The sequence below is a fragment of the Podarcis bocagei genome, assembly GCF_964188305.1.
Source record: "Podarcis bocagei genome assembly, chromosome: 13".
Classification (NCBI taxonomy): Eukaryota; Metazoa; Chordata; class Lepidosauria; order Squamata; family Lacertidae; genus Podarcis; species Podarcis bocagei.
The window spans coordinates 31,618,422-31,762,600 of record NC_138138.1 but is presented as its reverse complement, the minus strand read 5'-3'; the positions used below and the strand labels follow the sequence as shown (position 1 = coordinate 31,762,600).

At 41.3% G+C, this 144,179-nt stretch overlaps 18 protein-coding genes and 2 pseudogenes across 22 annotated transcripts; 12 read left to right on the top strand and 8 right to left on the bottom strand.

Annotated features, from left to right (window-relative positions):
• Window positions 1–8,566: 8,566 nt before the first annotated feature.
• Window positions 8,567–11,299, top strand: LOC308570527 (olfactory receptor 6M1-like; the record flags this gene model as incomplete). Its single annotated transcript, XM_081165431.1, has 2 exons — window positions 8,567–8,625; window positions 10,328–11,299. Exon 2 carries the CDS (start codon window positions 10,352–10,354, stop codon window positions 11,297–11,299), a length of 948 nt encoding a protein of 315 aa, XP_081021557.1. The 5' UTR covers window positions 8,567–8,625; window positions 10,328–10,351.
• Window positions 11,300–14,004: 2,705 nt separating this feature from the next.
• On the top strand, window positions 14,005–14,900 carry LOC308571723 (olfactory receptor 6M1-like; the record flags this gene model as incomplete). The annotated part of the gene is made up of 1 exon (XM_081167360.1): window positions 14,005–14,900. The coding sequence occupies exon 1, from the start codon at window positions 14,022–14,024 to the stop codon at window positions 14,898–14,900; it is 879 nt and encodes a 292-aa protein (XP_081023486.1). The 5' UTR covers window positions 14,005–14,021.
• A 15,170-nt stretch (window positions 14,901–30,070) lies between these two features.
• Window positions 30,071–31,009, top strand: LOC308571722 (olfactory receptor 6C4-like; the record flags this gene model as incomplete). Its single annotated transcript, XM_081167359.1, has 1 exon — window positions 30,071–31,009. The coding sequence occupies one exon, from the start codon at window positions 30,071–30,073 to the stop codon at window positions 31,007–31,009; it is 939 nt and encodes a 312-aa protein (XP_081023485.1).
• A 3,172-nt stretch (window positions 31,010–34,181) lies between these two features.
• LOC308571721 (olfactory receptor 6F1-like) lies at window positions 34,182–35,114 on the top strand (the record flags this gene model as incomplete). Its single annotated transcript, XM_081167358.1, has 1 exon — window positions 34,182–35,114. The coding sequence occupies one exon, from the start codon at window positions 34,182–34,184 to the stop codon at window positions 35,112–35,114; it is 933 nt and encodes a 310-aa protein (XP_081023484.1).
• A 1,921-nt stretch (window positions 35,115–37,035) lies between these two features.
• Window positions 37,036–38,010, bottom strand: OR11L1 (olfactory receptor family 11 subfamily L member 1; the record flags this gene model as incomplete). The annotated part of the gene is made up of 1 exon (XM_081167357.1): window positions 37,036–38,010. The coding sequence occupies one exon, from the start codon at window positions 38,008–38,010 to the stop codon at window positions 37,036–37,038; it is 975 nt and encodes a 324-aa protein (XP_081023483.1).
• Window positions 38,011–43,400: 5,390 nt separating this feature from the next.
• LOC308571718 (olfactory receptor 5V1-like) lies at window positions 43,401–44,339 on the top strand (the record flags this gene model as incomplete). The annotated part of the gene is made up of 1 exon (XM_081167356.1): window positions 43,401–44,339. The coding sequence occupies one exon, from the start codon at window positions 43,401–43,403 to the stop codon at window positions 44,337–44,339; it is 939 nt and encodes a 312-aa protein (XP_081023482.1).
• A 3,657-nt stretch (window positions 44,340–47,996) lies between these two features.
• On the top strand, window positions 47,997–52,401 carry LOC308571717 (olfactory receptor 5V1-like; the record flags this gene model as incomplete). Its single annotated transcript, XM_081167355.1, has 2 exons — window positions 47,997–48,576; window positions 51,620–52,401. The coding sequence occupies 2 exons, from the start codon at window positions 47,997–47,999 to the stop codon at window positions 52,399–52,401; spliced, it is 1,362 nt and encodes a 453-aa protein (XP_081023481.1).
• A 3,741-nt stretch (window positions 52,402–56,142) lies between these two features.
• LOC308571716 (olfactory receptor 5V1-like) lies at window positions 56,143–61,738 on the top strand (the record flags this gene model as incomplete). Its single annotated transcript, XM_081167354.1, has 2 exons — window positions 56,143–56,773; window positions 60,957–61,738. The coding sequence occupies 2 exons, from the start codon at window positions 56,143–56,145 to the stop codon at window positions 61,736–61,738; spliced, it is 1,413 nt and encodes a 470-aa protein (XP_081023480.1).
• A 13,229-nt stretch (window positions 61,739–74,967) lies between these two features.
• On the top strand, window positions 74,968–75,894 carry LOC308570565 (olfactory receptor 5V1-like; the record flags this gene model as incomplete). Its single annotated transcript, XM_081165481.1, has 1 exon — window positions 74,968–75,894. The coding sequence occupies one exon, from the start codon at window positions 74,968–74,970 to the stop codon at window positions 75,892–75,894; it is 927 nt and encodes a 308-aa protein (XP_081021607.1).
• Window positions 75,895–81,641: 5,747 nt separating this feature from the next.
• On the top strand, window positions 81,642–82,568 carry LOC308571715 (olfactory receptor 5V1-like; the record flags this gene model as incomplete). The annotated part of the gene is made up of 1 exon (XM_081167353.1): window positions 81,642–82,568. The coding sequence occupies one exon, from the start codon at window positions 81,642–81,644 to the stop codon at window positions 82,566–82,568; it is 927 nt and encodes a 308-aa protein (XP_081023479.1).
• Window positions 82,569–86,197: 3,629 nt separating this feature from the next.
• Window positions 86,198–87,154, top strand: LOC308571714 (olfactory receptor 2D3-like; the record flags this gene model as incomplete). The annotated part of the gene is made up of 1 exon (XM_081167352.1): window positions 86,198–87,154. The coding sequence occupies exon 1, from the start codon at window positions 86,225–86,227 to the stop codon at window positions 87,152–87,154; it is 930 nt and encodes a 309-aa protein (XP_081023478.1). The 5' UTR covers window positions 86,198–86,224.
• A 5,366-nt stretch (window positions 87,155–92,520) lies between these two features.
• Window positions 92,521–93,480, top strand: LOC308571713 (olfactory receptor 5V1-like; the record flags this gene model as incomplete). Its single annotated transcript, XM_081167351.1, has 1 exon — window positions 92,521–93,480. One exon carries the CDS (start codon window positions 92,521–92,523, stop codon window positions 93,478–93,480), a length of 960 nt encoding a protein of 319 aa, XP_081023477.1.
• Window positions 93,481–98,384: 4,904 nt separating this feature from the next.
• Window positions 98,385–99,320, bottom strand: LOC308571712 (olfactory receptor-like protein OLF3; the record flags this gene model as incomplete). The annotated part of the gene is made up of 1 exon (XM_081167350.1): window positions 98,385–99,320. One exon carries the CDS (start codon window positions 99,318–99,320, stop codon window positions 98,385–98,387), a length of 936 nt encoding a protein of 311 aa, XP_081023476.1.
• Window positions 99,321–102,404: 3,084 nt separating this feature from the next.
• Window positions 102,405–107,910, top strand: LOC308570504 (olfactory receptor 6F1-like). 3 transcript variants are annotated; one of them, XM_081165405.1, is made up of 3 exons: window positions 102,405–102,464; window positions 104,244–104,403; window positions 106,547–107,910. In XM_081165405.1, the coding sequence occupies exons 2-3, from the start codon at window positions 104,386–104,388 to the stop codon at window positions 107,510–107,512; spliced, it is 984 nt and encodes a 327-aa protein (XP_081021531.1). In that variant the 5' UTR covers window positions 102,405–102,464; window positions 104,244–104,385; the 3' UTR covers window positions 107,513–107,910. The 3 variants fall into 3 exon arrangements, with proteins under 3 accessions (XP_081021531.1, XP_081021530.1, XP_081021532.1); XM_081165404.1 differs by lacking the exon at window positions 102,405–102,464 and adding an exon at window positions 102,537–102,693; XM_081165406.1 differs by lacking the exons at window positions 102,405–102,464; window positions 104,244–104,403 and adding an exon at window positions 103,842–104,130.
• Window positions 107,911–109,769: 1,859 nt separating this feature from the next.
• On the bottom strand, window positions 109,770–111,596 carry LOC308570523 (olfactory receptor 5V1-like; annotated as a pseudogene). The gene has a single exon. The product of its transcript is annotated as an olfactory receptor 5V1-like (transcript).
• A 4,197-nt stretch (window positions 111,597–115,793) lies between these two features.
• Window positions 115,794–117,393, bottom strand: LOC308570514 (olfactory receptor 10A4-like). The gene has a single exon (XM_081165417.1). It carries the CDS (start codon window positions 116,754–116,756, stop codon window positions 115,800–115,802), a length of 957 nt encoding a protein of 318 aa, XP_081021543.1. The 5' UTR covers window positions 116,757–117,393; the 3' UTR covers window positions 115,794–115,799.
• A 5,137-nt stretch (window positions 117,394–122,530) lies between these two features.
• LOC308571710 (olfactory receptor 10A7-like) lies at window positions 122,531–123,355 on the bottom strand (the record flags this gene model as incomplete). The annotated part of the gene is made up of 1 exon (XM_081167349.1): window positions 122,531–123,355. One exon carries the CDS (start codon window positions 123,353–123,355, stop codon window positions 122,531–122,533), a length of 825 nt encoding a protein of 274 aa, XP_081023475.1.
• A 6,394-nt stretch (window positions 123,356–129,749) lies between these two features.
• Window positions 129,750–130,706, bottom strand: LOC308571709 (olfactory receptor 10A4-like; the record flags this gene model as incomplete). Its single annotated transcript, XM_081167348.1, has 1 exon — window positions 129,750–130,706. One exon carries the CDS (start codon window positions 130,704–130,706, stop codon window positions 129,750–129,752), a length of 957 nt encoding a protein of 318 aa, XP_081023474.1.
• Window positions 130,707–138,695: 7,989 nt separating this feature from the next.
• Window positions 138,696–139,651, bottom strand: LOC308571708 (olfactory receptor 10AG1-like; annotated as a pseudogene). The gene has a single exon. The product of its transcript is annotated as an olfactory receptor 10AG1-like (transcript).
• A 1,909-nt stretch (window positions 139,652–141,560) lies between these two features.
• LOC308570587 (olfactory receptor 10A4-like) lies at window positions 141,561–142,316 on the bottom strand (the record flags this gene model as incomplete). Its single annotated transcript, XM_081165506.1, has 1 exon — window positions 141,561–142,316. One exon carries the CDS (start codon window positions 142,314–142,316, stop codon window positions 141,561–141,563), a length of 756 nt encoding a protein of 251 aa, XP_081021632.1.
• Window positions 142,317–144,179: the final 1,863 nt, after the last annotated feature.

Below are 144,179 nucleotides of genomic sequence, written 5' to 3'. Positions count from 1 at the left end.
TAGTTCTCCATTCCTGCTGTAGAGAGTTGCTGGAACTGGAGGGTGGGGTCTGGGTCTGCATCTTTTCTGGAAATGCTAGGTGCCAAAGTGCAGCAGGTGCGGTCATGTTGAATTAGTAACCACAGAAGGCCATGCATCTAGTATTGACATCAGGCAGGGCCACCCCAGAGGCAACATTCAGTCTTACAGTCTCAAAGATCAATGCTGAATGTTGGAAGAATTTGAACTTTGTGAATTTCAATATGAGAAGACTCCATTCACCCTTCCCAAATTAATGAATCAGGTGGATTTTGCACTTCTCCCAACTTTGTGACAGTGTTCTCAGCTCATGTAAAATGTGTAAGTGCATTATCAAATGTTCATTTTAAACTATTTTTAGAAAGGTACACTTTGTGAGAAAAATACATTTTTGAATGCTAAACTTAACATTTTGACATGCATTTATTTATATATGTATGCATCATCACACTCATATGCAATGGTGATACAGACTAGAAATATACTGATCCAACCACCCCTCGTTACACATCCCTACTGTGTCTGAACAAAGCTCTGAAACCAGAGCATAGAGTTCCATGTAATGAATATAGTCATAGTTGATTTATTTATAAACCACATATTCTACAAATACATCTGTGCTTGAAGCAGTTCACAAAAATATTTAAATATCGGAGCAGATTTTGTTGCTGGCATCCTTCTGTCTTAGGAGACAATGGAAAAATACATATGCTTTAGAGACTAATATGGGAGAGACATGTTTCGTTGTAGCTGGGGTAGAGGAAGAAGCACATTTACAAAACATAATAATACCTCATGACACAAAATAATAATGATGATGATAATTAATATTAAATAAAAATAACAGTTCATTTAATATACATGAAAATTTAAGAGTGCAAAGTTCAACAAGTCAAGTAGTTTCACATCCAAATGCACCATCAAAACTAATGGCATCAGTGCCAAGTAACCTCCTACCTTTCATTTACTCCTGATCCACAAAGTCCAGAAAGTAACTTCAGACTTAATCTGGAAATGGATCCCTTATAAAGACTCTTATGGCTGGAGTATGGGGAAAAGCAAGCAGAAACAGCCATTCACTGATGAAAAACACAGTTTCTTTTCCCTCACAGTTCTTCTAGAAGAAGTTACATTATGAAGGCTCTTGGAGTGTGGGGCAAAACATGTGAAACCAAAGTCTCCCCCTTCCCCTCATATTCACACCATACATTTAAAGTGAATTGCTTTCCCTCAAAGAATCCTGGGAGCTGTAAGTCACTCCTCACAGAACTACAACTCCCAGCACCTTTAACAAACAACAGTTTGCCTGTTTTGCTCTATTACCAAAGGGGCACTTGGGGGGAAGGATCTACTTAACAAGGGGGAGGATCCAGCTGCAAGGAGCAGAGGAACAGGAACAGGAGGACCTGGCAGTATATCAGTCTCCCCTGGACCCTAGCTGGTTGAAGAGCTTGGTCATGAATAAGGGCGTAGTGCTACAACTGAAAAGACTCTCACTCTCTGTTCACAACCTGCATAACCTCAGATGGTGGGGAACATCTTTAGAGAAGAAGTTTCTCTGTAGATTAGTGTAGGAGAAGGCAATTCTCCACAGTCATAAAACCCAGTCAATATGCACTATGGACAATGCAATCTGTGCTGTTATATTGAAAATGTGAACTTTCATGTAAGGTGTATATTCTGAAGGTGTATATAGTACATTAGTTATATTTTATTCTGGAGGTTAGCTTCTTTAGGACATCTTTTAACACCTCTTTCATTTGTTCATTCCTTAGACTAAAGATGAAAGGGTTCAATAAAGGTGTCAAGATGCCAGAGAAAATGGCTAATGCTTTGTTCATGCTCATGGTGTCACTCTGGGACGGCCTGACATAAACAAAGATGGAGATTCCATAGCCCATGGAGACAACAGTGAAGTGGGATGCACAGGTGGCAAAGGCCTTCTCCCTTCCCTTTGCAGAAGGAATTTTGAGGATGGTACTGATTATGTAGACGTAAGAGACAGCAGTGAATGAGAGAGAGCCAAGCAGTAGAAGCAAAGACCCAATGAAATCTATGAACTCGATAAAGCTGATGTCAATGCAGGCGAGGTGTAGCAAAGGGGCACTGTCACAGAAGTAGTGATTAATGACATTAGGTCCACAGTAAGGCAACCTCACTTTCAGCACTGTTGACAAGAACACAGACAAGAACCCACCGATCCAAGAGCCAATCAGCATATTGACACAAACTTTCCCAGTCATGAGAGTGGGGTACCTAAGCGGGTAGCAGATGGCCATGTAGCGGTCAAAGGACATCGCAGCAAAAAGGATGAACTCTGTAGAACCCATGAAGAAGTAGAAGTATGACTGAGCAAAGCAACCACCAAATGAAATAGTTTTTCTTTCAGCCAGGAGATTGGCTAACATTTTAGGCACGACACACGTTGTCATGAGTATCTCGATTAAAGACAAGTTGCTGAGGAAGAAATACATAGGGGAGTGAAGGCGATGATCAGTGCAGATGAGTACAATGATGAGTGCATTCCCCAGCACTGTCACCAGGTAAATGAGAAGGAAAACTATGAAGAGGATGATCTCCACATTTGGTTCATACATAAATCCAAGCAGAAGAAATTCACTGACATTTGTCACATTCTCTATTTCCATGTTATGGCATCCTGAATGAAGGAAGGAGGGGAAGGGATGATCATCAGTACTAGCATTGTAAACTTCATTGCAAAGAATAAATAGAAGACCCATATTCCACACAGAGTTATATTACATAAACAAGTACCATAATGAAAAGCAAATGATAGTTGTATTATATGTATTACTTGATCTTGCTTTGTAAGGATGGGATCATGTTTTCTGTTTCTGCGAAGCATGTAAATGTAAAGACTGAAGTGATGAAACATATTTTGCCATCCTTATTACCCGATGATCAGGTAACAAAAGTGTTTGTGTGTGTGTGTGTGTGTGTGTGTGTGTGTGTGTGTGCAACGTATCATATACGGTATGTAGAAGATTTTAACAAGCTACAATATAAATACTATTAAAGGATTGAAATATGTCTAAAATACTGGGTTGCAAGTGAATGTAAATTTCCTTATGAGTAAGCGTCACAATAGGTTATACTACAAGTAATCATAGATAAAGTTGTTCTGCATATGACATTAAGTTTTCTATCCCAGACTATAGTGCAATAGCTTTTATTGTACAATATTTTAGTAATAAGTAAATTATCAGAGTAAAAAGAGAGAGAGAGAAGTATCAGTTTGGCAACAGGTAGGTTTCCTTGAGAATCAATTTAGTTTATATCCAATTTATTTATTTCATAAAATTTATACATCACTTGATTGTAAAAACAAACAAACCTCAAGGTGATTTACAAAATTTATTGCTATCATATAAAAATTCTTGTTTCAAAATGTTGAGCTCCTCAAGTTTCATTTTACTCACATCTACAAAATCAATCTTAACTGCATTGTGAATTTAGCTATGGAAAAGTAGTTGATTCTATGAAACCATCAAATGAATGGTTTCATGCATCAATGAATAAATATCAGTGCAATAGTTTAAAGCTGAAGCTATATTGGAGCCTATATTCTGCAAAGGTGACTTAGACATATGTGAAATGAATAATAAATAAAATCTATATTATCATCTGCATTTTCTAGAAAACAATATCCCAGTTTAGAATGTCTGTAAGCATTCAGTTGATAAATGGTTGGTACATGTGTATATTGTGAAAGTGAGCAAAGTGAGGTATCGCAATTATCTTACCTTGCAAGCTATTGAAGCTATATTGGAGCCTATATTCTGCAAAGGTGACTTAGACATATGTGAAATGAATAATAAATAAAATCTATATTATCATCTGCATTTTCTAGAAAACAATATCCCAGTTTAGAATGTCTGTAAGCATTCAGTTGATAAATGGTTGGTACATGTGTATATTGTGAAAGTGAGCAAAGTGAGGTATCGCAATTATCTTACCTTGCAAATGCTCAAGTGTTCTTCTGTATGCATAGGAAAGATCACCGGTAAGATTTCTAGGTGTATGTCGACGTCAGATAATGTGTCCAGAATAATGCCTCTCATCTGCAAAGTTGTTGGTTTTTATTACTGCAAACTGCATGTGGTTTCTGAATGTAACTACACTTCCACATTTATCAAATATAAGGTCAACATCAAAATAATAACAAAGTTTTCCCGCTGCAGATTTTAAAGAATGAAAGCAAATGCAAATTGTTAAAAATAAAACCCAAAAACAATTGACCCCTACACAAAGTAGAGAGAATAACACAGCCCTTCTGAAGATGAAATAGTTTTCCTGCCCCAGTCTATTATAAGGATGGTTGGATTCTGTTGTTTCATACTTTATGCTGTTTCACCTTTTCCTTAGGGAATGTTCCTTGCTACCCCTGACAACATTCCCAGGGAAAAAGGGAATGGAAGAATATTTGTGTATATATGCACCCAGGACACGTATAAATTTGAGGAGAAGATGCCCACAACATTTCATCACATGACTAAAAAGAAACTTTTTGGTTTTCTTTAAAGAAGTGAACAAACATTGCAGAATCACTTTAACCAGAGTGTGGGACTTCACAGCTGGCAATGCAAATTTGGCTGTGAGCCGGGAGGAAATAGGCCTGGAGAACGGTATGGCTATGAGGTGAAGAACTTCATCAGCCTGGACAAGAAGACCCTGACCTGGACAGTAGTCGAGGTGCCAGCCCAGGTGACCAAGGGGGAGTGGGAGTGTGAACGCAATGCCACGCTGACCTGGAAAGGCTACTTAGAGGAGGAATGTATGGAGTAATTTAAGAAACTCATGGACTATAGGTGAAGGTGACCAGGAAGGCTATGAAGGTTTGAAGACCTTCCTTTGCCAAGCCCACAGCTTCTACACCAAGGGGATTGATGCCAACTGGGTGGAGGATGGGGAGATCTGACAGGAGGGCACCTTCTGTGGAGTGGTCACACCCAACTCAGAAAGGACCTACTACGCTTTGCTTGGCATCAAGACAGACCCCAAGGAGAGGGACCACTACTTGTGCCATGTGGAGCATGACAGCCTAAAGGAGCCTCAGGACATGGCTCAGGATCTCCCACCCAGCAGTGGAGCAAACCGTTTGGGTGCCCTGTGCCCAGGGGTGGGGCCAACCGCCCATGGGAGCAGGGCCAGCTGCCCGCGGGGTGGGGCGAGCTGGGGTAGAAAGCTCTGTGGGGCCTCTGAGGAGTCTGTCTGCCTCCTCCCACTCAGCCGCCCTACAGCTGAGGGGGAGGCAGCAGGTGCACCCTTTGGGGCAGCGTTGAGCCTGCGGGTGCCCAAGCCACCACGTCACTTCCAGGAGAGACGTGTGGCTCGGGCGCGCTGCAGGCCCTGTGGTGAGTGCTGCCCAGCATTTTGTCACCCCTTCAGTGGTGACACCCAGGGTGGACTGCCCCCCCACCCCTGCCCCCTTCACCACCCTCACAAAAATGATTCACCTCTTGTGTTAATAGAAAATATTACAGTAGGCATGAACGTAAGAATTTCGGCAGAACTTAATTATCAGGAGACTAATTAATACGACCCACATTTTAAATAAGAATTCAGTTGTGTGTTTCCACAGGGAACTAATGAGTCAGGGAATGTGGGTTAAGCATTTCTTGGAATTTATTTAAAAGTTTTTTTGGGGGGATACAATTATTTGCCTTTCATTATTTTGAAATTAGGTAGAAAATATATCTTGGGAATAATGAAAGCATTGACACTCCTGGGTAAGATGGCAAAGAAAGAAAGACAGTTTTGCAGCTAATTAGTTCTTAGAAGTTGTTAGAAATGTTTATCTATGGAATTAAACAGTATTAATCTACAATAGATGGCATTTGGCATTAATACTTACACATGTAAACTTGTACTAATCAACAACATATATTTTTCTGGTTGACATTTCTGATTAGCCAAAGCAGGCATTTAGCATTTTGTTCAATCTACATAAATCCACTTGGAAGGTACTTTGACACAATGCTTCCTGCATAAACTTATAGTGGGTGGGATAATTCTAAAATAATTTCAACATAGAGAAAAGTACATTTCTAAATATAATATTGAACAGTTTAATCTCTTCATTGCTGATTTTATTCTATAAAAATATAGCACAGTAAAGCATTAAGGAGACTATTATTATTATTATTATTATTATTATTATTATTATTATTATTATTTTATACCCCACCCATCTGGCTGAGTTTCCCCAGCCACTCTGGTTGGCTCCCAACAGAATATCAAGCATTAAAAATGCCTCTAAACAGGGTTGTCTTCAGATGTCTTCTAAAAGTCAGATAACTGTTTATTTCCTTGACATCTGATGGAAGGGCATTCCACAGGGCGGGCACCACTATTGAGAAGGCCCTCTGTACTCAGTAGTGCAGCAATATTTGCTAAACTACTTTATTTACATATAATACACTCAGAGCATTCTGACTTAGCTCCTTCCTCTTTCTCATCAGGCAGCAAAGAGAAAGAGACAAAGGACAATAGTCCTACATTCTGGAACACAGTAATATAAACATCCTGTCTCTGTCACTTCCCACTATGTGGAAAGAAAACATACACTGTCATATGATAAAACAATCCCATGACTGCAACACGGGGCAAGAATCCTAACAGTAACTAGGGACTACATGCAAGCAGAAAGAGACTTCTGATTGTGTGTTGGGACAGGGAATTTTGCAAACAAATGGGTGCTGCATGCTAGAGCTGTGCACAAAAATTTCAATCTGCCCTGAAGCCCTTGTCTATGCCCTTCCTACTACAAGATTGGGCAGATTTGCCTTGGTCTAGTCTGGAGTCCACCCACCTCACCCCAAATCAATCCCCAAAGCCATTTGGGTTACGGTAAAGGTTTGTTTTATTTTGTTTTGTTTTTACAACCATATAAAAAAGCCAGGAGGAAATCCACCAACACTCTGCAGGATCTGATTCTATCACTTAGCAGCTGTCCAATTCTAAATGGTGCTGCTCCTTCATGAGGAGCTTCCTTGCATGCAAAAGAATCTGCTTGCAAAGAGCTAAAATTCCTTCATGAGGTCTGTGTAACTCAGATGAAATGAACATTCACATTTTATAATGTGGGAGCCCTTTACAGGATCGCACGCGGTGCTACAGTTCCCAGGAACTATCTAGTACAGAGGTGGCTGGCCTGCCTCTCAGTGTTATTATTTGGAGGTTCCTGCCCAGCCCCAGTAATCAAGTTTCTTGCTAGGAGGCGGGGCCAGCCCATTTATAATTAGGGGGTGGAGCCGACAGTATCCAGGCAGTCGGCTTAGGAGATTCACCCTCCCTACCCTCCCTTTGATTAATGTTTTCTTGTTTGCGAGTTAATTTTTTCTTCCTGTTTAGCAGGCGCTGCTACGGTCTTTGACTGGTAGCTGTTGAAGGACCGGGAAGAAATTTTCCTGCATTGGCAGGTTTTGTCTTCACTGTAGCAATTCATCACAACTTTGGCGGTTATGGCCTTGGGTTATATATAATGGGTGTCACTGGCCATACACTGAAAGGTCGTCAGTGAACTACCCTGCGTGCAGGGATATGGGCTTGGCTGCCTGCTACACTTACATCTCACAGAGCACCCCCATATCCCATTTACCCTGACGAGCCCCAGTTCCCCCCAGCTGGGAGGCTGGGAGGGATACACGCACAAGGCCTAAGCCAAGGTCTTCCTACATTCGGAAGTTTAATAATGCTGTGGCCTAATTTTTAATTCCATAATGTCAGAGTCTTTATTCCTTTCTTATGATCCCTGGGGGCTGGGGGCTGCAGCACCTGGTCACGCAATGATACCTTCTGAATGCTGATGATGCCTTAGACTCAGGAGACCACATTCTTGCCACTAGCTCCCTATCTTGGTCACTTGGTCAGCATTGATGGCCTTGCTATGCTTCCCACTTCATAACTCTAGCCTAGAATATTTTGAAGTATGCATTGTACCCCCCAGCATCGCCCCAAGAGTAATATCCATACTAACTGGGCCTCCAAGGACTTTTTTTATTAATTAGTTTGTTTATTTATTCAGGTTGTGTGGGGATTGAATAGACATCTTTTATGCATATAGAGAGACAGAAAGAAGGGCTGAGGTTGCCATTTTTCTTGCCATTGCAGGAACTAATTTTAAAGTCAAATAGGTCAGTTTTTCAAAACACTTGGTGTTGGAACCAGTCTTTTCAGCAAGGTGCTCTAGTGCTTTATGGAGGTCAGAACAGACTTTACTCTTAGCAGGATTCATTGCTAGACACATGGGGCTTTAGATTGCTAGTGGATAAAAAAATATGTTAAATCTAGAACTTTAGTGCTCCTTTCCACACAGAACTCATGGATTTATGCCACTTAACTGTCCATGTTTTAACAAGAAATGCAGACATGCTAAATTCTAGACTTATTTTATTGTCTTTTTTATTGTGTGCTTAACTTGTTCATATACCTGTTATTACAGAACCTATAGGAAACACTTAACACGTATGATTTTCCTTACAAGAACTAGTCCATAATGGTCTGGCAGTAGCCATCATACTGCAAACAATTTTATTTTTCTTCTTTGATGGACATGTAAGCATGGATAACTCAGTCAACAAGAAAGTGAGTAATTACAAAAATCTATCATCTATCTCTATCTCTCTATCTCTCTATCTGATGTTCATACCAGCATATGAGGTGATATATCTCAATGGCAGACCACATTTCCATGTAATGATTTCCATGTAAATATTCTAAGATTCAATCTCTGGCAGACTGCCATCATGAAGACAAGTAGTTGGAGGTAAAGCCCATCAAAATTACTGGGCTTCCCTGTCTCCCAACTAAGTAAATGTAAGAGGCACTAGCATCCTGAGGTGTGTGGTTGATGTCTTAACGTAGATATCAGAAGGAAAGGTTTGGTTGATCGAAATGGTAGCTGCCCATCCTTCTTCGTGTAACTCACATGTTACTACTGCTTGTTTATTTGAGGTTAGGGAGATATTTGGATTGGAAGAACACACTGCAAAAGTAAAGAGGTTTCCAAAGGAAGTTAATGCTTTTCTCAAATTTTGGGAACCTCTGCAGTGTGTGTCCTGTGTCCTAGTGTGTAATTTTATACCCACTTAACAGCAAGCAAACCCTGATATTAAAAATTTATAGCACAAATATATGAAATTTGCCCTCTCTAGCCTTAAATGTACAAATGCTGCTAGTGCATATACACATACATTAGGACATTATGTTAAACTGTTTCATATGCAGCAGGTAAGTTAGTGTTGGAGCAACATTATAAACTGGAACTGTGTGTGCATTAAGCACTTGTTGTCCAGACACTTTCATTATCTATATCACAATAAATAGAGAAATAATAGTACACAGGATCAAATGCACAGAGAAATTTGATGACTAGTTTACAAATTAAGCTTGATTTAATGTGCATGTGTACATTTATACAAGTAATGTACAATTGGGGCCAGCTAGCACACATCTCTAATGAGTGACTTTCATGTTTAAACATATTGCCACAGAAAAAAAAAATGTATGCCCTAGCATCACCCCAGTGCAATGTTTTCTAAATGATTTTTCCAGCTACTAGTCATCAATTAAGTAGCAATTAAATGTAGATCAATGAAGCAATGTGTATGTTTATATGAACAAGGTATTTATGACTATTAACTGAATGTATACACTAACTATAATATCTAGAAGTTTGGTGATTAGTATTGGACTTAGACAAGGGAGATCTGCATTTAAATTCCTGTTCAGCCACAAAACTTATTGGGTGGCATTGAGGCAAGTAACCATTTTACAGCCTAATCTATGTCTAAAGGTGACAGTGAAGATAAAGGGGGGGGGGATGTTCATCACCTTGAGCTCTTTGGAGATAAGTCAAAATATACATTTAATAATAGGATCATTCTGTGACATTATGTCTCTTATGAGTGACTCAAGACATTCCTAAATGTTATAAGCAACTGAGGAATATACTTCTGGGAACCAAGCATAAGATAAGGTAGGGATGGGGAACAACTGACACCCCCCCCCCATTGTTGTTGGACTACAGTTCCCATTATCCCTGACTATTGGTTATGATGGGCATGGCTACTGGATGTTGGAGTGAAACTTCTGGAAAGCCAGAGGTTCTCTATCCTTAAGCTATTTATTTTCTCTCATACAGCAAAGCAGGAAAAAGCCAGTAAAAGTCAGGTCCAGGAAATCAGTCAGCTGGCTGTCCTGCAAAATGGTGGCAGTCTGGAGGCATCTGAGATGTAGCACTGTGGTTCTGATACCATTTGTAACAAGATGCTTTCTCGTTATCTAGGTGGAGAGATAAATATGATGAAACATGGAAAGGAAGAATGCAACACATGTAACTGAATTCATCCTAACTGGTTTTCCAAATCCTTGGGAGATAGAGATCCTCCTCTTTCTGATATTCTTCATCATTCTGATGGCAACAATGATTGGGAACACCATAATCATAACTCTTATAATAATTGATTACCGCCTACATTCCCCCATGTATTTCTTCCTCTGCAACTTGTCTGTCATTGAAATTTTTGCAACTCTGACAGTGGTGCCCAAAATGATGCAGAACTTCCTACTGGAAAAGAAATCCATCTCTTTCTATGGGTGCCTGGGTCAGTCATATTTCTATTTCTTGTTTGGCACCTCTGAATATGTTCTACTGGCTATGATGTCCTATGATCGATATGCAGCTATATGCTACCCACTTCGCTACAGCACAATCATGAGTGGGAAGGTTTGTGTCAATCTTGTTGTAGGTTCCTGGATGAGTGGATTCTTCTCCATACTTGTTCCCACGGTGATGAAGTTAGGCTTGCCTTACTGTGGCCCTAATGTGATCGATCACTTTTTCTGTGACAGTGCCCCTTTGCTCCACTTAGCCTGTACTGACATCAGCCTTGTGGAGTTTATTGACTTCCTCGTCTCACTTCCCATTCTTCTGGGTTCTCTTTTACTGACACTCATCTCTTACTTTTATATTATAAACACCATTCTCAGGATTCCTTCTGCCACAGGAAGGCAGAAGGCATTCTCAACTTGTGCCTCCCATTTCACCGTGGTTACAATTGGCTATGGCACCTCTGTCTTCATTTATGTTAGGCCGTCCCAAGCCAACTCTATGAGCTTCAACAAAATTGCCTCTCTGGTCACAACTGCAGTGACACCCTTGCTCAACCCCATTATCTTTACATTTAGAAACCAGAAAGTCCAGGAAGTTTTTAGGGACTCAGTTAACAAGTACATAAAGAAAAGAAAAGGAGATTGAAAAGGGCTGTAAATTTACATTTATTCCACCCACACCCCTTAATTTTCTTCAAGGTGATAATTGTAGGATACAAGGTTCTCACTTTAATCCCCCCACCCTGGTAGCCTTGTGGTGTAGTTTAGGTTGAGAAAAAGTAAATGGCCTGAGGCTGCCCAATGTGCTTTATGACCGATCGTGGATTTTACCCAAGTTTCTTCTTCATCACAGCATCCTAGACTTTACGACAAACAAAACATATTTAAAATTATTATTAAAATGTTCTAAATTTGTATGTCTATATTCTCTCAAATTTGCTTTTAGATGTTCTGTAGAATCTGTAATAATGGAACCATCCAACAAAAAGATGATATGCTATTATTTGTAAAGCATCTCTTGTATTTTTGTTTAAAATAAAAAATAAGGGTAGAAATGTTGAAGACAATATATTTTAGCCACAATAAATCAATTAATAAATTCTTGGTTGGATCTTATTGTGTTAGCAGTCATGGAAATATGAGAAGTACTTTAAATACAGTATATTAATTTCAAAAACTCCAAGAGAGGAAAAAGACAAGGGGAAAAAATGTGGTGGGATTGCAATGTTAAACCCAAGTCAAAATTAAATGAATATTTTAGGACTAAGGTTGCTTCCAGATGACCTATTTATTATAGGGTTGTGCACTGGGTTCAGCCAAAGCCCAAATCCTGAACTGAAATCAGCTGATTCAGAACCAACTGATTCAGCATGTATCCTCTGGAATGTTGCTCAGAAGATAATGTGGCCCTCACTCTGAAAAATGTCCCCTATCCCTGCTATGCACATTCCTATGGGCTTATCTCTATGTAGACATACATAGGACTATGCTGTTAAAATCCTATTAATTTTAATGGAACATGTTGCACATCAGATCTTAGTGTATTGCATAACATTTTATTTAGTCCCTGTGGTGATTCTGACAGTCTCATGAGAATCATTTTATGAACAAATTTTATTTAATCAGCTGGAAGGGTATAGTTGTTAAAGGATCGTTTGGTGAGCCATAGTAGCTGAGTGAAAGGAAGAGAGTGTTTAGCACCATCTGAAATAACTCTTAGAAAGAATATGAAACCTTTGTAGGTCAGTTATCATATGTGCACCAGGGAAGTCATCTGAACAAGTGATTTTCTATTGACTGAATAAGCTATTAAAACAGCTTATTCTGGAGTACCTCTGAAGTGCGTGAGGTTCCTAAAAGATCAAATCCAATTCTACAACAGCAATGGCAGGAACACAAATGAATATTCCTCTGATCTCTCTGTGTCCCCAAACATCTTTAGAATGTATCGCCTGGAAATGCAGCTGATTTTTTTTGCTGAAGATTTGGTTTAATGGTAAAAGAACACCTGTGAAGCACGGAGCATGATTTATGTGAGTCACAAAATGCCTTATAAAAATTAAAATCTTCTGTGATATTATGTGAGTTACAAATACATTTATTTTTAAAATATTTTTTAGCAAAGTGGGTTGGGTGTTGAGTGTTCGGTTTTTTTATCTGAATAGAAATTTTTTTAATCCTCCCACAGGAAGACCCATATGCAGCCTCCATACAGCAGGATAAAGTAACATAATGCAGGGATGAATATAAGGGCAGCATTGATAAAGGATATGGATAGTTAAGGACAGCAATGAATGTCTCAAAGGTCGTCTTCTTCTTCTTCTTCCTCCTCCTCCTCCTCCTCCTCCTCTCCTCCTCCTCTCCTCCTCCTCCTCCTCCTTTGGCAATCACTCGTAGCCAAGTAAGATTGTCTTCCATGGACACAGTCTTAACAGTGTGTGCATCTGTAAGTGACTGCGGAGGCCAATTCCACACATCCTTCCACAGTGGGGACATAGGTCTCAAGGTAAAACAAGGCTAGCAGGAGGAGAGGCTTTGGGTGCCACTACAGGTAGCAAAATCTTATCAGCTCGCAGTGACTGATTCAGTAACTTGCATATTCTTACAAAAACAAAAACAAAACTAACCCCACCACTGACCTTTACACTGGAGCATAGCGTCTCTCCAGCTTTTCAGGCAGGTCCCTTTCTCAAATCTAGTTAAGATTCCAGGGATTGCATCTAGGACCTAATGCATGCAAAACATTTGCTCTACCACTGAGCTGTACCCTTACCCTCGTAGTTCAATACAACACTGTTTTCCATGCAGGCAACTTTATGCTTCTCAGCTGTTCATCTGCCTTTCCCTTTTTCATTATTCAGCTCATCTTCTGTTTCTCCATTTGCCTCACCTTACTGCTCCATTTTTTTCCCTCTTGGAAGAAAAAGGAAACACACACATGCACACAGAAACATACATATTCATTTTGCCTTCCAGGAATATTAATTTTAAATATGATTCTTTAACAGCAAACATAAACATGAACACACGATTATGTTGTGTTTCCTTGAGTGTGTCCTGTCACCAGGCTTACCTCTCTTTGTCTTTTTTTTAATCTCTTGCTATATTATCTATGTGCCCGAAAAAAATAAGTTGCAAGTTATCATTTTATGTTATATGATATTGTATTTCACTCCATGGTATTTTATTTTATTTGTATTTTTGTATCATTTTACTTTTGTGAGGTCTTATATTAAATAATTCCCCCTCCCACCCACCAGTTCTACTTCTTTCTCTCAGGAATCCTTGAAACCATGACAGAGAATCAAACTGTTATTACAGACTTCATCTTCCTTAACTTTCCAGAACTGCATCGGCTGGAACATCTCATGGGAGTCATCCTCCTTGCATGCTACCTGCTCACCGTATCTGGAAACCTCATGATCATCATGATCATCATTCATGATCATCACCTACACACACCCATGTACTTCTTCTTATGGAATCTTTCCTGCTTAGAGATTTTAATTACAACCACTGTAGTGCCAAAGGTGCTGACTAGTCTTCTGCTGGGCTTCACAACAATTTCGTACCCAGCTTGCCTTTCTCAGTGCTATTTTTTCTTCTTCTTAGGAAGCAGTGACTTTGTCCTATTAGCAGTCATGTCATACGACCGCTATGTGGCTATTTGCAACCCATTGCGCTACACAGCAATTATGAGTACTCAGCTCTGCCCATGGCTAGTCCTCGGATCTTGTACTGTTGCCTTTTTGGCTACCATCTTTCCCACCATCCTGATTATAAATCTACCTTTCTGTAACAACAATAATATTGATCACTTTTTCTGTGACAGTGTAGCCTTGATGAAGCTGGCTTGTGCTGACACTAGTCTTGTGGAGCTACTGAGTTTCTTCTCATCCTCAGTCACAGTGATGGGATCCTTAATTTTCACAGTGGTGTCCTACATTTACATAATAAAAACCATTCTCAAGATCCCGTCTGCCTCTGGGCGCCACAAGGCATTCTCCACCTGTTCCTCCCACTTTATTATTGTCAGTCTTGGCTATGGTAGCTGCATCTTCATGTATGTACGGCCCTCAGGCAGCAACCCATCAATTAATAAGATGGTATCTTTGATCAATACAGTGCTGACACCCCTGATGAGTCCATTCATCTTCAGTCTGAGAAATCAGCAGGTGAAAGATGCCCTCAAGTCACTTTTTATTAAGCATGCAGTCTACTCAAAGAATAACCCAAAGTTGGGGTAATGGTTTTTAAATAGAAAACATGAAGGTGAAATTAAATGAAGGGGGGGAGTTTCCTTTCAATTGTCTGTTGTTATTAGATAATCCACAAGATTTCAACTTTTCAGGTATAGTTTATATTAATTATAACATTATATATAATGTGTAACTTCTTCACTTAGAGGGGGGAGAACTTCTTGCACTACATAATTTAGACTACTGGAAACTTCAGATTAGATTACTGATATTGCATGACTCTCTATTTTCTTTTAATTAAAAATGCATTTATTGTACTGTATTGTTTTTACCTTTCTCGTGTTGTAAATCACTTTGATATGTTTTGTGATTTAGCTGTATATAAATGCTTTTATAAATTAAATAAATAAATTTTAGAACTCTGTGATCAATAGTTACCACTATTTATTGTTTAGTATATCTGCTAGCTGCTATATACCTTTACTGTGATACATTATTCCAGTGTTTCCCAACCACTGTTCCGCAGCACACTAGTGTGCCGCGAGATGTTGCCTGGTGTGCCGCGGGAAAAATTAAAAAATTCGAAAGATTTTTTTTTAAGTCAAATTTTCGATTGGGGCGCCGTCACTAGATGACCCCTGGGGTTCCCTCCCTCCCTCCCGCTCTGCGCCTCCCTCCTCCTCCTCCTCCGGGGAGGCCCTTCCTGGCTCTCGGCCAAGGCTTGGCGGCTGCCACTCACTCACTCGCTCGCCCACCCGTCCCTCCATCCCTGCACCCGGCATCTCCCCCTCCGTCCCCGGCGCGGGGGCTGCCGGGATCCGTAGTCCCCTCGCCCTTGGGCTCCGCGCCCACGCGGGGTGCGCGAACTACGTTTCTCAGCGTGGCCTGGCGGGCCGGGCGTTTTGTTTGAAACGCTCTTCTCCCGGCCATGGAATGAGCGCAGCGGCGGCAGCCGGGCGGGCAGGGGCTCTTCCGCGCAGACCCCGCGCAGCCTGCCTGCGCCCCCGCGGAGATCGGGCGGCAGGATGGAGCCCGGGGATCCCCGCGGAGGCAGAGTGGCGGAGGCGGAGGCTGCCCCCCAGGTAGGGCTGCGTCGGGGGGGGTATTTTTGCAATGCTGCATCCGCGCCGGAGGGGACGCATCGGACCGCGGGGAGACCCCTTGGCGGGCGTGCAAGGCAATGCATGCATGCAGGCGTTGCATGGAGTGCAGTGCAATGCAATGGCAACGTGGCGCCCTGCATGCATGCATGCAACTTCCACCGGCGCTCCGGACTTGGCAGGTGAGGGGGGTCCCCAGTGGGCGGCAGAGAGAGCCGGGAGGGCGAAGGGGAGCCGGGGGGAGCAGCGCTGCTCCCCAAGCCGAGCCCGGGGGGAAACTTCGGCGTCGTTGCGCCGGGTGTTGGAAGCGGAGGCTGGCGGGGGCCCCTCACCTGCAAAACCTGGTCGCCTCTCATATATTTCGTGCATTGCATTCATCACCCGCTTTCTCCTCCAAGGAGCTCCCGGGGGCGCGCGTGGTTCTCCCCGTGTTATCCTCACAACAACAGCCCTGCGAGGTGGGTCAGGCGAGTGGCCCAAGGGAGCACCCAGGGATTGTCCTGGCCAGGTGGGGTGATTTGAACCCTGCTCTCTGCCCGGTCTTCGTCCTCATTTAGCCCCCACATGTGCATGACTGTGCATGACTGAGGTTTTCCCCCCTCGTCTTGGCTATGGTGTGAGTCTGTGCTGTTAATTAATGGGGTTCTGCCTTCGGAGAAGATGAGCCAGCCCTCAAGGAGGTGATTATGTAATTTGCTAGCAATTCATGTCCCTCCCGGCGTGACGCTGCGCGCTGACGTCACGGGGCTGTAATGGTGGTGTGCCTCGAGATTTTTTTCATGAAACAAGTGTGCCTTTGCCCAAAAAAGGTTGGGAAACACTGCATTATTCACTCAACTATCAAATATTTTGAAATGCCTATATATGAAATTCAAAAAATCTGAGGTAGACTTCATTACATAGTTGTTTTGGGTAACTTAGTACTAGAACTCAGTTTATTTCAGTTTGTTCCAGCTATTTACATAGAAGAGCATCTGGAGAGAAAAATAAGATTTGAATTTTAAATCCACTGGTAGTTTTGTTTATATATGCACAAGCACAAGTTGTTTAATGACTTGATTCCAGGCTCAGGGAGACTTCTGAACTCTCCTTTTGTGGCACATTAGGCCCAGTGTATGGGGGAAATGGAGCTGGTGAAGAATGAAATAGTGGGTAGCATTCTTGAGGGGTTTCTCAGACAACAGTTAGGCAGGGAACTGAGCCCCAGGAGGTAATTGTGATGTTCCCAGGAGGCAACACTTGCAAAAATTCCCAGCAAAAACCATGCCAACCACCACCCAGTAGTGAATGCTTGTTGTAAGACAGGCATGTCCAAAGTCCGTTTTGGGGGCCTAATCCAGCCTGCCAGTTGGTTTAATCCAGCCCCCTGTGGCAGTTATTTCCTGGGGTAAAAGCTCAACAACTTTGGTCAGCCTCTTGGTCGGCCCTTCACGTCATCAAATCTGGCCCTCTTTGAAAAAAGTTTGGACACCACTGTAAATGCAGATGGAATGGAGATCATGATTCTTGGAATGCAGCGGGGTGCCTCCGAACACGCAAACTACAAAAATAAATGCAAAATAAATATCTGCTCCAAAGCAAGGTGAGGTTGGGGATCCCTGTCTGTACTTCTTAATTACTCTGTATAGTACTAGAGAGTACTATATGGCATGCTATAGGTGTGTGAAACTGTGTATGTGACCCAAGAATGGAAAGGGTGCACAGCTTTGCTAGTTATATTATGGACTGATTTAGGCAAAGGGTGCCCACAATGACAATGGAATCAAATATCTCTCCATTAGCAGTTGGCTTTCTTCAGTGAGTAATCTAAGTTATCATAGTGCACAATGGCAGAATATAAATACTTTAAGCAAATGAACAAACTCTTCTGAGCACTTCAGGGACATCTATGGATTGCTTCTGTGAGTCATTAACATTAGCAATAATCAGTTAGCTTCTCTCTAACTGGAGAGGAAATCACATTTAATTTTGCAAGTGTCCCCCCCACCCAAAAGCCATAAGCACATGGTAGACTTAGATACATGTCCTAAAGCCAATTCTAATATGGTAAAGCACAAGGCAGATATTCTGATCCCAGGATGTTTCTTTCTCAGCTTCCCTTCACAAGACCAATCCTATATGCCTTACACTATTTTTTTCCCTTTCAAAACAAAAAAAGTATAGCACAGTACAGCTGAGATTTTGCAGATATGTTTTCCAGCTACATTGCTATACCTGGAAGCACAATTGTTGGGAGAGTATTGCCACCCCTGCAATTATTGAAATAATTGTTTCTCTCCCCGCCACCTGCTTTCTGAGGCCCTGTGGATACACAGATGCTACTTGCAAAATATTTTGCGTGTGTTTGATACAATACCTGCCAACTGTTAACTTGTATAAATAAGGCATTTGAAATACATTGTCAAGACTGCGGGAAAAGACAGTGTTGATACTGTCTATCTAAGATTTTTGTGGTCTAAATAACCAGCATTAGTTGGATATGTGTGTGTGCGTCTCAGTTTGACTACACTGTTGCAGATATTGGTAGACTATTACTTGCTTTGACTTTGGTGCTATGCTGCAGTTAAATGATCTATTAACCTCACTCCTGTAGCTAGTTCGCTGAAGGAAAAAGTGCTGTGCAGTCCATAGGTCATGACATTAGGCTAAATGAGGCACCAGTTTCAACAAATGAGTAAGTTCAGCTTGGAAAGAGAAAAGGCTTCTCTCTGGGAGGTCTGCTGTAGCTTAGGTTGCAATTCTGTGTGCTAGAGACTTCTATCCAGTTTTGGCCATTGTTGGGTGAAGTGCTTTGCTGGTTTACAAAACAGTTATGCTACTCCTTCTATTGCTACTCCTAACTCCTCACACAGTTCAGCAAAGTATGATATGTAGCCACACTTCAGAAAGAGATCTGGTAATGTCTGAGAAATATGAGCGAGGGGGTCATACTATTGGTGGTGTTTTTTCATTCCGTTCAGCTGCATTTGAATTCAACAGCTTTCGGGAATCTGCTGCTGATGCTGGTATTTATCTGACAAGGTAAGCACTATGCATTTTTTAGAAATATAAAAAATGTCCTTGGCTACATTTGAATAAATACAAAAAAGCCCCTCACCCCACACTTGCACACGTGTTTCAAAAATTAATTGGTATCTATTTTTTTGTTATTATTATCTATTTAATTTTCAAAGGGCTTAATCACATGAAGATGCCCTATAATTCTCTGGTTCATATTTTAAAAAAATGAAATAGAAATCATTTTAATATGATAGCTGATTCAGAGAGTATGCCAAAATCTACATGCAAATATTCTCAGAAAGAGAATGGCAGAGCCACTGACCATCCTTCAAAAAGCTAAACAACTTTGGCTGATCTCTTAAAAAAAGCTCCACCCCAGGCGCCAGCAGGGGTTGCTATGCTGCCATCTGTGCTGGATCCAAATGGAAGAAGCAATATGGTTTTGGTTGTTAATGCATTGAGCCCCTCACTCCTATGTTCATGTTGCATCTTATGTGTATATCCCAAAGACACTACAGTCTCAGCTGACATCCATTCCAAGGAAACTGAACACTAGAAAAGCATTTACTTCGGCGTGGGGGGGGGTTAGTGAAATTTTGAGACTTTGTGCAATGAATAAGAAAAATATAATTTTTTTATGGCTCATTGTTTATTGAATACTTATACTAGCAATTCAATAACTCAAAACTATATACGTATGCAAATGTCATTACACTTTGATGTTCACATTTGAATGCAATTAAGGTTGCATGGTCAATGTAATCTCATCTTTTTAGTTCTGCCTCTTTCATTGGAAACACGTATTAGAAATACTGTACTGACATGTCTCACATTTTTTCTTTAAGTAGTTGCCAGCTGAAAAATTTATAACTATCAGTCCAATCCATGTTGTAGGATACTACCTAAGAATATCCAACATTTCCTGGCTTTTTGGTTTGCCATTATCGAAGTCAACAAGAATCCAAAGCTTTTACCGAATGTCACCCTGGGTTTCCGTCTACTTGACAACTTCTGCGATGGAAGACTCACTTATTTCACAACAATGCAGTTGCTCACATCAGGAGGTGTTAGGACCAATAATTATAACTGTGATACAAAGAATAGTGTCTTGGCCATTGTTGGGGGACTTGCATCTGAAAACTCCATTGAAATATCAAATATTGCGAGCACCTACAAAATGGCTCAGGTATGGACTTTTGGATTGGGAAGAGGGGTCATGTACTTTCAGAGGACTATTCATTCATCAAAATGATTCATTTATTAAACATTCATCCTGATTTCCTTAGACAAAGCACTGTAAAGGTTAGATTTGCAGTCTTAATTGAGCATTCATTCTGATTGCAAGATAATAAGCATTCACCCTCATTTCTTTGTGCACATTTTATATGTGTTGCTGCTAATTGTATGTATATACCCGAACACATGGTTTTTCTTATATTGTTTATATTGGCTGAAACAGAATTTCATGTAAGCAAACAACCTGCAAGGCTTTCAAGAACATTTGCAAAATTTCCACTATATTTTCCTCCCCCATCCTGAATGTTTTAGCTCTTTTCACTTGATTCATTGCAACTATATACATGCTTGTGCTTATAATTACCTTAGCAGACCTTACAAAAGATAAGTGATAGAGATGGCTAGAGATGGATACATGGAGATAGCTAGACAGCTAGCTAGACTTTCGTCAAAGGCAAAACAAATGCCATGGATCTGCACAAAATCAAAACCCTTTGAAATTAACAACATACAATTAGAGATCAAAGGGCCAGTTTCATTTTTTTTTTGTTTCCTTACCATTTTGAGTCAACAGAAGTTAACACTGGGATTCATGGTCTTACATGTCTTGCAATTTAAGCCCCTACTTGGACTCAGAGGGCTAGCTATGGGTGAGAACTTCCCCCCCCTGAGTATGGTTTCTTGATTTATGAGCAATGTGTCATTCTTTTGCACTTTTGTCCATAGGGAACAATCCCTCCTACACGGTAAAGTATTATCCTCAGATTCCCAGCTTTCCACTCATCCACACTTTCACTTGTCATGTGCCAAGAAATAATGAGTTTGAGTTTTCTGCTTGTCCCACACTTTCTAGGTGCAGGTGTGAGTGGTTTTGCTCTTGCTTTACCACTTTCACTGGGAAAACCCACTCTCTAGAGATAAATTGGAGCAAATGTTAATCCAGAGAAAACCTGTCTGACATTTGCTCCAGTTGAGTGATAAATATCAAGTTTTCTCTGGGTGAAAGTGGTAAGGTGAGGTCAATTCTTGATGAGCTCTTTGTTGAAAGAGAGAGAGAGAGATTCTAGTATTTTTAGAACCTGAGATGTGAAACAAAATGTAGACATGATTCTCCTTGTGTGAGAGAAATTAGCTTTATCCTTTTCTCCAGCATTGCTCCCCCAATCTTGCCTCCCGCTCAAAATTCCTGTGAATGCCCATGTGTATATAATGAACCAGCTATTGATCTTTTGTGTCTATTCTGAGAGGCAGCAGCTCAGCAAATTCTTAAAGAGGTGTTTGTCGTGAGTCACTTGAAATTTAGATGCACAGGACTGAAGATGGTACCTTTTGAACATTCAGTGACTATGTACCATCAAACACATCGAAATGGCCCTGTGGAACTCTTTTGCAACAGAGGATTGGCAGATATAATCCCAGTTTGCTTTCAGGCATCTTCTACACATGGTATTATTCAGGAAGACCTTTTGAACCTGCAAATCTTTGCCAACCATATTTTACATTTATAAATACTTAAATACTATATATTAGGTTTTGTTAAATATAGGACCAACCTAATTAACTTTAGTATTTTCCAGTTCCAGTAGTAATATGTTTATGTGGCTAACTTTCTCTGTTTGTTGTTACAGGTAAGGTTTTACTAGTGAGTGGTTATGGACAAACCTATAGTACCTCCAAAGCTACCAATGTAGTATGCTTCATTTATGGGAATTCACTAGTAATGTCTAATACAGGGATCACCAACCCATGGATGCCCTTGAGCCTCTTTCTTTCTTTCTTTCTTTCTTTCTTTCTTTCTTTCTTTCTTTTCAAACACTTTTGTTGGGTTTTAATAATGACAGGCAGATATAAAAGGAATAAGTGAAATAAAAAAGGTTTCAAAAAGATTAGCTGACACAATTGTCACATAATGAAGCTATGTGATCTACTGAGTCAATAACTAATCATACCGAGTGGCAAAGAATGTGTGGCCCATAATTACAAAGGGTTCCATGGTCTAAGTGAAAACATTTTATTATTATTATCATTTCAAAAAAGAATGTAAAAAGTAATCTTGAACTGTAGCCAATGCTGACACTTACATAGACCTGTAGTACCCCATGCTTCTGAGCCACTGCATTTGTGTATAAAATAAAATTAGGCCGAGTGGCAAAGAAGCGATCTCTGAGCTTCCATTTGCTGGGGGAAGTAAGTCTCTAGTCCTCCTTGAAAGCAAAATGTTCAAGTATCCCTCTAGACAATTTTTGTGAGGCAGCCAGGCTGCTCCTACCTCTTAGGGTTTTAGCCAATAATGAAGTCAGAAATGAGCTAGGCAAAATGAATCAACTGGTTCCTAAATAATTGCTGTTTCACCTTCCCAGTTACTGCACTTTTCCTGCTTCTACTTTTCTAATGCCTACCTTACTCTCAAAGCACTTCAGGGACATCTATGGATTGCTTCTGTGAGTCATTAACATTACCAATAATCAGTTGGCTTCTATCTAACTGAAGAGGAAATCACATTTAATTTTGCAAGAGCCCCCCCCCCCAAAAAAAGCCATGAGCACATGGTAGACTCGGATACATGTCCTAAAGCCCATTCTACTATGGTAAAGCACAAGACAAATATTCAGATCGCAGGACATGTCTTTCTGGGCGCTTCCCAGTTACTGCACCTTTCCTGCTTCTACTTTTTTAATGCCCTCTCCCGCCTTACTCTTAAAGATGCTCTTCACACACAATAGAAAACCTATATATTTTCATAAATGCTAACAGCAACTTTTAAACCCTCATTCTGCTAATACAGATCTTGAGCACCTCATCCAGTTTTGCCTTACAGTTATTTGGATGGGAAATACTGTTTATGGAAGGACTGCAGATAAAGAATTTTAAATCAACACCTTACATGTGGCCTGTGTTCTCCTCCAGCTCAGTTATGGTTCATTTGATCCAGTGCTAAGTGATAAAACCCGATTCCCTTTCTTCTATCGGATGGTACCAAATGAAGTCATGCAGATTAAAGGGGTAATCCAGTTACTCCTGCATTTCTCATGGAAATGGGTTGGTCTCATTGCCCCAGAAGATCACAGTGGAGAAACCTTTGTTCAGACTCTGAAGGGATTGCTCACTCAGCATAATCTTTGTGTGGCTTTCACTCATAGTATCTTGGCAATAACCTCTGTCAGTGACACAGATATAGAAAAGGAAGAGGCAAAAATGTATCACACATTCTCTCAAACCAAAGCCAATGTGGTTGTTGTATGTGGGGATTCCCAATCCCTAATCCTATTTACTTTCTGGATAGATGTGAATTTTCAAGGTGCTCAAATGGCTCTCGTAGGGAAAGTTTGGATCATGACTGCCCAGTGGGACTTTACTGCAGTGGACTCTCAGAGTTTCTGGTCTCTAAAACATTTCCATGGTGCTCTGGCTTTCACAATTCACACAACGGTTGTGCCAGGTTTCCAAGATTTTCTTAAGGCCTTTAATCCTCAGCGATATCATCCAAAAGACGTGTTCATGAAAGAATTCTACAAGAAAGTATTTCACTGTGGAGTTATCTACTCTGATAGGACCAGTGAGATAAGATGTTCAACAGAGGAACACCTGGAGTCTCTGCCAGGAGCTGTGTTTGAAATGAGCATGTCTGGTCAGAGCTATAGTGCCTACAATGCTGTTCATGTCATAGCACATGTTTTACATGAAATACACTTATCCACCTCCAAGCACATAAAGTTGGGGAAAAGAAGCAGATTCGGACTGAGGAATGTGCAGCAGCAGGTAACATGTTTCAATATTTATTATTCTTTTATTGATAGATGATGTCGATCCTGATGGTGATGATGTGACCAAAGTCAGTTTGCCCAACTTGATGCCCTCCCTAATTTGAACTGAAAATCCCATCATCCTTGATCATTCTCCAGGCTCTAAGATTTCGCCAACAATCCCTACCATATGATGTGATTGTTTTGTTTTGTTTTAAAAAAGCTACACCATATGTTAAGAAACATCAGGTTTAACAATAGTGCTGGGGAAGAGATATTTTTTAATGAGCAGCAGGAGTCTACAACTGGATATGATATTGTGAATTGCTATGTGTTCCCAAATGGATCCCTCATTCGAGCTAAAATTGGAATAATGGACGCCCATACATCAGTACACAAGAAGTTTATCATTAAAGATAACGCAATAACTTGGAACAGTTGGTTCAACAAGGTGGGTTATTTTAGTCATTAATATTATATGCACAAATAACAAAGTCATTGTGTCATGCTTCATAAGCCATAAGTTCTGCACCACCCACATGCAAGAGGAGACATCAGCAGTGTAAGAAGTTCCCCCAGATATCTAGAAAAGTTGGGGAGCCTCTAACCCCCTGCAACTGGCACTTGGGGCTCTCACTAAGCCACACTCCTATTTCCTCTGCTTTGTACCCTCCTTTAGAGTTTTTGCCTCACTAGAATGTGCCCTTGAATGCCCACCATCTATTATACAATTGTGTGAGGGAATCACATTTGAGCATATTTTCTATAGACATCAATTTCACTTGAATACATACTTCGACATCTAGAGGGTTTATATGAATTCATACTTTTAACTTAAGATGCATGTTCTGATGGTTACTATGTCCACAAAATAACCTATAGTGTTTTGTTGTTGTTGTCTTTTTATTAGTATTTTTAAATTTTTCTTTCGTTCTTCACTTTCAGTGATTTCCCCCCTTCCTTTTCTTACTTAAATATGAAAATAATAGAAGGAAGGAAGGATAGCATGGATAAATTTGCCCCCAACAGAATTGTGATGTGTCATTCCTTAGTCATATGCCAGTAAATAGTGTGAGCTTTATTTGAGTCAGGGGTAAGAATGTAATACAACTAGTGCAATAGTCTCTGCTGTTCCCTATGTCACTATTCACAGGATTACACCTATCTACCCCAAGTGAAGGATTAGCATCCTCCACCAGCAATACTTTAATCACCCTATTTTTCTATTTAGGCCCTGCCCCGTTCTGTGTGTTCTGAAAGCTGCCATCCTGGATACAGCCAGAGAGTTCAGGAGGGTAAACAAGTCTGCTGCTATGATTGCACTCCATGCCCAGAAGGGATGATTTCTAACCAAACAGGTAGGAAAGTCCTGGAGTCCCATAGTTCTTTCAGCACTAAGTATGGGGCTGGGTGAAATTTCTTTCTCCACTTCACAACCTAATTTGCATGAAGCGAAGGTGTGTGGACAAGTGGGCAAGAGTTAGAGTGATGGAAAGAAAATGCCCAGGCTCTGTAACATTTGGCTGGGATGCCCCTGAGAATGAGACTGCATGATGATGTATTGCCATTCCCAGCACTGTAAATCTGACTTTAAAAAGAGAAATCTTCATACAAACTACCATAAGTTATAGCCTGAAGAAGGGAAGAGCATGAATGCCAGCTAATTCCTCCGGGTAAGCAACAAAGTTAAAATTCAGCAAGCCTAGCAGCAGTGATGCTGAAAGCCCCTCCCCACAAAAAGAAAACAACTACCGGTAAATATTAAAAACAACTAAATATTAAAAACTTTGTATCAGGGCTACTTAAGGTGGTGTAGTCAAGATATACTTGAACTCCAGGTCCCATCATCCCTGACCATTGGTCATGCTGGCTGGGAATGACGGGAACTGTATTCTAACAATATCTAGAATATTGGCTACCCCTGCTCTACATACATTTCTGATGGGCTTTGCCCACAAAATCCTTGTTCCCTGATTCTACTTTGATTTCACCTGGTATCTTACATCACTGACAGTTTCTACTCTTTTAAAAGATGCAGATCATTGTGACAGATGTCTAAATGAGCAACGCTCCAACCAAGAACGGAATCAATGCATTCCAAAAGTAATTCACTTCCTCTCATATGAAGAACCTTTGGGAATGGCTTCAACTACCTGTTCCCTCATGTTGTCTTTGGTCACTGCTCTGATACTTCAAATATTCATTAAGCATCAAGACACTCCAATTGTCAAAGCCAACAACCGAGATATCACCTACATTCTGCTTGTCTCTCTCCTGTTTTGTTTCCTCTGCCCCTTGCTCTTTATTGGTAGGCCAAGGAAAGTGACCTGCCTTCTCCGACAAACAGCATTTGGGCTCATCTTCTCTGCTGCTGTTTCTTCTTTGCTGGCCAAAACCATCACTGTGGTCCTGGCTTTCAAAGCCACACAGCCAGGAAGCAATATGAGGAAATGGCTGAGGAAAAGAGTAGCCAACTCCATTGTCCTATTCTGTTTCCTTGGCCAATTTGTAATCTGCACTTTATGGTTAGGAGCAAACCCTCCCTTCCCGAGCTTAGACATGCACTCTGAAAGTGGACAGATCATAGTTCAGTGTGATGAAGGATCAGTCACTATGTTTTATTGTGTCCTCAGCTACATGGGCCTTTTAGCCATTATCAGTTTTCTGGTAGCTTTCCTTGCAAGGAACCTGCCAGATAGTTTTAATGAAGCTAAATTTATCACTTTCAGCATGTTGGTGTTTTGCAGTGTTTGGGTCTGCTTTGTTCCAACTTACCTCAGCGCCAAAGGGAAATACATGGTAGCTGTGGAGATCTTCTCCATCTTAGCCTCTGCTGCAGGTTTACTTGGCTGTATCTTTTTTCCAAAATGTTATATTGTCATTTTGAAACCTAGTCTTAACACTAAAGGGCATCTCATAAGGAAATCCGACTAGTATCATCTTTGTGGCATCTTCTTCATTTTCTCATCAGAAATCAACCTCTGTTTTGACCCTAAACTCATCTTCCAGAATAAAGCATATCTGCTCATCTTCCAGAATAAAGCATAAAGCAAAAATGGGGGGGGGGTATCATGAAAAAGGTAAGTTCTAGAAATGTATTTATATGTTTTCAGATTAGGTTTGTGTTAATTTGAAAATATATTTTGAAAATAAGGAAGGAAAATACAGTGAAGTTACTCACTTTCCCTTCCCATGCATACACATCAACATGAATCAGTCAAAACTGATAAACATGGCAACTAAATTGTACATACGTCCATCTATCACCCATTTATTCTGGTCTTTACTCTGACCCCAAAAGTCATGAGGTTCATCAACATTTCTCCAGTCTACATGTTATTTCCAGATACCTGATCATGTTTATTTATTCTATCTCACTGTCACTAAACACTGAGAATCATATGCTGTCATTTCTGATGTGAGGCATGTCAATTGTGAGGGGATAATTGAAATAAGTTATTTCCAATATACCAGCACCAAGTTCTTATAACAACAATTTCAAGGAAAGGAAATCATTATGAGATTGGTATCTCATAAATTGGGTCCCATGGGCCAAAGGGGAATCTCTGTGGGAAATGAAAACATTAACCAGTCCTACTGAGAAATAACAGGCCATACATTAATAGGAAAACAACATCAATGGTGTTGTTGACCCTGTTGCATTAGAATCAGTGTATAAATAGTTACCTCACAATGTTGCTTTAGAAGTCAAGACGATCACCAAGCAATACTAATGGATGATCTAACTATAGACAACCTGGGTTTCTGCCATCTTTCTTTAGATTAAGAATAGTTGTATTTTTAATGCTTCACAGTGATACTTGGTGTAATTGTTTTTAGAATAAAACTTATTTCTTGCCTTCCATGCTAAGTTTTCTATTCTTGAGAGAAATTAAATGCACCTTCAGATATCTGCAGTACTTATGATGTGTGTGTGCATTCAGATTATCTAGGAGACAGCTGAGGAAGGGTGTATAGGTGAACCTCCCATGGTTCTTTTAGAAATTAAGGCAGGACGAATTGTCCTGGGTATTTGTTTTAAAAAATCATATTGAGAGGGAGACAATGACTAACTTGGGCAAGAAAATCCCTTTGGCACACTGACAAAAAAAAGGTAAGATTTTTTTTGTTTTGTTGGGGGAACATATAGCGATGGGCCATCTTGCCCATTGCCCTAAGGACCCTTAATAGATTATCTCAAAACAAATCTGTGCAAAAGCTATGGAGTGTAAATGGCCCACACTGGAATAGAGTACTTGCAAATCTTTCTGCTTCAATAGAAGAATATAAAAAGGTCACATTCTCAGGGTCTTTAAACACTGCATTTAAACACTGCATGTTGTTTCCAGTTGAATTCTGCTTTGAAATGGTCACTTGAAATGTCTTTTTGAAAGCATCTTGGTGTTTTGCTCAAGTAAAAAAATGATAAGGAGAGGTCTGAATCATAGCACAGTCCCAGGGCACATGTCTTGCATGCAGAAGACCCCAGGTAAAAGTACAATGTAGCAAGAGTTGGAATGGGGAATAAATTTGGTAGAGTGTTAATAACTTTGAGCATCATCAGAAAACAGCTCTCAGTCATTCATTTGTTTTCTAAAAACAGGTTTCCCCACTGAGACTGCAATCCTATACACATTTAATTGGGAGTAGGCCCCAGTGAACTCAATGGGACTTATTTCTGCAAAGATGTGCATAGTATTGTGCTGTAAATCAGCAGCTTTTTCTGTATTCTGTGGTGAGCTGCGGTCCTTTTGCATTTTGCTTACTATGCATGAAAGGAGCAGGAGTGCAGCCCATATCAATTAAAATCAGTACTAATGGACGTACAATCCAATTGCATATCAAGAAGTACTGACATTCACATCAAACCTAATTAGAATTAAATCAGAGGGGAGACTTGTCTGAGATCTTTATGTCTGGGGTATGAAGAATTTATTTTTCAGGATGGTTAAAACAAAAAGGGACTGCAAAGAGCTCTAACTTATCCAAACTGAGTAAATACGCAGTAAGATGGCAGATGCAATTCACCATAAACAAGAGTAAAGTGATATATGTCAGGGAAGGGAGGAATTTTAATTTCACTTATGCATTCATGGGGCCTGAAATGGCAGTGACTCACCAGGAATGAGACCTTGTAGTGAAAGTGAATAACAATGAAGTTGACAACCCAGTGTGTGGAAGATATAAAAAAGTCAAATTCCATGCTAGGGACCATTATTTTAAAAAAATGAAAATAAAACTGCTGTTCTACAAATAAATGGTTTGATTTCATTGGAACAACATGTAAGGTTCTGGTCATCACCTCTAAATGAGACAGTATAGTAGGGATAGGTTCTGGAAATGGAAACCAAATAAAATAAGGTGATGGAGCGACTAAACCATGAGAAAAGGTTACAGCATTTGGGAGTTTTTAATTTAGAGAAAAGGTAAATAAGACCCAACAACATAAAAGTTTATAAAATTATGGATGGCATGGAGAAAGTGGGTAGAGACATTTTTCTCCCTCTATCATAAGGCTGTAATTTATGGAAATCCAGTGAAGATGAATGTTGGAGGATTCATGACAGATAAAAGGAAGCACTTCTTCATGCAACACATATTCAAACTATGGAACTCGTTCCCATGGGAGGCAGTGATGTCTACCAACTTGGACGGATTTAAAAGAGGATTGGACAACTTCAATGAGGATAAGGCTATCAATAGCTACTAACCATGATGGCTATGCTCCGCCTCTACAAGTAGGAGGCAGTATGCTCCTGGATACCAGTTCCTGGCAAGCTCAGAAAGTTAGAGTGCATTTGTGCTTGGACCCTGCTTGCAGGTTTCCCACAGGTATCTGTGTGGCCACTGTGAGAATAGGAAGCTGAACTGGTTGGACGACTGACTTGATCCAGCAGGTTCTTCTTATGTTTTCATCCTATGTTCACACGCTTTGTGTGAATGTTGCCCAAGGGGAAGTGCAGCCCTTGGCCTGAAATATATTTGCTACCCCTGCCCTACAGATGTAATCCACAGCTGTCCTGTGAGTGTAAACACCATAACATGTATTATTAATATCTGTCTGAAGCTAGGTTTTTGCTACTTGTTATTAAGAATATATTATATTAATTTTATTTTGAAGGTCATTAACAGATACAGTATGATCTCAGAAAACCAAACTTCTGTGAATGAATTCATCCTCCTTGGTTTCTCTAATCCTCAAAGGCTTCAGACTTTTCTCCTGGCACTCTTCCTATTGGCTTACATCTTGGCCATATGTGGGAACATCACAATTATCACCATTGTTCAGTTACATCGGAAGCTCCAAACTCCCATGTATTTATTCCTAAGCCATTTGTCTTTGATAGAAATTGGACACATGACAAACACTATCCCCAAAATGTTGTTCGACTTCTTAAAAGACAGGAAAGTGATCAGCATGGTTGGTTGCTTCACACAGCTTTACTTCAACCTCTTCCTGGGCCTGACAGAGAACTTCCTGCTGGTGCTTATGGCTTATGACCGCTTCTTAGCCATCTGTAACCCTATGAACTATACCACAGTGATGAACAATAGAGTCTGTAAATCGCTGATTCTTGGGTGTTGGGTGGGAGCTTTCCTTGCTCCCTTGCCCCCAACCATTTTTCTCGCTATGCTGGATTTCTGTGGGCCCAATATAATCAACCATTTCTTCTGTGATCTTGCCCCAGTGCTGACTCTTCCATGCAGGGGGAAATCATTCATTGAATTTTTCTTTTTCATGCCCATTTCTTCAATGGTTTTGGGTTGCTTTTGCTTGATTACAGTGTCTTATATCAACATCATTGTGGCTATACTGAGGATGCCATCCAGTGGGGGAAGGCATAAAGCCTTCTCCACTTGCACTGCCCATCTTAGTGTAGTATTAATATATTATGGCTCAGTCATCTATATGTATGTGAGGCCTTCAGCAAGGGATATCCATAATACAGACAAAGTAGTATCTGTCTTCTATTGTGTGGTGACACCATTTCTGAACCCTTTCATCTACACCTTGAGGAATACTCAGGTCCATGAAGCATTTAAAAGCATAATAGTAAAGAAGAGAGTATTCTATTAAGGTATGCTCAATTTTTTAAAACTTCTTTGTTTAATGCCAGAAATACAAATTCTAATACAGATATTATGTGTGACTGAAATACCATCATTTCTTATTGCAACAAACTAAATACTTGAATATCATATAGATATATATGATATAGATTGTTGAAAAATTATGTTGTTTGTTTGACTATATTTTATTATTTTACAAGAATGAATAAAACATAACCATTTTATTCCATCCCGGGAATCCTTCTTTTGTTTTAACAAAGTGTGCTAATTCCACCAAAAGAACATGAGACATTTCTAAATTCCAGAAATAATGAATCACAATAAAAGAATACTTCATTTATGTAAGCTAAAATAAATCAACATTATATTGATATTATAGCTACATCAACCAGGCAAAGTACACAACTTAGTGAAATCCAAAATGCAATGGGGAAAATTGCATTCTATGTAAAAAGAGTGTTGTAGTTGTTGTTTAGTCGTTTAGTTATATCCAACTCTTTGTGACCCCATGGACCAGAGCATGTCAGGCACTCCTGTCTTCCACTGCCTCCTGCAGTTTGTTCAAACTCATGTTCATAGCTTCAAGAACACTGTCCAACCATCTCATCCTCTGTCGTCCCCTTCTCCTTGTGCCCTCAATCTTTCCCAACAACAGGGTCTTTTCAAGGGAGTCTTCTCTTCTCATGAAGTGGCAAAAGTATTGGCACCTCAGCTTCAGGATCTGTCCTTCCAGTGAGCACTCAGGGCTGATTTCCTTCAGAGAGAATGTATAAGGTTCAGAAAAATGAGTACAATTTTAATACATACTTTTTGTACATTCTTTCAAAAATACCCAAGCAAATGGGTTGGGATAGAACTATGATTGGGCACTGAAATTGGACAGAATTAGGGTTCTCAGTATTTCCTTAATAACAAGAATAACAAGCCAAGAGAGACAAAGAAAAATCCATTATGTGAATCAAAATGGGTGGATGTTTCATAAATTGGCTCCCATGAGCCAATTGTGGCTCTGCATGGAAATATAGAGATATTTTTTTTAAAAAAAATACTACTGGGAGAAAGCACAACATGCATTCCAATAGGAAAACACCATCTACAAAGTAAGGACATCATAAAACAATCACCTTATTCATTTTAAGAGTGCTTTAAGTAGATTGCCAAACAATGCTGATGGACTTTAGACTATTTATACTCCTTCCACCTTTCTTCAAGTGGGAAATAGTTGTTTTCATTTTATACTTAACAATATTTAGCAATTTATTGAGTTCAGCTTCTATTTTTCTTTGTATGCAGTATTTTCTGAAAGGAATTAAATGCACCGTCAGATATCTGCCATAGTTACAAGGTTTGTGTGTGCTCAGATCATTCATCTGGTATCTGAGAAACATGTAAAGATGATCCTCCTGTAGTTTTGGTTTTAGGGGGATCCAGTAGATAGGATTGATTTCAACATCTTTTAAGTATTATTTTAGTTCAAAGTGAGAAGAAAATAAGGGTCAGATTGGGCAAGAAAATTAGGTAAGAGTTGAAAATATGTAGCAAGAGGCCACTTTCTATAATTTCTCATAATATCAAGGACCTTAAAAGGATATGAGCAATGATATGTATGGTCTGTGAATGGTCAGGACCAGTAGAGGGTACTTGCAGATCTTTCTGTTTGAGTGGAGAACTATAGGAAAGTTACACTTTTGGGGTCATCAGCACCATGACTAAGCAATGCTTGATGTCTCTAGTTGATTGCTCCAAAATTGATTTTAAGCTTTTTTGAGCTGTTTCTGCTGCTTTTCCCATTGTGTTGCCATACATTACCCCCGATGCTATTTTTACACCTGAAGACCAGGACATGTCAGGAATTTTCCTGATGTATGGCAAGCCTACATGAAAGTCTTTTGATGTTCTGCTCAAATAGGCAAAGGCAAAGATAGGCAAGGACCATTCTAGAGTGGTAGAGTATATGCTTTGGATGCAGAGATCCTTGGGTTCAATGTGGCTCATCTAGTCTAGCATCCTGTTCTCACAGTGGAAGAAGACATGAGCACACCAACACTCTCCCCTCCTATGGTTTTCAGCAACTGGTATTGAGAAGCGTACTGCCTCTGACATAACAGCTTCATGTTCCCAAACCCTTTATGTTGAAAATAGGTTCCAGAGTTGAATGTTGGTCATTACTCAAAGAATCTCCAAGGTTATGGCCATAATCAAAAGGCATGGAATAATGCACCATTAGTTCTTCTATGTCTCAGCAGACTGTGGCTTCTGGCTTAGGTGATAGAGAGAGGGCAATGTTAACAGACAGCAAATTGTCAGTTACTTAATTATGTATTTCATTACCTTCCTTATTATATTATTTTCACTATTTCAGATTTCAGGCTCAGGCACCAAAATGTGTTAGTCTGGACAGTGGTGATTTCAAGGGGACTGCTTGTAGATGTGTAGATGAAGTAATCCGCCCTGCTGTTTGTAGGGTGGATTACTTCACAGAGGGCTAACTGAAACAAAACAATCATACTACCTAGTGTTGTAATGTAAAACTTGGGTCACCCATACTTGCACCTGCCAAGGAGCTGCTTTTTGTTTATATGATTCCACAGCCCTATAAGCTCTTACAGTCACCATCATGCTGTGAGGTCACTGATTCAGCAATGTAACCCCACATAACCTGCCCTGCTCCATATATATAGCTGCATAATCCTCAGGTAGCTTTGAACCATTTGTGATTGTACCATCCAGCTATGGGGTAACTCTATGTTGAAATGCAAGTTTATAAAGTGTGATTGTTGGATATGAACCATATTATTTTAGTGTATCTCACTTACTTGTTTTTGCAGGTTGATGTGCAGCAATTAGCAGATCAAACTCTTCACAGCTTGGATACAATACCCTTTAGCATCCAATAACAATCAAACTGCTGAATCAAACTGCTGTTAAAAGTTTGGGTGCTGGATTTTTTGGTTGGGGGGCGGTTATCAGGAGGGTATCAGTTTTAAGTGATGTTTTTCTTCCATCACAGAGTGAGACAGACCTAGCAAAAAAGAGTGGAAACCCTGGGTGAACTCTCTCAGAAGTGTTAACACTGCCAAGAGGAATAATTGTGAATGCTTAAGTGATCAAACTTATCTCTTATACACACCTATTTTTTTCTTTCTTTTTTTCTTTTTAATGTCTTAACAGATAGAGGTATGATTTTAGAAAACCAAACTTCTGTGAATGAATTCATCCTGCTTGGTTTCTCTAATCCTCAAAGGCTCCAGAAATTTCTCCTGTCACTCTTCCTTTTGGCATACGTCTTAACCATAAGTGGGAATGTCACAATTATGACCATAGTCCAGCTTCATCAGCAACTCCAAACTCCCATGTATTTATTCCTAAGCCATTTGTCTTTGATAGAAATTGGACACATGACAAACACTATCCCCAAAATGTTGTTCGACTTCTTAAAAGACAGGAAAGTGATCAGCATGGTTGGTTGCTTCACACAGCTTTACTTCAACCTCTTCCTGGGCCTGACAGAGAACTTCCTGCTTGTGCTTATGGCTTATGACCGCTTCTTAGCCATCTGTAACCCTATGAACTATACCACAGTGATGAACAATAGAGTCTGTAAATCGCTGATTCTTGGGTGTTGGGTGGGAGCTTTCCTTGCTCCCTTGCCCCCAACCATTGTTCTTGCCAGGCTGAATTTCTGTGGGCCCAATATAATCAACCATTTCTTCTGTGATCTTGCCCCAGTGCTGACTCTTCCTTGTGGGAAAAAGTCATTCATTGAATTTTTCTTCTTTGTGTTCACTTCTTCAATGGTTTTGGGTTGTTTTTTCTTAATAATAGTATCTTATGTCAACATCATTGTGGCTATATTGAAGATGCCATCCAGTGGAGGAAGGCACAAAGCCTTCTCCACTTGCACTGCCCATCTTAGTGTAGTATTAATATATTATGGCTCAGTCATCTATATGTATGTGAGGCCTTCAGTGAAGGACATTCGTGATTCGGACAAAGTAGTGTCTGTCTTTTATTGTGTGGTGACACCATTTCTGAACCCTTTCATCTACAGCCTGAGGAACACCAAGGTCCATGAAGCATTCAAAAGCTTAATAGTAAGGAGGAGAATTTGAAATTAGACTCCAAACTCAAGGTACAATGGAAAAAATACAGAGTTTACCCTTTTATGCCTACCTCCCTAAATGGTATCCTTTGTACAGCCATAAACCCAAGAATTCAGTTTTATTTTGGGCCAAAACCCAAAGCTTGCCATCCTTTCACTTTCTACATATCCTTTACCAAATAGTGTTACCCTACATGTTGCTTACCAATGTTCCTAACTGCAGAAAAGAAAGTAACTTGCGGAATGTTGAAAAACATGTTGCCTTCCAGATGCTGCAGGACTAGCACATCTGTCATCCTTGACCATTAGTTATGCTGGTTGGGGCTAATGGAGGCTAGTGTTCAACAATATTTGGACAACCACAGGTTCCCTGTCTCTGAACCAAGTCACAACTAAATGTTGTTGTTGTTGTTGTTGCTGTTGCTGTTGTTGTTTTTAAATAGATCTTAATATAGACTGCAATTCTCTACACATTTACTAGGGAGTAAGCCCCACAGAACAGCATTAAACATATTTGTAGACTGTTTGTTTTTTTATATAAAAAAACCTTATTTATAGATAAGTGTTCTAAGAAAACCTGTAAATGTTTGAGTGTTGCATCTGTATATGAGTTGAAGACTGAATAAATATTCTGTCACCCATGCCTTCATGAAGCAGTAGATTTCCCTTTGATTATTAAATTACAGTAATTAACATTGGTTATCTTACACATTATTAGAAATTTGCTCTTCATATATAGGCACATGCGCTTAATGTTAAGAGTTACTGCTAAATTTCAAGTTCCGGAAACTCAACCCACCCCACCCCTCAAAAATTTTTCAAAGCAAAGTTGAGGTTTTGTCTTCAAAGCAAAACTTTCAAAAGATTTCAAGGGAACCCCAATTTGTTAAAATTACCTATAAATTGTGTGTCATTCTACAAACCTATACATTGTGGCAAAAATTCATAAACACACACACACACACACACACACACACAATTCAGAGCAAAGTTGGTGGTACCTTTCCCTTTGAAATATCAAACATATTTCACAAGAAGGTATAACAGACAGAGCTATTTCTCAAGGGTGTTTAATACACTCTTCCTTTATACGACACTATAGCAGAAAACAGCATGTTCTCTATGTGACTCACATTGCAAAATACCTAAGATCTCTTTAGAAACCCAGTGCCCATAATGCATTTTTTATTGAACAAGGTGATGGGTTCCTCTGTTTTCATAATGGGGTTGCACCCAATTAAATTCTACTCAGAGGTGACATATTGAAATGACCTAACATTGTCATGTTCATTCATTTCAATGGGCCTACTCTGAATCCTTAAGCTTTAAAGTATTTACCAAAACATGTGATTTTGCTGCTTGAGAGTCTTGCTGTACTGATTGATTTTATTATCTGGTGCTGTATTTGTATTCCATACAGTTTTAGATTGTAGTGTAACATTTTTATTGCAAGCATGGGTCTGTCCTGAGAGGCAATCAAGTGCACCCCCCAGTTTGAAGTCAAACTGCTCTGTGTTAGCAGCAGCAAAGTGACCTCCCTGGGGCACAAGCCTGGGTAGTGTGTATGGAGGGCTGCCCAGATGACAAGAGAGCCCCCCCCTCCACATCTCACTGATATGGTCCAAAGGAAAGCAGAGCAATATTTTTGGCACCAGTAGTTGCCAGAAAGAGCTGTACAAGGCACTATCCAGCTGTCTTAGGGACTCCTTTCTGGATTTGTGTAGGGACAGTTTCAACTGCTGTTAATAAATCAATAATAAAATCAGCACCAGTATGCATTTGTAAATACCCATAAACACATGAACATGGTGTTAGAAATTTACTTTATAAGGCTATGCAATTCCTGGCTTTTCTCACAGATAACCTTGCAGAAATTCTAAATGTAAATGCAAAGTAAAATATAACAACAAAACAAGTACATGAGATCATCCTTAACAACAGCTAAAGCCAATGAACTTCCTTTCTCTATTTGGCAAGCTATGTAAACATTTCCTATTGACTAGTTTCTGCAAGGCATCCTTGAAATCTTTGTTCCTCAGACTGTAGATGACAGGGTTGAGAAGTGGTGTTAGCACAGTGTAGAAAATGGAGACCACCTTATTCAGCTCTGATGAAAGACTAGCACTGGGTCGAACATACATGGAGATCATGGTGCCATAATATATCACCACCACAGCTAAGTGTGAGCCACAGGTGGAGAAAGTCTTTTTTCTTCCAGAAACAGAGGGGATTTTCAGGATAGTCTTGATGATAAATGCATAGGACACCAAGGTAAGCAAGAAACATGTGAAAAGGACCAATATAGACAGCACAAAAATGCTCATTTCGGTGGTGGAAGTGTCAGAACAGGAGAGCTTCAGCAGAGGTGGGATGTCACAGAAGAAATGATTGATTTGGTTAGATCTGCAGAAATGCAGCCTAGAGATCAGCAATGAAGGTAGCAACCCTGTGAAGAGACCAATCACCCAAGACCCTATTGCCAAGCGGGTGCAGAACTGTGTGTTCATGGCTTCTGCATAATGCAATGGGTCACAGATTGCAAGGTACCGATCATACGCCATCACAGATAATAGGAAGCACTCCGTTGCACCAAAGAAGACAAAAAAGTACAGCTGTGCCATGCATCCAATGAAGGATATGCTCTTGTTCTCCATGAGGAGGCTACTGAGCATCTTGGGCACAATGGTGGTGGTGTACCAGATCTCTAGGAAGGAGAGGTTTTGGAGGAAAGAGTACATAGGGGAATGAAGATATGACTCTAGCTTGACGACTGAAATAATAACCACATTGCCTGTGATGGTTAGGAGGTAGATAAGTAAGAACATGGTGAAGAGTAGGGTCTGCCACCCTGGAAGACTCTGGAACCCCAGAAGCCGAAATTCAGACACAGAGCTGCCATTCTTCATTTGCTTTGCTGATCTTGAGCTCCCCTGCAGGTATGCCTCAGTCACAAAATGCACCATGAATAAGAATTTAGGTTACTCTATCACCTTCCTAGAAAGACCACAGAATAACATGAGTGATAGCAGTAATAGCAGCAGGAGTGGTAAATAAAGATATTATGTTGCACCCTAGATCAGTACAAGTACACTAAGTACACAGATTTGAACAAGTAGACCAGATCTCTCATCAATGATTCTGTTCCCAACAGTAGTCAATCAGATTCCTCTAAAAAGTTTGGAGACATGGCATGTCCCTAACACCTGCTGCTCAGGATGCTCCATTTAGCCAGGGGTGGGGGACTTGTGACCCTCCATATATCATTGGAATACAAGTCTCATGACCCCTGTCCATTGGCCATACTATTCATGACTGTTGAGAGTTGGAGTCCAATCCAGGCAGACAGCCTCCTCACCTCCTCATTTAGTTATCATGGATAATATCAATCTAAAAAAGTTATTTTCCATGAATTTGACTAATTCTTTTCTGAAGCTACCTAAGGTAATGGCCATTAACACAGCTTGTAGTAGTTAATATCATGTTATTTGTTTCAAGTGAAATAGTCCTTTCTTTTGTCTCCACTTAATATGAAAAAAGGAACATAACATTGCTTAATGCTATTTAAGAAAGACTCAGGAAGGGGAGAGTTATCCCATACAAAAACAATTATTATCGTTCTCTGAAGTTATGGTTATGAAGCTAGCAAACAGTGATTGACCATAGTGATGTTAACATTCAAGGAGTGCATAATCAATCTACATGTACACAATAGTTCAGCTGTTCAAATCAACAAATGTCCATTCATTTTACACCAAGAGATGTACATGTGTAGAGACAGTTTGCACCTTTCTTCAGCGTAATGTGTCAACAGGTGTCATATCACCTTCTTATGGGAAGTCATCTGTATAAAATCTGTGACAACTGTGTGACATGAGCAACAGGTACAATCAAAACTCATATTTTGCATGAATTTGTAAAATTACATTTTCCCCTATATATTTGCTATTTTCACAGATATAATGTCTTCCTACCATAATGTCTGAATAATGATAATGATAATGAAAATATTTAATCATGGGTTTTCCCAAGGCAGTGTACCTAATGGTATCCTTTTAATGCATTGCACACTAAGCCAAAGCATGCATTAACTCACAGCAGCATGGCAGCAGCAGGACCCTTAAAGAAGCATTGAAATTGAGATCCCCCCCCCCAGTAACCCATATAATTGTCCATTTGTTCTAAGAGGCAATGCGGTACATCTCATCAGTCCCACCCAACATGGCCAATGTTCAGGGATGATGGGAACTGTAGTCAGGCAATATATGGAGGGCACTATATTGACTATCCTTGTGTTAAGCCATGGTTTGACTTAGCTTTAAGTCTGAACTGAACTATTGTGTAATTCAGGCAATCACAAGACAAAGAGTTCTTGAGCTTGAGCAAGATTACTGCTTCAAGTGCCCTCAGATAATTTCCTGTGACCCAAATAAACCCCATTACATTACATTACTGGAGAAAAACAGTAGAAGCCTCCCTCCCCAATCCAAAATAAGGTCACCTGTATGAAAAGGTGTGTGAAGAGTTCAAGAATTCAGCTCAGGCATGTCTAAAGTTTGTCAGTAGACTTTGAGACTCTTCATCTCAAGGTTGTGGGTTCAAGCCCATTCCTGCCTTGCAGGAGGTTGGACTAGCTGACCCCTGTGGTGCCTTCCAACTCTATGATGCTATGAATCCATTATATGAATCTATGAATATTATAGGATCCTTACTGAAATAATCAGAATGACATATGTCTCACATGTCAACTCAGTAGGGTAGAACACTGAATCTTTTCAGGCTTGCTTGTACAGAAGAAAGGGGGACAGGGAAAAGTTGTTTATGTACTGCTTTATCCATTGTTTATAGGCAAACATATACAATACAAATATCCAATACAAATAGTCAAGAAATTACATAAGTATCCAAATAACTATATTAATATTTCAATCCAAAACCACTAACAAAATCAGGTCCCTAATGACTAAAGCATCCATTACTAAAAACAAAAATGGGTCTTCTGAAGGCAGATGCACATCTAATGAAGCATAAAATTTAATTTAAATTTAATTAGAGGCTTCAATTTGTGTTTGGAGTTCTTAGAGGGACCTTGAGTAATGCCATATCGTTGCCAAGTTGCCTTCATAACCATTATTATACTATAAGTATACCTATCTGAAGTAGAAGCATAGCTCCAAATATTCATTGTCAAGTTCAGATAACTCACCAATTGAACTACCCCAGTTGTCTTGCAAAATAAGCAGGGGAAACAGGCTGATGATCAAAATGGTTTCATCTCATTTCAAAGAGTGAGCAGAATTTGCACCTCATTTGGAATTGCAGCTCTTAGTTAAGTCGCCAAAGCTACAGAGAAAAATGGTGGAGTTGTTTGGCCTTACTGCTCTCCAGCATCATGTGTTTCTGGAAACAGTGGCACAGTGACTTTAAAGCTCTGGAGAACACCTTGGGGATGTTTTCTACACAGCACCAGAAGAATTCTCCAGGTGCCCACAGTGAAAATAAGACCCCATCTGTTGTGCATTAATGAAGAAGTCATGCCCAAAGCATCTAACAAGGGGAAAGCACAAAGCAAAATATCAACCCAATTGCTATTTCTATATTATGAACAGAGATTAGCCAAGAACAGAGATGGGAATTTCAGGCCCAAGGATCACTTGTCTAGGCCTGCCTGGTTCTCAGTATTCTGTCCAGGCTAAACCCTCTACCAAGCCACACCTCTCACCAACCTTAATTTTAATCCTTTTTAGCATTTGTATCCTGCTGGGATGTGTCCTTAAAATTTTGAACAGTCGGTTTGTTTTTGTTTTACTTCAGATAATTTTTTAAAATAAATAAATAATCTATGGTAGCTATTCAGAAGCATGTTAGATGTAGAGTGATTTCTTTATTCCTGGAGTATAAGAGAAATCAGGTCCTCCCTTAAAGAGGGCATGTATTGCGGTGAGACCTGGAGAACCGACACCCTGTGTTGTGGGTGGGTATGATTGGTCAGCCACAACACCCGATTGCTGGGTCCCTCGAAGCTATGTGCAATCTGGCCAATGGGACGCAAAGGGACCTATTTATGCCCATGCACGTGACCCAGAGTTTCCTCTTTCGGCACGTGCATTTGGAACACCTGCCCACCTCTCCCTATATTTTGGGCTTGCATGCTTGACCTTGCTATGCCCTCGTGTGTTGTCTGTCATTGGGACAGGGTCATGGCAGGAATTTTCCCCACTTGGCTGATTGGCTGTTGCCATTTGGGTTTCACCTGCCTCGTAGCAAATCATTACAACTTGTAAGGTTGCAGATAGGCTCTGGTTCAGGTAATGGGGATGGGAGAACGCTCTCACCATTTCCATGTGAAGGGTATTCCGTTAAAGGAATCCAGGGACTCAATAGTTTGGTCAACCCCTGAGAGGGGGTTGTGCCCGTGTCTGAGTCCAGGGGGACATTTGGGTGGTGGAGTTAGCCTGTTCCTGGCTTTCTGCGTATCCAGGTGTTTACCCTTGGCTGACCTATGCTGGAACTATGGGTCAGTGCTCCCTGCATGGCAGGGAGCTAGTTGAACCAGAGCCTATGCAACCAGTCACTTTCTGTAATCAATAAAGTTGTGGCCAAAATTCTGCCAAAAACCAAAACCAAAATTTGAGTCAAGTGTGAATTTATTTAGGGGGGAGGGTTCTGGGTCTGAACATGCAAATAAATAATTTGTGGTAGCTGTTCAGAAACATGTTAGATGTAGAGTGATTTCTTTATTTCTGGAGTATATAAGAGACATGTCATGAAATCATTCAACACACAAACACAAAGCATTATCAAGTTATAAAGAGACATGTGAAATAGCATAACCTGAATAGACAGAAGAGGGCAGCAAACAATAAATAAACAAGTTGTTTCATGTGACTCATTATATTTGGTCTGGTGGGGTTAGTTTCCTGGCTTTGTCTCTTTCATACTCTCCTATGATTTCCCCTCCAACACACACAAACGCCTCTGCAGTGGGGGGGGGGGAGGCAGCTGACTTGCCTACAAATATATAAAAGCACCATGCAGCATTTATTTGACTGAAATTAAATAAAACGCTTCTCACTCTTGGGATTCCTGCAATGAACTGCACACAGAAAAAGTATTTGGTAAGAACTCTTTCTCTATATCCAACGCAGGCTGCCATTACTAAGACTGTGGGTCTTCTTGTAATTAATCCCTTCTTGGCTTTTCTTCCCTGGCCTGTTTTCATTTCCTGGAGGGACATCTTACAGGCCTGAACCAATGAGGAAGGGGCTTCCAAATTAATCCTAATTTACCTTGCTATGAGTTGGGGGGAGCAAACTATAAGGAAAATGTGCTACTCAGTGGAAAATGTGCTCCACTCAGCTGGGTGATGTGAAGACCAGAACTGACAAAAGTTTTCATTTAAGTGTTATCTCTGCTGCAGGATTAATAGTGTATTTTATTAATAAACTCATACCTCTTGAATTAACAGTGCTCACTCATTCATTGCTGTCCCTGAAAGCATTGTCCACAATCAAGGTAGCAATCTCAACTAGAATTGGGAGATGCTCAACTCAATGGGACTTAACCTCCATATAGACATGTATAAGTTTATGGTATAAATCAACTCCTTTGCTCTTTCAGACACAGCTGAGACCACCTGCCCATATAATATTGTAAAAGATATGTGTAAGGAATGAGAACACAGTTTATTACATACACCTTAAATATGAATGGTGAGACATTTTAGGGAAGAGTTCTTACGGAAGTTTGGATTTCTTTTGAATGTAGTCATTGGGCATTTATTGTAATATTGCAATATTTGAGTTAAGCATAAGTAGATGTAAGGCTGGACCACCCCAGCAGACAGCCAAATCCACTGCTCCCATATAAGCTCTCAAGAAAGACAGACAGTACTCTAATATGTTGTTAGCTTTTTAGACTCCACAGCTTCCAGATTCTGTCTGACACTAACTGCTATCTCCTCACTTTTTCGCACAAAGATCTAGCTTGATTATATCAATTGGCAAGCAATTTCGTTCCTATGGCAACATATGATCTCTAATTAATAAAAGAGATCATTCACAGGCCAAGTTGTAAGGCAACCTCTTGTCTAAAATTGGGATCAAGAGATGGAAAGGATCCTGGAGACCATCTAGTCCAATTCTGCCCCACAAACTTACATTAGCATATATGCTATTTTGCAATGCTAAAGTATTAATGCTTTGCTAATTCAATTTCCTGTTTTATCACTAATAATGTATTTTGGTTTTTCCACTAATAATGTATCAGCAGATAAAAATTTATCTATGAAGCTCATCCAATGGGTCATGTCTGTAATGAATCCACTCCATCTGAATTCATCTTCCTGGCATTTTCAAAGCTTAATGAATGGCATTTTCTCTTCACTGGATTTCTGCTAATCACTTATACCTGCACACTGATTGGGAATGTTCTGATCATCATTCTTGTCTGCTTACAACCAAATCTTCAAACTCCCATGTACTTCTTTCTGAGCAATCTATCCCTCCTGGACATCTGCCAGACTACAACCACTATTCCACAGATAATAGTGCATCTGATCTCAGGGACAAATGCCATCTCACATGAAAGATGCAAGATGCAACTCTTTTTCTTCGTCTTATTCATTGGTACTGAGCCACTCCTGTTGGCTGCCATGGCTTATGATCGTTACGTTGCCATCTGCAATCCTCTCCGCTATAATGTGGTCATGAATTACAAACTCTGTGCCCAACTAGTGTCAGCTTCTTGGTTCACAAGTTCACTCAATGCCACCATCCACACCCTTCTCACATTGCACCTGCCCCTTTGTGGTATCAATAAGATCAACTACTTCTTCTGTGACATCCCTCCCCTCCTAGCTATTTCCTGTGGTGATATCTCTGGTAATATTATTGCCATGCTGGCTGCTAGCCCTATAATGGGCATCGGACCAGGCATGTGTGTCCTCCTTTCCTATATTCACATCATCTTGAGGGTTCTGAAAATGCATTCTTCCTCTGGGATGAGGAAAGCCTTTTCAACTTGTGCTTCTCATCTCACAGTTGTCCTGCTCTTTTATGGCAGCTCTATGTTTCAATATGTCAGGCCCTTCTCCAGCTACTCTCTTAGCAAAGATAGCAAGATTGCCCTTTTTAACAACATACTCTCCCCTTTGTTGAACCCACTGATCTACACCCTCAGAAACAATGATGTGAAGGGGGCACTGCAAAGGAGAATGATGAAGAAAATTATTTCCTAAAAGAGGTGGAATACACAGATAGCATGAAATCCTTAGCTTTACTTTTGAATTGTGCAGGGTAGTGGAAGTTGGAGTTCGGAGCAGTGTAACTAGGACCCAGAATGTCATTTTGTTCTGTTGGAATCAAAAGGTCTCAGGGGTGTGTTCCAAACAGTGCTGTAAAAATAAAGAAATCTGTCATTGTTTCTGAGGGGGGCACAATCCCAAAGGATATGTATTTCTATTTCATGTTCAATGTACTTGAGAAGGTTTTTAGAATGTCAATAGGAGCAGGGTTCTGAGATTACTTCATTGTTGCTAAGATGCCCAAGGTCTTGTAAATGCTTCTGCCTCATTTTTTAACCTCCCTTCCTGCCTATGATTCCTGATCAGAAAAAGACCCTTGGGAGACCTTATGATGTGTACTCCTGAGCTTGGATGGAAATTCAGGCATTCAGGAAGGATGAAGGTGAGGCTTTTCAGGTGGTGGAACTCACTGGAACTCAGTTCCTGCAGCTCTCAGGTGGACACCTTTGCCATTGTAAGAGAACAAGGGAGGTGTTCATTGTGAGCTTCTCGAACTTTCTCCCTTATAAAAATAGCACTGGATGAAGGGTTCAGACCACTGGTAAGATGATCTGTAGAACAAAATAAAAGGAGACTTGAAATTCACAAGCACTGTTCAGCCACTCCTTTTTGATAATTTTCAGCCACAATTTTCTCTATAATTGATGGAGGGTTTTTTAAAGGGGAAATTTATTTATTGCTTATACCACACTAATTTGTGAAGGTAACAATGTAAAGTTTATTATTTTCAGGCTTATGGTACTGTTAATATGAGCTTTATCACTGTAGTCTATTTGGACTGATCTTTAGGGACTTTTATTATCAGGGACTTCACATTATTTTCTAAAAGAAAGTACTTATAAAAGTGTCTACTTTAGACAACTGCCCTCTCTGTTGTCTTTCTCTTTCAACAAGCTGTTTAAGTTAAGATCTGTATTGCATTTTTTAAATCACTTTTTACAATTGTAACTGATAAAATCAATAAAAATATATACTGCCTCTCACTCTGAAACTCACAAATCAAAGGGATTCCCCGGTGCCTGCCTCAGTGTTGTGCTGCATTTTATTTCATTCAACGTTTTCATATGCCTTGGATTTTAAAACTATGAGCTTTCCCCTGGAGAAACTCTATCTTGGCCTCCTTCTGCCTCTGCTACAGCCTCTTCCTGTTCACTAAATCTTGTTACCTTTTCATCTTCGGATACCTCCTCTTCCCAGTCTTCCCCCTCTGAACACACATCATTACCCCACTGCCACTCCCTAAGCTCTGAGCCTTCTTTCTTTGGTGGTTCTCCAGCTGGTTCCTTCCACCATTCCTCTACGTCCGACCTGCAGTCCAGGACCTCAGCAAGGTAAGTAGAGCAGTTAATGTGCATAACCACCCATGACTGTCCAACAGTCATTGTGGAGACTATGCACATAATTCTTTGTGGAAGAGGATATTCTTCACATTCCCTAGTCAGTACACACAGTCTCCAACAGAACTTGATAAATAGGCATACATTGACTGGAGTTTGTACATTCTCTGGCCATTGTGCACAATCCTCCAACAGATCTTACGAAACTTACTTTCCCCATAACATATAAACTCTTCAAAGTTCCTAAGTGTCCTCACAGTATTTTTTAACAACTTTGTTTTCCATGAAAAATGACCAAATAATGTGACTCATTAAATTTATACCAGTGGGACTAATTTCCAGGGGGTTTTCCATGCTCCCTTTGGCTCTCCACCTCCAGGCAACCACACACATGCCACCACACGGGGGAGGCCCAACTAGCATGTTCACAAATATATACAAAAGCACTACGAAGCCTTTAATGCATTGAAAAAATATAGGATAATTTGCACACTTTGGCTTTCTGCAATGAACTTCAACACAGAGAAGGTATTCAGAAAGAACACCCCCCTCCCCATTTGGGTGGCCAAGGTTTAAATTACGTTTAAAGGATTCTAACTGATAAGACTTGCAGGTATCTCAGTCTTCTGTAAATTCCACTGAATGCAAATCCGATATTTAATGCTAAGCTGATACTGAATGTGTTTCAAACTGTCTTTTTTAAGGACAATTTGAATGTAAGAAGAGCCATGTCAAATCAGACTACAGCATCATTGCAGTTCAGTATACATTTATCACAGTGACAAGCCAGATACCTAAGGGCAACCCTCAAGGAGAAGATTTTAAATGTTTGATGTTTCAATGTGTTTTTGATATTTTGGTGGAAGCTGCTCAGAATGGCTGGGGCAACCCAGTCAGATGGGTGGCATATTGTTGTTGTTGTTGTTGTTGTTATTTAAAAGCGGGTTCTCTGTAGTCCATTTGTGAAAAGGGTAAAACCTTCCCACCACTCCCATGGTCCTGATCTGGATTGGGGCCCTGCAAACTACTTTTCCTGAAAAAGAAATAAAGTAGTTGGTGCTTTGCTTCCGGAAGCAAGATTCAAGGTGTTGTGTTGCAACTTTCCTTACTACGTGTCCAGATGAAAAAGGGTGTGGTGAGGAGATGATATCTGTTCTGTTGGGTGCCACAGTGACCTGAACTGACATGTTGGCATTTGCATTTTTGTGCTGCTGTGGAACTTAGATTGTAGTTCATTAATAGCCTTAGTCATCTTCAGCTAAGAGAACTCAGCCATTTTTCAACATGTTTCTCCATTGATACTGCAATTTTAAATGCACTTTGTTGTGAATTTTCACCATTGGACATAATTTAACTTGTTTCCAAATAGATGTGCATACTATACAAAAGTAAACAACTTATTGTATAAAAAAATGCATTTAGTAGAGTAAGATGTGCATAACATGCATGTATTCCTGGAAATAACATTCACAAATACATTATATTAGGGGAAATGGGTTAATAAACTGTATAGTATGAGAAATATGCAGTAAAATGCTGCTGAATTTTCAAAAGGGGTTTTCTTTTAATAAAATGCCAGTTAGATGTGGAAGTGTGGAGAAGTATGGTAGGAGGTGAACTGAAATTGAAAGATTTGCCCATCCTTAGGTGAACACGCAGGCTACTCATGTAGAGATTGAGATTCTGTTGGACTCAGACCACATATTTTTTTCTTCTCAAAGAGATCTAGCCAGATTCTATAATATTTATCTGCAGTGGTTTTAATATGTATACATCTCTTAAGAGTCTGTTCCATCCATACAGCAATTGACAAGTTATCTAGTTCCCATGGCAACATAACAGTTTTAATTTACTTAAAAGGAGACCTTCCTAGGCCAGTTCAGAAATGATAATGTAAATTCTTGGATCAAAAGAAGGAAAGGAATCTGTAGGCTACCCAGTAAAAAACTCCTCTGCCCTGTCAAAGCTTACATTAATATATTCTGAAAAAAGTAAGAATTAGTCAAAGCTCCTTAGTAATCCTAAGAATTTGTGATCAAATGTTGGGAAAGAAATTGCAGGAAATCAACTTAATCGTCTCGCAGGTTGCAACATTAATATATAGATAGCTAAAAATGAAACAAGTTGAAGCTACATAGAAAGAGTAAAAGTCTAACACTTCTTCCATTGTTCATTAAATTTTCTGCATCACCACAACAAATAACATATTTTTGCTTCTGTCCACAGAAAAAAATCAATCTATTAATGTAATAAAATGGATGTCAGTAATGAAACCACACCTTTCAAATTCATCCTTCTTGCATTTTCAAACAGTAATGAATGGAATTTCCTCCTTTCTGGATTTCTGCTCATCACTTATCTCTTCACATTCATGGGGAATATTCTCATCATCACATTTGTCTCCATAGAACCAAGCCTTCAAACTCCCATGTACTTCTTTCTGAGCAACCTATCCTTCCTAGATGTCTGCCAGACTACCACCACTATTCCACAGATAATAGTTCATCTGATCTCAGGGACAAATGCCATATTGTATGAAAGATGCATTATGCAACTATTTTTCCTTGTTTTATTCATTGGTGCTGAGGCACTCCTGTTGGCTGCCATGGCTTATGATCGTTATGTTGCCATCTGCAATCCTCTGCACTACAATGTGGTTATGAATTACAAATTTTGTGCCCAGCTGGTGTCAGCTTCTTGGCTCACAAGTTCACTCAATGCCACCATCCACACCCTTCTCACATTGCGCCTGCCCCTTTGTGGTATGAATAAGATCAACTACTTCTTCTGTGATATCTCTCCTCTCCTAGCTATCTCCTGCGGAGATATCTCTGGTAATATTATTGCCATGCTGGCTGCTAGCCCTGTAATGGGCATCGGACCAGGCATGTGTGTCCTCCTTTCCTATATTTACATCATCTTGAGGGTTCTGAAAATGCATTCTTCCTCTGGGATGAGGAAAGCCTTTTCAACTTGTGCTTCTCATCTCACAGTTGTCCTGCTTTTCTATGTCAGTTCTATTTTTCAATATATCAGGCCCTTCTCCAGCTACTCACTCAGCAAGGATAGCAAGATTGCCCTTTTTAACAACATACTCTCCCCTTTGTTGAACCCACTGATCTACACCCTCAGAAACAAAGATGTGAAGGGGGCACTGCAAAAGAGAATGATGAAGAAAATACCATGAAATTCTTGGCTTTACTTTTTAATTGTGCCGGGGAGTAGAAGTTGGGGTTTGGAGCAGCATAACTAGGGCCCGGAATCTCATTTTATTGTGATGATACAAAAAGGTATCAGGGTTGTATACCAAACAGTGCTGTAAAAAATAATATTAAAATAAATAAAAATCCTGCCATCAAGTTTTTTGGCTGGACACCACCAAAGGTTACATATTTCTGCTTCATATTTGGTACACTTGAAGATTTGTTTAGAATGCCAGTTGGTGCAGGTTTCTGGGGTTACTTGATTGTTGCTAAGATGCCCAATATTTTCTTTCCAGTCAACGCTCCTTTAGGATTTCTCAGCCTCCCTTTCTCCCTTTGATTCCTGATTGGAAAAAGACTCTTGAGAGTTTACCTTATGATGTGTACTTCTGAGCTTGGATGGAAATGCAGGCACTTAGGAAGGATGAAGGATTGAGACTACTGCAGCTAATCGGAGTTGTCATAGAAGTGGGGCAGTTGAAATGGCACTTTGTTAAGGTTGGAAATGCCCAGGAGTTGCCTAGCATTGAATTCTGTCATGGTGCAAGCTAAGTATGCAGGGTCTAACTGGGTGACCTAGTTGAGAGATTCCAACAGTGTATAGGGTGTGTCATAGCTGTTCATTTGCACAAGCCCTATTGTATGGGTTTAAGGCTGAGGCCCTCTTTATTGTGCTGACCATTCCCAGTGCCTTTTTTACTCAGGATTTCAATAAGGTTGTGCAGAATGTTTAACATACGTAAACCTTATTTCATCAAGAGAATGGTGGGGCCGAGGGATGACTGGTTGTGTCATCCAGTGACCCATGTAGCTCTGTAAGAATCTTAACCTGGGAATCTCACAGGGCAAAATGGCCCCAAACTCTTCAAAGTTTCTAAGTGTCCTCACAGTACCTTTATCAACTTTGTTTTCAATGAAAAATGTCCAAATAATGTGAATCATTAAACTTATACCAGTGGGAATAGTTTCTTATTTTGTTTTTTTCTACACTCCCCTTGGTTCTCCACCACCAGACACTTATACACATGCTGCCACACTGGGGAGGCCCAACTAGCATGCTTGTAAATATATAAAAGCACACACTGAAAGATAATAGGACAGTTTGCAATCTTGGACTTACTACCATGAACTGCAACACAGAGAAAATATTCATTAAGAACGTCACCTCCCCATTTGGGTATCCATGATTTAGACACAGTTTAAAGGATTATAATTGGTAAGTCTTTCAGGTAACTCAGTCTTATGTAAATGCCTCTCAATGCAAATTTGATGTTTAATGCCAAGGTGATGCTAAACATATTTCAGTCCATCTTTCTAAAAATAAATTGAACCTAAGAAGAGCCATGTCAAATCAGAGTACAGCACCATTGTAGTCTAGTATCCAGTTCTCATAGTGACCAGCCAGATACCTAAGGGCACCCCCCAAACAGAAGCTGAGTGCCACAGCATTCTCCCAACTTGTGACCCCCCATCAACTGGCACTCAACAGCACACATTGCCTCAGACAGCAGAGGCAGAAAGATAGTCATAATAGTCATGGATAGCTTTAACCTTCATGAATTGTACAGTTGTACAGAACTGTCATGGATATATCCCCTCACTCAGATTTACTGTTCATAAAAAATGAGAGCTGGTGCATTTTCACTCTTTATTTCTCTGTGCTGTCACTGTAGTCATTGGGGGAAGCATTTGTGGTGGTATCTTAATCTCCTATTTGTTTGCAGGAAGGCATTTAGTTTTGGAGCACCTGCTTTGTGGGATGCCATGGCAATCAGTAATAAGCAATGTTCAGAGATTGTTTAAAATATTCAAGTTTGCTTCATTATTCCCTGAAGTGTGACTATCTATCATCTATCTATCATCTATCTATCTAGCTAGCTATCATCATCATCATCTATCTATCTATCTATCTGACCATTTTGAATTACATAACAACCGCCCCTCCCTTTACTGTGTTTTATAGTATATTGTACACTGCTGTGATATTCTCTGTTAAGTGGTGTATAAATCTGATAGTATATCCAAGCTTGCTGAGCATTTAAAAAGGAAAGGAAAAACAAGTCTGACATCATCAGAACTAAGCTTGCACTATCAAGCCTGTTCAGTAGTGTTGCCTGTCCTAGGGAACACCTTCCCATCAGAAGTCAAGAAAATAAACAACTATGTGACTTTTAGGAGACACATACGGAATTTTTCAATGTCTGATTTTTTAATGTGCTTTTAATATTTTGTTGGCAGGTGCCCAGAATGTCTGCAGCAACCCAGTCAGATGGGTGACATGTTAATCATCATTATTTTTATATAAGAGAGTGATATCTTATAGAGGATTTAATGTTGTGCCCAATTTGGAAATACTCAGAGAGGAGCCTTAAGTTATGTATGGCTGATGTAAATACATTGGAACAAGCATAAGTTTTAAATGTTTCTCCCTTTGTTCATTTGATTACCCCAGCTCCCCAAAACCTAATAAATTATTTTTTCTCTGTCTCTAGATAAAAATCATTTTACAAAGCTAATAAAATGGATGTCAGTAATGAAACTGCTCCATCTGAATTCATCCTTCTGACATTTTCAAATAGTTATGAATGGTGTTTCCTCCTTTCTGGATTTCTCCTCATCACATATCTCTTCACACTGATGGGGAATATTCTCATCATCACTCTTGTCTCCATAGAACCAAGCCTTCAAACTCCCATGTACTTCTTCCTCTGTAACCTATCCCTCCTGGACATCTGCCAGACTACAACCACTATTCCACAGATAATTGTGCACCTGATTTCAGGAAGAAATGCCATCTCATATGAAAGATGCAAGGTGCAACTCTCTTTCTTCATCTTATTCATTGGTACTGAGACCCTTCTGTTGGCTGCCATGGCTTATGATCGTTACGTTGCCATCTGCAATCCTCTCCGCTATAATGTGGTCATGAATTACAAACTCTGTGCCCAACTGGTGTCAGCTTCTTGGTTCACCAGTTCACTCAACACCACCATTCACACCCTTATCACATTCCGCCTGCCCCTTTGTGGTATGAATAAGATCAACTACTTCTACTGTGACATCCCTCCTCTTGTAGCTATCTCCTGTGGGGACATCTCAAGCAGTACTATTGCCCTGCTGGCTACTAGTCCCATAGTGGGGTTTGGACCAGGTATGTGTGTCCTCCTTTCCTATAGTCACATCATCTTTAGAGTTCTGAAAATGCATTCTCCAGATGGGATGAGGAAAGCCTTTTCAACTTGTGCTTCTCATCTCACTGTTGTGCTGCTCTTCTATGGTGGCTCTATCTTTCAATATATCAGACCCTTCTCCAGCTACTCATTGAACAAGGATAGAATGATTGCCCTCTTTAATAACATTCTTTCCCCTTTGTTGAACCCACTGATTTACACCCTCAGGAACAAAGATGTGAAGGGGGCATTACAGAAGAGAATGATGAAGAAAATGTTGTCCTGAAATAGACTGATGTCAATAAATCCTTGGATTTATCTTGTAGTAGTGCTGGGAAATTGAATGTGGGGGCTTGGAACACTATAGCTAGGTCTTGAGATTTCAGTTTTACTTTAAAGCCTAAGTGTTGTTCCAAATATTCAGTTTAATATTATGCCAAAATCTTTCCTCCCCACCCTTCCCCCCAAAAGAGAAAGATGGTTACATTTTTCTGTTTCATATACAGGGCACCTGAAAATTTGTTCATCATTTCAGCTTGAGGCTTTACCTCGTGGTGGGTACTCCTGGCATTTTGCAAGGATGAAGGGAGCAGACCAGTGGTAAAATGCTCTGTAGAGTGTACATAGAACTCAAAATTCAAATACCCTCTTCAACTGTTTCAAAAGTAAAGTAAGCACATCAGAAACCATCCATATCTCGATATTTGTATTTCACTGAATTTTTCTCTGCCCTTTAAAAAAATGTCAAATACTTTTTTCTAATTGATGGGGAATTCTTTCTTTCTTTCTTTTGCACAGCACTATTTCATATCTTTCCAAAAATATAATAATGGAAAATCTCCAACACTTTTCTCTGACTTATGATACTGTTATTATTGGCTTAAATATTGTAGCATACCAGGGCTTATCATTACATACTTGATCCCCCCCCCCCCCAGTTCACATTACTTTCTAAAAGTGTCTGCTTTAGATAGACGTAATCTGTCTTTGGGTTTTTTGGCACCAACCGAACAACATCTTTCTGGAAGCCTTTTAACTCAAGATGTCTATTGGGATTTATTATTTTAAAAAAAACATTTTTGTTTTGTTTAGTTTTATTGCTTGTTGTTTCCTGCTCTGAACTTCAAGAGGAATCGCAAGATAGAAAGCTAAATAATTTTAATCATCATCATTATCCAGATATATGTAGTGATAATGTTTTAGAAAGAACAAATTAGATGAATTCTGTGTGTAACCTTTCAAACCTGGAATTTTTATTCCTTGCCTACATTTCTATTCCTGCTTGACTAACCTAAGTCCCACTGATTTTAATAGGCTTCCCCCAAGCATGACCAAATTTGGATCCAGCTCTGTAATTTTAAATTGATGTGCAAGTGGTATACTTGGAAACAGTTGTATTTCATCAAAAATGACACATACTGGAAGTATGGAGATAGAATTGCTAATGACTTATATTTCATGTATTTTCTCCAAAGATTTAATCCTTTCAGGAAAAATAAAAGGTTAATACAGATACTGTGGCAACATCTTCCAATTAAACATTTGAAAACATGCTGTTGTTTATTACTCATTTGATAAGACTGGGGGAGCAAAAAGCAATTTATTCATAAATAGTTGGAATTTGTTTGTGACATTCTGGCACGGTTGTAAGATCAATTCAGCTACACAATTCCCCCCCCCCCCGACTTCATTTTGATGCATCATATTATGGAATAGAACATTGTTGGCATCCATCTGTCTTGAGAGACTATGGAGTATGCCTTAGGGGGTGAAGTCAAACTGCTGCATTAGTGGCACCAAAGTAACCTCCTTGGGGTGCAAGCCAGGGCAGTGTGTATGGAGGTCCTGGGCTGCCCAGGTGACATGACTCCATGCCATTGACCTCACTGATGTGGTCCAAAGTAAAGCAGAGCGAAACATTTGGCACCAGCCTGGCTGCAAGAGTTGCCAGAAGGAGGCATGCAAGGTACCATCCAATCGCCTTAGGGACTCCAGTCTGGCTTTGTGTAGGGTTTACTCCTTAATATTTTATTCTCCTAAAGAAATCCCATAAATTAATGGCTTAGGGTAAGAGTTTTCCTTCTCCTATAAGGACTACCATCCCAGGTTGATGAGCCCGATCTGCTTCATCCACAAATATACTTTTGTTTTCCTCTGTTTAATCTGTGGTGAATACATTTCCAGTAGTAGATAGGTAGCCGTGTTGGTCTGCCATAGTCAAAATAAAAAAATTCCTTCCAGTAGCACCTTAAAGACCAACTAAGTTAGTTCTTGGTATGAGCTTTCGTGTGCATGCACACTTCTTCAGATACCTACATTTGTAAGAATACATTTGTAAGCTCTATAAGACTCTTAACCCGAAGGTGGGTGGGAATCTCACAGGGCAAAATAGCCCCAAACTCTTCAAAGTTTCTAAGTGTCCTCACAGTACCTTTATCAACTTTGTTTTCAGTGAAAAATGTCCAAATAATGTGAATCAATAAACTTATACCAGTGGGAATAGTTTCTTTTTGTTTTTCCTACACTCCCCTTGGTTCTCCACCACCAGACACTTATACACATGCCACCACACTGGGGAGGCCCAGCTAGCATTGCTTGTAAATATATAAAAGCAAACACTGAAAGATAATAGGACAGTTTGCAATCTTTGACTTACTGCCATGAACTGCAACACAAAGAAAATATTCAGTAAGAATGCCCCCTCACCATCTGGGAATCCAAGATTTAAACACAGTTTAAAGGATTCTAATTGGTAAGCCTTGCAGGTAACTCAGTCTTATGTAAATGCATCTCAATGCAAATATGATGTTTAATGCCAAGGTGATACTAAATATACTTCAGACCGTCTTTTCTAAAGATAAATTGAACCTAAGAAGAGCCATGTCAAATCAGAGTACAGCACCATTGTAGTCTAGTATCCAGTTCTCACAGTGACCAGCCAGATAGCAAAAGGCATACCCAAAGCAGAAGCTGAGTGCAACAGCAATCTCCGAACTTGTGATCCCCATCAACTGGCATTCAACGGCACACATTGCCTCTGACAACAGAGGCAGAAAGATAGTCATTGTAGTCATGGATAGCTTTAACCTTCATGAATTGTTCAGTTGTACAGAACTGGCATGGATATATCCCCCTACTCAGATTTGCTGTTCATAAAAAATGAGAGCTGGTGCATTTTGGCTCTCCTGGTGGTGTCTTAATCTCCTATTTGTTTGCAGCAAGGCATTTAGTTTTGGAGCAACTGCTTTGTAGGATTCCATGACAATCAGTATCAAGCAATGGTCAGAGATAGTTTAAAATATTCATGTTTGCTTCATTATTCCCTGAAGTGTGACTATCTATCTATCTATCTATCTATCTATCTATCTATCTATCTATCTATCTATCTGCTATCTATCATCTATTTATCTATCTATCTGACCATGGTGAATTATATAACAACCCTCCACCCTTTTACTGTGTTTTATAGTACATTGTACACTACTATGATACTCTCTGTTAAGTGGTCTATAAATCTGACTGTATCTCCAAGCTTGCTGAGCATTTAAAAAGGAAAGGAAAAACAAGTCTGACATGAACAGAACTAAGCTTGCACCATCAAGCCTGTTCAGTAGTGTTGCCTGTCCTAGAGAACACCATCCCATCAGAAGTCAAGAAAATAAACAACTATGTGACTTTTAGAAGACACATACGAATTTTTTCAATGTTTGGTTGTTTATTGTGCGTTCAATATTTTGTTGGCAGGTGCCCAGAATGTCTGCAGCAACCCAGTCAGATGGGTGACATGTTAATCATCATTATCTCTATCTAAGAGAGTGATATGTTATAGAGGATTTAATGTTGTGCCCAGTTTGGAAATACTCAGAGAGGAGCCTTAAGTTATGTATGGCTGATGTAAATACATTGGAACAAGCATGAGTTTTAAATGCTTCTTCCTTTGTTCATTGAATTACCCCAGCTCCCCAAAAAACTAATAAATTATTTTTTCTCTGTCTCTAGATAAAAATCATTTTACGAAGCTAATAAAATGGATGTCAGTAATGAAACTGCTCCATCTGAATTCATCCTTCTGACATTTTCAAACAGTTATGAATGGTGTTTCCTCCTTTCTGGATTTCTCCTCATCACATATCTCTTCACACTGATGGGGAATATTCTCATCATCACTCTTGTCTCCATAGAACCAAGCCTTCAAACTCCCATGTACTTCTTCCTCTGTAACCTATCCCTCCTGGACATCTGCCAGACTACAACCACTATTCCACAGATAATTGTGCACCTGATTTCAGGAAGAAATGCCATCTCATATGAAAGATGCAAGGTGCAACTCTCTTTCTTCATCTTATTCATTGGTACTGAGACCCTTCTGTTGGCTGCCATGGCTTATGATCGTTACGTTGCCATCTGCAATCCTCTCCGCTATAATGTGGTCATGAATTACAAACTCTGTGCCCAACTGGTGTCAGCTTCTTGGTTCACCAGTTCACTCAACACCACCATTCACACCCTTATCACATTCCGCCTGCCCCTTTGTGGTATGAATAAGATCAACTACTTCTACTGTGACATCCCTCCTCTTGTAGCTATCTCCTGTGGGGACATCTCAAGCAGTACTATTGCCCTGCTGGCTACTAGTCCCATAGTGGGGTTTGGACCAGGTATGTGTGTCCTCCTTTCCTATAGTCACATCATCTTTAGAGTTCTGAAAATGCATTCTCCAGATGGGATGAGGAAAGCCTTTTCAACTTGTGCTTCTCATCTCACTGTTGTGCTGCTCTTCTATGGTGGCTCTATCTTTCAATATATCAGACCCTTCTCCAGCTACTCATTGAACAAGGATAGAATGATTGCCCTCTTTAATAACATTCTTTCCCCTTTGTTGAACCCACTGATTTACACCCTCAGGAACAAAGATGTGAAGGGGGCATTACAGAAGAGAATGATGAAGAAAATGTTGTCCTGAAATAGACTGATGTCAATAAATCCTTGGATTTATCTTGTAGTAGTGCTGGGAAATTGAATGTGGGGGCTTGGAACACTATAGCTAGGTCTTGAGATTTCAGTTTTACTTTAAAGCCTAAGTGTTGTTCCAAATATTCAGTTTAATATTATGCCAAAATCTTTCCTCCCCACCCTTCCCCCCAAAAGAGAAAGATGGTTACATTTTTCTGTTTCATATACAGGGCACCTGAAAATTTGTTCATCATTTCAGCTTGAGGCTTTACCTCGTGGTGGGTACTCCTGGCATTTTGCAAGGATGAAGGGAGCAGACCAGTGGTAAAATGCTCTGTAGAGTGTACATAGAACTCAAAATTCAAATACCCTCTTCAACTGTTTCAAAAGTAAAGTAAGCACATCAGAAACCATCCATATCTCGATATTTGTATTTCACTGAATTTTTCTCTGCCCTTTAAAAAAATGTCAAATACTTTTTTCTAATTGATGGGGAATTCTTTCTTTCTTTCTTTTGCACAGCACTATTTCATATCTTTCCAAAAATATAATAATGGAAAATCTCCAACACTTTTCTCTGACTTATGATACTGTTATTATTGGCTTAAATATTGTAGCATACCAGGGCTTATCATTACATACTTGATCCCCCCCCCCCCAGTTCACATTACTTTCTAAAAGTGTCTGCTTTAGATAGACGTAATCTGTCTTTGGGTTTTTTGGCACCAACCGAACAACATCTTTCTGGAAGCCTTTTAACTCAAGATGTCTATTGGGATTTATTATTTTAAAAAAAACATTTTTGTTTTGTTTAGTTTTATTGCTTGTTGTTTCCTGCTCTGAACTTCAAGAGGAATCGCAAGATAGAAAGCTAAATAATTTTAATCATCATCATTATCCAGATATATGTAGTGATAATGTTTTAGAAAGAACAAATTAGATGAATTCTGTGTGTAACCTTTCAAACCTGGAATTTTTATTCCTTGCCTACATTTCTATTCCTGCTTGACTAACCTAAGTCCCACTGATTTTAATAGGCTTCCCCCAAGCATGACCAAATTTGGATCCAGCTCTGTAATTTTAAATTGATGTGCAAGTGGTATACTTGGAAACAGTTGTATTTCATCAAAAATGACACATACTGGAAGTATGGAGATAGAATTGCTAATGACTTATATTTCATGTATTTTCTCCAAAGATTTAATCCTTTCAGGAAAAATAAAAGGTTAATACAGATACTGTGGCAACATCTTCCAATTAAACATTTGAAAACATGCTGTTGTTTATTACTCATTTGATAAGACTGGGGGAGCAAAAAGCAATTTATTCATAAATAGTTGGAATTTGTTTGTGACATTCTGGCACGGTTGTAAGATCAATTCAGCTACACAATTCCCCCCCCCCCCGACTTCATTTTGATGCATCATATTATGGAATAGAACATTGTTGGCATCCATCTGTCTTGAGAGACTATGGAGTATGCCTTAGGGGGTGAAGTCAAACTGCTGCATTAGTGGCACCAAAGTAACCTCCTTGGGGTGCAAGCCAGGGCAGTGTGTATGGAGGTCCTGGGCTGCCCAGGTGACATGACTCCATGCCATTGACCTCACTGATGTGGTCCAAAGTAAAGCAGAGCGAAACATTTGGCACCAGCCTGGCTGCAAGAGTTGCCAGAAGGAGGCATGCAAGGTACCATCCAATCGCCTTAGGGACTCCAGTCTGGCTTTGTGTAGGGTTTACTCCTTAATATTTTATTCTCCTAAAGAAATCCCATAAATTAATGGCTTAGGGTAAGAGTTTTCCTTCTCCTATAAGGACTACCATCCCAGGTTGATGAGCCCGATCTGCTTCATCCACAAATATACTTTTGTTTTCCTCTGTTTAATCTGTGGTGAATACATTTCCAGTAGTAGATAGGTAGCCGTGTTGGTCTGCCATAGTCAAAATAAAAAAATTCCTTCCAGTAGCACCTTAAAGACCAACTAAGTTAGTTCTTGGTATGAGCTTTCGTGTGCATGCACACTTCTTCAGATACCTACATTTGTAAGAATACATTTGTAAGCTCTATAAGACTCTTAACCCGAAGGTGGGTGGGAATCTCACAGGGCAAAATAGCCCCAAACTCTTCAAAGTTTCTAAGTGTCCTCACAGTACCTTTATCAACTTTGTTTTCAGTGAAAAATGTCCAAATAATGTGAATCAATAAACTTATACCAGTGGGAATAGTTTCTTTTTGTTTTTCCTACACTCCCCTTGGTTCTCCACCACCAGACACTTATACACATGCCACCACACTGGGGAGGCCCAGCTAGCATTGCTTGTAAATATATAAAAGCAAACACTGAAAGATAATAGGACAGTTTGCAATCTTTGACTTACTGCCATGAACTGCAACACAAAGAAAATATTCAGTAAGAATGCCCCCTCACCATCTGGGAATCCAAGATTTAAACACAGTTTAAAGGATTCTAATTGGTAAGCCTTGCAGGTAACTCAGTCTTATGTAAATGCATCTCAATGCAAATATGATGTTTAATGCCAAGGTGATACTAAATATACTTCAGACCGTCTTTTCTAAAGATAAATTGAACCTAAGAAGAGCCATGTCAAATCAGAGTACAGCACCATTGTAGTCTAGTATCCAGTTCTCACAGTGACCAGCCAGATAGCAAAAGGCATACCCAAAGCAGAAGCTGAGTGCAACAGCAATCTCCGAACTTGTGATCCCCATCAACTGGCATTCAACGGCACACATTGCCTCTGACAACAGAGGCAGAAAGATAGTCATTGTAGTCATGGATAGCTTTAACCTTCATGAATTGTTCAGTTGTACAGAACTGGCATGGATATATCCCCCTACTCAGATTTGCTGTTCATAAAAAATGAGAGCTGGTGCATTTTGGCTCTCCTGGTGGTGTCTTAATCTCCTATTTGTTTGCAGCAAGGCATTTAGTTTTGGAGCAACTGCTTTGTAGGATTCCATGACAATCAGTATCAAGCAATGGTCAGAGATAGTTTAAAATATTCATGTTTGCTTCATTATTCCCTGAAGTGTGACTATCTATCTATCTATCTATCTATCTATCTATCTATCTGCTATCTATCATCTATTTATCTATCTATCTGACCATGGTGAATTATATAACAACCCTCCACCCTTTTACTGTGTTTTATAGTACATTGTACACTACTATGATACTCTCTGTTAAGTGGTCTATAAATCTGACTGTATCTCCAAGCTTGCTGAGCATTTAAAAAGGAAAGGAAAAACAAGTCTGACATGAACAGAACTAAGCTTGCACCATCAAGCCTGTTCAGTAGTGTTGCCTGTCCTAGAGAACACCATCCCATCAGAAGTCAAGAAAATAAACAACTATGTGACTTTTAGAAGACACATACGAATTTTTTCAATGTTTGGTTGTTTATTGTGCGTTCAATATTTTGTTGGCAGGTGCCCAGAATGTCTGCAGCAACCCAGTCAGATGGGTGACATGTTAATCATCATTATCTCTATCTAAGAGAGTGATATGTTATAGAGGATTTAATGTTGTGCCCAGTTTGGAAATACTCAGAGAGGAGCCTTAAGTTATGTATGGCTGATGTAAATACATTGGAACAAGCATGAGTTTTAAATGCTTCTTCCTTTGTTCATTGAATTACCCCAGCTCCCCAAAAAACTAATAAATTATTTTTTCTCTGTCTCTAGATAAAAATCATTTTACGAAGCTAATAAAATGGATGTCAGTAATGAAACTGCTCCATCTGAATTCATCCTTCTGACATTTTCAAACAGTTATGAATGGTGTTTCCTCCTTTCTGGATTTCTCCTCATCACATATCTCTTCACACTGATGGGGAATATTCTCATCATCACTCTTGTCTCCATAGAACCAAGCCTTCAAACTCCCATGTACTTCTTCCTCTGTAACCTATCCCTCCTGGACATCTGCCAGACTACAACCACTATTCCACAGATAATTGTGCACCTGATTTCAGGAAGTAATGCCATCTCATATGAAAGATGCAAGGTGCAACTCTTTTCCTTCATCTTATTCATTGGTACTGAGACCCTTCTGTTGGCTGCCATGGCTTATGATCGTTACGTTGCCATCTGCAATCCTCTCCGCTATAATGTGGTCATGAATTACAAACTCTGTGCCCAACTGGTGTCAGCTTCTTGGTTCACCAGTTCACTCAACACCACCATTCACACCCTTATCACATTCCGCCTGCCCCTTTGTGGTATGAATAAGATCAACTACTTCTACTGTGACATCCCTCCTCTTGTAGCTATCTCCTGTGGGGACATCTCAAGCAGTATTATTGCCATGTTGGCTACTAGTCCCGTAATGGGCTTTGGACCAGGCATGTGTGTCCTCCTTTCCTATAGTCACATCATCGTGAGGGTTCTGAAAATGCGTTCTTCAGATGGGATGAGGAAAGCCTTTTCAACTTGTGCTTCTCATCTCACTGTTGTCTTGCTTTTTTATGGCAGCTGTCTTTTTACATATGTCAGGCCCTTCTCCAGCTACTCATTAAACAAGGATAGAATGATTGCCCTCTTTAATAACATTCTCTCCCCTTTGTTGAACCCACTGATTTACACCCTCAGAAACAAAGATGTGAAGGGGGCATTACAGAAGAGAATGATGAAGAAAATGTTGTCCTGAAATAGACTGATGTCAATAAATCCTTGGATTTATCTTGTAGTAGTGCTGGGAAATTGAATGTGGGGGCTTGGAACACTATAGCTAGGGCTTAAGATTTCAGTTTTTCTTTAAAGCCTATGTGTTGTTCCAAATATTCAATTTAGTAGTATGCCAGAATCTTTCCTCCAATTTATTGACCACCCCCCCCAGCACTATTTCATATCATTCCAAAATATTGTAATGTGAAATCTGCTTAGTTGGAAGATGCTATCTGTAGTAACCTTTTATTTTTCCTGAAAGGATTAAATCTTTGGTGAAAATACATGAAATATAAGCCATCAACAATTCTATTTCTATACCTCCAGTATGTGTCATTTTTAATGAAATACAACTGTTTCCAAATATACCACTTGAACATCAATTTGAAATTAGAGAGCTGGATCCAAATTTGGTCATGGTTGGGGAAAGCCTATTGAAATCAGTCAAGGTAGTCAAGTATGAATAGAAATGTAGGCAAAGAATAAAAATTCCAGGTTTGAAAGGACTACCTTCCCAGGTTGATGAGCCCCATCTGCTACACACACCCACACACATTCACACACACACTATGTTGGTTGCTTTTGTTTTGCTCTGCTTAATCTGTAATGTAATTATTCTTGCATATTGTCTTTTTCTTTTCTGTTATCATAACCAATAAAATAATGCATTTCCATCATGACACTTGTTGGCATCTGTTTCAAGAAACAATAGAGTGTACCTCCACAGTGAAGTGGAGCATTAGTAGCACCAAAGTGACTATTTAGGTTGTTAATATTGTGCATATGGAAACAGGGAGCTGCCTGTACTCGGAGTTTTAATTTGTCAGATACAATCATGAGCTTACATTATTGGTATGGTATTGATATTGTCTTTTAAAAAAGCAGTTATTAAGTGGTTACATAAATAGACACTGATTTCATTAAAAAATATGTTCTTTTTGAGAAACCTCTGGTCTTTCAGATGTTGCTTGAGTATAGATCCCATTGCACCTAACCATTAGCCATGTTGCCTGGGGCTGGAGGGAGTTGGAGTCCACATTACATCTGAGGACCATAGTTTCCTGCCCTTGTGTTATGCTTCAACTATATAAGATGTTAACTGCAATTTTTAAATGCCATTTTTAGCATCACTTCATATCTTTCAGAAACTAGTGTTGTCTGTGGTCCACTTGTGAAAAGCATAAAGCCTGCACATCAGACCCCTAGTCTTGATCTGGATGGGGGGGGGCTGCACATTTCTTTAAAAAGTAAACTAGTTGGTGTTTTGCTTCAGGAAACAAGATTCACAGCAATTTGTTACAACTTGTGTTACTACAGGCTGAGATCAACCAGAGTATGAGGAAGAGATGAAGCTGGGTAGCATGGAGACCCAAACTGACATCAAATACCTCGTATTTTCACATGTGCATTTGGTTTTTTTTGTGCTACTATGGGGGAAAATGTGAGAACTGAAACACAGTTAACCTTGATAATGCATACTTCTAAAAATTTTGTAACATAGCTTCTCTGCCAAATAATGCATGCCTTTTACTGGGTTGTGGTGTTCGTGCCTAAAATTCATTTAAAAAGTGTATATTTGGGAACATTTACAATAAAATACTGAGGAATATTCATGAGGATTAAAAGAAGAAGACTTTAATATAATGTGGAAATCTGAATAATTGAATTGAAATAGGGGGCATGGGAGAAACTGAGAGAAACCAACACTGACAGATTCACCCATTACTACTTAGAGTTTGGACAAGAAATGAACTGTTTATCTTTGAAATGGTCAGGCAAATATCACTTTTAAAAAGAAGCTGTTAACCTGCTATAGGAACTAACCCTAACCTTCATGGCACAGGACCTCCAGAGATGCATAGATATTAACCCCATGCCACTCTAAGGTTTATGAAATTAATTCAGGTGAAAAGAATGATTTGTGGGGTAACAGCAGTTTGAGTCAGAGCATCTTGGAGCTTTCGCATCTGAAGACTAACAAGATCTCAGGGTGCTTGCTGTCTCCCTGGAGATCTGATGCAGGAGTCGTGAGCTTGGCTGCCAGAATCTGTGTGCTCATGGGATCAGGTGTTGAAAAGCACCCCAGAGGCCATGCAGTCCAACTCCCCTCACCCCAAAGCTTACATTATTATATATGTACAGATAAATGAAAGAGTAAGTGGAATCTGTTTAGTAATACTAATAATTTGTAATCAAGAATTAGGAAGGACCCTGTAGGCCATCCACCCAGACTCCTGACAGGTTGCAACATTAATATATAGTTTTTTAAAAAAGAAATAAGTCGAAACTACAATGCAAGAGTAAAACTAAAATACTTCTTCCTTCATGTAAGTTTCTCCAAAACACAAACACCTCAACAAATATATTTCCCCTCTCTGTCCATAGATAAAAAAAACATTTTGTGAAGCTAATAAAATGAAAGCAGTAATGAAACTGCTCTATCCAAATTCATCCTTCTGGCACCCTATTGCAGTGAACTCTGCCTGCAGGGGGGAAAAGGCCTAGTGTAAGATGGGTAAAAAAACTGCACCGGACAACATTATGGGATTTAAAAATTGGCCACAACTTTGTTCATTCCAGATGTAGGTAGGCTTTGGCTGAAGCATTGGGCGTATATTCATTCTCAGTCCCATGTTTGGGGCAAGGGGCTGAGACTTGAACAGAGTCAAACTTGGAGTGGAAGGACCACCTTAAGGAATCCCTGCCTCCTTAGACATGAGTGTTACATTTGTGGAGCCTCCCAATCCTTTGTCAATTGCCCCAAAGGCTTCTCCTTCAAGGTATTCCCATATTTTGATTGAGGTCAGCATTGTTCTTAATTTATTAAAAGACAGCTACACTTGCTAATACAGAGAGTTCTCTCAAGGAAATGCCCTGCTTCTTTTCTTTTTGTAAATGCATTTGTGTGTGTTTTTGTGTGTGTGTGTGTATAATCTTATAGAGGAACATACAATGAACACCAACTACACCACACTGGCTTTCAAGGAGGTTCTCTCAAGGAAATGTACTGTTTCTTTTCTCTTTGTAAATGAATTTTTGTGTACGTGTGTGTTTGCGTGCTGAGGTCCCCAAGACACCCCTACCCAATAACTCACACATCACACATTATTTTTGTTTAAGGTTTTTGGCATAATTTTGGCCACAACTTTATTATCATACAAATTGTGAGTGGTTGCTTAGGCATTGGTTATGACTAGCTGCCCCCCCCCCCGCCTTGGGGGACAGCACTGACTCCCGTGAGTCAGTGCGGAGGAACAAGATCAGGGTCAGCTGGAGCTGCGACACAGACCCTCAGCTACTCCCCGCATGCTCCTTGAAGCTTACGCGGCCCGCACCCTGCCCCCAGGGTTTGGACAAAGGGGATGGTAACAGTGGCGTAGCGTGGGTTGTCAGCACCCGGGGCAAGGCAAGTAATTTGCGCCCCCTAACCCGTGGATTTGCGCCCCCTAACCCTAACCCCCAGATGTTGCGCCCAGTGCGGCCGGGCCCCCCTGCACCCCCCACGCTACGCCACTGGATGGTAAGCTTCAGAATTCCTTTAACGGAATACCCGTGCAGCAGCAGCATTGGAGGGGCAGGCACAGCCAATCCATACCCCTCCACCAACCAATTTTAACCAATGCCTAACCGCCAACCTTACAAGTTGTGACGATTTGCTACGCAGTAGGCAAAACCCAATTGGCACACACTAATCAGCCAAAAGGAAAAATTCCTACCAGGCCCCCGCACCAATGAGGACGACCCCATGACAGGCATAGCAAGGTCAGAGCAAAGCCCAAGCAAGGGAGGGCGGGCGGGAGATCCGGTATCCACAGCGAAAGAGAAAGGAACTAGCTGTGGCCCTAGCTTAAATAACCTCTGATCCCACCCCTAAAATTGGCAACATGAATTTTACCCCAGTAACTCCATCCACCAATCTGGTTCAAGCCCTTGAACCTAATCTGCCTGACAACCATAAGGGTGTCTTGTCCGGCCCCATCCGCAACCCGTGCTCTCTTTTAATGAGAACACGCTTTGCGTGCTGAGGTCCCCAAGACACCCCTACCCAATAACTCACACATCACACATTATTTTTGTTTAAGGTTTTTGGCATAATTTTGGCCACAACTTTATTATCATACAAATTGTGAGTGGTGGCTTAGGCATTGGTTATGACTAGCTGTCCCCCCCCCCCCCGCCTTGGGGGACAGCATTGACTCCCGTGAGTCAGTGCGGAGGAACAAGATCAGGGTCAGCTGGAGCTGCGACACAGACCCTCAGCTACTCCCCGCATGCTCCTTGAAGCTTACGCGGCCTGCCCCCTGCCCCCAGGGTTTGGACGAAGGGGATGGTAAGCTTCAGAATTCCTTTAACAGAATACCCGTGCAGCAGCAGCATTGGAGGGGCAGGCACAGCCAATCCATACCCCTCCACCAATCAATTTTAACCAATGCCTAACCGCCACTCGAGCCCTTACGCTCGCCGCCAACCACTCACAAATCAAACCACACCCTCAACTTGGACACTAGAGCATCCAACCAAACATCATTCCCAACTGAAGAAAGATGAACCCCGTCATCCCTATAAAGTTCAGCCGCCTTGAATGAAATAAGAGGGTGAGGGATCACGTACCCACCCAAATTCACCACCAACTTGCCTGCTGTGGAATTAATCCGCTTCCTCACTCGTTCGGTGGCAGCTGGGCAAGGACTACCCTGCCAAGTGTGGCGTTGAAGCAACTGTGACCAAATTAATTTAGAGGTTGGCACCAGGGCCGCCAACTCCCCCAGGTCCTGTAAAATAGCAGCATGCAGCCCATAGCAAGAAGAGGAAACCATATCATTCTCCCCGAGCTGCACCACGATCGCCGAAGGAGGGCCAAACTGGAGGACACGCCTTTGCATAAGAGGTAAGAATTCCCTCCACAGCACCCCCCTTCTGGAGATTCAGGACACCTGTACGTGCTGTGGGAAGCCCAGGCCATCACCCAGTCCAGACTGACGAGCTCTGTCAGCAGCCCAATGCACAATACTGTGCCCTACTATCCAGATACGGATAGCGGCCAGACCTAGGGTTAAAACACAAATGTAAGTACACGACAACACATTATTTCCGCACATAGACTTTGAATGCATCCGATCTCCACCGACCCAAGTCTTTTATCCTTTTTACCGACAAACCCCAATGGGCAGCAGTCGTTGCAGCACCAATCCTAAAGGAGTGAGGAGCAAACTCTGAAGCCGGATGGCCGCATGCCACAACAACTTTGCGCAACACCCTAGTAAACTGATGCCTCACCAGTGGGTGGCCATTTTCGTGGATAAACAGGGGCCCTTCACCAGCAGGACGCAAGGCCAAATACTTCATAAGGTCTTTTACCGGGCAAGGGCCACTTTCCCCAGTCGCCGGGAGCCTAATAACGGCGCCCCTGCCTAGTTGGTCCGTCTTTGAATTTCTGATATTAACCTGCAGGTCTGATGGAGACATACTCACGTCCTGCATCAACAAGCCCCTTGAACCTCCATCCCGCTTAGGCTCCAGGACCACCTCTCCTACCCTCAGGGCCCCAAAGAAAGCCAATGAAAAGGCTGCGGAAAATAGCCGAGCCTCGAATTTAGACCAACAGACGCTCCGCAGTTTAGTGCTCATCTGTGCCAGCAATTCAAATGTAATGGGCCATCTGGGAATAGGCCTGGAAGGAGTGAGTCGCCCCCATCCCTCGAAAGCCCTACGCACCACAAACTTCCCACACGGATCCTTGTTAAAAAATGCCCTATTGAAAAAGGAAATTGCTGCTGAGTGAAGTCGCAGCGTCCTAGCTGCCCGGCGCATCTGGAATAGATGTGCCAAGTACTGGAGCACCTGAGAGGTGGAATGGGGGGCGGTAACCTCCCCAACAACAGACTGCCCGTTAAATAATAAAAAAATCAGCCCAGGCCTTTTTATAGGACCTCAAAGTGGAGGGGGCAACAGATGCAGCTACTCCCTGTAAAACTAAGTTCTGCCAAGGTTCCAGAGATGATCCGTGAAAATTTCCGGATGGTCTCGCGCCACTGGCACCAGGGACCTGAATCGCTCCATCTGAAAACGGGACAGAGCATCAGCAATCTCGTTAGATATGCCCGGAACAAAATGAGCAGAAAATACAATATTAAAAAGCAAACAATGCAAAACGAAAGCCCGTAGAAGTGCTGATACCCTAGGAGATCATGAAGACTGCTTGGCCAGTACATTCACCACGGCCTGGTTATCGGTCCAGAAACAAACCCGATGGTCCCTGAAATGCTCGACCCACAAGTGCACTGCCACTACAATGGGAAAAAACTCAAGAAAAGTTAGGTCCCGAGTTATAGCTTCCCCACGCCAAGCAGGAGGCCAGTGCTCAGCACACCACCTGCCATCCCAATACAGGCCAAACCTCAAGGACCCCGCAGCGTCAGAGTGCACCTGGAAGTCGTTGTGGAGGTTCAAAGTGTCCTGCCACAAGGACACCCCATTGAATTCCTCCAGGAATTCCAACCAAATATGAAGGTCAGCCCGCACCTGATGAGAAAGGCGCACCCTATGCTGCGGGGCCTGCAAACCCGAGGTAAGTCTGGCCAGGCGGGAGCAAAATGGTCGCCCAGGGGAGACCACCCTGCAAGCGAAATTCAAGTGGCCCAGCAACGACTGAAGCTGCCGCAAGGTAACCTTCTTTAAGGGAATCAGTTCCTTAATAACCCTTTTTAAAGTTCTTATCTTTTCAGCCGGCAAACTGGAGGTTTGGGCCACGGTATCCAACAAGATACCCAAATAAGTCAGCTGCGTAGAAGGGCCCTCGGTCTTTTCTGCCGCTAATGGGACGCCCAGGTCTTCCGCTAAGGAAGCAAAGGCCTGCAATAACACCACGCAGTTCCCTGTATTGCTTGCCGAGGCCACCAAAAAATCATCGAGATAATGCATGACTCCACCCAGACCGGTTTTTTCACGCAAAGCCCACTCCAAAAATGAACTAAAACATTCAAAAGCCGCACAGGCCACTGAGCAACCCATGGGCATGGCCTTATCGAAGTAGAATCTTAAAGGGAAGTCTTCTTTCTGCACATAACTGTTAGTCTCTTTCTGCACAAAACTGCTCCATTATGGGGAAGCCTTGTTCCTCCTTTCTCTTGCTTTCTGAGAAGTTTTGCTTGTAGGCTTTTCCCTGCTTTTGCACACACTGTACGAACCTGCTCTTCATGCCTAGCTGACCACACCTACAGAACTTGATTGTTACATTGTTTGTGCCATATTAATCTCTAGTTACAATTCAATTAGGAGGCTTCAATTTAATGAGTAAGCTTGCACTTCCCCTCAACTGGAACTCTTCTGGTCGTGCCCTGGCTATACGTTTAATTACATTCCAGCAAACATCAGCCATGGCACACCTTGCTGTTTAAGCCGTATGTCCATCATTTTACCCAAGAAGCATAATTTATCCTGCTCTCGATATCGCCGCTCTGAGAAATTGACTAATGATTGTGATGCTTTTGTCTCCTTTTTCAGTAGGTCTGAATATATCTCTTTAGTTGTTTCTCTCTTAGGAGTCCCTGGATTGGCTGTACGGAATCGTGTGAACATTAATTCTTCAGCTTATTCTGCAGAAAAAGCCCTGAATTTTACTTCAGAAGCTCTTCACCTTTTGAATAAAGAACAGAGTGGACTACATAATGGACTTTTACAAAATTGCGCTATAGATTATTTGCTGATGCTTCATCATTACGGCTGCGAACAAGTGGATGATATGTGTCGTTTTAATATTACTGATAATTCCAAAGCCATCCAAAAGCAGATCTCTCATTTGCAAAATCTTACACATCACATTAAACAGGACGTTGGTTTTTCTGGCCTCTGGGATTCTTTCACCCAGTGGCTTACTGCTTGGCTACCTAATCTTACTTGGCTTCGTAATCTCTTTCAATATGCCCTTGTCATTATATGCATCTTAATTTTGTTATGTTGCTTCCTTCAATGCGTTCCTGGCCTCATAAGTCTTTTCTCTCGGCTTCTCTCTCCCCCTCAACCACCTAATAAACTCCTTGCTGCCTACTTTGCGAAATGGCAACACCAACAGTAAACCTATGGTGAGATGTGGACGGATTTATTTTGGGCATACGCTGGCAGACCACGTATCCCGAAATATTCTTGTCCCATCGATCCTGGACGGATTTATTTTGGGCATGCGTTGGCAGACCACGTATCCCAAAATATTTTTGTCCCATCGACCCTGGTGAACTTATTTTGGGCATTTGTTGGCACACCACTAATCCTGAAATATTTTTGCCTTATTTACCCAGAATGCCTCGCAAACAAGAAAAGAAAGGGGGAGATAAAGGGAAGTCTTCTTTCTGCACATAACTGTTAGTCTCTTTCTGCACAAAACTGCTCCATTATGGGGAAGCCTTGTTCCTCTTTTCTCTTGCTTTCTGAGAAGTTTTGCTTGTAGGCTTTTCCCTGCTTTTGCACACACTGTACGAACCTGCTCTTCATGCCTAGCTGACCACATCTACAGAACTTGATTGTTACATTGTTTCATGCTATGATCAATCATTAGTAACAGACATCCTAAGCTCATGGAAAACAAACTGTACCTGCTCTCCATGCCTAGCTGACCACATCTACAGAACTTGATTGTTATATTGTTTGTGCCATATTAATCTCTAGTTACAATTCAATTAGGAGGCTTCATGCCTGTCTAGTTCCAGCTTCGATTCCCAGCCTTTACTCCATCGATGATAAATGATCACACGTAATCCCCACCTCTCACATGTAATTCCCACCTTATGCTTATGTATCAACCAATCAGTGACAAGCACACCTGCGGCAATGCTTGTAATATTCAATAAAAGAGGCTCTCAGGGTCCGCCCAGACAGACGCCTCATGTTACACCTGCCTCTCTCGTCTCCCGTGATTTTTCATTCCTACAGAATCTTCCCTCGAACTGAAATCCTAGCAACCAAAAATCGTCGGGATGAATTGGAAGCAGCCGAAATGCCGATTCAATGTCGCATTTGGCCAATAGGGCGCCCGGCCCAAATTTCCGTATCATCTTGATCGCGTGATCAAGAGAAGCGTATTTCACTGAACAAAGCTCCGGGGGAATCACGTCATTTACTGACGTGCCTCTAGGATGAGAGAGGTTATGAATTAGGCGGAATTCCCCCGGGGCTTTTTTGGGAACTATACCCAAGGGTGAAATGTGCAAATTGGGAAAAGGGGGGACAGCAAAAGGACCGGCCATATGACGTAAAGCCAGTTCCTTTCCAATTTTCTTGCGCGCCACCTCTGGCATATCCCTAACCGATTTTTGGTTCGCAGGGTTCCTAGCTACCGGGGTTGAGACCACCGGGATTCTGAAACCTAAAGAAAAACCTTCACGCAAATAAGACGCCGATTTGCTATCAGGGTATAATTCTAACAATGATAGCAATGGTTGTAACCGTACCGGGGTGTAAGCTAAGGAGGATAGGATACTACTTCCCCGCTCCAGCGGCAGGAACTTGGGAAGCGGCTTTTGGAGGCTGCTGAGAGCCCCCTCCCTTTTCGAAAGGGCCGGCGGCCCCCTACACACGTAGACGTGGAATGGTTCCCTGAACACTTCTCACACACATGCGAGTATTTACAGGATTGCCGTTGGCAAGCACCCTTATTGAAGTCCCAGCAGAACAGCTTGCGACCCAACCTTGTTGGGGCAGCCTTGAATTTCTGCGTATCAGGGGCCTTCTTATCAATGCGGGGGGCCACGTAAGTGGTCCAGACATCCAAGTCCTTCCGATCCCAGTGGGCTGTGGGGATCTTGGCTGCTCTACGTCTGAAATTCTGGTCGTAGGCCAGCGCAGCAGTTTCTCCGGCCATCGTGAAGGCCGAACGGACTATAGACAGATACACCCACAGATGCAAAGATCTCCTGGGATAAGCTGCTGACACCACTCCAGCAAAAACCTGGAAACTATCTAACCATCGTTCAAAAGTCCTATCCGCTTTTGCTATGACCGTCCGCTTTTTCGATACAGGCAAGCCCCTATCCAGGGGCTCCTGACCTTCAAGCGGAGGGGCCAGGCTGAATATATCAACATAGCGGCCATTCAAGATCCTGGACCGCAATTTAGCAGACAGGTGGGCCCCAGGAATAAGATCCCTGGCAGAATTGGTGGAGACTTTTACGTCAGGCACCAGGACCCCTTCATGACAGTCTTGCACCGCCCCATACCTAGCCCTATGGGAATTCGCCCTCCGCTCCCAAACCCATTTTGGAAGCCCCGAGGTCTCCCCGAACCCCCAATAGAGCTTAAGGGATGCTTCCTCATCACTACTAGAACTCTGGGAAGAAGTACCTGAGGAAGAGGACGAGGTGTCTCTTCGTCTCCTCTTGGCACGCCTCCTGGAGCTTCTCTTGCGGCGGCGGTGCCCACCCGAAGAGGTCTTTGGAGGTAGGGGAAGGCTGTCCTCCACTGAAGATTACGATAAATCACCCTGCTGCACTGCGCCTGGAATCGACTGAAAAGAAACTACCTGTGAATGACCCGGTGCCAGACTCCCCGCTACTGAAGACTGTGCAGGTGAACCCCGCGCAACACGGCCCCGAGCTGATTCCCTCCTCCTGGCCCCAACCCTTGTATGGCCACAACCCCTTGCCACAGTAACCTGCGACACAGGTAAGACCAGGGGGCGTGCCGATTGCATGTCAGGTAAAAAACCCCCGGCTAACGATGTTCCTCTCTCATCTTCACTAGATGATGCCACCGGGGATGAGGCACCCAAAGTAGGACTCATCATTGCAGATGAGGACGACGGGGTTGAGCAGCGGTGCATCAAACCATCCATCTCAGCCTCCACCCTTGCCAGGGCCACCGGGTCACCAGCCAAACTAGAGACCATGGATCGGATGCATTGTAACGACTGGCCAGGTTGAGGGGAACGTAATGCCTGAGATGGGCCTTTTATAGGCCGGTTTGCCATGAGGGCAGGACCAGACTTCCTTTTTGCCTTCTTTGGAGCCATTCCTACTACTGGCGTAAACAAACAAAATCAATTAAAAGGAGTTATAAGTCCGAAATAGAATTAAGTCAAAATTAAAATAAAATTAATAATAATAATAACAATAACAATAATAAAATAATTAATAATTAATAAATAAAATAAGATAACCAGCAGGTAAGGGAATAACCAACCGCCACTAACGTATTCAGAGGCTTGGCAACAAGTATAAGTAACTGGAAATACCAGGAACCACCGAATAGCAGGTAACAAGTCAATTACCCTGCAATACCAAAGCAGCCACTAGAGGCCTCCTGTAGAGTGAGACCCAACAATTACAGGCAGACCCTGCAGTTACCGGGCCTGGCCACTAGAGGCCTCCACTAAACAAGGAAAAAAGAGGGCAAAATGGCGCTCCCGCCAAAATTGCCCCCAAAATGGAGGATCTCCACCAATGCCTCAGAACCGGGAGGCAGCAGCCGGGGCTCAATTCCCAATGCCAGGAGCCCCAAGCGCCGGACAGAGAAGCCCACCAGCGCAGGTAAGAGGCTCCGCGGCCCGCACGGCCCCCCCCCGGCGCCCCCAGAGGCCCGGGAGAGGAAGGGGAGGGGGTGGCTAGGGAAAGGAAGGGAGGGCCCCCAAACCCAACCACCAGGCCGCGAACTGAACCGGCGCCTACAGGCCTTGATGCCGCTCAGGCGGCCAAGGCCGCGCAGGCCCCAACCGGGCCGCAGCAGGCCGCGGGATGATCCCGGCGCCGCAGAAGATGTAAAAAAGCGGGGCAGGCCCGGCCGGGCCCAACCGGGCCGTGGGCGATCAAGGCGCCCGCCGAGTCAAATGCGGAGGGGGGGGCGAAAGGAAGCAGGCTGCAGCTGGGCCGAACCCAGCCGCGGGATGGGGGCGCGCAGACTCGGATGCGGCAGGGTGGCCGAGTGGAACAGGTGCTGAAGATCCGGTGTCCACAGCGAAAGAGAAAGGAACTAGCTGTGGCCCTAGCTTAAATAACCTCTGATCCCACCCCTAAAATTGGCAACATCAATTTTACCCCAGTAACTCCATCCACAAATCTGGTTCAAGCCCTTGAACCTAATCTGCCTGACAACCATAAGGGTGTCTTGTCCGGCCCCATCCGCAACCTGTGCTCTCTTTTAATAAGAACACGCTTTATAATCTTATAGAGGAACATACAATGAACATAAACATCAAGTATTCCTTACAAAGTAATGCAACATTAGGTACAATTGTGGCTATACAATTCAAGATTTATTTATTTTTTGAAACATACATGACCATTCTGTATGATTTAGTTAAGATGCAATTAACTAGCTAAAGCTCTTTGAAAAACCTCTGGCAGTCTTGCCTTTGTGGAAAAGCACTTGGGGTAGAAATCCCCAAAGGCATTATTGCATATATATGAAAGGAAACCGTGAAATCCACAAGCAACCCACACTGAATGCTCCCAACAGGGAGAAGGCTCATCTCACAGGTAAGGAAATGAATGTGTTATGGATGGGAGAACAAAATTTAGTGGGACACATCATTAGTTTGTATTGAAGAAATGCAATCAAAATGAATAAGGGTATGGCACCAGTTGTGATATAGTCAAATATAGAATGACTCTCTACTGACCTCTAACATACTATGAATTTTCATCTGCATGTAAGTGAATGAGAACTCATTCGGAACCAACAACAATATTGGAGAAAATGTGCATAGAAATGTGTATATTAATGAAAACAGCTTTTGCAAACACATTGTATTAGGGAATGTTGCTTCAGAAATGCATATAGGAGAAATATGCAGGTAAACAATTCCGAATTTTCATGTGGATTTTTTTCCCCCCTTAATGCAAGCAGATGCAAAGTTGTGGTGAACTGAACTCAAGCCTGGAAAAAAAGAGGAAGTGAGAAAGTGGATAGGGAGAAGTTTGTCTCTCTCTGTCACCTAATAGAAGAACTGTGTGGAGACATGCGATGAAGCTGAAAGCTACAAGGTGTAGAACAGATATATGCTAGTACTCCTTCAAAGGCAAACCACGGAATCCATTGTCACAAGAGACAGTGATTGTCAGCTGCTTAAATGTAGAATCTTATCATTATAGAGTGGGAAGGGACCCTTGAATGATTTTAAAAGGGTTTTAGACAAAGACTATCAGTTACTCCTAGCCTCAACAGCTATGTTCTCCTTCCACTGTTTGAAGCAGTATGCCTCAGAATGCCAGTCTCTTGGAATAAGATATGGAGGCAAAAAACCAATCAGAGCTTTCAGAATTCATCATCCTTGGCTTTAAAAATCTGCAGGAGGTACACTTCTTGCTGTTCAGTGGATTCTTGATCATCTATTTATTCACTGTGCTGTGGAATACCTTCATCATCACCATGGCCATAGTGGACCAGAGGCTCAGAACTCCCATGTATTTCTTCCTTGGAAACCTCTCCTGTCTTGACATCTGCTACATCACTACCACCATCCCCCAAATGTTGCATCTCCTTCTGACAGAAAGTAGCACCATCTCCTACACAGGCTGTGTGCTCCAGCTGTTTTTCTTCTTTTCCTTTGTCGGCATTGAATGCCTTCTTTTGGCAGTAATGGCTTTTGACCGCTATGTAGCCATCTGCAACCCATTGCGCTATTCATTGATTATCAAAAGGAATGTTTGCCTGCAGCTGGCTACTGCCTCCTGGGTGGGTGGTTTTCTCAACTCTGCTGTACACACCTATTTTGCCTTTCAGTTACCCTTCTGTGGAGACAACCGCCTAGATGCTTTCTATTGTGACATTCCACCATTGCTGAAATTGTCATGTGGGGACATTTCCCTCAACCAAAAGCTCTTGTTAACCATTGGGTTGTTCATAGCCTGGACACCAATGTTCTGTATCCTTCTCTCATATGTGTACATAATTTCAAATGTTTTGAAAATACGATCAACAGAAGGGAGGCAAAAGGCTTTCTCTACCTGCTCTTCTCATCTAACAGTGGTTCTTTTGTACTATGGTAGTGCCATCTTCACCTATTTGAGACCTGTTCCCACAGAGTCATCGGTGAATACAAAGCTGATCCCACTTATGTATAGCATATTGACTCCCTTGCTGAATCCCATTATATATACATTGCGCAACAAGGATGTGAAGAAAGCTTGGCTAAACGTAATGGGGAAGATGTGAATATTCTACACAACATAATGTTACAAGTTGTGTCTTAACAGAGTCAGAAATAAGATTAAATTCATATGATACTGATATATTCATTTGTATTATTTTACAGCTGCAAGCTTTTCAATGTACTATACAATTTTTTATCATAGCACACTTCTTAAGACAAATATCAAATAGTTGTCAAATTTACCTGTATTCTCCTCCATTCCAATGATTTTGATGTTTCTCTGTAATGTATATGTATCTAGATTCAGATAGGTAGCCGTGCTGGTCCGATGCAGTAGAAATATATATATATATATATATATATATATATATATATATATATATATATATATGTGTGTGTGTGTGTGTGTGTGTGTGTGTGTGTGTGTGTATATATATATATATATATAATGTCCTAATGTCCCGTAGCACCTTAGAGACCAAATAAGTTTATTCTTGGAATGAGCTTTTGTGTGCATGCACACTTCTTCAGATAAGCTACTGGACATTTATTATTATTATTTTTATATACGTATATGTATATTAGACAGACACTTGTGTGGGACCATTCTCCTGAAACAGTGTGGAATACAGTGAAATTATTGTGATGTCTTCATTATATATTTATTTATACTATGTTTACCTTTCCCCATCCTTCAGTATTTATGCATTCCTCTCAAGTGTATTGAAATAGTCTGGTTCCACTATGAGTCAATTGCAACCCACTTCAATCTGTCCCTGACACAAAATAGGATTTGCCCCGCCTCTGCTATTTCTCCCCTGACCCTTCCAGTCAGCCCTCTTTCCTCCAAGACAAAAGTCCCTATTTTAGTGCAGAGGAAAATGTACGAGGTCTTGGAGGGCTCAGTTATTTCTCTAATTATTTAAACATTAAAGGAGAACATAAGTAGCTAGGGACAAGTAAAGGTAAAAGCTAAAGGACCCCTGACAATTGAGTCCAATCATGGACGACTCTGGGGTTGTGGCTCTGGGGTTGCGGTGCTCGTCTCGCTTTACTGGCCAAGAGAGCCGACGTTTGTCTGCAGACAGTTTTTTTGGGTCATGTGGCCAGCCTGACTAAGCTGCTTCTGGCGAAACCAGAGCAGTGCATGGAAATGCCGTTTACCTTCTGCTAACGCGTGCTCACATCTACGGATGTGGGTCGAAGTGTTGTATGGGCCTACACCCCAAGGAATGTCCTGATAGACCCTGGGTGCAGATTTTTGAAGGGGCATGAAGCAGTTGCCCCTGACAGGCACCTCTAGTGTGGCCCGGTCCAGCACTCCTCTCCCAGAATCAGATGAAGCAGTGCTAATGGAGAGGAGCTCCAGGCAGGGCAGTCCTTCTGTCTTGCAGGAACAGGAAGGATTTGAACAGGCAAGCACAGCGACAGCTTCTATGTAGAAGAAGTCACAGGGTGCTTGCACTTGCACTTGCACTGTTAGATACGTATACTAAGGTTTGCTTTTGTGCATGGCCACACATTGCTCCAGCAGTCCAGCTCAGAGCACAAGCCTGGGGATGGGTGCCAGCTGCCTACCCACCAGGAATGTGTGTGTGTGTGTGTTTAGTGCACCTCAGGAACTACTATGCTTTGTCAATAAAGAAATAAACTACCAGCTGTTTGTCATCATTAGGTTGTGTGTGCTTGAGTCACCAGATATGAAATTTCCTATCCCTGGTCTATAGTATTGCTTTAACTTGCTGCTCTTTCAAGGATCAAGTGTTTTGCATTTATTCATCATTTCAATGAACTCAAATGATAAATATACTACTACTTATAGCAATTATTTCAGATAGAACACTAAAAAAGAAGAAAAGCTTAGCCAATTCTTTTTAAAAAAAAAGCTTAGCCAATTCTAAGCAAGTTGTACATGCCCTCTGAAGGAGCAGGTATGTTATTTGGGGGTACTCATAAATGCTCTGCTATCACTTGAGGCTCAGGTGTCCTTGGTGGCATGGAGCATCTTCCATCAGCTTTGGCTGGTGGCCCAGCTATGTCCCTATCTGAACAGGGGTTGCCTGACTTCTGTTGTCCATACTCTGGTATCCTCTAGGTTGGATTACTGCAACACATTATATGTATGGCTGTCTTTGAAGACAATTCAGAAGCTTCAGCTGGTGCAGAATTCAGAGGCCAGGTTGCTCACCAGGACAAGACAGTTGGGGCATATTACACCAATCCTGGTGTCAGGGACCATGCTGAGGAGGGCTGCACTGAGGAAGAATGGTGGGAGACACCCCCTCTCCCTGATCCTGAATCTTTGCAGGAGCAGGTGGATAGTACAGATTTGGAACAGTGGTTTGCAGAGGATAATAGTTCAGAAGGCAGAAGCTGGGAAATACTGGGTGGGGGACTGCCAGCAGAAGAAGCAGTGGAAGATAGATGGTTAACAGATTTAGTCTCTGGACAGCATTCAGCCCTCCCTTCCCCAAAGACACAGAGAGCCCAGAAAGTGTTAAAATAGAAAGTGCAGAGGGTACAAAATCAGATTACAAGACATAGGAGTAACGTAAATTAATAGGGATGGAGGGTGGGGGAGTGAGCCTTAATTGGGAGCACCACCATTTCTAGGGAGTTGTGTTATTTTTCTCTCTCACTGTGATTTTTAAAAAATCTAACTGGTAAGACGTTCCTTTCGTTTGATCTTCTTATTTACCACCATGGGGGAGGAAGCCAATTCCCTTAAGCCTGACACCTGGCTCGACTGCAATGGCTGCCAAATAGCTTCTGGGTCCAATTTAATGTGCTGCTTTTGACTAGAAAGCCTTTAACGGCTCAGGACCGCAATACGTCAAGAACCGCCTCTCCCCATATAAACCGTCCTGGACTCTGCATTTATCATCTGAGGCCCTTCTTCACATGCCTCCTCCACATGAAGCCTGGTGTCAGGGAACTGCCATCGGAAAGACAGGAGGTGGAAGGGCTCACAGAGGTTGGGAGAGACTCAGCAGCTGAAGAGGGAACCAGCAGGGGGAGAGGAGGAGCTCCGAGGGAAAGTGAGCAGGAGGGATGGCTCAGAGACACTTCCAGTGAAAACAGTGGGGAGGTTTCAGGACCTCCTATAGGGACACCCACTCCTCGCAGGAAACTGTCACGCCGAGAGTCCAGAAGACGCGTTTCCGTTAAGGAGCTTTTATGTTGGAAGAGATTCCGGAAGCAACCACTGTCGGAATCTGCCAGCGACTGACGGAGCCATGATTAAGGGGCTCCGTTACAGACAGAGGTTTGCGGACTTAACCAAACTCTGAGGGACAGGGATTTTACGCACAAGCAGCTCATAATCCCATCACACCTGGAGGGCAGCAACACAAGAACAGGCCTTTTCTGTAGTGACTCCCTGTTTGTGAAATGCTCATCCCAGGAATGTTCACCTGGCACCTTCATTATACATTTTTAGATGCCAGTCAAAAATGTTCCTCTTCAACCAGGTCTTTGGCTGATAAATATTCTCCAGCCTTTTAAATGTGTCTGTGGGAAGTGGGGGGATAATGTTGATGAATAAAGGATGACTGTCACAAAACCCTGAGAGAAAGGTGAGAGGATCATAAATAGCCAGGTGTCCACCACCACCAAAGGCCTCTCTTCTCTCTGTTTTGGTCACTGTGGCAGCAGGAATATAACAAACGTTGTCAATTCAATAAGACTGCAAATCTAGTCCCACTTACCTGGGAATAAGCCCTATTGATTTCAACCAGACATTCTTCTGACTAGACAAAATTAGGATTCTGTTCTTATTCTAGTATGAAGCTGTTTCTGGATAATTTGATAAAAAACCCAGTTTTACTTAGAATCATAGAATCATAGAGTTGGAAGAGACCACAAGGGCCATCGAGTCCAACCCCCTGCCAAGCAGGGGAATACTTCCAATTCCTTGATTTTATATGGTTGTTTTAGTTTCCTATTTGGAGAGCCAGTGTGGTGTAGTGGTTAAGAGCGGTAGACTCGTAGTCTGGTGAACCAGGTTTGCGTCTCCGTTCTTCCACATGCAGCTGCTGGGTGGCCTTGGGCTAGTCACACTTCTTTGAAGTCTTTCAGCCCCACTCACTTCACAGTATTTGTTGTGGGGGAGGAAGGGAAAGGAGAATGTTAGCTGCTTTGAGACTCCTTCAGGTAGTGATAAAGTGGGATATCAAATCCAAACTCTTCTTCATCTATCCTCAGTCACAGCCAAAGAAGGCTGAGTTCATCTTAATCATCAGGTACATTTATTAAAAGATTATTCTGTTCTATTTCAAGGCATGCCAGTTATTTTTCACAATCAATCAGAATATTTGCTGCTTTTTCTTTGGAAAACAGGGTGGATTTCTCTTGGGCAGAAAATCCTCAAAGGCCTCCTTCATATTTGTGCCTATATAAGCAACAGTGCTTCACTGAAATTAATAAATTGCTCTAGGTTGAAATCCTTCTAGGTTGAAAAACCACACAGGCAACAAAAGCATACTTTTCTATACAACCTGATGAAATACTTCATTGGACCATATGTCGCTTATCCATATTTATAATATATCTGTCATTTTCTTGTTTTATAGAACATTAGAAAGAAAATGGCACCATCAAGAATGGCAGCATCTTAAACTAGGTGATGTTGATAGAGAAGAGATGAATCAGCAGCCACAGTGATGTTATTATTTTCGGTTTAGTCTTCAAGAAGTGACTTGGGAACTGGAAGAGAACTTTAGCTGCGGAGAGCTTCAACCACCCTCACTACTGTGATATTTGCCTTCATCAAATTCTATTTCGTTCCTTGAAATTCCTCAGATGTTTCTTCAGATTTGCTTCAAAACATTGTGTTGTATGAACTATGGTGACAACACAATTCAAGATCTTATCAAGGGTCCTATCAGTGAAGGTGAAGGGTTCTTCAGCTTGACTTCTAACTGGATGCCCAAGAAAGTTGAAAGGCAGGTAACATCTGCCGCAAATCTGTACTAACAACCTCCTGTATTGTTTCTTGTGGTTCTTGCACTGAGATATGAGGAACAATCCAGACAAAGTTCTGCTATTTTGCTGGAACATAATTTGCTTCCTTTCACTGTTTCGCAGAGCAGAAACTTCACAACCCATTTCAATAATTAGTGTCAGCGCTAGAGATTTGGAACCAGAGAGCATAGATGTGCTAGCAATGGTCTGTGTATGCAGTTTTCTAAGATGAATGATCTAATGGAGAATGTTTCATGGCTATTACAACTGGAGATCATACTGAAAATTATATTGGATCAGGGTTCCCAAGGTAAGATAGATTTGTATACTTAAAGTTATGCTTTAAGAAAAAGTCCTTTCAAACTTCTGCTCATTATGTTCAAAGGATAAAGCGTAGGGATTGCATGAGTTCCATATTTGCAACAGCCAGTTATTTCTCAATAGTCTGTCTTACTCCTCTAACCATAAAAATGTTTGCCACACATGTCATATTGATAGCCTTCTTGCTAGTATTTGGTGATAAGGACCCATATGGATTTGAAAATATCAGTTGGATTCACGGCACTCTACATAGATCACCTTCCATATTAGTACTTTAGGGATAAGAGCTGATTATGGTATGCTAGGATTTCTTCTGGCAGTGATAAATCCGCAGTGCTTTTGCAGGAAATGTCACAGAGCTATCCTCAGACAGAAGGGTTATCTCTTCTCAAAGAAAGGTCCATCAGAAACATACCTCTGTCATCTTCTGCACTTTATATTGAATATAATGCCAGTGTCACACTATTTATTAACACAATTCATTTCCCTCTTCTCTACAGAAAATCAATTGTTTATTTGCCAAGGTATGGAGGCACAAAATGAAACTGGCCTGTCTGAGTTCATCATCCTAGGTTTTAAACTTCTGCAGGAGGAACGTATTTTTCCCTTCAGTGCATTATTAATCATCTATCTTTTCACTGTGCTGTGGAATACCTTCATTGTAGTAATGACATTGGTGGATCAGAGGCTCAGAACTCCCATGTATTTCTTCCTTGGGAATCTCTCCTTTCTTGACATTTGCTACACTACCACCACGATACCCCAGATGTTGGCTCACCTTCTCTCTGAGAGAAGCAACATTTCCTACATGGGTTGTGTGCTCCAGGTGTATTTTTTCTTCTCCTTTGTTGGCACTGAGTGCCTCCTCCTAGCAGTGATGGCATTTGACCGCTATGTTGCCATATGCAACCCTTTGCGCTACACACTGATTATAGGCAAAACAATTTGTCTCCAACTAGCCATGGCCTGCTGGACTGGGGGTTTCCTCAACTCAGCTGTGCATACAACTTTTGCTTTCCAACTACCGTTTTGTGGGAAGAACTGCCTTGATGCTTTCTACTGTGATATTCCCCCACTACTGAAGCTATCATGTGGTGATACTTCCCTTAACCAAATCCTCTTGCTATCTATTGGCCTTTTCATAGCTTGGACTCCATTACTTTGTATCCTTTTGTCATATACCTACATCATTTCAACTGTCTTAAAAATAAGGTCTTCTGAAGGGAGACAAAAGGCTTTCTCCACCTGTTCCTCTCACCTCACTGTAGTCCTTTTGTACTATGGCAGCTCCATCTTCACTTACCTGTCTTCAAACAGCAGTCACTCCTCAAATTATGCCAGGCTTATTCCAGTGATATACAGTGTCTTGACACCACTCTTAAATCCTATCATATACACTTTACGCAACAAGGATGTAAAGAGTGCCTGGAGAAGCATGATTAGACATACATAAATATGAGGAGAATAGATAGATAGATGATAGATAGATGATAGATAGATGATAGTTGATAGTTGATAGATGGATAGATATGGATAGGTGATAGATAGATCTAACACACATTCACAGATTATAGACCTACACTCATTTTTTAAATGTATGCTTGCTTTTAGAATATCATAGTCACACATTGAGTCTGCTGTGGATTAAAGTAATCACAACTTCTGAAAAGTACCAGCTGGTTTCTGACTTGTTTCTTATGTCTTATGCACCATTCCTTGTGACTGAAATGTTTTGAAATGCCAGTTACATTCAATTGTGTATTCTATGTTACTGTGCAAAAACCTGACATGAAATGCTTGCTATGAATATAAACTCCACATATTTCTTGTACAGTCCTCCTATTCAGTGTGTGTGTGTGTGTGTGTGTGTGTGTGTGTGTGTATGTATGCATGTATTTGTGTGTTGTATGTATTCAAAACAGATTATGCACCATTATGGATGAGGCTCTATATGTCTAAAGACACATAAGATTGAATTGCTAAAATAAATCTGTTGTGTGGCAGAACAGAGTTTACTCAAAACAAATTATGGAAGGTGTTGGCAATGTGGCAGCTTTCAAACATTGTGGAAGATAATCCCCATTATCTCAGCCAAGTGAAATTGTTGTTTGGGGCAAATGGCACCACAAATGCAAAATAACTGAAGAGAAATATGTTGGCTACCTCTCCGGTAATAAAAAAGAGATATACCACTTTTTATTTAATCCTACCAGTGCCTGCTTGGAGACTCTTAACCACAGGCCAGCACTGCTACAGTGCAATCCTATAGATGTCTACTGATCACTGCTAGATCAGACTAAGAAATCAAGCATCCTGTTTCCCTCATTGGGCCACAAGATGAGTGAAAAGCTCAAACACAGCCAATAGCTGTGTTTTACACAGTCTCTGAAACTGGAGGTTCCACAGAGTCAACATGACAAGGCACCACTGATGACTGGTAGCTGCTGCTGGACTTACTTTCAATGAATGTGCCTTGTTAGGAGCCATCTAAGGACAAACTAGACATGGGATTAAATGTATGTTTGCATTTAGCATGCAAGGTTTTTAGATGTGCAAATACCGTCAGCTATGGGAAGGAACTGGAAATTATCAGGACTGAAATAGATGGCGAGGTGGAATTGAACCCTTTTCTCCCTGCTGCACTCCTTTTCTAAAGCTGGCATTTAGTTTAGAGGGAAATCTCTGACTGATGAACATCCTGTATACAAGGTTATCATGGTGTATTGCACTATATTTAAAACAAAATAAAACATAAATATTACATCCCCTCAGTGGGTTAGATTTCCTATGTAAACTGTCAGTGCTGTCTGCTACAGTTCCTGAGTCACAGCAACAGAATCAATAGTTACACTAAGTATTTGGAAAGCAAAGGAGTCTAGACTTCCCTCCTCGATCTATGAACCACTCTCCTGTTGAATCTATAGGCCATAGCATGTCTTATAGGATTTTGGTTGTTGTTGTTAAGGAAAGTGATAGGAAAATGCCCTGGGGAGTGTAGGAGATGTGATTTGTGCAAACAAATCAGAATAGATGTTCAACAGATAGCAGAAGTCACCTCCAATAGATAGCATCTCAAAGAAGCTTTGTGAAAATCACAATACTATTTAATAAACTGGTTGCATGGAAGAGCTAACTCTTGACCTAGAAATCATTGTCAAGATAGCCAGATCACAAAGTCCTGCACATCATGGGGCTTCTTCACCCAGCCTAGTGCTGCTCTCTTTCCCACTTTCTGGCTCTTGAGGGCAGATTCTACTTTGCATACCCTGAAAACAAACCCTTGAAATAAACTCAACTTAATTGTATCTCTGTGCTCATTGTCCTTAGGGAATGGAAAAGTTAACAAGGTTGGAACTGAAGGGAGTTGTGTTGTTTCAAATGCTTCAGGGAAATGAGGAGTTTGTGCTAAGTCAGATATGGATTTATATTTCAATCAAATGTACCCTTGTGAATAGTATTTTGATGCCTGTGAAGATGCTAGATGGTCCAGTCATCCACCAACTTCCTATTTTCTGCTCCAGTTTTCACACACACACTCACCAAACTTTTTAAAAGCCAGAGATTCCTGGGGAATATACAGTTGTTTCTTCCAATTCTGCTCTACATTTTAAACAATCTATCTCATCTGAAACAGATTGCAGCTGGAATGTGTTTCATGTAAAAAGCAGGTAAATTATTACTAATAGGTTTATGATGTTAGAACTATTGTTGGCAAGGAAAAAGATAGGCATAAAAGAGCATTCCTGGGGCAAGTACTCTTTGGTGACAGAATCCCAGCTAGATTAAAAATCACAAAACATGCAGCAAAGTAAAGCACATATATATAGGCTATAAAATCTGTAAAATATCATTCTAAGTTCCTTCCAAGGTTCCCCTCTTCCCCACAATAAAAAGACTGCACCTTTCGTAAGTTAAAAATGATTTACTCATAAACTCTCCAAAGGAGATATTCATGTGCTTTTCCATACAGCATTCAGAAAGAATTGCTCAGGCAGTAAAACTTTGCTTAGTTACAGTGGTGAAAGTTCCTATATTATTGGTTTTGGAACTTAATAGTGGCCTGTAAGAGCTATGAGGTTTGTGTTGCAGCAACCAGCTCAGATATTGTCTTGATTAACTTGTCTGACCCAAGGTGAGCTAAGCTCAACATGACAGCTTACTCCATGTTTTTAGCCTATTTATGCATGAATTGGACTTCAAAAAACATAATTTTATTAATCTTGATTTTCAAGATAGTCTACAATAGAGAACCATAAAACAAATTAAAAACAAATAAAAGCAGATTAAAGTTAGACTTAAGAATTTCAGTTATATGAGGCTCATTATAATGCATAAACATCAGTTTCCCTACTATACCTATGTAATGTGTGAAGGAGTAGGTTGGTTATCACTTTGTGAGTAATGGAAAGGGGTTAGGAAGAACCACATTTTCTGTGCCTATCTTATGCAGGACAGAATATAAGATACTTAGAAAAGGATGCTGTGATTACTAAGGTCTAGGATAGATTTCTAAAAAGCAAGTCATGCCAATTTTTCCTTTAAACATCTGGACATTAAGAAAGTAATATTGCCAACAGAAATGAAGACATTATCCACAACATGGGGAGGGGGGAGAGAGAGATGTGAAAACTCATGAATCAATGTCAGTAAAAAGAATACTTACTCATTTTAAAGCTATGACTCTTACTGTTAAGATGACTAGAATTTTAAAGGCAAATCTGTTGATTATGTAGTTAGAAAAGGTTAAGTTCAGTTGTTTGATATTAAGCACATATGGGTGTTTGCATATTAATAAACTGTATGTTCTAAATTACTACATTAAACAATATATGTTAAAGACAATAGATATTACCAGAAGTGTAATACAACGTGTGAAATACAGAATACAAAATGTGTGTTATGTTTTTAAAAAGCAGAGATGGGTAGAACACACAAGCTGACTCCAAAGAGAGCAGAAAAAGGGCAAACTTGTAGGGCAGTGAACAATACCACATCATATTGAAGCTAGGTGGCATCAACATGTTCAAGTGATTGTTTGTGATATGGCATTTCAAGCAGTACACCAGTTATACATACACTTATCATTACAGGTGGAGTCTTTTGGGTGATATGTGGATTCAGAATGCAACCTCTGTGAAGGAATTCATTCTTCTTGGCTTCACCAGTCACCCAACATTGCAACGTATCCTATTGACACTGTGCCTAGTCATATATCTCATCACTTTATGTGGCAACAGTCTCATCATCTTCTTGATCTGGGTTGACTCCCGCCTCCATACAGGAATGTACTTTTTCATTGCTAACCTTTCTTTCTTAGATATATTCGGCACACAGGTCACTTTCCCCCAGATGCTATTCCATATGGCTTCCAGAACCAATAATATCTCTTTCAACAGATGTATGGCTCAACTCATCCTGATGCTGTTCTGTGGGATGACTGAGTGCTTCATCCTGGCTCTCATGGCATATGATCGCTACGTGGCCATATGTCAACCACTGCGGTACCCAACCATCATGAGGATGCAAGTATGCATCCAGATGGCAGGAGCCTGTTGGTTAGGTGGCTTATTCAATGCTGCAGCACTGACAGTTATCACCATAAATTTTCCCTTCTGTGGGCCCAACCAAATCAACCATTTCTTTTGTGAGGAGCCTGCTGTGTTGCAGCTGGTTTGCATGGACACCTATACAGTAAGAGTCCTCATCTTTGCCCTGAGTGTCATTGTGCTCATGTTGCCTTTCACTTTTATAGTAATCTCCTACATCCACATTGCCAGGGTGGTGTTCAGCATAAACTCAGCAGAGGGACGGCAACGAGCTTTTTCCACTTGTGCTACCCATCTCACTGTTGTCACATTGTTCTACACCACCATCAGCTTCACTTACTTGCAGCCCCGGTCTGAACGAGCTGCAGACCAGGAGAAGAAAGCTTCTGTTTTCTATGCTTTTTTCTCCCCAATGCTGAACCCTGTCATTTACAGCCTGAGGAACAAGGATGTTAAAGGAGCCTTATTCAAAGTGATGGGGAAAGTAAGCTGAGTCTCATCTTTAAAAATCAGTAAATAAATGGTTGTATGGAAGAGGTGGATGAATTTGGATATATTAACGTTAGACCAGCTGATAAACAAAGAGGATAAATTTTATATATCTTCCATCTTATGAGAGAAATATAGATTACCTATAAATTATCAATGGCAGTATCTCCAGATAAAACACTTGCTAACCACCATCTACGGACCAGGAACCTTTACAGCCTCAGAGACCCCAGAGATGTTGAAGCAGTTGATTCATTCTTAAACAACAACAAAACAGCAAGTAACAAATATAAATCTTTGTTATTAGCAAACTATTTGATATATAGGTATTGCTGGAGGAATGGAATAAAGAATTAGAGATATGGAAAGCACAGTTTGGCAGTATCTACCTCTTACATATCCAAGGAAGTTAGTCTGTTCCACATACTTTATATGCACAGCAGAAGACACCAGTATAGCCAAGGCAAAAACAGCTGCAATGGGCTTCTCACAGTGTTGATTTAAGCCCAAACATCACTATCAGAAAACTTCTTTGTTCAGCATTCATCCTGATTTGTTTGTGGGGAGATTGGATTATGTCTGTTATCTACTGATAGTTCATTCTGATTACTTTACAAGACGGATACATGATGTTGCATCGGGCAAATGTTATCTTACACTTTCCAGGGCATTTTCCCATCACTTTTCTTATTTGAAAAAGCCCACCTCTGGGAGACAAATGGAACCTTTCAATCTCTCACTTTTCTCTTTGCACCAGACCTTGAACCCAAACCATGAAATGACCCACAAGCAATTTTGTTGTGAAGAGAGTAACATCACAAAAGACAAAGAACATCATTTGCTTAATGGGGTTGCTACAGATATATCAATTGTATATTTATTTATTTATATATTTTATATGACGCAAATATTTACTTACTTACTTACTTACTTACTTACTTACTTACTTACAATAAATGTAGCCCATGCCCATCTTTGCTTCTCACACTTTCCTCTGATTCACACGTAGAGAGAGATGTTTAGAGATGCTACCCTGCTGTCCTAAGGGGATACATCTTGTATCAGCTGTTTCAATGATATCCAGAATGATATATTTTTAAAAAACTCATTTGATCAGCACAGAACTAACCCTAATCTTCATGGCAAAGGACCTGCAGAGATGCATAGATATCAACCCAATGCCACTCTAAGGTTTATGAAATTAATTCAGGTGAAAAGAATGATTTGTGGCATGACAGCAGTTTGAGTCAGAGCATCTTGGAGCTTTCGCGTCTGAAGACTACCAAGACCTCAGGGTACTTGCTGTCTCCCTGGAGATCTGATGTAGGAGTCGTGAGCTTGGCTGTCAGAATCTTGAAGTCATATTGCTACCTATGCTTAGCCTGTGTGCTCATGGGATCAAGTGTTGAAAAGCACCCTAGAGGCCATGTAGTACAACTCCCTTCGCCCCAAAGCTTACATTATTATATATTTACAGATAATAATAATAATAATATAATAATAATTTATTATTTGTACCCCGCCCATCTGGCTGGGCCTCCCCAGCCACTCTGGGCGGCTTCCACAGAAACCAAAAAACACTAAAATATCATACATTAAAAGCTTCCCTGAATAGGGCCGCCTTAAGATGTTTTCTGAATGTCAGGTAGTTGTCCATCACCTTGACATCCGATGGGAGGGCATTCCACAGGGCGGGCGCCACCACCGAAAAGGCCCTCTGCCTGGTTCCCTGTAGCTTCGCTTCTCGCAATGAGGGAACCGCCAGAAGGCCCTCGGCGCTGGACCTCAGTGTCCGGGCAGAACGATGGGGGCAGAACGATAAATGAAATAGTAAGTGGAAACTGTTTAGTAATACAGTCATACCTCATGTTACATTTGCTTAATGTTACGTTCTTTCAGGTTACGTCCTACGGCAACCCGGAAGTACTGGAAAGGGTTACTTCTGGGTTTTGCCGCTCGCGCATGCGCAGAAGTGCAAAATGACGTCACGCACATGCACAAAATTGGCAAATCGCAACCCACACGTGCACAGATGCGCCGCTGAGGGTTGCACTCTTTTCATGTTGCAAACGGGTCTCCGGAACGGATCCCGTTCCCAATGAAAGGTACCACTGTACTAATAATTTGTAATCCAGAATTAGGAAGGACCCTGTAGGCCATCCACCCAGACTCCTGACAGGTTGCAACATTAATATATAGTTTTGTGTGTGTGTGTTTTAAAGAAACAGGTCAAAACTACAATGCAAGAGTAAAATTAAAATACTTCTTCCTTTCTCATGTAAGTTTCTCCAACAGACAAATACATCAGCCAATACATTCCTCCCTCTGTCCATAGATAAAAAAAAACATTTTGTGAAGCTAATAAAATGAATGTCAGTAATGAAACTGCTCTATCCAAATTCATCCTTCTGGCACCCTATTGCAGTGACCTCTACCTGCAGGGGGGAAAGGCCTAGTGTAAGATGGGTATAAAAACTGCACAGGACAATATTATGGGATTTAAAAATTGGCCACAACTTTGTTCATTCCAGATGTAGGTAGGCTTTGGCTGAAGCATTGGGCGTATATTCATTCTCAGCCCCATGTTTGGGGCAAGGGGCTGAGACTTGAGCAGGGTCAAACTTGGAGTGGAAGGACGACATCAAGGAATCCCTGCCTCCTTAGACATGAGTGTTAAATTTGTGGAGCCTCCCAATCCTTTGTCAATTGCCCCAGAGGCTTGTCCTTCAAGGTATTCCCATATTTTTATTAAGGTCAGCATTGTTCTTGATTTATGAAAAGACAGCTACTCTTGCTAACACAGAGAAGAAGAAGAGTTTGGATTTGATATCCCGCCTTTCACTCCCTTTAAGGAGTCTCAAAGCGGCTAACAATCTCCTTTCCCTTCCTCCCCCACAACAAACACTCTGTGAGGTGAGTGGGGCTGAGAGACTTCAGAGAAGTGTGACTAGCCCAAGGTCACCCAGCAGCTGCATGTGGAGGAGCGGAGACGCGAACCCGGTTCCCCAGATTACGAGACTACCGCTCTTAACCACTACACCACACTGGCTCTCAAGGAGGTTCTCTCAAGGAAATGTACTGTTTCCTTTCTCTTTGTAAATGCATTTTTGTGTGCGTGTGTGTTTATAATCTTATAGAGGAACATACAATGAACATAAACATCAAGTATTCCTTACAAAGTAATGCAACATTAGGTACAATTGTGGCTATACAATTCAAGATTTATTTATTTTTTGAAACATACATGACCTTTCTGTATGATTTAGTTAAGATGCAATTAACTAGCTAGAGCTCTTTGAAAAACCTCTGGCAGTCTTGCCTTGGTGGAAAAGCACTTCGGGTAGAAATCCCCAAAGGCATTATTGCATATATATGAAAGGAAACCGTGAAATCCACAAGCAACCCACACTGAATGCTCCCAACAGGGAGAAGGCTCATCTCACAGGTAAGGAAATGAATGTGTTATGGATGGGAGAACAAAATTTAGTGGAACACATCATTAGTTTGTATTGAAGAAATGCAATCAAAATGAATAAGGGTATGGCACCAGTTGTGATATAGTCAACTATAGAATGACTCTCTACTGACCTCTAACATGCTATGAATTTTCATCTGCATGTAAGTGAATGAGAACTCATTCGGAGCCAACAGCTCAACTGAAGTTAGTTGCACTTAATACCTATTGATATTTATATTAAGTCATGAATAACTTGACCCAGTGGTTTCAATTGACATAGAAAGTGCAACCTTACAGATAACTACTTAGAAGTCTATCTCAATGAGTTTAATAATGCTCACTCAGAGACAACTTTCTACAGGTATGCAGCCATAGTGTGGCACTGACACAAAGCATTTTAAAGGATAATGAGGAACAATTATTTAATAAAATGTCACACATTAGTGGTAATCCATGGAATTTCACATTCTGAACTTTTGTCCACATCTGTTGTTGTTATTGTTGTTTACGTTGCATGTGTGTATCATCTTCTTTGTGTTTGGATTTCCACATATGGGAAAGCAAATATTTGCACAATAGATTAGAATTAGTTTTTGTGTGCTGCAAATGAATTTGTCCATGTATTCTATATGTCCTTACATGATTGTTTAATTATAAGATAGCCAGAGGTTTGAAGCAGGTAACAGTAGATTGAATAGAAATATGAAAAATCAGATTAGAAATCCCCTAAGAAGAGTTAACATATACTGGTAATACTTGACAATCCAACTAACCGTGCACTTGTTGAATTTCATCCTTTAAAAGCTATTGTGTATAAGAGAGAGTGCTTCTAAATGACATAGTGAATTTAATTGATGGACTCAGTGGCTACCAGATTACACCTATGGTTTTGTTTAGGGTTTTCAGAAGAGGACATGTTAAATGTAGGTGTATTTAAACATCAATATACATATGTCAGGGAGCCCAAGCCTAATTAGGATTTCCCATCTGTGAACACTCAAGTGTCTAAATATTTGGGTATGTTGTCAATGTTTGAACAATTGACACAGAAAGCAACTGGTTAGCTCAATTGGTTAGAGTCTGGTGCTGATAGCACCCTGGTTGCAGGTTTGATCTCTATATGTGACAGCTGCATATTCCTGCATTGCAGAAGAGGGGGTTGGACTAGATCAGCCTTTCTCAACCTGTGGGTTCCCAGATGTTGTTGAACTACAACTCCCATCACCCCTAGCTAGCAAGGCCAGAGTTCAGGGATGATGGGAGCTGTAGTCCAACAACATCTGGGGACCCACAGGTTGAGAACCGCTAAACTAGATGATCCTCAGTGGCTCCTTCCAATTCTGTAATGTGGCTTTCCACACCACACCCCATCAAAAGAAAATGTGAATAAAGAAATGTATATTAGGGGAAAATGTGCATAGAAATGCATATATTAATGAAAACAACATATGCAAATGTATTATATTAGGGAATGTTGCTTGCAGAAATTAGGAGGAATATGCAGGTAAACAACTTTGAATTTTCATGTGGGGTTTTTTTTTTTTTTTTTAATGCCAGCAGCTGTAAAATTGTGGTGAACTGAACTCAAGCCTGGAGGAAAAAACCAGAGAAAGTTAGAAAGTGGATAGGTTGACGTTTCTCTCTCTCTGTCACCTAACAGTAAAAATGTGTGGGGACATGCAATGAAGCTGCAAGCTACAAGGTGTAGAACAGACAAATGCTAGTACTCCTTCAAAGGCAAACCACAGAATCCATTGTCACAAGAGACAGTGATTGTCAGCTACTTAAATGCAGAATCATAGCATGATGTAGTTGTGAGGGACCCTTGAATGATTTTAAAAGGGTTTTAGACAAAGACTATCAGTTACTCCTAGCCTCAACAGCTATGTTCTCCTTCCACTGTTTAAAGCAGTATGCCTCTGAATGCCAGTCTCTTGGAATCAGATATTCAGGCAAAAAACCAATCAGAGCTTTCAGAATTCATCATCCTTGGCTTTAAAAATCTGCAGGAGGTACACTTCTTGCTGTTCAGTGGATTCTTGATCATCTATTTATTCACTGTGCTGTGGAATACCTTCATCATCACCATGGCCATAGTGGACCAGAGGCTCAGAACTCCCATGTATTTCTTCCTTGGAAACCTCTCCTGTCTTGACATCTGCTACATCACTACCACCATCCCCCAAATGTTGCATCTCCTTCTGACAGAAAGTAGCACCATCTCCTACACAGGCTGTGTGCTCCAGCTGTTTTTCTTCTTTTCCTTTGTCGGCATTGAATGCCTTCTTTTGGCAGTAATGGCTTTTGACCGCTATGTAGCCATCTGCAACCCACTGCGCTATTCATTGATTATCAAAAGGAATGTTTGCCTGCAGCTGGCTACTGCCTCCTGGGTGGGTGGTTTTCTCAACTCTGCCGTACACACCTATTTTGCCTTTCAGTTACCCTTCTGTGGAGAAAACCGCCTAGATGCTTTCTATTGTGACATTCCACCATTGCTGAAATTGTCATGTGGGGACATTTCCCTCAACCAAAAGCTCTTGTTAACCATTGGGTTGTTCATAGCTTGGACACCAATGTTCTGTATCCTTCTCTCATATGTGTACATAATTTCAAGTGTTTTGAAAATACGATCAACAGAAGGGAGGCAAAAGGCTTTCTCTACCTGCTCTTCTCATCTTACAGTTGTTCTCCTGTTCTATGGTAGTTGCATCTTCACCTATTTGAGGCCTGTTCCCACAGAGTCATCGGTGAATACAAAGCTGATCCCACTGATGTATAGCATATTGACGCCCTTGTTGAATCCCATTATATATACATTACGCAACAAAGATGTGAAGAAAGCTTGGCTAAACATAATGGGGAAGATGTGAATATTGTACACAACATAATGTTACAAGCTGTGTCTTAACAGAGTCAGAAATAAGATTAAATTCATATGATACTAATATACTCATTTATATTATTTTTCAGCCACAAGCTTTTCAATGTACTTTACTTTTTTATCATAGCACATTTCTTAAGACAAATATCAAATCAATAGTTGTCAAGTTTACCTGTGTTCTCCTCCATTCCAATGATTTTGTTGTTTCTCTGCATGTATGTATGTATGTATATGTATATTAGACAGACACTTGTGTGGGCCCATTCTCCTGAAACGGTGTGGAAGACAATGATATTATTGTGATGTCTTCATTATATATTTATTTATACTATGTTTACATTTCCCCATCCTTCAGTATTTATGCATTCCTCTCGAGCATATTGAAATAATCTGGTTCCACTATGAGTCAATTGTAACCCACTTCAGTCTGTCCCTGACACAAAACGGGATTTGCCCCGCCTCTGCTATTTCTCCCCTGACCCTTCCAGTCAGCCTTCTTTCCTTCAAGACAAAAGACCCTATTTTGGTGCAGAGAAAAATGCATGAGGCCCTGGTGGGCTCAGTTATTTCTCTAAGTGAAGTTCAAAGGGAACTCAAACGTTAAAGGAGAACAAGTTCGGGACAAGCATGCCCTCTGAAATAGAATGTAAACATGGAACATGTGCAGAGGAGTGCAACCAAAATGGCCAAGGGTCTGGAAATCAAGACTTATGAGGAACCAGGGGTGTTGTGGGGGTGCCAGTGGGCCCATGGCCCTGGGTTAAGATTTTTGAGGGGACGTAAAGCAGTTGCCCCTGGCAGGTGCCCCTAGCACGGCCCAGCCCAGCACTCCTCTCCCAGCATCAGATGAACCAATGCTCATGGAGAGGAGCACTGGGCAGGGCTGTTCTCCCATCTTTCAATAACAGGAAGGATTTGAAGAGGCAAGCATGGTGACAACTTCTGTGTAGGAGAGGTCACAGGGTGCTTGAATTTGTGCTGTTAGATACGTTTACTTAGGTTTGCTTTTGGGCATGGCCAGCTCAGAGCGCAAGTCTGGAGGGGGTGCCAGCTGCCTACCCACCAGAAATATGTGTGTGTGTGTGTGTGTGTGTGTGTGTGTTTAGTGCACCTCAGGAGCTACTAAGTTTTGTCAATAAAGAAATAAACTATTAGCTGTTGGTCATTCTTAGGTTGTGTGTGCCTGAGGCACCAGACATGAAATTACCTATCCTGCTGTTTTAAGGATGAAGATGATGTTATGTAAAAAAATTTTTTAAAATGTCCAGTAGCACCTTAGAGACCAACTAAGTTTGTTCTTGGTATAAGCTTTCATGTGCATGCACACGTCTTCAGATACACTGATTCAGAAGTCACCAGACCCTTATATATAGTCAATCACCCATCTCCTTCTACCCTCCTGAGAAAAGCCCCACCCCACCCTCCCACTATATATAAGGGTTCATATGTGTTGTATATGTGATATAACATTGTATAAAGGTCTAAACCACTAAGCCTCTTGGGCTTGCCCATTAGAAGGGCCGCAGTTCAAATCCCTGTGACAGAGTCAGCTCCCGTTGCTCTGTCCCAGCTTCTGCCAACCTAGCAGTTCGAAAGCATGTCGGTGCAAGTAGATAAATAGGTACTGCTGTGGTGGGAAGGTAAACAGCATTTCAGTTCACTCTGGTTTCTGTCACAGTGTTCCGTTGCACCAGAAGTGGTTTAGTCAGGCTGGCCACATGACTCGGAAAGCTGTCTGTGGACAAACGCCGGCTCCCTCAGCTTAAAGTGAGATCAACGCTGCAACCCCACAGTCACCTTTGACTGGACTTAACCATCCAGGGGTTCTTTATCTTTACCTATAATGTGGAGTCCCATTTTTCTCTGTTTTCCCTCTTTAAATTTACAACACTTTAAAGTGAAATGCATCTTTGATGTGATCCAGCCCCAGTCAGTGGGGTGGCTGCTGCTGATTTGAATTTCTTATTGGATGAACATATCCATAATACAATCCAGTAGTAGTAAAGCACCTGTACCGTTCCAATAGGGCTTGTGTCAGAGGGTTTCGGGAGGATTGTTCCCAAAAGCTGGAAGTGGATTTAATGGAGGTTTATACAAATTCAGGAAGGACAAATGGCTACTAGTAGCAAGGGTTTTGTTTTACCCCCACTGATGGAGGCAGCATGACCCTGAATACCAGTTGTTGTGGGGAGAGTGCTATTGTAGTCAGGCCCACTTTTGGGCTTTCCAAAGGCATTTTGTTGGTCAGTGTAAGAACAAGTTGCTGGACAAGATTAGCCATTAGTAGACTCTTCTTATGGTGTTACGTTAAGTGTACATGTGTGGGGAGTTGTGTTCCAAAGTGATGCCTTGAAGTGTTTCTTAACAACAACAACAACAACAACAACAACAAAAAGCACAAAGTAAGAGTGCTGCTGGATAAGACCAAAGACCCACCTAGCCAGCGTCCTGCTCCCATAGTGGCCAGCCAGATGTCCTGGGGGGGGGGGAGGCTTCAAGCAGAAACTGAGTACAACAGTACTCTCCCCATCTGCAACTTTGTGTTTCAATGCATTGTTTCTTAGGATCCAGTGGGGGCGGGGAATTAAGAATAAAAGAATAAGAATAAAAACTCCCAGAACCACATAAAACACCTTTTTATGTCTACATCCTTCCTGACTTGTTCAAGGCCACCTCACACTATTTGCGACAATCGCACATGCAACAGTGTGTTCCTGCAGTCAACTCCAAAGAAAAGAAATGTGTATCTAAGCACACACACGGGTTGGAAGCCCTGTTTGGTGGCAACGCCATGTCACATGCCATGGAATGTGTTCTTCCAACACTTAGGTCACTTCCAGACAGCCTCAGTACTTAGCAATCATGCTGATTTCTCAGCATATGGCATTTAAAACAATGCTTCTTCAACATAAGGAAAAATACATATTTAAAACATGTTGAGCAAATTACAATGCGACCACAAAACCAATGTCAAGTGTTGTGATTGTGAAGGGATATTGCATATCTCTCTTCAACCCTTTTCTGCTTACTAAGTGTAAATAAGTGGAATATTATTGTCATGATAATCATCCGTTACAAAATTTGGGTGGACCTCATAGTTGGAAAAAAGAAACATGGCAATGATTTATGTATACTCAGCAAAATTCCCAGCTATACAGCATGCAATAGTGTATGAGGACTGGAATCCATCAGTCTTTGGAGTACATTAGTTTCCAACCCATGTTAAGTTTTTAGTAATATCTTTATTTTTCTATTTACTGGATGGTAGATTAGGGCAGCTGGACATCGTCAGTGCAATCCCTGCACTGTGCAAGGTGATTCCAGGAGGGATGAAAGGTACAAATATAGTTTCCTCCTTTCCCACTCTTCAAAACCCAACATACACTTTATAGCAAGTGTACAATCAGTCCCAAACCACAAGTCTTTTTGTGCAAGAGTAGAAAGTTTTAGGATGGTTGGAAATACATTAATATTCCTTTTTCTCTTTCCACCTGCAATCCCTTCTCCCCCAGTGAGGCCCAAACAAACAGTTCAGGACTGAATAGAATAGGAACTGATTTGCTAAATTACAGTGAGCACTCGCACTTCCATTTGTGGGCGCCCTCTGCAGGGCCGCGTACAGCAACCCCAGGACTCATGGGACTCAGCAGCTGGTTGGGCTGGCCCACTTCCCTGTCATCAGCCATTGGGAGTTCCCGCCAAACCCCAGTTTAATCTATCAGAGCCTTGTTGGAGGTGGGGCCAGCTGAGCAGACCACAAATAGGAACGCTTCCCATTGGTCCGCTTGTGATGCATAAATAGGAGGTGGAGCCAGTGGCCCAACCCTTGTAATACTTTTCATGTGAGGAAGTCAATTGTGGGCTGGCGTTGCACACACTGCCTATCCCTGACAAGAGAAAGCCAATTACCATAGAAACACTAAGGCTGATATGGGGTATTCTCCCCAGTATATGCTGGTCCAGCTTTGAAGTAAAACTTGTCCAGGCCGCCTTTTCTTTGGCCTTCTTTGGTGCACTCCAGATTGGGGAGTGCATCGAGGGTCCACCGTCATCACCTCACATGGGCTTGACGGTCATGGATATAAGCTTTTGCCACTGCAATGTGCAACTCAATGTGCAATTCGTTTGTCCAAAGCCGATCAGTTAGGTAGGGGCACTACTTTAACACTAGCAACCTCTCTCGAATTGGACCCTTGCCTGTCTCTGACACACATAAATTCATGAGAGTTGCTAAATTACAATGCACCCAATCCCACTTGTAAGTCCCTTCTTCTGCTTCTGTACACTGCTTGCTTGGCAACCAAGAGACTACCCAATCTGTGTCCAGGCTAAGCAGCAGGCTGGATCAAGGATCAGGTTCAAACTTGCAAGTTTCTCACTTGAGTGGAAAGTAAGTGATAGGCTTCATATGTGATATAGGTGACAGATACGTGACAGATATAACACCACACAAAGAGCACTCATATCACCACAAAACACAAAGACCTGAATCCTAAAATAAGTTTACTTAAGAAAGTTAACTGAAGTTACACTTCAGCAGCTCCACTCATCACATCTCACATTGCACAGGGTCACCCCAACCAAACTTATGGCATGAGCATGATAGCGGGGAAAGGTGGGGGGAATCTATGGATTTTTTTAAAAAAAATCAGGATTCAATCCTCTTCTTGTGGATTCAGTCAACACGTCCAGCTGTTAATCATCAAGTGCTGAATAATTAACACCACAGTCCTATCCAGATTTACTCTGAAGTAAGATTTGCTTGGTAATAAGTGTGCATACAATTGCAGCCTTAGTGATAGGAATGCATAAGGCAAGCAACCCTCAGCCCCCGAATCAAGCACTACTATGCACTTTAAGACCCTATTACAATCCAAAAATGGGTCAATGTCTTTAAGTGGTGATACTTTTCCTTACCGCTTTAGATAGGGCTCCTTTTACTTCCTTGTTCCTTAGACTGTATATGATAGGGTTGAGCATGGGAGTAACCACTGCATAGAATATTGATACCATCTTGTCTTGGTTGGGTGAAGTGTTGGCTTTGGGACTCATGTAAGCAAAGATTGCTGTGCCATAGCAGAGAGTGACCACAGTCAGATGTGAGGTACATGTAGAGAAGGCTCTCTGCCGACCTTCTGAAGAGCGAATTCGTAAGATGGCACGGATTATATAGACATAGGAGAGCAGCACAACACCACAGGGAATCAACAGGACAATGACTCCTGCCACTATAATCACAATCTCATTGACAAAAGTGTCGGAGCAAGCCACTTTGATAACAGCCAGGAGTTCGCAGGCAAAATGGTTGATGGTGTTGAAGCTACAGAACTGAAGGTGCATGGTAAATACTGTCTGCACCAGAGCATTGAGGAAGCCGCCCATCCAAGAAGCCATTGCCATCTGAATATACACTCGCCTGCTCATTATCGTCATGTAATGCAAGGGATAGCAGACAGCCACATATCTGTCATAGGCCATGGCTGCTAGCAGGATAAACTCAATACCACCCAGGGACAAAGAGATGTAGAGCTGAGCCATGCAACGACTGAAAGAGATGACCTTGTGACTAGTCAGGGAATGGAGCAACAGCTGGGGCACCACACTAGTTGTATAACAGATGTCCAGGAAAGACAAATTGCTCAGGAAAAAGTACATGGGGGTGCTGAGCCGTGGGTCAATACGGATAGCCACAATGATTAGTGTGTTGCCTGTCAGGGTGACAAGGTACACGGAGAGAAACACTACAAAGAGACACAAATTTACGTTTCGCTCCCTGGAGAATCCCATAAAAACAAACTCTTTGACATTTGTCTGATTGTGCTGTCCCATCATGGAGATACTTTTTTGTGCTAAGAGAATGAGAACAGAGTCGCTGTGCGAAAAGTTCAGTGTGGACTCTAAAAAGAAAGAAAAAATAGAAAATGGGATGGTTTCCTTTGCTCTTGTATATGTATTATTATTTAACCTTTAGGAAGAAAATCAATAAAAACATTTGAAAAGTAATTTTGCAAGTTATCAATTTGAATTAGGAAAGATAGAATTTATCACTTAGCATTCATGACACTAATAACTCATCCTTCTCTCCCCCAATTCCTAGAGCCATTTTACCACTACTTAGTGTGTTTTTTAAAAGAAAAATAGGTGCTGGAACTAACCATGACATTGTGCAACATGGGGCAGCCCTGAACAGATGCTGGCTTGACAACAGCTGCATTCACTACCCATAGAGGTGCTAAAAACTACAGCAAGCTCTCTCCCTAGCTTGTATGCGGGTCACTCCTGGTTCTGGCACTGGTTAATTAAATGCGTCCCCAACTCCATTGTTCTCATAGATTCGGGCAGATGGCTAGGGCAGCTTGGAAGGGCCCTTGCACAAATGCACACACTTGCAATAGTAGAGGCCTGGCTGGAAAGCTGCTACACCAGAGACAGACTGAAAAAAGGAAATACAAATTGGTGCAGCCCCAAAGCTTGACCAAACATGGCTAGGAGTGGCTAAGAGCTAGGTAGAGTCATAGATCTAAAAGAAGAAGAAGCGTAGACTCGCACACATGGGCCAACTTCTGTTTTTAGTGGAAATGTTCATTTTGGGCTTCTCAGAAGTACATAACAGCACAAAGTGGGAGGGAGGAGCGCTGGCCTGTAGTTGCACCAGTACCTGGGAGGTGCCAGAACTCTGGCACTCTCTAACTGAGAAAAACATTTTCAGGACACAGTTAAATATCAAAATTGTAGGTGCCTGATTTTGATGGCAACAGTGTTCTAAAATACTGGTGGCAGTATATTGTATGGGCCACAATAGTGCCGTGTGTTTTCCAAACTCTTTGCTCTGTCTATCCATCTCACTCACTCACTCACTCACTCATCTACAGGAACCACTTAAAAAACAACAACCTTCTTTTTTCAGCATTTTTGGGTGAGTGGGGGTGGGGCAGGAGGCACAAATGTGGGCAAACATATCCATGGGACTTCTTCATTGCCAAGACATCATGGAAGGCTGGACACATCTATCTATCTATCTATCTATCTATCTATCTATCTATCTATCTATCTATCTATCTATCTATCTATCTATCTATCTATCTAATCTATCTCTATCATCTATCTATCTATCTATCATCTATCTATCTATCATCTATCTATCTATCTATCTATCTATCTACCTACCTACCTATTGGAAGGAATCGGAAGGGGGTGTGTGTGTGTGTGTGTGTGTGTAAAACTGCCCAGTGAAGACTAAGCATGTTCAGTGTCCACAGAATGCTTTTTGACTGCTTACTGCTGGAGCAACCCGCTACAGTTTGAGAACATACTGTGTATGTGTGTAAAATGCACAGTAATAAAAGCTTTTCAGATATTATTGTAGTTTGAACTAGAAAGCAGCAACTATTTTTAAAAAGTAAGAAGAATAAAGTTCTCTCAGTTAAATCCCATCTCATTCCTCCCACCACTTCTTACCTTCACAGGTGCAACCCTGCTGCAGAAAGAAAATTTGTTTCAGCATAGGAGACATTTAAGAACATCTGAATTCCTCCCAGAAAAACTAACTGAGTAATGCAAAGTGTGTTGGACAGATGCTGGTCCCCAATGGGCAATTAACTATGAAACAACTTGAATTGAAGTTGGGAACTGCAGCATCAAAGCCTTCAAATACCATTCATTCATTTATTTATTTATTCATAACTGCTTTATACTTCACTTTTAACAATACAAATTGTTCTAAAGGTGGCTTACAAGTAAAAATAAAATTCAATGATATAAAGGACAATATCACAAAGAAATACTTTAAAACTGTCAGGAGAGACCTTCTTGTAATTCCATTGTATGATGCAGTGGTGCAAGAAGGGGCCCTTTTTGTGGTTGTGTATTCCTTTCTGGAATGTCCACTCCATGAAAATGCATCTGGCACTGATTTCTGATGGTGGTTAAATATGCTCCGTTTACTTTTCTGGTTTTCAGAGGAGGATAGGCAATGTTGCCAGTAGGCATTTGAATATTACCTGTTATATTTGAAACTGTTATTGTGCATTTTTAATGTTTTAAAATTGTTGTTTTTTAAACAAAACAAAACACAAAACACTGGTAATTGGTTGATATAATTAGTGTTAACTTTTTTGATGTTTATGTTGGTATTCTCTTGAAATGATCTCATCTCCATGTGATGAAAGGCATATTTATAAATCTAAATAAAGGAATAAAAACTCTTCAGGATCCTTTCCATAATTGGTGGTACCTGACCCTCTGAAAGGAGGTAGAACAGGACCTCTACTATTTGTGGTCATTCCCCATTTCATAGGACCACATTCACTGATCATAGTTCATGGATGCTGGGACCTGGAATCCTGCAACCTCGAGAGAACACAGATACTCCATTATTGTTCTGAAGTATGAGTGTCTTGTTTAGGAAAAATAACAATGTGTGCTATTCCTGACCAGTGTTGGATGAACTGCTTTTCAGGCAGAGGGTTCCATGTTCAATCTCCAGATATCTCATCAAATATAACAATACCACTAAGAAATTCAGGAACTCTTTATTTCCAGCAGGAGTGCAAAATCTAAATGACAAATCAGTTGATTTTAAACCTCCCACTGATTAAATTTTATTAGGATCTTTTTGTTTTGGTATACAAAATGTACATTAATTTTAATACAGATTCTGGGAAAAATAGTGCTAAAGAGATCTACTCCACTAGCACAAGCAAACAAATCTTCTAATATGCAATGATAGCACCACCAAAATATCCTCAGATGATGCAAGGGCCTAGGCAGGAATATGTAGGGAAAGTCACACACTTTTAGGTACCTAGGTCCTAAACCATTTAGGGTTGTGTAGGTAAGATTGCTGGCTGAGCCACTTACTGGAAGTGATCACTGTGACTCTGGTAAGTGAGACTTCGGGGAGAAGGTAGGAGGTGCTTTCCCAACTGCTTCCCCCCAACTGTCTAAACCTCTGGCTAAGCCTTTTAAAAACAGGTAGGCTCCACCTCTGGGCTTTTCTATTGGTCTACCTATTAACCCTTCCTCTCCCCCTGTACAGACATTTCCAAAAGAATGGGCAAAGGCACACCCACTCTCTTGGGGGCCCCCAAAAAAATTTAAAGGGAAAAAAATGGATGTACATTTCCAAAATATAGGCTAAAAAACAAATAAATTAAAACCTACATACAGCAACAGTGTTTTCTGTTGTGTAGGCTCCTATGATGTAAGTACCTAGTAGGTCTGCTAGCCTACTCCCTAAAATATCACCATCACTATTAATATACAGTGGTACCTCAGGTTAAGTACTTAATTCGTTCCGGAGTTCCATTCTTAACCTGAAACTGTTCTTAACCTGAAGTACCACTTTAGCTAATGGGGCCTCCCGCTGCTGCCGCGCCGCCGGAGCCCGATTTCTGTTTTTATCCTGAAGCAAAGTTCTTAACCTGAAGCACTATTTCTGGGTTAGCGGAGTGTGTAACCTGAAGCGTATGTAACCTGAGGTACCATTGTACTTCTTCTTAATTGTATTTCAATATTAATAAACTTCAACTGGACATATAAAGGGCCCTATTACCTTCAGTAACTTAGGGCCTCATCAAACCTAAATCCGGCCCTGGTCCCAAGCCAAGCTCAGCTGAATACATGCCAGTATAACTTGCTCGTCCTGATACAGCAGGGGCTCAGGTGAAGTTGGCTGAGATGAGGCCATTGTAAGTCCCCAGAAGAGGCATTATGGGGGTGAAACCAGAGAAGGGGGAATTTGACTACAGTAGATCCTAAGCCCATTCAGCTATGTCAGATGACATGGCAACCTGGCATAGAACACTATTTCAAAGCCTTGTTTTTCCCTTTCCGAAGCTCAGTGGAGCACCAGTAGCCCAACCGGCTGAACTTTACACCTTTGTTACTTTATACCTAATCAACTTACACTGGCTTGCATTACACCATCTTCTTGTGCAAAGGATTGTTCCTCTGTAAATGGAGTAGACATTGTTAAGTTTAGTTTTGGCCCTCAGCCACTACTCCACATTGGCTCATTTACCTTCTTTTTCCATTCCCCAAACTCTTAAATTGATTGGCTCTCAGGAGACACACATGCACACCAAACACTATGATATTTTCGTAGGCTTCAAGAAATCACCACATCAGACTGAATAAAGTGCAGAGAATATTGGGCTCACTTCATATTAATTTACTAGGTCTCTTTTCAAATCATTTCTCCCCACCCCAAGACTTTTTAAACTATATTTTTAGAATCATTGAATACATTTCTTTTATTAGTTCCTAGTGAATTTTATCTTTTACTCCTGCAAAGCCCAGCTTCAGCAAGAACATGGGTATGCAAACTAAGTCCCAGGGGCTGGACCCAATCGCCTTCTAAATCCGGTCCTGGACGGTCTGGGAATCAGTGTGTTTTTACATGAGTAGAATATGTCCTTTTATTTAAAATGCATCTCTGGGTTATTTGTGGGGCATAGGAATTCATTTTTTTCTTCAAAATATAGCCCGGCTCCCTATGAGGTCTGAGGGACAGTGGACTGGCCCCCTGCTGAAAAAGTTTGCTGACCCCTAGTCAAGAAGTATAGAAGAGACAGCGAAATAAGAAGACTATTGCTGTTATATTTGGTTTTTGGGTTCCTAAGCAAACTAGTCCAAAAAGGTATGTTCTGTTTTTCATCTATAGCAGTCCAGTGGTATTTGCCATCCAAAACTATCTAATACCAGTGCTACAAAAGTGACTCCTGTTATGTATAGCATCTTGCCTCCTTTCAGGTCTGACTGCAAACAGCAGAAAGATCTGGAATTTGTCAGGGCCCCAACAGTGCCAAAGGGCGAATCACCCCAACACCACTGCAATTGTGACATTTCACATTTAATCCAAGAGGGCCAGCAACAGTGAAAATTCCTACCCTGCATGGCTCACCTTTTTCAGGTAAATGGTCTTCACTGAGATACCTCTACCTAACATGTCCCCAGATCCAGATCCAGTACTGCCAACCTTGAATCTTTTTTGATGACAGTCATACCTTGGGTTGCGAATGTGATCTGTGCAGGAGGCACGTTCGCAACCTGCAGCGTTCACAACTTGCAGCGCTGCGTCTCTGCATGCACGTGACGTCATTTTGCACTTCTGCATGCAAGAGCACTGAAACCCGGAAGTAACCCATTCCGGTACTTCTGGGTTTGGTGCGGTCCACAACCTGAAAATGCGCAATCCACAGCATTCATAACCCGAGGTATGACTGTAATGTTCACAGAGTATCCAAGTGGCTGTATCTCTATCTTGTTACAGGTAGAAGTCTGAATGATATTGACAAGTCTTCTTTCTCTCAGACCTGAAATTTGAACCTGGAGATGTAGACAGTTTTGGATACATAACCCTCCTGGATTGCACCTACCTTCTATAAATTGAATATTCATAAATGGTCGACTTTATGCTTTTGCCTAATGCTATCATAAATATTGTTTTTATTGGGTTTATTATTATTATTATTATTATTATTATTATTATTATTATTAATACCCCACCCATCTGTCTGGGTTTCCTTTTTGAAATGGAGTCAGTTATTTAGTGCACTCTCTTGAAACATGCTACGTCAGACCATTGGTCCAGCTAGCTCAGCATTGTGCATGCTGACTATTGGAGACTGAATCTGGGACTTTCAAAGGAGGAAGAATATGGGTTGGGGATGACCAAGGTTATTTGGGGATTACTCAGCTAGTGTCAATACTCTTTAACTGAACCTATGTTAAAGTCAAGATGTCATACAACAGATGACATCCTACCACACAGTAAAAAGAAAAAGGCTAAGGTGATTTTGCTGCTAGGGATATTGTTAATCAACAGGAGAGATGTTATTTTAAAAGGAGGAGGAGGAGGAAGAGAACACACAGAGAGAAAGTCCTGCTGACACATCCTGAGCACACAGAGAAAAGAAATAGCCTATACTACCATGTGCAAAGGCAGATTAAGTAACATTGTACCAAATATCAGGGAGGCAAAATATAACGGTTGCAGTTTTCAATGAATCAGTTCCAGGCTAACTTGCTTGTAGATTCTATTTTTAAATAAAAATAACACAAGGAAATGAAAGCAAATGAAGCTTCCTTTTGTTTTTGCCATGGCACAGTCCTGGGGGAAACACCTTACTTCCAGGTGTTAACAATACCTCAAAGGATCTCATCATTGTCTGATATCATTGCCAACATTTATTTCTTATTGTGCCACTTGAAATATTTCATATAAAGCAGAAATAAGATATGGCTAATACAGTGGTACCTCGGGTTAAGAACTTAATTCGTCCCAGAGGTCTGTTCTTAACTTGAGGTACTACTTTAGCTAATGGGGCCTCCCGCTACCGCTGTGCCGCCACACCGCTGTCGCATGATTTCTGTTCTCATCCTGAAGCAAAGTTCTTAACCCAAGGTACTATTTCTGGGTTAGCGGAGTCTGTAACCTGATGCATCTTTAACCTGAAGCATCTGTAACCCGAGGTACCACTGTATTGTATTAGTGAGAAATTATTACCTTAAATGTTTATTGATTTATCATAAACATATGCACAAAGTAACACATAAACATATAAACCATAACGGAACCATACACAGAGCATACTGAGCATAAAAAAAGACAGAGATGCAGTTACATATACCTACATTTTTAAGATGAGTCTATAAAGTACAGCTACAATGAGAAGTGAGTTATGGGAGTAGTACTTATATGACTCTGTTTAGTTATATAATCACAAATGCAGACCAGTTCACATTGAAACTGTTCAGTTTGGCTTGAACCCAGACAGCAGGTCTATGTCTAACCAGACTTTCAGATAGCACAATCAAATATTGGATCTACATTTAGAGAATGAACCCTTCACTGGTGGTGGAGGAGTGTCGATTAATTTATTAAAGTTTTGATTTGCTAATCTCCTAATTTCTCAGATGTTTCAACCAAACCTCCAAGTTCACCTCAGCATTTCACTTGACTAACATTGACCATATCATTAAAATGTGAGAATGCAGTGCAAACATTTATAGCTCACTATCACCATGACTGCTTATTCACATTTGTTTTCTAGATGGAAGATGACACAGTCTTGGAGCAGTTAAATTACACAGGAGTAACAACATTCATCATTGCTGGTTTCACAGGTACTAAGAAGTTACAAGTTATATATTTCATCACATTCCTTCTCATATATCTCCTTACACTTTGGGGAAACATAATCCTGCTTATCACACTAAAGACAGAATCGAGTCTCCACACACCGATGTACTTCTTCCTGAGCAATCTTGCTATCCTGGAGATTGGTTACACCTCAGTCACTCTCCCTAAACTTCTGGCAATATCCTTAGGAAGATCTAAGGCTATCTCTCTAACAGCATGCCTTGTGCAGTCATATTTCTTCTTCTTTCTGGGTTCCACAGAGTGCTTCCTACTTGCTGTTATGGCTTATGACCGTTATCTTGCCATATGCAACCCACTGAGATACTCAACACTGATGTGCAGTAGAATGTGTATCTACTTAGCTTTAGCTTCCTGGGTGACTGGATTCCTAAATCCTTGCCCATCTACCATCTTAGTTGGCAGGTTGCACTTCTGCGGCAACATCATTGACCATTTCTTCTGTGATGTCCCTCCACTGCTCAGCCTGTCATGTACTAACACGTACATCAGCAGAACCATCATCTTCATCAGTTCAGCTGTCATAGTATTAGGAACTTTTCTGTTGACCATGCTTTCTTATGTCTGCATCCTGGCAACCCTCCTAAGGATGTCCTCAGCAAAAGGACGGCAGAAGGCCTTTTCCACCTGCACTGCCCACTTGACTGTAGTTTCACTCTACTATGGAACCGTTATCTTCATATATGTCAACCCCACAGGCCAGAACTCAATGGAAGTTAACAAGGTGGTCTCATTTATCTACAGTGTGGTGACCCCCATGCTCAACCCAATCATCTACAGTTTGAGAAATGAAGATGTTAAGAAAGCTTTAAAAAAAATAATGCTTAGGAGATTCTGCCCTGGAAGACAAACATTTTAGAAACAGAAGCTTGGCTTTAATGTGATTTAATAATTTATAGAAGTTAACTGAAAGTTGCTCCAAAATCTCCCTCTGGTTGGGCAATCTAAGACTGTGCACATCCTTAAAAATAACGAAGTACACTATCTATTTAGAAATCTTGAGTTTGTTTGTTTGCTTTTCCTCCGCTGTTTAGAATTCCCAGGCAACACTGGGCACTTTCTGCTAGTTAATTTATATGCTTAATCTGTGTATATTCATAGTTACTGTATTCCTAATGTGAGCTGGTAGTAGTAGTCGTTCTTGTAGTTCTTCTTTTTTGCTTTCTTCTTTCTTTCTCTCTTCCTCTCCCCTTCTCTATGTTAAATTTTCAAATAAAAAATCAGTTTAAAATTATTGGCTCATTTTTTGAGATTAAAGGGAACAAATAGCACATAATGTCTAGGAAGTCCTAAAAGGCATGCAAAGTCTTAGATATGTGGGACAACCTACTGGGTGATTAGAACTCCAGTTTTTGCTGCCTTTCTGGTATTGGGTTGGGGGGGGGTATTCTTGCATCCCATACCTTTGAAGACAAAATGTGTGTCTGATGGGCTGACTTCAGATTGGAGAGTCACAAGTCATGCAGGCTTGCCCTGAACTGCTGCTGAGAAATCCAGACTGCTATGGAAATTATTACTACTACTCATCCTCCATTACAGTTATTACCATGCTGTCACACAAGACTCCTAGTGCTCCCAGGAGCTCTACTCATCTGCCCCACACCATCTTGGTTCTCATTCAAATATCCTCTCCAACTTTACAGATCCTTCTTTTTCTATAGATGCTCAGTGGAAGATCAGTGGGGAATTGCCTATAACCTGCTTGACATCGAAACCACTGCAGTTTTGTATATTATGTGAATTGGTGAGAGATGGTTCACTGAGATATATGTGGCCCTGTTTAGGTCAATAAGTTTTCACTTGCATATTCTGTGTAATATCAACCCAAGACTAAGCTGGTGTTGTAGGGATGCGGCAGCAAAGTATCTATCTTAGGTAAAGGTAAAGGGACACCTGACAGTTAAGTCCAGTCGCGAACGACTCTGGGGTTGCGGCGCTCATCTCGCTTTATTGGCCGAGGGAGCTCGTGTTTGTCCACAGACAGCTTCCGGGTCATGTGGCCAGCATGACTAAGACTAACATGGAAGCACCATTTACCTTCCCGCTGGAGTGGTACCTATTTATCTACTTGCACTTTGACGTGCTTTCGAACTGCAAGGTGGGCAGGAGCTGGGACTGAGCAATGGGAGCTCACCCCCGTCGTGGGGATTTAAACCGCTGACCTTCTGATGAGCAAGCCCTAGGCTCTGTGGTTTAGACTACCATTCTACCACTAATGGCATTCAATATCTATTTGCCTTGGAGTGGTTTCAGATATGCTCCTGGAAAGCATCTAGACATGGCCAGGAATGCGTTCTGCTACTATAAACTGAAGCGAATCCTGTAGTGTTGACATAGCAAGTATACATGCTTTTGTATTATTTAGAGTAGCATTGGTACTGTATATATGAAAGTTTTGATATTTCTCTCCCATTAGAAACATTCCTGTATTAATAAAGTGGAATGTAAAATATAGTAGTCGGATCTTTATGTATTTCACATATTAACAGACATCATTAGTGACCATCTTCAACCATGAAGTAATAGTATGGATGTTGCTTGTTTATTTTCATTTCATCTATGAAACATCTTTCCATGAAACATCTCAAAGCCATTAAAAATAAAAATGTCATAAAAAACATCATTCAAAACATCAAAAATAAAAACACATGCATAAACTATTTCAAATGCAATAGAGATACTGACTGGGATTAGAATTTCTACTTGAAAGCCTTCATGGGGAAGGCAGGTATTCAGCACATGGTAAAAAGGCAGTAGAGATGGTTCTTAGAATCACAGAATTGTAGAGTTGGAAGGGATCCCAAGAGCCATCTAGACCAATTTCCTGCAATGCAGGAATCTCAACTAAAGCATGCCTGATAGATGGCCATCCAACTTCTGCTTAAAAACCTCCAGTGAAAGAGAGTGCACAGCTTCCTGAAGTAAACTCTTCCACTGCTGAACAGCTCTTACTGTCACAAAGCTATTCCTGGTGTTTAGTCAGAATCTCCTTTCTTGTAACTTGAAGCCATTGGTTTGAGTCCTACTCTCCAGAGCAGGAGAAAACAAGCTTGCTTCTTGTCTGATATGTAATGGGAGAGAGTTCCAAAGGGTGGGTGCTGCCACCCTAAAGGTTCTGTATCATGGAAAATGAACCTCCTGAAGAGATTGCATCTGCAGAAGGCCTATAATCTATGCTTGCAAAAGAATTTCACAACAAATGCCCAGGGAGAGGAATTTCATGGTGAATGGTTCAGCACTGCAACTCAGCCCACTGTTTTTCTCTTCCAAACCGTACTGCACACTACTTTTCAGACTTTCATAGAATCATAGAATCATGTAATTGTAGACTTGAAAGGTACCCCAAGGATCATCTAGTCCAACCCCCATTGATGACAGATGGCAACCCAACCTCTGCTTTATAATCTCCAAGGAAGAAGAGTCCACAACCTCCCAAGTATATCATGTTCTCAGACTTTGGTCCTTTGCCAAATATCAAAACATAAAAATCAGCCCATTGGGACAGATCTTTCAGTGTAGGTGTGTTAAACTATGGAACTCACTCCCGCAGGAGGCACTGCTGACCACCAACTTGGATGGCTTTAAAAGTGGATTAGACCAGTTCATGAAAGAGATAGCTATCAATGGTTACTAACCATGATGTCTATGCTCCACCTCCACAGCTGGAGGCAGCAAAGACTGCAAATTCTAGTTGATGGAAACCACAGAAGGGGAGAGTCCTTTTGTGCTCATGTTCTGCTCCCTGGTTTCTCACAGGCATCTAGCTGGCCACTGCGAGAACAGTGTACTAGATGAGCTACTGGTCCAATCTGACAAGATTATTCTTATATTCTTACGTCTTTATAGTGATAGTATGGGTCTTCAGATCTCTTCAACTGATCTTCAGGTCCTTGAGGTTTCAGTTAAGGAATCTAAATTCCAAGGGAAGGTATTCTCAGCAGAAACTTTCTCATTGCCAGCTTCACTTCCTTGTTCCGTAGGCTGTAAATAATTGGGTTGAGTGTTGGCGTTAAGAGACTGTACAAAACCCCCACAAGCTGATCCCTTTCAAGTGAGTAGCTGGAGGTAGGACGGACATATGTAAATATGCTGGAGCCATAGAACAGAATCACAACTGTGAGATGGGAAGCACAGGTGGAAATGGCTTTGTGGCGCTGTCCTTTCTGGCGGCTGCTTAAAATGGCATGAAGGATGAATGTGTATGAGACCAGGGTGAAGAAGAAAGGGCTAAGGCCTACAAACACACCCACTGTAAGAAGGGTTGCCTCATTGACTGACGTGTCAGAGCATGAAATACTCAACAATGGTGGAATATCACAGAAAAAATGACTAATTCCATTAGATTGGCAGAAAGACAGGCGAAATGTGAGTGTTGTGTGGAGAGAAGCATTGAGGAAGCCACAAGTCCAGGATATAGCAGCCAATTGAAGGCAAATATATTTATTCATGAGTTTTGTATAGCCCAATGGATGGCATATGGCAAAATAGCGGTCCAGAGCCATAGAAGCCAGAAGGAATCCTTCGGTGCCCACCAAGGCAACAAGGAAAAACAACTGTGCAGCACAACCCATGAAGGAAATGACTGGGGATTCAGCCTAGAGATCTGCTAGCATTTTTGGTACTGTCACAGAGATGTAGCAGATGTCAAGGAAAGAGAGGTTGCCAAGGAAGAAATACATGGGGGTGTGTAGAGACCGATTTAACACAGTCATGGTGAGTATGAGTGAGTTTCCCAAGAAGCAGACAGTATACATAGTGAGGAACAGGATGGCAAGGAAGGTCTTTCCTTGTGTGATATTTACAAATCCCAGGAGTATGAATTCCAAGATGCATGTTTCATTCTCAGAGGAAGTTGATCTCATGGTGTTTAATCTGAATATTACAAATGCAAGAATATTTCAGTCATTTCAATGTCATGCAGCAAAAAATTATCCTATATAGATATTTTTTAGTGTTACATATAAAGCTGCACTAAAGCTGCACTATTTCTATATTCTTAAAGGGAGCTAACTTGTACCCTGTTGGCATAAATTGACAACCTGCAGGTTTTTACTTAAGAAAGTGATCCAACTGATTATCCAGTTGATAATAATTGATAATAATTGATTATTCAATTGATAATAATGTTTGCAGATTGATCTTGATTAAAAATATTTCTTTGAGTGACCTTGTTTTTGCTTTAGCTATAGATGGAGCAGTGCCCTCTAGATCTTGTTGGACTACAACTATCATCATAGTTTTCAGACCTAGCTGAATCATAGTTTTCAGACCTAAGTGCATAAAGGATTGCAGGCTAAAGATGCAATTCTATATTCACTTTACATGGGAATAAGCCTCACTGAATGTAACGGGACTTTGTTCTGAGTTGCATTAATAGGATTAATAAGTCCATCTAACAAGAACATTGTCTACTGATCCTTTTCTGGTGTAAAAAAGAAAGAAACAAGCACTTACTTTTGGAGGACTGCTGATCATTGTAGGTAAAGGATATGGTCAGCCTATCCTATTTAATGCACCTATGAAATAGCTAGGGATGTCCAATTCCAGAAGCTGTGTGTGTGTGTGTGTGTGTGTGTGTGTGAGAGAGAGAGAGAGAGAGAGAGAGAGAGAATGATTCTCATCTTAAAGGATTTTAAAGTGTGCAGACATGATACCCCATTGGCATCATTATTTGAAGCAAATCATTGTCCCCAGAGAAGTTGAAACTGCTGCTTTGGGTATAAAAATTGGGTTTCTCCTATGGGGCCAAAATGATTAATTATAAAGCGATATTGCACTTCCATTATCTAAGATTCTGCACATCCATGAGTTAGTAAACAGAACAATGTATTTATTTTATTTATCATTAAATTTATATTCCCCCTTTCCCACAATGGAACTCATGGCAGCAAACAACAAGCCAAAAAATAATAAGTTGGTGTGTGTGTGTGTGTGTGTGTGCACGCGCACACACACACACACACACACACACACACTACATCACAGAGAAAGACAATGCAGCTTTCCAAAGCAAAGTCGTAACATGCAGGTATAGATAACTGTGAGCAGGTATCATAAATTGTAGTCGAGTTCTCACAAAGAGAATATTAAGAAATAAACCTTTAGCTGGACTGTATCACTTCTACCTTCTGGTGGTGCTAGAGATGACAGAATGCAGGTTCTTCTTCTTCTTCTTCAAAAACAAACAAACAAACAAACAAACAAACAAACAAACAAACAAACCTTCCACAATGAATATGTCTGAAAAAAGGTTAGGTGTGTGCACTCCTAGCAAAAATGCCCCCCCTCTTTGTTCAAGGAATATTTGTAAGGATCATCAAACCTTATACCAATCTGAAAAGGTGCCATTCAGAAATAGCTCATGACAATACTGTCTGTCAGAACTAGGTCTATGAGTAAATATATCTTAAATATTTATTAACCAAAGTTGCGTGTCGAGGTCCCCAATCCACCCCCAAAATAACTCACAACGGACACGTAATTTTTGTTTAAGATTTTTGGCATGATTTTGGCCACAACTTTATTAAAATACAAACCGTGAGTGGTTGTTTAGGCATTATAAAAAAATTCCTTCCAGTAGCACCTTAAAGACCAACTAAGTTAGTTCTTGGTATGAGCTTTCGTGTGCATGCACACTTCTTCAGATACACTGAAACAGAAGTTGCCAGATCCTTCTATATAGTGAGAAGGTGGGGAGGGGTGTTACTCAGAAGGGTGGTGGGAATGAGAGATAGGCAGATAGCTGAGAGAGCCTCTTGACGACTCTTAACGACTGTAATAGGTCTACAGGAAAAGGCAAGGGGTGGGAAGGTGAGAAATGGTTTAGTCATGTATAGTGAGATAAGAATCCAATGTCTTTGTTCAGCCCAGGTCTTTTCATGGTTTTAAGTTTGGTAATGAGTTGTAATTCAGCAGCTTCTCTTTCCAGTCTATTTCTGAAATTCCTTTGTAGTAAAACAGCTACTTTGAGATCTTGTATAGAATGTCCTGGGAGATTGAAGTGTTCTCCTACTGGTTTCTCTGTTTTGTGATTCTTGATGTCAGATTTATGTCCGTTTATTCTTTGGCGTAAGGTTTGGCCTGTTTGTCCAATATAGAGAGCTGAAGGACACTGTTGGCATTTGATGGCATACACAATGTTAGACGATGAGCAATTAAATAGTCCCGAGATGGTATGTGTGATGTTGTTGGGGCCAGTAATGGTGTTGTCCGGGTGTATGTGGCAGCAAATTTGGCATCTGGGTTTATTGCAGGCTCTGGTGCCAGTGTCTGTGTTAAGTCTGGTTGTAGTATTATTGTGGGTTAGGAGTTGTTTAAGATTGGGTGGCTGTCTGTAGGCAATGAAAGGTCTTCCTCCCAGAGCTTGAGAAAGAGAACTGTCATTGTCCAGGAGAGGTTGTAGATCTCTGATGATGCGTTGTACTGTTTTAACTTGGGAGCTGTATGTGATGACAACATCAACAACATCACACATACCATCTCGGGACTATTTAATTGCTCATCGTCTAACATTGTGTATGCCATCAAATGCCAACAGTGTCCTTCAGGAATCAAGAATCACAGAACAGAGAAACCAGTAGGAGAACACTTCAATCTCCCAGGACATTCTATACAAGATCTCAAAGTAGCTGTTTTACTACAAAGGAATTTCAGAAATAGACTGGAAAGAGAAGCTGCTGAATTACAACTCATTACCAAACTTAAAACCATGAAAAGACCTGGGCTGAACAAAGACATTGGATTCTTATCTCACTATACATGACTAAACCATTTCTCACCTTCCCACCCCTTGCCTTTTCCTGTAAGACCTATTACAGTCGTTAAGAGTCGTCAAGAGGCTCTCTCAGCTATCTGCCTATCTCCCATTCCCACCACCCTTCTGAGTAACACCCCTCCCCACCTTCTCACTATATAGAAGGATCTGGCAACTTCTGTTTCAGTGTATCTGAAGAAGTGTGCATGCACACGAAAGCTCATACCAAGAACTAACTTAGTTGGTCTTTAAGGTGCTACTGGAAGGAATTTTTTTATTTTGACTATGGCAGACCAACACGGCTACCTATCTACTACTGTTTAGGCATTGGTTAAGACTATCTGTCCCCCCCGCCTGGGGACAGAACTGACTTCCGGGCACCACCGAAAGACAGTGCGGGGGAAAGCAAGTTGGGGAGAAATGGAGCTGAGTCACAGACCCTCAATTCTCACCCGCATGCTCCCCGAAGGCCTGCCGGCCCTAGTCCCATTCCAGGGATTGGACGAAAAGATGGCAAGCCCCAGGATTCCTTTAATGGAATTCCCTTTCCGCAGCAACCATGGAGGGGCAGGCCCAGCCTATCCTAACCCCTCCTCCACCAGGTTTATAACCAATGCCTAACCACAACCTTACAAGTTGTGACGATTTGCTATGCAGTAGGCAAAAACAACCCAGCCGGCCAATTTGCCAGTTGGAAAAATTCCTACCAGGCCCCTGCTCAAAGGCAGACGACCCCATGACAGGCATAGCAAGGTCAATGCAACAACCCCTTACTCTAGGGCGGGTGGGCGGGTGATCCGTTGCATGCAGCAAAAGAGAAAGTACAAGGCTGCGTGCAGAGTATTTAAACCTTTTACCCCTCCCACCAAAATTGCAACATAACCTTTGCCCCAGCAACTCAGCAATCCAATCAATGCTCCCTGGCCATCTTGGAGAACTTACCCAGCAACAAAGGGGGTGGCTCAGTAGACCCCACCGCAACACGTGCTCTCCCTGAAGGAGAACACGCTTTTTCAAACATTTTATTATCAATTAAAGTACAACCATCCAAGTCCTTTGCTTTTTTTCAACACCTTATTTGCCAACTGAACTAAATTTCTCCTATACCTCCAGTAGTGGATTTATATACATGAAACTTTTTTCATGCAAAAATAAAAAGTAAAAACCCCTTCGCAATACACAATGAGCATGTCAGAGAGTTGGCTTGAGCCAACCTTCATGTAATATTGTGCCATTCAGAAACAGTTTAATACTCCTCTACAATTGTTCAGACACACAGACTATGAGTGTATATAGGCTTAATATCTATTATCAAGAGTTTTCAAATATTTTATTTTCATGTTACAACTTTCAAACTTTTTTCAAATGTTTAAAATAAGAATTACTCAAATGTTCAATTAGTTGAATCTTGGGCAGAGAAGATTCTTGTAACTGTCTTCTTAAATGCTCCTTTTACTTCTTTATTTCTTAGGGTATATATTATGGGGTTTAAAGCAGGTGTCACAACAGTGTACATAAGAGAAATCATCTTGTCACTCTCCGGAGTGTAGCTGGACTTGGGCCTTAAGTAGGCAAAAAGGGCTGTCCCATAGAATAATGTCACTACTGTGATGTGTGAGGAGCAAGTGGAAAACGCTTTCCTCCTTCCCTCTGCAGAAGGAAGTCTGAGAATGGTTGAAATTATACGGATATAGGAGAGGATGATCAACAGGAATGGACTCATGATGAAAAGGACAGACACTGTCATGACAACAATTTCATTTTTAGTGGTGTCTGTGCATGCCATTTTCACCAGTGGTGGGATATCGCAGAAAAAGTGCTGAATGCGTTTAGAACCACAAAATGGTAAGCTAAAGATCCATGTTGTTTGAGCAACTTCCACTGAAATGCCAATAATCCATGATGCGGCTGCCAGCTGTGTACATACTTGGTGGTTCATGATGACTGTGTAATGCAAAGGATGAGATATGGCAACATAGCGATCATATGCCATGGCTGCCAGAAGGCAGCATTCTGTCAGCCCCAAGATGGTGAAGACATACATCTGGGCTGCACATCCAGCTTTAGAAATGCTTTTATGCTCTGTTAACAAATGTATCAGCATCTGGGGCACCACACTTGTGGTGTAACACATTTCTAAGAATGATAGGTTCACCAGGAAGAAATACATTGGCGTCTGAAGAGAAGGGTTGAGTTTTACAAGCAGAATTATGAGCAGGTTCCCAACTAAGGTGATCATGTATGTTGCCAGAAAAATGAAAAACAGCAAGATTTGCAGTTCAGCTAAGTCTGAAAACCCTACAAGGATGAATTCATTAGGATTGGTCTGGTTCTCTCCTATGTCTTCCATAGAATGGATATCCTATATGGAAGAGGAATAGATTGATACTGGACATTAATTAGATCAAATAAGTATAGTATAGTTACTCAAATACATTGTTTTATTACAGTCCAAAGACCCACAAAAAAATTTCAGAAGCAAAATGCAGGAGAGATACAAAGAAAAGATACCAAGACAGTTACTATGTTTTATCCAGAGCATGTTGATTTCTTTTTCTTATTACCTCTGAGAATTTTTTTGCCACGGTCAGAGTAATATCATTTGACTTAGCTTTGAGAAGACACTCGAGATGGAAGATTTCAGAAATGGGCAAGTGTGGAGGATTCCAAGGAGGAAATTGCAAATACTTTGCTCCTCTGTTATTGTTTTTCTTGCTGCAGCACTATGGTAAATTAATCTCTTTAGCATTTCCTCTCAATCCAGACCTTATGTGTAAACACCATATAATGTATTTGTTTGCCATCACTCAACTAGCCGTTACACAGAGATGGAGGCCTAACAGCCTTTTTTCAGGAGCGCCAGCTAGTGGGAACTGAGGGACCTTGGGTCTCCCCCCCAAAAAAATTAATAAGGGGGTCATGCCCCCTGAATATCCCACAGTGACATGCTCATGCCACGTGTGCAAGCTGTGTGGTGTCTGTGTGTGACGTGAGCACATTGCATGGAGCCAGCCCCCTCAATCGCAAGGGCAAGCCTGTTGTTGTTGTTGTTGTTGTTGTTGTTGTTGTTGTTGTTGTTGTTGTTATTATTATTATTATTATGGAACCAACTGTACTGCAAACTGAGAGCCAAACTCCAAATGTTGCACAAGATCACTAACCCTAATCCTAAATTAATCTTCCTATGTCTCACACCACCACCACCCAAAAAGCAGTGATGGAGAGGAGTGTTGCCTTAGACAGGAGTTGTAGTATTGGGGGATGAGGACTAAGCCATTCCACTCACACCATTTCCTCAGTTTAAAGCTAAACCCCGAGCATAGTTATTACATGGGGCTCAGATTTGGACAGGCACTCACCTTGGATCAGTTTGTTGTCCATACCTCCCAATCAACAATAATTGTGCAACTTGAATTTTCCTGTATGTGATTGAATACCACCTCAAATAAAAACAATCCAGAAGAGCTGCTGATAAGCACACATAAAATACTATAAATTATTTATGCTTATTCAGAAATGTGCAATAGGAAGCACACAGATATGCACAAGTTGATTCTCTTAACTCTTTTCATTTTACTACAAATTAAGGAAGAGTGTCCAGATCTTCTTAACCCACAAATTAGACAGAACCGCTGTCATTGAGATGTAACAAACCTACCTTATTCTTACTTTGCGCAAGAAATAACCACTCTTTCTTCCTTTGAAGTAGCACACTGAGATGCTGCAAACAAATACATGCTAATTTATATCTTCCCATCCTTGATGTAACTAAATTCTTTAGAAAAGCTTTTGGGAATGTTCCACTAATTAATCACTGGGGTCTAGAGAAGTTGCAAAATATTTACACAGTAAATATGAATGATGAAAAAAGTGGGTGAAAAGAAGTTACCTCTAGGGATGTGAGAAATTACAAATGGCTTACATAAATCCCAACATTTTAAGGCACTTAAGACAGTTTATCCATACAATTAAAAATTCACCCATCTGGGAAAAAAATGTGCAGGAAAATAGTCCAGGGGGTGGGGTGGGCTTTCAGCATCTGTAAGCCATGTTGAATTGATTAGAATAAAATGAATGAAGTTGGTAAAACAACCAACAGTTTGAATGTCATACAGGTGCGCACGGTTCCACCCATCATTGTGGGTGCCCACTGCATGTGTTTGATTTCACGTGCGCCTCACACATGATATCACATGGCAGAAGGAGGCCCGATGGGGTCCGTCGTGCCCACAGAAAGGCTCAACCGGGCCTGCTGTGGATGTGATGGGCTCTTTCAGGTCTTCCCGAAGTCTGTTGCTGCAGTAGGAGGGCCCGACAGAACCCATCGCAGCCGCAGCAGGCCCTGTCAGTCCTTTCTGAGGGTGTGATGGGCCCCATCAGGCCTCCTTCCGCTGTGTGGGCTGTGGAATAATGAGGGGACCCGGCCCCTCCTTGAAAATTTTCATGGGGCCTTGGCTCCCATGGCCCCACATAGATGGCACTCCTGATACCATCCATTGTTTCCAGTGTGCTGTGCACATTTCTGAGTTTCACGGGACTCTTCATCCATCTGAGCATTCAAGATCTAAGGAAAGTTGCACAAGATTTCCTTTAATTGTATGTAGAAACTAAGGAACTTCAGGTAGAGGTGTCAAAGTAGCACTAGAGAGTGCTGAGGAAAGGAACAATTCAACACAGTACTGAGGCCAAAGCATAGCTTGCTTTTTGCCTTTATATCAGGGGTTGACAAACTTTTTAAACCAGACAGCACTTTTAATTTGGAGAAAGTGCCAAGCATAACATAGTTGCCATGGGGGGCGGGGAGAGTGTGATGTAACACAAAAATGGCTGCTGTGGGGAAATGGCATGACACAAAATTGTAGAGAGTGCCAGTCCTTTTTTTCTGGGGGGATGCAGGGTTATGCATACCCCTAAACATTTTGTGAATCTAAGTTTGACCTATGTATGAACAGCTGCTGACATGTAGCATTGTATGCAATTGACTCTCCAGTTCAAAAGCAAGGAATAAGCCAGGTAGTGTGGTCCAACCAAGGTCCATGAATTAGCCTTATATGTGAAGAGAAACATGTGAATAGGCTCCTTCCATCACAGGCCTACAGTCTCCAGAAGGCTATCTAAAAGGGAAATTGGCCTTGGGCTGAAAAGTGTTGCCGACTCCTTCAATAAGCAAAAAGAAGTAACAATCCTTTTCGCCCCCTTCCAGATATAGTCTTGGTATTAATTAGAACAATCTGATATGTGCTTATATTTAAATAAATCAAAACATGAAATGGAAAAGAGCTGTGCAAGCTTACCGAGCTCTTTAATATTTTCTCATCTGTATTGCAGGCAAGACAACAAAATCATCCAAAGTAAAGCTATAAAATCAGCAATAGATTACTGAAGGGATGCACAAGAAACAATAGCCTAGTAATCACAAAGAGAATATTAGGAAGTATATAGACAGCACTACTTGTACTTGCAGGTGGTCTTTCAGATGACAGAGGGGGTGGTGTTGGTAGGGTTGGCAAATCTGATATTTTCAGTTGCTCAAATTTCAGTTCTTCATCCCCCCACCCCTCAAACTTAAGTTCCCATCAGTATGCGTTTTGTAATTATTCATGAAAATTCACCAGCATTTTAATATGAGTATGCAACATTTTGTAAAACAATTTTCCGGTATACAATACATATTTAATATCCTATTTAATATCCTTTATGGAGAGCATGTGTTGTGGTGGGGTCTGGCAGGACACCCCCCTTTGTTGCTTGGTGGGATCATCTAGATGGTCATGACAGTGATTCGGCTATTCTGGGTTGTTGGGCAAATTTTGATGTTGCTAATTTGATGGACAGACCAAAGGCTATACATTCCCTGCATGCAGCATGAACGTTCTCTTTCGCTGTATGCATCGGATCACCTACCCACCCTCCCTAATTTTAGGGCTTTTGTGTTTGACCTTGCTATGCCTGTCATGGGGTGTCTGCTTTTGGGGCAGGGGCCTGGTAGGAATTTTGTCCATTTGGCTGATTGGCTGGTGCCATTTGGTTTTTGCCTACTGCATAGCAAATCGTCACAACTTGTAAGGTTGTGGTTAGGCACTGGTTAAAAATTGGTTGATGGAGGGGTAAGGATTGGCTGTGCCTGCCCCTCCAATGCTGGTGCTGCACAGGTATTCCATTAAAGGAATCCAGGGGCTCACCATGCTTTTGTCCGAATCCCTCACAAGGGGCTTGGGCAGCGCAAGAGGCCCTGGGAACATTTGGGGAGATGTGAGGGTCTGGCACCCAGCTCCATTCGCTCCATAGAAATGTTTTCCCTTACTGACTTTTGCAGGGTTACGGATGTCAGTTCTGTCCCTAGGTGGGGACAGATAGTTGTAACCAATGCCTAAGCAACCACTCATATTTTGTATTTTAATAAAGTTGTGGCCACAATTATGCCAAAAACCTTAAATAAAAATTCTGTGTGAATTGTGAATTATTTAGAGGGGTGGCTTGGGGACCTCAACACGCAATTTCAGTTCCTCAAAGTTTCTCATCCCCCAAAAAAACTTAAATTCCCATCAGTATGCATTTTTTAACTATTCATGAAAATTCACCAGCATTTTAATATGAGTATTTCCTATTATGCAACATGTCTATGCATAACATTTTCACTAGTGGTGGGATATCACAAAATAAGTGTTACACAGAATTAGTTAATGGCATTGGGCAGGTCAACAGTAGTACCTCTGAGTTGAATGAAAACCATTATGAAGGAATATTTACAGCCAGAGAAGGTCGTCTCTGAGCTGGGAGTTAGATTGAAAGATAGTGGTTATTGTCTTTTAAGAGTATACAGAAATGTGAGAACTGGAAAGCTGAATTTTAGTATAGGAGTAGTGGAGTTGTGAGGGAATGCTCCACTTAAACCTCAGTTCAGTAGGACAAGGATGTATCTTCTAGTGAGAGAAGAATAATCCCAAACCAATTAGAAGTATCTAAAGATGTATCTGAAGTAGTGTGCATGCACATGAAAGCTCATACCAATAACAAACTTTGGTCTCTAAGGTGCTACTGGAAGGAATTGTTTTATTTTGTTACAGTTAGAAGTGGAATGAGTGCTGATTCCCTTGTCTGATATACTAAATCTACTAGGTAAAAGGTAAAAGACCCCTGGATGGTTAAGTTCAGTCAATGATGGGGGGGGGCGCTCATCTCACTTTTCAGGCCGATTGAGTTGTCGTCTGTCCACAGACAGCTTTCCAGGTCATTTGGCCAGCATGACTAAAGTGCTTCTGGCTCAATGGGACACTGTGACGAGTGCAAGAGTGGATGGAAACACCATTTACCTTCCTGCTGCAGCGGTACCTATTTATCTACTTGCAGTGGTACACTCTCACACTGCTAGGTTAGCAGAAGCTGGGACAGAGCAATGGGAGCTCACCGTGTTGTGTGGATTCAAACTGCAGATCTTCTAATTGACAAACCCAAGAGGCTCAGTGGTTTAGACCACATGCCTAACCACTAAGTCTACTAGAGATGTCTAAAGGTTGGGAATATGAAGGATAATTGGCAGATTAGAACTCACCTGACAGAAAGTACCAACCTGTTTCAGAATCCCAAGTTATTGAAAGCTAAACTGTACCATGCCTGTGATTAGTTTAAGTAACTGAATAAAATCAAAGCTGTACACCTACCAACTTATTGAAAAGTCCTTGACATCTGATGAGTTCAGTGTGTATATAGTTTGCTGTTTCTTTGAAGATTTCCAAATCCCATGGTATTTCTGTTTACCATTCTTGTTGTGAATGAAATCCTTTTTCTGTTAAATTTCATACAGTGAGTCTCCAAGTATGAGGGTTTTTTAAAGGGGAAAAAGACACTACAAGTCAAAGTCTACTAGTCATGCTGTACAGGTTCCTGTACAGCAAACAGTATTAAGAAAACTAATAATCAAAGCAGGTATAGATTTATGCTTAACCCAAAGAATCACTCCAAAATTATCACAGAGGTACAGGCAATTTAGGTTGGAGTCAGGCTTTTTTCTGTAATAACTGTTATAAATTAGACCTTAACAATATACTTAAAGCCCCTTAATCTCTAATGATATGTCCTATGTTTGTTGATTTTTCTTGTTGCCATACTCCATGGTTCAGATTTTCAACTTGTTGGGTTCTGTACAGAGAGCAACCGTGAAACTGTCTTCTTAAATGCTCCCTTCACTTCTTTATTTCTTAGGGTATATATTATGGGGTTCAAAAATGGACTGACAACTGTGTACATAAGAGAAATCATTTGGTCACTTCGTGGACTATAGCTGGACTTGGGTATTAAGTAGGTGAAGAGGGCTGTCCCAAAAAATAGTGTCACCACCATGAGGTGTGAGGAGCAAGTGGAGAAGGCTTTTCTCCTTCCCTTAGCAGAAGGAAGTTTGAGGATGGTTGAAATTATACGGATGTAGGAGAGGATGATCAGTAGGAAAGGACTCATGATGAAAATAGTAGACACTGCCATGACAAGAATCTCATTTTTGGAGGTGTCTGTGCATGCCCTTTTCACCACTGGTAGGATATCGCAGAAGAAGTGCTGGATGTGTTTAGAACCACAGAAGGGTAAACTGAAGTTCCATGCTGTTTGAACAATTTCTACTGAGATGCAAGAAATCAATGATGCAGCTGCAAGCTGCACACATACCCGGGTGTTCATGATTATTGTGTAGTGCAATGGGTGGCATATGGCAACATAGCGGTCATATGCCATAGCTGCCAAGAGGCAACATTGTGTCAGCCCCAGCACGGCGAAGGCATACATCTGGGCTGCACATCTTGCTAGGGAGATCCTTTTATGCTCTGTTAACAAATGTACCAGCATCTGGGGCACCACACTAGTGGTGTAACACATTTCAAAGAATGATAGGTTCACTAAGAAGAAGTACATGGGAGTCTGAAGAGAAGGGTTGAGTTTTATGAGCAGAATAATGAGCATGTTTCCCAGCAAGGTGATTATGTATGTCACCAGAAAAACAAAAAACAGCAAGATTTGCAGTTCAGCAAGATATGAAAACCCCTCCAGAATGAACTCATTCAGATTGGTCTGGTTCTCACCTAGTTGTTCCATAGAATGCTTAACCTGTATGGAAAAGGAAAAGATATATACAAATCATGTATTAAATCAGGTAATTATAGTAGAGCTAGCTGGAGCATACAAAAGGCCCATCTAGTGCATAATCCTATTCTCACCATGGCAAAACAGAAGCCTACAGGAAACCCTCAAACAGGACAAATGAGGATTACTGTCTGTGACAATGGAAGTAAGATAAAGCCATTATGACTAGCAGCCATTGAAAATTTCTTGAATGTGATTGGTCTGGAGGCAAAAATTATACCACATTTTTACAAATTCCTTCTCAGAGTTTGGAGTTCTTAATTAATGGGCTTTCCCCCCTGAAAGGTAGTGTGCTGAATGAAGATTTCATTGATTTGAAAGCTGCATTTGATTCAATCTCTCAAGTAGGACTGTGAGGTAAATTGAACTCTTCAAGTATAGATAAAAGATTATTGTTCTGGATTAAATGGCGATATAAAAACACTGTGTTGAAAGTGCATTGCTCTACAAATGGGCAGCTCACAGGATTTGTACCAGCCACAAAGGGAGTTAAGCAAAGGTTGTATCCTATCTCCCACATTGTTAATTTATATATAAATGACATTGTCTGGAGTTTAACATCTCCAGAGTATCATGCCCCTAAAGTAGCCACAAATGCCATCTCTATATTCTTATATGCAAATGATGCAGTACTTCTATCTCAAACAAAAGTGGGCCTAAAAAAATTGGTGAGGGCATCCTCAGGATACTGCCAAAGAGAACAGCTGGCTGTGAATTATAAGAAAACTAAACTCATGGTGTTTCCAAGAAACTATAGGGCCCATTGATGGTAGATGGAAAATCAGTTGATCAAACAAGTTCAAGTCTTTAAATACCTTGGCCTTCTCTCCAGTCAACAGGGTCATGGGGAGCATATCAGAAATATGCAATGGAAAAAGTGTCTCAAATTGCCAAAATTCTGACATGTTTTCCCCATACACATGTGGCAATCACATACCATCAGTACTTGAAGTGTGTAAAGCTAAGCCCCTAGCATAGTTATTACATGGGGCTCAGATTAGGAGAGGCACTCACCTTGGATCACTTTGTTGTCAATACCTCCCAATCAACTATAATTGTGCAACTTGAATTTTCCTGTATGTGACTGAATATCACCTCAAATGAAAACAATCCAGAAGAGCTGCTGATAAGCACACACACACAAAATACTGTAAATTATTTATGCTTATTCAGAAATGTGCAATAGGAAGCACACAGATATGTACAAGTCGATTCTCTTAACTCTTTTTATTTTACTATGAATTAAGGAAGAGTGTCCATAATTGTTCATGGTCAACAATCCACCAAAGCTTCTGATGACTTGTATGAATTCCTAAAAAGCATAAAAGAGTAAACTTCATCCAGTTGTACATGCATTTAGATTAAGATTATCACCAGTTGTGTTTTATCACTGTACAGAGCCACATTATATCTCAGCAAAGCACAGCACTTTTAAAAAAGCCATCACATGTTCAATACCATCACATTGTTATTACTGATGCTGCCAGAACTCATTCATGTAGATTATTTTTAAAGTCACATATTAATTTCTTTGCCCCCTTCCATCAAAACTTTTAAGGCTAGGATGAAGAACTTGTGGTTTTCCAACTATTAGTGGACTATTTTCCATGTCAGCCACGGACAATGGAACTCGGATTCCACTAAAACCTTGGGGCTACCCACATATCTCCCACTTGTTTTACACTGTTCTTCAGCATCAGCTGATCTGTTTGGTGATGCAGTCTTCAAACTGCAACCTCCTATTAGCCATGAAATGGATAGCACTCAGGTACAATGGGTTGTACTCAACACTGCTGTTCCACTCACAGAAGAGACTCCACTTGTGCATGGGAACTTACATTCTCCTGAAGCACCCACACACCCTCAAAATCTGCTCTAGTAGGTTTAGCGACTTTATGGAGCACACTGGGGGAAGGGGGGGCATGTGATCAGAAAATGAAACTGAAGTCCCATTGCTTGAATGCTATGAGCACTGTAACTTTACTTAACTGTGATCTGTGGCTTTGTAGGTAGAGTAAGGTAAAACACTGAAAAACACACGCTAGTTTGATTTGAATCGTTTATATTTCTTTATTTCATTTCTTTCATGTCTTGACTTTTCTTGGTTGTAAAAACAAAATGAAGATAGATAGATGATAGAGATAGATAGATGGATGATAGATAGATAGATGATAGATAGATAGATGATAGAATATCTCACAGTTGAGATTCTCCTAACAATATGTAGCTATAAATGTGTCTCTCTTCACTACACAGAGACACACATACCAGAATTAAAACACACAGTCAATCGTAATCAAAAGTTCTTTGATTTAGATGTAACAATCATACCTTACTCCCAAAAAAATCTTACTTTGCAAAAGAAGTAACTGCTGTTTTGTGCTTCTGAGTGGTGCACAATGATGCACCAAACAAAGATATTTTTATATATGTGATCTCATTTATGATGCAACTGAATTTTGAAGGAATACATTTGGGAATTTACTGCTAACTAATCCATGGGGGTAAGAATAGGCAACAAAAAGTAAATAAATGCATTTAATCCTTGGGTGACACACGAAATGACAATTACTTCCAGGAACCTCCCATTTTTAAAGTAATTGAAAATACAGATTTTCAATGCAATCTAAATTTCACCCATCTAATTTCCTGTGGTTAAAAGGGGCTGGACTCAAAACCTCTTTCAGGTTTTTTCTACAACCAAGCAGTATATAAATTTTATGAAATAAATGAATGGATGGATAAAAAAGACTAGGTAGCCATGTTTGATTAGAATAACATGAATGGAGTGGGTCATGCAGTGCATAGTATGCATACCAACAGCTGTATCAAGTACACTATACAAGGGTTTGAGTTATACACAGTCCTTCATCAGTCTAGATAATAATCTAAGGCAAATGAAGACCAACTTTGGAGGGAGTGGAAGTTGCAGTTCAACTTGGCTGTAGTTATTTGGGGTGGCCTCCCAGCTCCAGCCTGGCTGTGGGAGGAGCACTGGCTGCTGTAACTCACCCACAGTTGTAGCCACAAAATGACACTTGCTGAAACAAAGACAGTTTTCAGTGCCAAAATCTCATCAGTGAAGGAGGGTGTTGGTGGCTGCAGTGGCAGTAGGGCCTTGTGTGGCACCTAATGTGTGTTGGAGATACTCCCCACCACCTTCCCCACAGGGGAGAATTTTAGTAAAATCTAAAACGTGGTCATACACAAACTTTGTGTGTGTCAGAATTGGGTCTGTGAGTAAATGAATACCTAAAATTTATTGAGAAAAGATGTCAACTGGATGACAGCAATAAACCAGAACAACCAATGTTACTGAGTGTGCATCAGACTTAGCTGTTTAATAATCATATAAGACACATGTAAAAAGCAGGTTCCTGTACAGCAAACAGTCTGCAAAAAGAAATAATCCAAGCACATGTAGATTTATAGTTAAAAGCAAGAATCCCTCCCAAATGATCACTGATATACAGACATTCCAGGTTGCATTGGGTTTGGATCTGGTTGGCTTCCTGCAATAATGCAGCCACGAGCCGCATTTGAATGAAATATTTACATCCCCTTAATCAGTAGTTACGTCTTTGGTGTTTACTTTTTTCCTTTTCTTCTATGCTCCATTCTTCAGGTGTTCAGCTAGTTGGATTTTGTGGTGAGAAGACGCTTGCAATTGTTTTCTTATATGCTTTCTGCACTTCTTTATTTCTTAGGGCATATATTATGGAATTTAAAACCGGAGTGGCAACTGTGTACATAAGAGCACTCATTTGGTCACTCTGTGAAGTGTAGCTGGACTTCGGCATTAAGTAGGCGACGAGGCCTGACCCAAAGAATAATGTCACCACCGTGAGGTGTGAGGAGCAAATGGAGAAGGCTTTCCACCTTTGCTCAGCAGAAGGAAGCTTAAGGATGGTTGAAATTATACTGGTGTAGGAAAGGATAATCAGTAGGAATGGACTCATGACGAAAGAGATGATCACTGCCATGACAGCAATCTCATTTTTGTTGGTATCTGTGCATGTCATCTTCACAACTGGTAGGATATCACAAAAGAAGTGCTGGATATGTTGACAGCCACAGAAGGGTAAGCTGAAGATCCATGCTGTTTGAGCAATTTGTACTAAGAAGCAAATAATCCATGCTGTGGCTGCCAACTTTGTATAGACTTAGTGATTTATGATTGCTGTGTAGTGCAATGTGTGGCATATGGAAACATAGTGTTCATACGCCATGGCTGGCAGGAGGCAGCATTCTGTCAGCCCCAGGATGTTGAAGGCATACATCTGGGCTGCACATCTAGCTTTGGAAATGCCTTTATGCTTTTTTAACATATGTGCCAACATCTGGGGCCCCATAATAGTGGTGTAACCAATTTCTAAGAAAGAAAGGTTTTCCAAAAAGAAGTACATTAGAGTTTGAAGGTAATGCTTGAGCTTCACAATCAGAATTATGAGCATGTTCCCAACTCTGTTGCCAAATGTTCAGTTGGTTGAATCATGTGCAGAGAAAATTTTTATAACTGATTCTCAAATGCTTTATTCACTTCTTCTTTTTCTTAGGGTAAATGTTATGGGATTTAACGAAGGAATCACTACAGTGTTCATAAAATAAATAATTTTGTCACTCACCAGAGTGTAGCTGGACAGGGGCCTAATGTAGGCAAAAAAAAGGCTGTCCCATAGAATAATTTCACTACCATGAAGTGTGAGGATCAGAATGAAATTTAAGGGTAGCCCAGATCATGTGGATGTAGGACACAGTGATCAGCAAGAATGGACAGCAACTTCATATTTGGAGGTCTCTATTCATACCATTTTTACTAGTGGAGGGATATCATAGAATAAGTGCTGCCCAAAATTAGTTCCTGGCATTGGGTTGGTCGACAGTAGTACCTCTTGAGTTGTGTGAAAACCACTCTGAAGGAATATTTACAGCCTACTGCCTACAGAGAATATATTTATTGCCTACAGAGAAGGCAGTCTCTGAGCTGGGAGTTAGATTGAAAGGTAGAGGTTATTGTCTTTGAAGAGTATACAGAAATGTGAGAACTGAAAAGCTGAATTTTAGTATAGGAGTAGTGGAGTTGTGAGGGAATGCTCCACTTAAACCTCAGTTCAGTAGGAAGAGGATGTATCTTCTAGTGAGAGAAGAATAATCCCAAACTAGTTAGAACATTAATGAATGCTGATTCCCTGGTTTTTTATACTAATTTTACTAGATAAAAGGTAAAGGACCCCTGATGGTTAAGTCCAGTCAAAGGTGACTATGGGGCGCACACTCAGCTCACTTTTCATGCCAATGGCATCATCGTTTATCCACAGACATCTTTCTGGGTCATGTGGCCAGCATGACTTAACTGCTTCTGCTGCAATGGGACACTGTCACGAGTGCCAGAGCACATGGAAACACCATTTACCTTGCTGCTGCAGCAGTACAAATTTATCTACTTGCAGTAGTATGCTCTTGCACTGCTAGGTTAACCTGTTATGCAGGTTCAAACTGCAGACCTTCCGATTGACAAGCCAAAGAGGCTCAGTGGTTTAGACCACAGTTCCACGCACGTGCCTAGCTGCTAAGTCTACTAGAGATTTCTCAAGGTTGGGAATATGAAGGATAATTGGCAAATTAGAACTCACCTGACAGAAAGTACCAACTTGTTTCAGAATCTCCAGTTATTGAAAGCTAAACTGTACCATGTCTGTGATTAGTTTAAGTAACTGAAGAAAATCAAAGCTGTACACTAAACAACTTATTGAAAAGCCTGTGACATCTGATGAGTTCAGTGTGTGTATAGTTTGCTGTTTCTTTGAAGACTTCCAACTCTTGTATTATTTCTGTTTATTATTCTTGTTGTGAATTAAATCCTTTTTCTGTTTAAATTCCATACAGCAAGTCTCCGAGTTTGAGTTTTTATAAACAGGAAAAATACATTAAAAGTAGAAGTAAACTAATCATGCTTTAGAGATTCCTGTACAGCAAACAGTATAAGAAATCTAATAATCAAAGAAGTTACAAATTTATGGTTAAACCAAAGAATCACTCCAAAATTATTGCTGAGGTACAGGCAATATAGATTGCTAGGTTGGAATCAGGTTCATTTCTGCAATAACTCTGTTATGAGTTAGACCTTAACAACATACTTACAGACCCTTAATCACCAATGATATGTTCTGTGCTTATTGATTTTTCTTGTTGCCATACTCCATGGTTCATATTTTCAACTTGTTGGGTTCTGTACAGAGAACAACCGTGAAACTGTCTTCTTAAATGCTCCCTTCACTTCTTTATTTCTTAGGGTATATATTATGGGGTTCAAAAATGGACTGACAACTGTGTACATAAGAGAAATCATTTGGTCACTCCGCGGAGTGTAGCTGGACTTGGGTATTAAGTAGGTGAAGAGGGCTGTCCCAAAAAATAGTGTCACCACCATGAGGTGTGAGGAGCAAGTGGAGAAGGCTTTTCTCCTTCCCTTGGCAGAAGGAAGTTTGAGGATGGTTGAAATTATACGGATGTAGGAGAGGATGATCAGTAGGAAAGGACTCATGATGAAAATAGTAGACACTGCCATGACAAGAATCTCATTTTTGGAGGTGTCTGTGCATGCCATTTTCACCACTGGTAGGATATCGCAGAAGAAGTGCTGGATGTGTTTAGAACCACAGAAGGGTAAACTGAATATCCATGTTGTTTGAGCAATTTCTACTGAGATGCAAGTAATCCATGATGCAGCTGCAAGCTGTGCACATACCCGGCGGTTCATGATTACTGTGTAGTGCAATGGATGGCATATGGCAACATAGCGGTCATATGCCATAGCTGCCAAGAGGCAACATTCTGTCAGCCCCAGGATGGTGAAGGCATACATCTGGGCTGCACATCTTGCTAGGGAGATCCTTTTATGCTCTGTTAACAAATGTACCAGCATCTGGGGCACCACACTAGTGGTGTAACACATTTCTAAGAATGATAGGTTTACCAAAAAGAAGTACATGGGAGTCTGAAGAGAAGGGTTGAGTTTTATGAGCAGAATAATGAGCGTGTTTCCCAGCAAGGTGATTATGTATGTCACCAGAAAAACAAAAAACAGCAAGATTTGCAGTTCAGCAAGATATGAAAACCCCTCCAGAATGAACTCATTCAGATTGGTCTGGTTCTCACCTAGTTTTTCCATAGACTGGATATCCTGTGTGGAAAAGGAAATGACAAATACAGATAATTAATTAAATGTGGTAATCATAGTAGAGGCACCTGGAACATCCAAAAGACCCATCTAGTAGATGATCCTAATCTCACTGTGGCAAAACAGAAGCCTACATGAAGCCCTCAAACAGGACAATAATGCAATAGCTCTCTCCCCAATGTGGATTGCTTTCTGTGACTATGAAAGTACGATGGCTAGCAGTCATTAGGATAATCTTACTGGAGGCAAAAAAGTTCCCAAATTTTCCCACATTCCTTCTCAGAGTTTGGAGTTCTAAATTAACTGGCTTTCTCCCCGGAAATAAAACCCATACATTAAAGAATCCTCCCATGGTTCCTTTCATATTTCTCAATCTTTCAATGAGCACTGTATAGACACAATTTAGTTGCATTTTCAGCTTCCTCATATATCCCCGCTCTCTCCAAGTGCATCCACATTGCTAGTGTACAGGTGTACATGTTGAGAAAAAAGGATGAAGTAAAGAAGCTGTGTTATGTCCCCCCCCCCCACCGTTTACCAAAAACAGTGGTCAATGATGCAGCTCTTTAAATTTTAATTTAACAAATCTATTGTTACATAATAGTTCATGGTCAACAATCCACCAATGCTACTTATACTTATACGAATTCCTAAAAAAGCATAAAAGAGTAAACTTGATCCAGTTGTACATGCATTTGGATTAAGGTTATCACCAGTTGTGTTTTATCACTGTACAGAGCCGCTTTATATCTCAGCAAAGCACAACACTTTTAAGAAAGCCATCACATGTTCAATACCATCACATTGTTATTATTGATGCTGCCAGAACTCACTCATGCAGATTATTTTTTAAGTCATAAAGTAATATATTTGCCCCTTGCATCAAAGCTTTTGAGGCTGGGATGGAGAAGTTGTGGTTTTCCAACTGTTAGTGGACTATTTTCCATGTCTGTCACAGACAATGGAACTCAGATTCCACTAAAACCAGGGGGTCACCCAAAGATCTCCCACCCATGTTTTACAGCGTGCTTCAGTATAAGCTCATCTGATCTGCTTGGTGAAGCAGACTTCAAATTGCAACCTCCTATTAGCCATGAAATGGAAAGCAGTCAGGTACAATGGGTTGTACTCAACACTGCTCTTCCACTCACAGAAGAGACTCTACGTGTGCATAGGAACTTACATTCTCCTGAAGCACCCACACACCCTCAAAACCTGCTCTAGGAGGTTCAGCGACCTTATAGAGCCCTTATAGAGCACACTAGGGGAAGGGGGGGGCATGTGATCAGAAAATGAAACCGAAGTCCCATTGCTTGAATGCTATGAGCACTGTAACTTTTCTTCACTGTGATCTGTGGCTTTGTAGGTAGAGTAAGGTAAAACACTGAAAAACATACACTAGTTTGATTTGAATCGTTTATATTCCTTTATTTCTTCATTTCTTTCATGGCTTGAATTTTCTTGGTTGTAAAATAAAAATGAAGATAGATAGATGATAGAGATAGATAGATAGATATAGATAGATAGATAGATAGACAGAGAGGGAGATAGATAGATATAGATAGATATACATATGATAGACGATAGATGATAGATAGATAGATAGATAGATAGATGATAGAATATCTCACAGTTGAGATTCTCCTGACAGTATCTAGCTATAAAAGTGTCTCTCTTCATTACAGACACACATACCAGAATTAAAACACAGTCAATTGTGATCAAAAGTTCTTTGATTTAGATGTAGCAATCATACCTTACTCCCATAAAATCTTACTTTGCAAAAGAAGTAACTGCTGTTTCGTTCGTCAGAGCGGTGCACAATGATGCACCAAACAAAGATATTTTCATATATGTGATCTCATTCTTGATGCAACTCAATTTCGAAGGAATTTTTGAAGGAATACATTTGGGAATTTTCTGCTAACTAATCCGTGGGGGTTAGAATGGCTAACAAAAATAAATAAATGCATTTAATCTTGGGTGATGCAAGAAATTACAATTACTTCCAGAAACCTCACATTTTTATAGGGATTGAAAATACAGCTTTTTAAGCAATCCAAATTTCACCCATCTAATTTCCTGTGGTTAAAAGGGGCTGGACTCAAAACCTCTTTCAGGTTTTTTCTACAACCAAGCAGTATATAAATTTTATGAAATAAATGAATGGATAGATAAAAAGACTAGGTAATCATGTTTGATTAGAATAACATGAATGGAGTGGGTCATGCAGTGCATTGTATGCATACTGTCAGGGAACTGCCATCAGTGTCCGAGGGAGAGAGCAAGCTCCAAAGGGATCCCAGAAAGCGTCCCGGGAGTGGGAGAGGCAGCCCGTCTTCTGGGGAAGAGAATCAACGTAGCTCCAGTGGAGAAGGGGGGCAGATGGGGGAATCGCCGAGGCGGTCCCATGACTCCTTGCCGGGGACCAGCGGGGAGAGGAAGGGTCCTCCACTGCCTACGCCCTCCTTGCGCAGAAGGCTTCCGCGCAGGGAGAGTAGGAGGAGACTTGGCGTCAAAGAGCTTCTTTGCTGGAAGAAGTTTAAGAAATGCCCACTGACGGATTCTGCCAGCGATTGAAACAGTCACAGGCGAGTGGTTGCCCGGACAGGAAAGGTTCACTCAGGCAACGCAGCCAGAGGTTGGGACAAGCTTACGCACGAGCAACCCCTAGAACCATTACACATACCAATAGCTGCATCCAGAACACTATACAAGGACTTGAGTTATACACAGTCTTTCATCAGTCTAGATAATAATCTAAGGCAAATGAAGACCAGCTTTGAAGGGAGTGGAAGTTGCGGTTCAGCATGGCTGTAGTTATTCGGGGTGGACTCCCGGCTCCAGCCTGGCTGTGGGAGGAGCACTGGCTACTGGAGCTCACCCACAGTTGTAGCCACAAAATGACACTTGCTGAAACAAAGACAGTTTTCAGTGCCAAAAGCTCATCACTGAAGGAGGGTGTTGGTGGCTGCAGTGGCAGTAGGGCCCTGGGTGGTACCTAATGTTTGTGTGGGATATACTCCCCACAGGGGAGAATTTTAGTAAAATCTAAAACGTGGTCATACACACACTTTGTGTGTGTCAGAACTAGGTCTGTGAGTAAATGGATACATAAGATTTATTGAGAAAAGATGTCAACTGGATGACAGCAATACACCAGAAAAACCATTGTTACTGAGTGTGCTTCACACTCAGCTGTTGAATAACCATGTAAGACACATGTAAAAAGCAGGTTCCTGTACAACAAACAGTCTGCAAAAAGAAATAATCCAAGCACATGCGGATTTATAGTTAAAAGCAAGAATCCCTCCCAAATCATCACTGATATACAGACATTCCAGGTTGCATTGGGTTGGGATCTGGTTGGCTTCCTGCAATAATGCAGCCAAGAGGAGCATTTGAATCAAATATTTACATCCCCTTAATCAGCAGTTACGTCTTTGGTGTTTACTTTTCATCTTTTTTCTATGCTGCATTCTTCAGATATTCAGCTAGTTGGGTTTTGTGGGTTTTGTTTTATAATATGCTTTCTGCACTTCTTTATTTCTTAGGGTATATATAATGGGATTTAAAGCTGGAGTGACAACTGTGTACATAAGAGCACTCATTTGGTCACTCCATGAAGTGTAGCTGGACTTGGGCATTAAGTAGGTGAAGAGGCCTGACCCAACGAATAATGTCACCACCGTGAGGTGTGAGGAGCAAGTGGAGAAGGTGTTCCGCCTTTGCTCAGCAGAAGGAAGCTTAAGGATGGTTGAAATTATACAGACGTAGGAGAAGATAATCAGTAGGAATGGACTAATGATGAAAGAAATCGTCACTGCCATGATTGCAATCTCATTTTATAGGTATCTGTGCATGCCATTTTCACCACTAGTAGGATATCACAAAAGAAGTGCTGGATGTGTTGAGAGCCACAGAAGGATAAGCTGAAGATCCATGCTGTCTGAGCAATTTGTACCCAGAAGGAAATAATCCACGCTGTGACTGACAACTGTGTACATACTTGGTGATTCATGATTAGTGTGTAATGCAATGAATGACATATTGAAACATAGTGATCATATGCAATGGCTGCCTGGAGGCAGCATTCTGTCATCCCCAGGAAGTTAAAGGCATGCATCTGAGCTGCACATCTAGCTTTCGAAATGCTTTTATGCTCTGTTTACAGATGTGCCAACATCTGGGGCACCACAATAGTGTTGTAACCAATTTATAACCAAGAATGGTTTACCAGAAAGAAGTACATGGGAGTTTGAAGGGAATGGTTGAGTTTCACAATCAGAATTATGAGCATGTTCAGAACTCTGTTGCCAAATGTTCTGTTGGTTTGATCATGTGCAGAGAACATTTTTATAACTGATTCTCAAATGCCCCATTCACTTATTCTTTTCCTTAGGGTATATGTGATGGGGTTTAAAGCAGGAATCACTACAGTGTTCATAAAATAAATAATATTGTCATTCACCAGAGTGTAGCTGGATTGGGGCCTAATGAAGGCAAATAAGGCTTTCCCATAGAATAATTTCACTACCATGAAGTGTGAGGATCAGAATGAAATTTAAGGGTAGCCTAGATCATATGGATGTAGGAGAGAATGATCAGCAAGAATGGACAGCAAATTCATATTTGGCGGTGTCTATGCATAACATTTTTACCAGTGGAGGGATATCACAGAATAAGTGCTGCCCAAAATTAGTTCCTGGCATTGGGTTGGTCAACAGTATTACCTCTTGAGTTGTGTGAAAACCACTCTGAAGGAGTTTTTACAGACAGAGAAGGCAGTCTCTGAGCTGGAGATAGATTGAAAGATAAAGGTTATTGACTTTAAAGTATACAGAAACGCGAGAACTGGAAAGGTGAATTTTAGTGTAGGAGTAGTGGAGTTGTGGGGGAACACTATACTTAAACCTCAGTCCAGTAGGAAGAGGATGTATCTTCTAGTGAGAGAAGAATAATGTCAAACTAGTTAGAAGGGGAATGAATGCTGATTCCCTGGTCTGATATTCTACGTCAACTAGTTAAAAGGTAAAGGACCCCTGGATAGTTAAGTCCAGTCAAAGGTGACTATGGGCTGCACACACATCTCACATTTAAAGCCAAGGGTGTCCTCGTTTATCCACAGACAGCTTTCTGGGTCATGTGGCCAGCATGACTAAACTGCTTCTGCTGCAACGGGACGCTGTCACGAGTGCCAGAGCACCTGGACACACCATTTACCGTATTTTTCGGACTATTGGACGCACCGGTCCATAGGACGCACCTAGATTTGGGGGGGGGGGAAATAAAGGCAAAAAAAATTTATCCCCCTCCCCGCCAGGCGCGGGGCTGGGGCGGGGAAGCCCGAGCTTCCCCCTCCCCCAGAACGGGACCCAGAGCCATGCCGAAGCTGCGCGCAGCTTTGGCATCGCTCTGGGAGCTTGCGGGGCTGGGGGAGGAGGAAACCTTCCGCCAGCCTCCAAACCATGTCCAAACCCCGAGTTTGCGGGGCTGGGCCAGCCTTCTAACCAAGTCGGGGGACAGCGGGAAGGGCGCGCTGCGCCCCTGCCGCTGTCTCCCGAGTTTGCGGGGCTGGCGACGGGGAGGAGCAGGCTTCTCCCCCCGCCAGCCTTCTAACCAAGTCGGGGGACAGCGGGAATGGCGCGCTGCGCCTCTCCCGCTGTCTCCCGAGTTTGCGGGGCTGGTGACGGGGAGGAGCAGGCTTCTCCCCCCCCCCAGCCTTCTAACCAAGTCGGGGGACAGCGGGAAGGGCGTGCTGCACCTCTCCCGCTGTCCCCCAAGCTTGTGGGGCTGGCGGTGGGGCTCTCCTGAAGCCTGGAGGTTGTGGGGCTGGTGGGGGGGGAGAAGCAGGCTTGCTTCTCCCGCCCCCAGCCTCCAGATCAGGTCGGGGAATAGCGGGATGGCGGAGCGCTGCCATCCCACTATTCCCCGACCTGATCTGGAGGTTGTGGGGATGGTGGGGGGGGAGAAGCAGGCTTGCTTCTCCCACCCCCAGCCTCCAGATCAGGTTGCGGAATAGCGGGATGTTGGAGCGCTGCCATCCCGCTATTCCCCGACCTGATCTGGAGGTTGTGGGGATGGTGGGGGGGAGAAGCAGGCTTGCTTCTCCCACCCCCAGCCTCCAGATCAGGTCGGGGAATAGCGGGATGGCGGAGCGCTGCCATCCCGCTATTACCCCGACCTGATCTGGAGGTTGTGGGGATGGTGGGGGGGAGAAGCAGGCTTCCTTCTCCCACCCCCAGCCTCCAGATCAGGTCGTGGAATAGCGGGATGGCGGAGCGCTGCCATCCCGCTATTCCCCGACCTGATCTGGAGGTTGTGGGGATGGTGGGGGGGAGAAGCAGGCTTGCTTCTCCCACCCCCAGCCTCCAGATCAGGTCGGGGAATAGCGGGATGGCGGAGCGCTGCCATCCCGCTATTCCCCGACCTGATCTGGAGGTTGTGGGGATGGTGGGGGGGAGAAGCAGGCTTGCTTCTCCCACCCCCAGCCTCCAGATCAGGTCGTGGAATAGCGGGATGGCGGAGCGCTGCCATCCCGCTATTCCCCGACCTGATCTGGAGGTTGTGGGGATGGTGGGGGGGGAGAAGCAGGCTTCCTTCTCCCACCCCCAGCCTCCAGATCAGGTCGGGGAATAGCGGGATGGCGGAGCGCTGCCATCCCGCTATTCCCCGACCTGATCTGGAGGTTGTGGGGATGGTGGGGGGGGAGAAGCAGGCTTGCTTCTCCCACCCCCAGCCTCCAGATCAGGTCGGGGAATAGCGGGATGGCGGCGCTTCGCCATCCCCCCATCCCCCGAGCTTGTGGAGCTGGGGGGGGGAGAAGCAGGCTTGCTTCTCCCCCCGCCAGCCTCCAGATCAGGTCGGGGAATAGCGGGGTGGCGGCTCTGCGCCTCCCCGCTGTCCCCAGCTTTTGGGTGCAGGCTGCTGCCCGCAAGCCTTGCGAGCCCGCGGGACATCCCGCCGGGCTTGCAAGACTTGGGATAGCTTCCTGAAGCCTGGAGAGCGAGAGGGGTCGGTGCGCACGGACCCCTCTCGCTCTCCAGGCTTCAGCAAAAGCCTGCATTCGCACCATAGGACGCACACACATTTCCCCTTCATTTTTGGAGGGGAAAAAGTGCATCCTATAGTGCGAAAAATACGGTACCTTCCTGCTGCAGCAGTACAAATTTAACTACTTGCACTGGTATGCTCTCACACTGCTATGTTAGCAGAAGCTGGGAAAGAGCAATGGGAGCTCACCCTGTTATGCAGGTTTAAACCTCAGACCTTCCGATTAACAAACTCAGGAAGCTCCGTGGTTTAGACCACAGCACCACCCATGTGCCTAGCCACTAAGACTTCTAGAGATTTCTAAAGATTGGGAAGGATAACTGGCAGATTATCCTTCCCAACTCTTTCAGAACTCACCTGACAGAAAGTACCAACCTGTTTCAGAATCCCCAGTTATTGAAACCTAAACTGTACAATGTCTGTGATAAGTTTAAGTAACTGAAGAAAATCAAAGCTGTACACTAACCAACTTATTGAAAAGCCTGTGACATCTGATGAGTTCAGTGTGTGTATAGTTTGCTGTTTCTTTGAAGACTTCCAACTCCTGTATTATTTCTGTTTATTATTCTTGTTGTGAATTAAATCCTTTTCCTGTTCAAATTCCACACTGTAAGTCTCTGAGTATGAGTTTTTTTAAATAGGAAAAATACAGTATACAAACTAATCATGCTGTAGAGGTTCCTGTATAGCAAACAGTATAAGAAATCTAATCATCAAAGAAGGTATAGATTTATGGTTAAACCAAAGAATCACTCCAAAATTATTGCTGAGGTGCAGGCAATATAGGTTGCTAGGTTGGAATCAGGTTCATTTCTGTAATAACTGTTATAAATTAGACCTTAACAATATACTTACAACCATTTAATCAAAAATGATATGTCCTGTTTTTGTTTATTTTTTTGTTGCCATACTCCATGCTTCAGATGTTCAACTTGTTGGGTTCTGTACAGAGAGCAACCGTGAAACTGTCTTCTTAAATGCTCCCTTCACTTCTTTATTTCTTAGGGTATATATTATGGGGTTCAAAAAAGGACTAACAACTGTGTACATAAGAGAAATTATTTGGTCACTCCACGGAGTGGAGCTGGACTTCGGCATTAAGTAGGTGAAGAGGCCTGACCCATAGAATAATGTTACCACCATGAGGTGTGAGGAGCAAGTGGAGAAGGCTTTTCTTCTTCCCTTAGCAGAAGGAAGTTTGAGGATGGTTGAAATTATACGGATGTAGGAGAGGATGATCAGCAGGAAAGGACTCATAATGAAAATAATAGACACTGCCATGACAAGAATCTCATTTTTGTAGGTATCTGTGCATGCCATTTTCATCACTGGAAGGATATCACAAAAGAAGTGCTGGATGTGTTTAGAACCACAGAAGGGTAAGCTGAAGATCCATGCCATCTGAGCAACTTGTACCAATAAGCAAATAATCCATGCTGCGGCTGCCAACTGTGTACAGACTTGGTAATTCATGATTTCTGTGTAGTGCAATGGGTGGCATATGGCAACATAGCGGTCATATGCCATAGCTGCCAAGAGGCAACATTCTGTCAGGCCCAGCATGGCGAAGGCATACATCTGGGCTGCACATCTTGCTATGGATATGTTTTATGCTCTGTTAACAAATGTACCAGCATCTGGGGCACCACACTAGTGGTGTAACACATTTCTAAGAATGATAGGTTCACTAAGAAGAAGTACATGGGAGTCTGAAGAGAAGGGTTGAGTTTTATGAGCAGAATAATGAGCATGTTTCCCAGCAAGGTGATTATGTACGTCACCAGAAAAACAAAAAACAGCAAGATTTGCAGTTCAGCAAGATATGAAAACCCCTCCAGAATGAACTCATTCAGATTGGTCTCGTTCTCACCTAGTTTTTCCATAGAATGCTTAACCTGTATGGAAAAGGAAAAGATATATACAAATCATGTATTAAATCAGGTAATTATAGTAGAACTAGCTGGAGCATCCAAAAGGCCCATCTCGTGCATAATCCTAATTTCACTGTGGCAAAACACAAGCCTACGGGAAGCCTTCAAACAGGAAAATAATGCAATAGCTCTCTTCCCAATAGGATTATTATCTGTGATAATGGAAGTAAGATAAAGGGGGGAAGGGGGGCATGTGATCATAAAATGAAACTGAAGTCCCATTGCTTGAATGCTATGAGCACTGTAACTTTTCTTCACTGTGATCTGTGGCTCTGTAGGTAGAGTAAGGTAAAACACTGGAAAACACACACTAGTTCGATTTGAATCGTTTATATTCCTTTATTTCTTCATTGCTTTCATAGCTTGAATTTTCTTGGTTGTAAAAAAAAAATGAAGATAGATAGATGATAGAGATAGATGATAGATAGAGAGAGATAGAGAGAGATTGGTAGATGATAGAATATCTCACAGTTGAGATTCTCCTAACAGTATCTAGCTATAAAAGCATTACAGACAAACATACCAGAATTAAAACACAGTCAATCATGAGCAAAAGTTCTTTGATTTAGATGTAACAATCATACCTTACTCCCATAAAATCTTACTTTGCAAAAGAAGTAACTGCTGTTTCGTGCTTCAGAGCAGTGCACAATGATGCACCAAACAAAGATATTTTCATATATGTGATCTCATTCTTAATGCAACTGAATTTCGAAGGAATACGTTTGGGAATTTTCTGCTAACTAATCCATGGGAGTAAGAATGGCTAAGAAAAAAATATATGCATTTAATCCTTGGGTGATGCAAGAAATTACAATTACTTCCAGAAACCTCACATTTTTATAGGAATTGAAAATACAGCTTTTCAATGCAATCCAAATTTCACCCATCTAATTTCCTGTGGTTAAAAGGGGCTGGACTCAAAGCCTCTTTCAGGTTTTTTCTACAACCAAGCAGTATATAAATTTTATGAAATAAATGAATGGATGGATAAAAAAGACTAGGTAGTCATGTTTGATTAGAATAACATGAATGGAGTGGGTCATGCAGTGCATTGTATGCATACCAACAGGTGCATCCAGTACACTATACAAGGATTTGAGTTATACACAGTGCTTCATCAGTCTAGATAATTATCTAAGGCAAATGAAGACCAACTTCGAAGAGAGTGGAAGTTGTGGTTCAGCATGGCCGTATTTGAATTAAATATTTACATCCCCTTAATAAGTAGAAACGTCTTTGGTGTTTACTTTTTTTTTTCTTTATGTACTCCATTCTACAGATATTCAGCTAGTTGGGTTTTGTGGAGAGAAGACCCTTGCAATTGTTTTCTTATAAGCTTTCTGCACTTCTTTATTTCTTAGGGCAGGGGTCTGCAACCCGCGGCTCCAGAGCCACATGTGGCTCTTTTACACCTTTGCCGTGGCTCCGGGGCAGATACTAGCGAGGGGAGGAGGCACATTGTGCACCCTGGCACTCCCCACTGTGGCGGGCGCTGTACTGGCTGTGACGTTGCATGGGTGCGGTGCGTGTGTTAGTCATGCACCGTCCCGACGTCACCTTCCCACCCGCCCGCCCGCTACATTATAAGGGGCATGTACGCTGGTCACTGTTTTGAAGGGGAGTGAAGAACACACACACACACACACAAAAAGGCAACTTGTTAATTTAACGTTTATTTCTATGAGGGGAAGTAATTCTGAGGGTTCAAACAAAGAAATAATAAAAAAGTGACAAAAAAGTTATTTTTATAATGACGAGTTTTGCGGCTCCCAGGTTTTTTTTCTTCGGAAACGGGTCCAAGTGGCTCTTTTTGTCTTAAAGGTTGCAGACCCCTGTCTTAGGGTATATATGATGGGATTTAAAACTGGAGTGACAACTGTGTACATAAGAGCAGTAATTTGTCACTCCTTGAAGTGTAGCTGGACTTGGGCATTAAGTAGGTGAAGAGGCCTGACCCAAAGAATAATGTCACCACCGTGAGGTGTGAGGAGCAAGTGGAGAAGGCTTTCCGCCTTTGCTCAGCAGAAGGAAGCTTAAGGATGGTTGAAATTATACGGACGTAGGAGAGGATAATCAGTAGGAATGGACTCATGATAAAAGTGATGGTCACTGCCATGACTCCAATCTCATTTTTGTAGGTATCTGTGCATGCCGTTTTCACCACTGGTAGGATATCACAAAAGAAATGCTGGATGTGTTGAGAGCCACAGAAGGGTAAACTGAAGATCCATGCTGTTTGAGCAATTTGTACCAAGAAGCAAATAATCCATGCTGCGGCTGCCAACTTTGTACAGACTTGGTGATTCATGATTACTGTGTAGTGCAATGGGTGGCATATGGAAACATAGCGGTCATATGCCATAGCTGCCAGGAGGCAACATTCTGTCAGCCCCAGAATGGTGAAGGCATACATCTGGGCTGCACATCTAGCTTTGGAAATGCTTTTATGCTTTGTTAACAGGTGTGCCAACATCTGGGGCACCACACTAGTGGTGTAACCTATTTCTAAGAAAGATAGGTTTACCAAAAAGAAGTACATGGGAGTTTGAAGGGCATGGTTGAGTTTCACAAGCAGAATTATGAGCATGTTCCCAACTAAGGCAGTAATGTACATCACCAGAAAAAAACAAAAACAGCAAGATTTGCCATTCAGCAAGGTATGAAAACCCTACCAGGATGAACTTATTTAGACTGGTCTGGTTCTCAGCTAGCTCTTCCATAGAATGGATATCCTGTATGGAAGAGGAAAAGGCAGATCTAGATTATTAATTAAATCAGATGATTACACTATTGATACTGGTCTGGCTTGCATGTCAGACCAGGCAAAAACATAATTTAGGATAAAGGAATTCTACAAATCCATAGTTAGTCTGGAGAAAGTTAGGGCATTAGAGTGGATTCAAATCTCATGGCATGGCATGGCATGGCAGCAAAGTGATCAGAGAAGAACAAAGTAGATTAAATTTTCTTCCTGGAAGCCCCCTTTCTCATATCTTGATGCTAAATTATGGTTTGCTCAGCCGGGTATGCAGATCAAACCATTATCTTTCCCACTCACTCATTTTCAATCTTTCTCAGATTCTTATAAGTGAAGGAATGCACTGCATTAAAATAACTCAATTTTGTGATGTGATATCATGGTCAGTGCAAACACATCATGAATAATGGTGCTGCTGGAAATCAAAACTAATCAGTTCATAAGTCATATATAGTAGGTTTCGAATTCTCAAATATATGGCATGCCCTAGTCCAATCCTGTGAACTTTAACCCCAAATTAGAAACTGCCCTGAGATAACCCTGTCAGAGGAAAGGCAGTCTATAAAACTGCTAAGAAAATATTTTGTAATTCAAAGCAAATCTGATTATGAGTTAATTTTTACTTTCTGTGTTTATATGGCTCTTAGTGAGAGCCATATAATTTACAGAATTATGAGGTGGTCCAATGACTTTTTATCCATTCTCTTATTTGTTTTCTTTAGCTTTTGCAAAACTAAAATCTCTCTAAGCAGTTAGAAAGCACAGATCCTGCCATGCATATTCAAAATGGGGCCATAAATGTCACTGGAAATGGCATAATGTGATTGTGTAACAACATCTCCAGGGGCTGTGTGGAATTGAGAGAGACAGAGAGGGGGAGAGGTTTATCCCTCTTTGATGTTTTGCAGACTACACCCTCTTTTTCATTGGAAATAATGTGCAAGGAACCCTTTTAAAAACAAGCACTTGCTAAAAAAATTTGGGGTAACCTTGTATTACTGCATCCAACTTACTGAAGGTATTAATGACATTGCAGCTAATTATAAATTTTGATAGAGTCAGTCTGCCAAACAGTAATCAAGGACAGTGGGTAGATGCCAATTAATATGTTGCACTCTTTTCTTACTCCAGCTTTCAAAGCATCACAATATTCTTAACTGTCTTAAAAACATAATAAATAGGCATAGCCTGTGACAATTCCAGTGTGAGTCAACATAATTGTCATCTCTTGGACTAATGTGTAGATTTAAATTTGATTATTCATCAGCTCTCACGCTTTCCAAATGTCCCAAATGCAAGTCATCCACCTTGCAGGTAGAATAATTTAAAAAGAGAGACGTCAAGTGGCACCCATGAGCCTGCTTTGAATCATTTGCATTTTATTCATTAATTATGTCTCTTTCCCTTTCTTTTCCTCATTTGTTTATTTCCCTCATCTTTACTTTTCTTGGTTATGATTCTAAATGAATCAAAATAAATATACATATGATCCCATTGTTGGGAGTTTCCTAGGAAATGGATCTAGTTGTCAACATTGCCGTCCTTAAGACACACACACCAGAATGGCTGCTTACTGTCTTGTCAGTCAGTGGCGGTTGCAGCCTGAGGTGGCACCTCCTCTCTCCCCCAGACATGCAGACCATTTTAGATTCATGATTACTGTATAATGCAATGGATGGCATATGTAAACATATCATATGCCATAGCTGCCAGGAGGCA

What these genes read in the sequence shown, in the direction of transcription:
- LOC308570514 (XM_081165417.1), bottom strand. Translation starts at nt 116,756, where the DNA reads ATGGAAGACATAGGAGAGAACCAGACCAATCCTAATGAATTCATCCTT.